This window comes from Carassius carassius, chromosome 9, assembly GCF_963082965.1.
Source record: "Carassius carassius chromosome 9, fCarCar2.1, whole genome shotgun sequence".
Taxonomy (NCBI): Eukaryota; Metazoa; Chordata; class Actinopteri; order Cypriniformes; family Cyprinidae; genus Carassius; species Carassius carassius.
In genome coordinates, this window is record NC_081763.1 from 24,822,412 (window position 1) to 24,933,054 (window position 110,643).

General features: G+C 37.9%; 4 protein-coding genes, 1 long non-coding RNA gene and 1 pseudogene across 11 annotated transcripts; 4 read left to right on the forward strand and 2 right to left on the reverse strand.

Moving 5' to 3' along the window:
• Window positions 1-761: 761 nt before the first annotated feature.
• LOC132148631 (homeobox protein unc-4 homolog) lies at window positions 762-5,032 on the reverse strand. 2 transcript variants are annotated; one of them, XM_059557331.1, is made up of 5 exons: window positions 4,900-5,032; window positions 4,678-4,755; window positions 4,026-4,434; window positions 3,381-3,556; window positions 762-2,122 (listed from the first exon to the last, which is right to left on the reverse strand). In XM_059557331.1, the coding sequence occupies exons 3-5, from the start codon at window positions 4,282-4,284 to the stop codon at window positions 1,103-1,105; spliced, it is 1,455 nt and encodes a 484-aa protein (XP_059413314.1). In that variant the 5' UTR covers window positions 4,285-4,434; window positions 4,678-4,755; window positions 4,900-5,032; the 3' UTR covers window positions 762-1,102. The 2 variants fall into 2 exon arrangements, with proteins under 2 accessions (XP_059413314.1, XP_059413313.1); XM_059557330.1 differs by having other exon boundaries at window positions 4,026-5,026.
• Window positions 5,033-15,543: 10,511 nt separating this feature from the next.
• On the forward strand, window positions 15,544-20,817 carry zfand2a (zinc finger, AN1-type domain 2A). Of its 3 annotated transcripts, none has more exons than XM_059558571.1 (10): window positions 15,544-15,705; window positions 16,279-16,350; window positions 17,886-17,980; window positions 18,084-18,215; window positions 18,301-18,452; window positions 18,539-18,658; window positions 19,232-19,322; window positions 19,419-19,495; window positions 19,671-19,810; window positions 20,486-20,817. In XM_059558571.1, exons 2-9 carry the CDS (start codon window positions 16,296-16,298, stop codon window positions 19,780-19,782), a joined length of 834 nt encoding a protein of 277 aa, XP_059414554.1. In that variant the 5' UTR covers window positions 15,544-15,705; window positions 16,279-16,295; the 3' UTR covers window positions 19,783-19,810; window positions 20,486-20,817. The 3 variants fall into 3 exon arrangements, 2 of the variants coding, with proteins under 2 accessions (XP_059414554.1, XP_059414553.1); XM_059558570.1 differs by having other exon boundaries at window positions 19,671-19,755; XR_009435024.1 differs by lacking the exons at window positions 19,671-19,810; window positions 20,486-20,817 and having other exon boundaries at window positions 18,539-18,654.
• A 2,804-nt stretch (window positions 20,818-23,621) lies between these two features.
• On the forward strand, window positions 23,622-25,683 carry LOC132149731 (uncharacterized; annotated as a pseudogene).
• Window positions 25,684-45,027: 19,344 nt separating this feature from the next.
• Window positions 45,028-52,229, forward strand: galr2b (galanin receptor 2b). The gene is made up of 4 exons (XM_059557332.1): window positions 45,028-45,220; window positions 47,762-47,845; window positions 48,448-48,845; window positions 50,307-52,229. The coding sequence occupies exons 3-4, from the start codon at window positions 48,472-48,474 to the stop codon at window positions 51,067-51,069; spliced, it is 1,137 nt and encodes a 378-aa protein (XP_059413315.1). The 5' UTR covers window positions 45,028-45,220; window positions 47,762-47,845; window positions 48,448-48,471; the 3' UTR covers window positions 51,070-52,229.
• A 32,767-nt stretch (window positions 52,230-84,996) lies between these two features.
• On the forward strand, window positions 84,997-88,202 carry LOC132149385 (serine/threonine-protein kinase pim-2-like). Its single transcript, XM_059558573.1, has 10 exons — window positions 84,997-85,413; window positions 85,720-85,782; window positions 85,894-86,133; window positions 86,400-86,552; window positions 86,666-86,757; window positions 86,868-86,918; window positions 87,091-87,469; window positions 87,554-87,730; window positions 87,851-87,939; window positions 88,071-88,202. Exons 1-10 carry the CDS (start codon window positions 85,137-85,139, stop codon window positions 88,080-88,082), a joined length of 1,533 nt encoding a protein of 510 aa, XP_059414556.1. The 5' UTR covers window positions 84,997-85,136; the 3' UTR covers window positions 88,083-88,202.
• On the reverse strand, window positions 85,240-90,184 carry LOC132149386 (uncharacterized). Of its 4 annotated transcripts, none has more exons than XR_009435028.1 (5): window positions 86,644-88,081; window positions 86,418-86,567; window positions 85,912-86,072; window positions 85,673-85,772; window positions 85,240-85,362 (listed from the first exon to the last, which is right to left on the reverse strand). It is a non-coding gene; the product is annotated as an uncharacterized LOC132149386 (long non-coding RNA). The 4 variants fall into 4 exon arrangements; XR_009435027.1 differs by lacking the exon at window positions 85,240-85,362 and adding an exon at window positions 90,140-90,184 and having other exon boundaries at window positions 85,541-85,772; window positions 86,644-88,292; XR_009435026.1 differs by lacking the exon at window positions 85,240-85,362 and having other exon boundaries at window positions 85,541-85,772; window positions 86,451-86,542.
• Between the last annotated feature and the right edge of the window lie 20,459 nt (window positions 90,185-110,643).

Here is a 110,643-nt window from a genome sequence, read left to right on the forward strand (position 1 = left end):
ATTGCTAGGACTATTTACCGGTTATATTTATCATGAAAACGATTCTATGATTTTATTGCTTTCTTTTCATACCTCGCCTTTAGCTCTGGTCAACAGTGCTAATATTGTCAAGGCGCAGATGTCTGGGAGCCCCCACAGGGTCCCATGGGACCGCCAACCCTATTAGAACAAATGTGTTCTGCTATTGTAAATAGGCACGTTTGCTTCGCCCGTCCTATTACAGCCGACGCATGATCAATAGGCTGATAACACAGGAACATCAATATAAGCGACAGAACAATGAGGGATATCATCGAACATCTATCTTAATATAGCCAGCTACAAGGGCCCTGACAAAGTGAAAAGCTCATGAAAATTCCGCCCCACGAATTCCCATCTCCTATCCAATATGCACAAACACACTCCCAGCTGCCGGGGCTATTATTTTCGTATTTCAATTTGACACCCCAGCCTTTCATGCTAATTCTATTATTCTTGGAAGTTTATGTGATTTCATATCACTAGAAATCGGTAATGTATTATAACCCTTTGGGCTAAAATAAACTGAATCCCTGCAGTAGCCACCGGGAAAATAATTACTTTCATATCAAAACTCTGCAGGAGTCGAACGGGTCTTTTCGCCTCCGGCTCGTAACCTCATTTCAGTGTAGCTTATAGATGAATAAATTTGTTAAAGCAATACACAAAATACAACACATGGTTTTGGAAGAAGGAGCTATAGCCCACAATATAAGCTCTATTGAGGGCCATTCACGCTTAAGTTTGTTGTATACAATCGATTTATTTATGAAAAAACTTACATATATAAATATCTTAATGCTTTGTACAACGTCTGAGGTTTTGTCTTGGCTTTTTTTTTTTTCTTTTTTTTTTTTTTTTGCCCTTTTACAATTTCTTATACAGGGAGCTGCTGCTATTTTTCAATAAACATCTGATAGCCCACCACACACACAATTTTTTCACACCGATATTTCCCCTAATCAGAATATAAATGTCAATGAAAACGATACGTTTCGATATGTCGACTTTTTTTTCCTCTTCGTTTAATCTGCGTGCGTGCGTGTCATATCGACACGCACCTCAGCTTCTACTACGATTTCATTTATTCCATATCGACGTCAACTGAGTCTTTGTCGGTGTCCTTGTTGCTTGTCGCTGATTCTGAATTTTGTGGTAGATAGTCAGGTAACGACTGCTCCTTTTTCTCCGACTGTGGAGACTGTGGATCGCCGGGGTCTAACTCTATATCTTGTGGGCATCTTTCATTACAGCTGCCCGCCGACGCCGAGTGACCATTAATTGTAGTCTGTGGTGAAGTGCTCTGTGGTGAACACGTTATGTTGCCCGACTGACTGACCTGGCCTTTGATTGCTCGCGCGCCGCTGTTGTTTACACTGTTGTTTTCCTTGGCGTTCCTGTGTCCTAGGTTTCCAGCAAAGGTACTGTCAGCAGCTTGCCCTTTCTGGCCATTTTCAGAATCAGGGCCTGGTGCTGTGCTCTTCAAAGCAGTCTGTGGAACAATGAAACCGAGAGGTTGTGTAATAGGGTACAGTAAAAAATGTCCTTTCCCTATCAAAGGCCGTGGAGCCGATACTGGAAAGTCCATAGGCGATTTGCGCCTTGGCCTGGAGTCCGACAGAAGGCTTTCCACACTGAATGGATTGAGTTTTTGAAGAGTGGAAGACCTACTGTTGGAGCACAGGTTTGACTGCTGACCGCTGTCGGACGAGTCCAGCTCGGATCCGCTCGCGTCTTGGTCCGCGGTTCTTTGGTTCTGGAGTTTCTGTGGTGTTTGGTCACAGCATGGTTGCGTTTGGTTTCGGCCCATGTCGCAATGGAGGCTTTGCTCATTGTCCGTTACTTGTGACAAGCCACTGTCACTGTCAGATCCTGGGGTGTGAAATAAGTCCCCGGGAATTAGTTTGTTCTGCGACTTTAAAAGCCTTCTTTCTTGTTTCCTTTTCTTTTTCTCCAGCCTCTCTAGTTCTCTGCGGGCAATTTCCTCAGGGTCCATTGGCTCGCCACTGCAGGTCGTCGGATGGGAGTTGTGTGCAGGTCGCCCAGGCCCCTTCTTCGTGTTTTCCTTTTTTCTCCATTTCGCTCTTCGGTTTTGAAACCAAACCTAAACATGAATAAATAAATATTAATAATAATAATAATAATAATTTCACGTCATTAAAATAATGCCAAGAGTGCTGAGATCAATACATATATATATATATATATAAATAGGCCTTCTTTTAAACATTATATATATAAATAAAATTTACGTTATGTGTATAGCTATATATTCACCTATACAGGTTATATATATATACATACACATTATATTGCTATATTTATAATATACAATACAGTATATTATATTTTCATTATTTTTGTTGTTTTTGAAAAATTAACATACAAGTATTAAAACACATTTTGCTTAATTATGAGTTGCCAGAATTTTATAGAATGCTGGAAATGTATTGGATATGTATTATAAATGTGGTATTGTTGTAATATAATTTAAAATAAAACGCAATTATCCAAACAACACAATTTAGAATAATATTATGGTTTAAAAATATAATCTTTAATGTTGCTCTAAAAGTAGGCCGCATCCTAAATACAATTTAAGGCAATGAGTTTTGATTTAGGCCAAATGTTTGATTCTATGTTTTCAGATGAAATAATGATAATGAACTTACGCCTGACAGACATGCTATTTTGCACAAAGAAATGTGTTCTCTCGAACAGAGTACATCGATTAAATGTAATTATTTAGCCTATAATAATTTATAAGGATCATGTACAGTTATTCATGTACGCCTATATTTTCCCTCGATTTTGCAAAACATTCAACCCGACTGTATGTAAAAGAGAATCACGATTATTTGTAAATATATCTATTAAAGCTAGCGTATTTATTTTTGTGCAGTGTGATCTCTTGATTTTTTTTTCTGCCAACAGTGGGGCCTACTGTATAGTTTACAAAATACAGTACAAAACTACAAAAAGACGTCTAAACATTTCTTGTAAAACACTTGTTTTTTATTTTATATATATATATATATATATATATATATATATATATATATATATATATATATATATATATATATATATATATATATACACATACAATTTTAATTTGAAATAAAGCTTCCTAAACCTTAATGAAGACAATTAAAAAAGAAGCTTTTCAAAATAAGCACATCCCGTTTTATACAAATAACATTATGAAAGAAAAATAGCAGAACAAAGAGCAAGGGGAAAACCAAAAACAATATGACATGGTTATTCATAAAACCGTGTTGTGTTTACACCAAAATAATGTTTGACTCATCTGTTCATAATGTCACAGCACAACACGTAAAAAATAAATTTATTGTATTTACCTGCACTCTCGATTCTATCAAATCCAATCTCAGAGCAAGTGCTTCCCTCATGAACACATCTGGATAGTGACTTTCATTAAAAGCCTTCTCTAATTCTTCCAGCTGCCAGCCAGTGAAATTGGTACGAGTTCGTCTTCTTTTACAACCCGGGCTATCCTTGTCTGGATCACCCGAATCTACGTGAAAAACAATAAATTACCATCGCTTATAACTTACACAGTTACAGGGGTCCCACTGTTATTCTTCCTAGTGTTTATTTGTCTGCATGAGCGTTTACTGTTAACGCGTAGAAAAGACAGAGAGAAAACGAAATCCCTCAGTTTTGTTTTCTTGCTAATGAAACTATAAAGAAAACATAATAATACGAGTAGATGGAAGTTGCCTACATGCTGTCAATAATTTTGTAGAAAATTTTATATTAGCCTCTTTTCCTTATAAAAATCTGACCGCTTTAATTCCAGTAGCCTAAAGCTTGAACACATGAGTGAACGAGAGAATCCTTTCTTTTGTTTCCCCTGGCTATTCCTCAAAGCTTTATGTGGAGGGGGAAATTAATATATATTTTTGTTTTGCAACATGACAGAAACATGCTTTTTTCAGTCAGAGACCATTATGCCAGTTTAGGACAAGTGCGTGTTTGCTTACCTGTCAGTTTGTACTGTTGGTTATCTCCATTCATTCCGCAGCCAGACGACAAGAGATGGTTAGAATTCACCACAGAAGCCGTGCAGGAGCCGTTAAGTAATCCGTCTATTGAGAAAGGAACCGCGGCCGTAGATTGAAGTTGATGACCGGCTAATTCGTATACATGATGGTGGCTTAGATGGTACGGGAAGCTCACCATCCCACCGAGCGAGCCTCCGAACTGGGCATGATGTGGATCCAGTATCCTGCTGTCCATCATCTCCCAGGGAAAAGGAAACGACGTCTGGTGGTCGGTGATGTGAATTTAAACAACATGCAGCGAGAGTGGCCAGCGAGGAGGGGACATGATGTGGAGAGTAGGATGAGCTGTTCTTTATCAACACGGAGCTTCCAATAATTAGCTTCGGCTCTGGGAATTTGAGACCAATGAGAAGCGTTAATCGGCGCTGACGTCAGAGACGTGGTCTGAAAACGCTTTCCATATCGATTGCTAATTAAACCTGACATCCACCTCAATAAACAATATCAGAGCTGTCACAACAAGACAGGAGGGCTTTGATAAGAACTACATCACGACTACACAGGGGGCCTTAGAGGGAGTGCGATCAGATTTGATACCCAGTTAAACGCTAAATAGACACTGAAATCTCACCTCGGACTGCAGCCACACACAGAGGGGCGGATTCATCACCGTTTGAGGCAATGTCCCTCTAGTCTATTCGTTTCAAATCTTTTGCACACACAAACAAACAGAAAACAGGAAAGAAGCCGGGGGAAAACAAACACACACCCTTACCGACTCACCAAGTCGAAATGTGGCCATGTGTAAGATTCGTCGTGCACTGTTTACAAACTGACCAACCCACTATCTAACCTGTTTATTTACGTGGCGACTCCTGGGCAACCTTTCAAAAGTCAAGCCGAAGATATCCGTCAAACAGAGCTGTCAAATTTCATTCCGAACCACAACCAGACGCGCAATACAATGCTTTCACAAATAAGAAGAGTGAGAATGTGAACCTACTCGTCTGGTAACGCTGGAGGAATAAATGAACTTTTAATTACATTAATAGCTAATTAGAAGGCACTCGACATTTAACTGAAAATTAGATATATTTCCCCAGCCATAGCACTCCGGTGTAATTAATGTCATTTAAACAGCTGATGTACAAATTGTGCACGGTTTATTTGTGGTCATTGTGTGTAATATCACGCTTGCTTTAACTTACAACAGTTGATACACCTCTGAAACAATATTCGTTTATTAACATATGCTGCGCTCCCATGAGTATTAATTAATATTATATAGTTTAGAAGTAGCCTATAAAGCTTATTTTTTCTGTCAGTGTGGAAAATAAAATAAAGAACAGTAAGAAAATAAAATAAAATGGTAGGCTAAACAAGTAGGCTAATAATTGTTTATCATTTCATATTTTTGATTATTCTAGAACAGTCACCAATCTAACATTATCATTAATTTGTCTTACTCTAATATAGCTATCTATGTGTTATATTTAGGCAAGTTAGCTGTGTTTTTGAATACAGAATGGTAATCAATCCCACTGCTTTAAGAGGCCGTCCTGTCCCCACTCTCATTACAGATATATAATTGCACTTTATTTGGCCCTGTCTGGAGTTGTCATAATGTTAATCTGAGTTGAAATTTCGCTCCAGCTCAAACCCTGACCCTTGCCACTCGGATTGGCGTGTTGTAATAACCCGAATCTTTCAACAGAGGCCCTGATAATTGTTACCTTATTAGCATGCAAATTGTTTAATTAATATTATTATGAGGAACTATATAATCCGTTCGTCTCTTGACCTCGAGCCCAAATAGCACCCCCACTGCAATTCAATGTTTAAATTTTAATGAACCCTTTTTAAATATGTCTCAAGATCTTGCCTTTTATTCCTTAAGTGCTTTTAGAAGTTTGATGAATCTTTGAATGTTAGTTTCTTTGTGCCTTAAACTTATATTATTATACTGTACACAAGTATGAATAATTCGGTTATCCAGATCTCTTTCTGAACATCAGAATTCTATAATTGCAGCTTTGACAGTTCAGGGCGCGGTCCCGTCGTGGTGCGATCTCGGCTCAATGAAAAGCAGCCCTTGACACGCGTTCCCGGGAGACATTGCATTTAAATCCGTTTTTCTACAACCAAGTGGCATTGTCAGATCTTAGCTTTAATTAACCCGATAATAAGACGAACACGACTTGCTTTCAGGGCCGTTATTAGACTTGTCTTCTTTGCCATTTATTTGGATTCTGGAGTTTCATTCACAATTTAGGCAGAGTTCAGTGGGCCACATTTACAAATAATGTATTTTATTTAGCACAGACGAATGTATTGTAGTATTCCTAAAAAGAAATCTGATTTGGTTTATTAAACAGAAGCACGTTTATCTCGTCTCAGTGGATCAAAGGGCGTTGTGTTCTATTTTATTTATTAGATATCAGTCAACTTCAGGCCAAAATAAAACAGTGTCATGGTGTGGTGTAAAAAGTGTGCAATTCTGGAAAGGTGGCTATGATGAAAAACGTTAATGATAGACCTTTTACAAAAAAAATATGCATAGTCAGCAACAACTTTATTAGATTTACGTTCAAAGGGAGAAGGCGGAGTCAGGACTGGACCTCATCCACAAAACAAATACACCTACCAGTAGCCTATCACCAATTACACTATATTCCCTGCGTTTATCCTCAAGCCCATTCCACAGAGTTCTCCTATATTCCTGGAACCATTCTATAACTGGGGCATATAGCCTATCTTAAAATTCCAACAACCTTACCCAATATGTCTTATAATTAGCAGGTGGAATTTCAGTTACATGAAGTTATCTGAACTCAAAAAGGATGCACTGAAGCGTACCTGAGCAAAACCCACCCAAAGCTACCCTTAACCATGCCTCTGGCGGAAAATGAGCATGTGCAATCAAGTAGACGTCACTGACCCCATTAACAGCAGGTGTTCAGACGTAACGCCTAACCAAACAAACTAATCAGAGCGCCCATCCAACACCGACGGCCGCATCACTATAACATTACATAAAACCAAATTCATTTTTAATTAGGCTAGCAAATTAATACGCAACAGCTGAGGAGTTTAATTACTCAATTAACTTCACGCACGTTAATTTTCAACTATCTAAATTAAGTTGCACATTATTCGATTTGATGATAATTATAGAATTAAATCTAAATTAATTGTTGTGGATGATTTGATACGACGAGATGCAGCTCCAATTAAAGAAATAGACTCGGCTATAGTGTTTTAAACCAAATCCTTTGATTCGATTTTAGCAGGCAGGAAACGCGCGCTTCCAAATTTTCTCTGATCCTGAAAATTTCCCCGCTCTTCTTAATCCCTACAATTAAAAGTTTCCTCCATCTAATTATCTGTAATTGTGCTGCTGTCAAAGTAGAATGGAGAAGTGAAAGCGATTGATTTGGACTTTTAATTCACTTCATTTCTGATAGAAGGGAAAGTAATTCCCTTCAAATTACCTCATTCAATCCTGACACCCTAATACCCTTCAAAATCTTTTTACTCACCGCATTTATATATTAAAAAGGAATCTAAAATGAGTGCGGCCTCCTAATAATAATAACCAAACTTCCATTAGAATAATAATTTCATTTCAATTAAAACTGACTTATCACCTTTGCTAAAACGTGCTTAATATGCCGAAAATTATCAATGCTTGAAGGAGCCCAAACTGGGGAGTCTAATTGTAATCAGCAAATCAGAGGTGCTTGTCGCTCTCGTGCCATCGCAGTGAGGCAGTTCGGAAATAGAACTAATTTACTCAGCTCCCCCGGGAAATCCGCTCAACAGATTAACATTTTCAAAATATAGTAATGATATAATTTGAGAAATGGTGACGCCAATTTGTGAGAAGCCTTTGTGCAGAATCATTTGCATTTTTTCACCGCCTGCATTTTTCCCGTTAATTACAGCTCCACAGATGAAGGGTGTGCAGTTTGACTCCTTGCTTATTATTCAGCTTCAATCTAGTAATATAACAACGGGGAAAGAAAATAACCAAATCTTCCTCCTAACCCCATTTAATTCCTGAAGTGTCTCAGATTTTAGAGAATGCAAACGGTCTCTCTTATAGGAGCCAAAAGTGGCAAACTACTGGCGTGCATGCGTGTGTGCATTTCCATAGGTGTTCAGAGATGTGTAATGAAGTGTCACGTGAATAATTCCCCCCAAAATCTAAGGAGGACATACTTGTCAGGAACATGGCCTGCAGGCAACTAAAGAAAACCCCAATCTAGACATTAGCCCTTTGACTCGACCTGTAGGCCTATTTGACAACAAAAACACCCCCATGATAAGTCCGGCCTGCCCTGATCATACACCTCTCCAGTGTGGGCCAGAAATGGTTAAACGTTTCCTTTGTTAAGATTTGGCTGTCCGTTAATCTCCTGCCAGGTCGGTAGCTCACGTTGTAGGGATCTGAGGCACGGAGAGCGTTAACTATTATCCACAGCCTGGCCATCTGCTGCTGTAGAAAATTCAAAGCCCAGGAGATCTGCATATATCCACATCGTAAACGAGGAAAGATGTTTTAATTAAGAGAAATCAGGTTAACTTAGCGCTAATTAACAAGCTATCTTCTTAATGAATTGTGTGTGCTGTTCTCTTTCTATGAAGCGAATAGGACATATTTCATTTCCAAAAACCAGTCCCCACTGCACCATCCATGAAAGGTGCATTATAGCCTACTCACCAGTTTATTGGGCCTCCTAAATTTTACACTATACTTAGTTCAATCAGCGACTCGCTCGCATCATTCGCGAGTCACTTTAAGCGTGCGTCGACGTGCTTAATTGATAAAACTTCTATTGCTCATTAATAGGCGTGTGTCTTTTTAATTAGGCTACCATTCTTCAAAGCCCATTTAGTCAAAAATCGAATACATGAGCGCCATCAAGCGGCGGCCCGTTTCCAATGTAGCATTCAATTATACCTCTTGACTAAGCAAAACTAGGCTATTGTTTTTGTCATATTGAAGAAATTGAATTTTTCTTTAATTCTTGATACGCTATCACCCATAATCATTTAAGGCATTACATCTGTAGGCTATTAAATTCAAGTTTATTTCGTTTTGTTGATCTTCTATTGACATCCTAAATGGTCCTGACTCCTGACATTGCGTTTCCTCCGGACCTCACCCCATCTGTTCACTTCTGTCGTCTCTTTATTCGAGCTGTATTTTAGGTCATTGTCCCTGACACGTTTATTGACGCCTCTGTTACATCCACCCTCCCTCTAACTTTACTCTAGCCACGAGCCGCCTCCTCTTCTGGTCCATTTACTCATTCTGCTTACAAAAGGCTGAAGGGCGGTCCTCGGAGTTAACATGTCGAGTTGTCACTTTGGTCAAAGCAGCCGACTTGGAGCATGTTTGAAGCCTCCCCCTCAGCCATGTAAAAAAAAAAATTAATACCGACTATGTTAAAACGTTTTAAATATTCTGAGACCCAGCAAAACTATTTTTGTACTTACATATTTGTATATGATACATTATACATATGATTTAGCTTAATAATAAGAAACATTGCCTTTTAAAGGAATTTAAATTATTAATTATTATTGTAAATATATGATGACGATAATAATAATAATAATATATATAAATATGATTAAAAATTAATTTATTGTAAATATTATTATTATTATTATTATTATTATTATTATTATTACCACCCACACCACAGTCATGTGGTATAAGAGAAAAAAGAAGCTTTATAAAATCCATTCTCTTGAGACATCATGCAGTAAAACCGTTTTGGTTCTACCTGCAGCCTTTATTCTTAAGAGTGTATAACATTCTGAATATAAAATCAGACCTTATTTTTTTTTAAGGAAAGTGCTGACAGTGTGTTGTACTATTTTTCCAACAAACAGTAATATTTACTTATCCAAACCTGCTTTGCAATTCTTAATAAGAATTACTGATATGACCAATCACAAAAGCTTAACAAGCCTTCAGATGCAATGGTTTATTACGTGCAATTATCATTCAGACAGCCTATCAAAATTCAATCATGCATAAAGGGATTATTAACCAAGAATAATACTATCTCATAATAGAAAATACGTTGGATTGCTTCCCTTCAATTTCTCGTGGCAGTAATTACTATCCAATTTAGAGTCACCGCCTAGCTTATATATCTGGACTCACTCAACTGAATGTAAGGACAAAACAAAGAAAGACTTATTTGTTTATAGTTGGACTCAAGGAGTTGGTCATTGCTGGGTCACTGAATGCACTTAAGAGCAAACAAAGTTTAAAAATAAACTTCCGTAGTATTTATTTTTAATCCTGAATATTTCTCCAATATTAAATCCAAGTCACTTTTGATAAGGCTGTGTAAATTCATTATAATGTAACTATAAGAATTTTCATATATAATGTTTGCATTGTGTCCCTCTGAATCTCACACCTGTGAGCCCATGAGGATTTTTTTGTGCTAAGTGCTTATAAGTGTAGTCACATTTCAGCAGGAAACCCCACAGTTTAGAAGGTGTGAATGTGCGTATGAGGCATGGTATGTCAAACACACCTATAAAAAAAAGAGAAATGTTTTCAAGTACCGGACACCTGGGAAATTTGTGACACCGCTGACAGGGTGAGAGAGAAATGGTGATGAGCGGCCCCTAAACAAAAGCGTTTATGATGCTATTTGACAGACACTGTCACCGCACAGAGAAATGGAGGCTGACCCAGAGAGACATTTTGACAGAGAGCCATTGCACATTTGTAGGCATAAACGTTTGCTCTCGCAAAGACAGGATAGTAAGCAGATATGAAATTATTACAATCATTTTACTATTCAAGCTGAAAGAGTTTCGGCAACGTAAAGGAATCCCAGTGATGAAGCAGGTGTTCTCTGAGAGGTGCCATCTGGCAGCAAAATTAGCAGCTTATGAGCCAGGTGCTCTTGTACCAGGGAAGAATCTGAGATGAGCTCAAAAGTGATCTTTTACACGGGCCTCCAGGAGCATGACTGAGCACTGTTGCATAATAAGAGGCTGGGTGGTCTTTGTTTTGAATTATTTAAATGCGTTTGAGCGAGGGTGTTTGTGCGTATTGTGTAAACCTATTTTGCAAATAAAGGAATTTCAGATCTTTAAATTGGATCACTGCTTGAGTGATCAATACACTAATTAACCTGTTAGAGATTATGGAGAGTTTCAGAATCCATGTGTTTTCACAGCCTGAACATTACCTGTTAATCTTCCTGACAACATTCATTATTCACGCTTATTTCATGTATAGATGCTTTTAATGGGATAGTTCACCTTAAAATGAAAGTTCTGTTATTTAGTCACAACTGGATCCTATACTGAATTTTACTATATGAAAGCAAAAAATAAAGATTCTTTAAATTATCTTCTGTGTTCAACAGAAAAATTAAGGATATACAGGTTTGGATCATGAGGGTGAGTAAATGATGAGAGAATTTACATTTTTGAGTGAACATGCATAAAAATAACCTGGTGTGCAGAGCTGGCTAGTAACTGATTACATGTAATCTGAATTTCAAAAATTAAAATGATAGTTCACCCAAAAATTTAAATTAGCCCATGATTTACTCACCCTCAATGCATCATATGTGTATATGACTTTCTTCTTTCAAACGTATCCAATCGGAGTTATATAAAAAATTGTCCTGGATCTTCCAGGTTTTATAATGGCAGTGGGTGGGTGTTTCTTTTAAACAGTTCAAAAGAAGTCTAATAAAGTGCATCCATCCGTAATACAAAAAGTGCCTCATGCGTCTCCAGAGGGTGAATAAAGACCTCCTGTAGCGAATATATGCGTTCTTTTAAAAAACATATTTAAAACATTATAACCACTTTTCTGTAGCTTGCACTAACAGTTGTACGTGGAAGCCTTTCCAGGTGGATGACGTAGGACGAATCCTTAGCGCATGCGCCAGTGAGCATATGCTAGACTTGTGAAAACAAACATTTGTTAACAGTAGCAAAGGAAGCAAAGTTTACTTATATTAGCAAAGGAAAAAAAGTCTCCTCGTGGCTTACATTGAAATCCTCTGACATTTTTCTTTATAAATCCTCGCCGTATTTCTAATTCATGACCGGTGTTTTGTTTTGTTCTGACCTCTCTGCTTCCACATTCGTCACTTCTCACCGGTGCATGCGCTACCAACATGTCCTACTGTACGTCATCTGCCCAGAATGAACACGCATACGATAGTTACAGGAAGTGACAGAAAAGTGTTTATAAGTTTTTAAATATGTATATTTTTATCACAACAATGCATGGATTCGCTACTGAAGACCTTCAATCACCCCCTGGAGCCATATGAGGGACGTTTTACCATGGATGTATGCGCTCAATATCCCTTCTTTTGGCCTGATGAACTGTAACATTCTAAAGCTTGGAAAATCAAAGACATTTTTTTTTTTTAAATGTTTATACACCTAAGATGCCTGGAGCGTGAGTAATTCATGGGCTAATTTTCATTTTTGGGTGAATTAACCCTTTAAGTGCTTGTAATGAGACATTTTTAAAATACTCATGATCAGAACACTGTTAAATTTTAATTGATTATGTGATTACATTTTACTCACACAGTAGCAATAAACTATTCATCTTTTTATCTTTTAAATGTTCCTTTCTGAAATAGCCTACCGCTCATAGACATTCTGAAAGTTTTTTCTAGTTTTGTTGACATTACATATAAAAATCAGTCACTCGTTAGGTGGCTGTAATTACACAGAATACTATATCAATAGGAGTCAAACTCTCTAACCAGTAGGCCATGACCTCCCCATGTTAACAGTACATTAATGATTGAAATATGATATCTGAATTACACTTAATACTAGAGTACGTACATTTAAAACAACAGCTGCTGACCAAAGTGCTGTACAATCTAAAAAATGTTTTTCAAAACAATTATATAAACATACATACCTTGTCTGTATCTAGACTTCCTCAGTTAGTGCCGTTTAACTGTAAAACGTTCATGGGATAAGTTATCAAAATGCATTCAAGCCTTTTAGTAAATCATACCAAGTAAATGTAGTAAAACTTTGTATTAATGCTCTCATGGTATAGATGCAGTCATAGAACAAAATGCCAAATCTTGCGTGACAGATCATAAAACATAATGCCCTTATTCAATTGAATGATCTCTGTTCATGCAGGTGAAATAATTAATTTAAAACACAAACTCTAATTCAGACAATTTCCCGCCTGTATTTCCAGAGTATAAATTGACAGTAACATTGAAACCAAAATGAAAAATAATTAAGAAGTATTACATTTTAGTGAGGCTCAAATAGAAAAAGAAACAACATTACTGTCACCTTGTGGAGAAATTATACAGGCAAAGCGCAATAAATTGCACAGAAAATTGTCCTATTCCACGTTGTGATGTTTCATTAAGTATCTCAGAATTCATGGTTTTCCTTAATGATTGCTATTGTGAAAGCTGTTCTCAAGACCAAATACTGTCATAGCCAGTAATGTTAAGGTGTCATTTACACTTGTCCTTATTGACATTTTCAATGGTAATTTGCCTGTACATTCTCTTTTGTTACAGGAAGCATTAGAACAAACAGATCTGTAGCAATCAGAGTCCATTTTTCTAACACCTCTTCTCTATGCTGTCAAAATGCTGACAGGTGATCCCAGTCCTCCTCTGATAGCTGGTGTGATGTATCATCTGGCAGGAGTCAAAAGTGAAAACACAGCCCTTATTGTTCATACGAGATGACACATACAACCACAATGTTCCAGATTCATTTTCAGCTCTGTCATTGTGACTTTAACTTTCCAACAATGGGGACTGGAGACAGTTATCTATATCTGCCATTTTAACCACCAAATGATCATTTATTATTTATTGTAATTCACAATATTGTTCTATATGTAGCCTATCTGATCCACATTTTGCTACTCATTGATGTTAACGGTACATTAATGATTGAAATATGATATCTGAATAACACTTAATAGAGCACATTTAAAACAGCAGCTGCTGACTTAAGTGCTGTACAGTCTAAAAACAATTGTAATAAACGGTTATATAAACATACATATTAACATAATTTCACAAATTACATTTAAACATGATAATTTCTCATGTATATTCTTCTGTTAATTCATGTATGTTTTTATTTGTATTATTTTTATATTAAAATTTTCAAGAACATACTATAGTTATTTACGCAACACGCAATTTTTATATGTCGCATATAACATATAAACTCTATGGTAGGTTTTATTTTTTACGTTTTTAAGATGAATCATGGCCTCTGGTGGTATTTTCTGGAAATCTCTAGCAATAGGCTAACGTGATTGCGTCAGCAGGAACGTGACTAGTCAGGGCGTGACAGCTGTCTGAAGCCAGAAACAATAAGGAACAGCACTACCGGAAGCACAATTTTGCAAAGATGCGTTCCACTTGTAAAAGTCCCTTAAACAGTCATGTTATTATGTGTTTTTATTTTCCCTTAGTAAAATGGAGCAGATTAGTTATTTGAGCCCAAAAAATTCAACAATTCTTGTGTATTATATATAGCCTATATTATTTATTTTTAGATAATAATTGTTTTCCTTTGGTTGGGCTCATATGTACACAGAACAGGTCTATAATGATGGCCAGTGAACTACTTTACACTACTTTGAATTTTATACTATATACTCTCTACATTTGGCACATTCCAGATGTTTGGCTGGTTATAGCCTTGGTAGCACATACTCCTGTCAAGTGGCATTATTTTTATGGCCCTTAGTATGGATGAGAATCAAAACCCTATCTATTGAAAATCAGGATAGCACAGTTAAGCTACCACGGGTAACTAATAAAAAGCAACATTGCATTTCACATTGTCTTTTTTATTTTATATATTTTATTAATTACTTTATTAATTACTTTTTTTACTTTTAAAATTGGAGAATTCATCAGTAAGTTCTTGACTTATTTCTCACATTTACACATTTAGTATACAAATTGAAACAATTAAAAAATAATAATAATTAAAAGAGAAAGAAAAAATAACGGGCTTCAAAACCATAAGTTAAATTCATTTAGCAAAGACAGTTCTTTGGGCTTTTCGATTTTTAAAAAACTTTACAGATTCTAAATACAATTTAAAGGCTGTTTGACAATGAGCAAAACTAAGTTTTGAGTTACTCCATCTAGTTTGATGAATATAACATTTTGCTAATAACAAAAACAAATCAATAATAAATATTGTTCTTTTATAAGTCTTACTCATTTGAATGAAGGAAAACAGATATTATGTTTAAGAATAGGAAGCATTTCATTTGAACACTTAATGACTTCACTGCAGTTTGTCATAAATTCTGTTGCATACTTTCTCCTCGAACGGCAACATCAATAAAGAGCTGTCTGAGACATACGGGGAAAGCGCAGCAGAAATGACATACATATAAATCACGTGATGCTTGCTGCTGCGGGACACCCTGCCATAAACCTCGAGTACTTTTATTTTGAAAAAACAGTCTCCTGTAGCAGATTCACACCTCCAGCGATGACATCTCAAAAAACAGCAGACGACAACTTACAAAACCCCAAACACCGCGGTTGCGCTTGGCTCAAAGCTAAAAGCTTTAACTAGGTAACTAACATTATCCAAGGAGGATTTACGCACAGTCTCGGTAAGATACACATTTACTGTTTTATCAACGTTACCTAGGTTAAAATGAACATTTTTTTTAACGCAAAACAAACGACAAGCAGTCATTCCTGGTTTCTCTATGCTTAATAAATCACCCTATTTAGACTATATTTAATAACAGGTGTTTATTTAACCTCACCCGGCTTAGTCTGTTGTTAAATGATGTTAACTTCTGGTCAAGTTTATTGAATCACATTTTAATAGCATGAAAGATATCGTTTATCGTTCGCTCCAACAATAGCGTTTAAAACAACCTTTAGCGATTATAACAACCATATATTGAGATGTTCATATATTATTCTGTATGATTCAGCTTTAGCTGTACGCTACTCATAGTAAAGCCACAACAGTTACGTAACGTAATAGCCTGAGCCTAATATAGTAAACAGGATCATCTTAACTCTGGCCAGGCCTTCCTTCCGCATTCAGAGCATGTTTAGTCGTTGTGTGGAGTCCTGATTTTTGGCAGCTTGTCTTATTGATAAATGACAGCAGGTCATATCAGGTCAGAGGTGATGTTAATCTGTTTGATTTCCTGATGTCCTGTTTACAGTCCAGCAGCTGAGTGTCATGGAGTTTCCTGATCTCGGAGAGCACTGCTCGGAGAAGAGCTGCAAACGTCTCGGTATGAATGTAGTTTTTCTATTGGCCTGGTCAGATTTGTACAACATTTTTACAACAAGCTTGTCAACATTTTCACTGGCCTTTAAAGAAATGCACAAAAATGGTTTTAAAAATGTATACTACCCTTCAAAAGTTTGGGGTCAGATTTATTTATTAATTTGATTATTTGGGAAGAAATGTATACTTTCATTCAGGTGGGACAAATACAATTATTCAGAAGTGACAGTAAATCAATTATAATTATATGGTTAAAAAATTTTTTATTCTGATTGAGTTCTTTTGAACATTCAAAGTATCCTGGGAAAAAAATGGTTTCCACTAAAAAATTAAGCAGAGAAATAGTTTTCCACAGTGAAATCAGCATATTAGCATGATTTCTGAAGGATCATGTGACACTGAAGACTGGAGTCATGATGCTGAAAATTCAGCTTTGATCTGGCTGGTATAAATTATATTTTAAAGTACATTCAAATTTAAAATTCTATTAAAACTTCACAATGTTAAACTTTTTTTTACTGTATTATTTCTTATCAAATGAATGCAGCTTTGGTAAGCATTAGACGTTTTAATGTTTTTCTTTCAAAAACATTTTTAAAAAGTTTTAACAACCAACTTTCACATGATAGTGTATATTTGGATAGCCCACAACAAAATATGTCTTTCAATGTTTCTTATTCAAACATGTATTTTACAAAAACAATTGTATATTAGATAGCTTTTACTTTTGCAATAGTAGTTGAAATTATAGCCATAATGTAACTCCATGACAGTTATGAATTAATAAATAAACAAAGGTACAGTGAAATGCTTATTTTAGTGAAATTAATGATAATATCTGCATATTACACAGCTGCCAATCAAATATCCTAAATAGATAAATAAAGGAATATGAATGCTTAGTTTTTCTGGATGAGCGGTCAGTTATACAGTGTTGCTCTGGGCATCTGCCATTTTCAGAAGTGCTGTGATTGACCAATCAGAATCAAGTACTGGAGAGTGTGTAACAAAAGCATTAGATGTGATTTGTTGACCATTTCCAGCCTATTTAAATGAATACTTCTGAGCCTATAGTGCTCTCGCTTTTTCCACCATTAGCCATCCTTATCGTAAAGCCCTGTACAGCCTGTAGTTATTAATGTTTGTGTATGTGCATTAACTCCGCCTGATCACACATTGAATGGCAAAACTGGTTAAATCTCATCAGGTGTGGCATTTCCTGTTTTGTGAACAAATTTTTTATTATTATTTTTTAAACAGTCTAGTCACGGGAGTAATGTGACATCCACGTCGATTAATTTTGCAATATTTGTCCAATTTGAGATCAGAAACACTGTCTGATAATTACACTCTAATTTCTGTTGTGTGACTTCAACATTTAGTGTATATTTATGTATAAATTTTAGTGGATAGGGTATTTATAACAGCCATCAACCACTGTAAAACCCATAGAGGTCACCAAGCCGGTTTTATAATGTTGCTGAGCTCATAGTGATTCGGCATTAGTTGAATTTTCACTGTCCTGTGTGTACACTCCAGATTTTCTTCCAATGAAATGTGATGCCTGTGAAGAAATTTTCTGCAAAGACCACATAACTTATGCAAATCACAAGTGCACTTCTTCATATAAGAAGGTGGGCATAATTGTCTCTAATAAATAATCATCTTGCCTCGTCGTATATTTTAACCCATGCTTAAAACATGTTGTGGCTTATACATGTTTGCTTCTTTGTGCAGGATATCCAGGTTCCTGTATGTCCGTTGTGCAACACCCCCATTCCCATTAGAAGAGGGGAAATGCCTGACATCAAAGTTGGGGAACACATAGACAGAGACTGCAAATCTGACCCTGCTCAGAGGAAACGAAAGGTAGGCCGACCGACTACAAAAAGGAAAGAGAGAAAATGCTATCTCTTTAAAATGAATACCGACTTGATTGTTTCCCACCCCACAGATCTTTACAAATAAATGCTCCAAAGGTGGCTGCAAGCAGAAGGAAATGATCCGGGTGAATTGTGACCAGTGCCACTTGAACTACTGTCTCAAACATAGACATCCACTCGACCATGACTGTAAGACTGACGGCAAGACAGTCTCCAAATCAGGGTTAGTACGAAAGGTTTGCTTCCATACTGCTGAGTGAAGCTCTCTGGATGACTAGTCCAATAGTAATGCTGGGTTTTGTTTTGCAGGCATGCAGCTTTAATGAGGGCTCAAGCCTCCTCTTCCAGTAATGCTGCGGCGTCATCCACTAGAGGGAACTCTAGGAACATGTCCAATGGAGTAACTGCAAGCAGACCTCAGAGCAGTAGGTAAGCATATTTTTAGGGGGGAATAAAAAAAATTGCCTTCAGAGGTGTTATTTGAATGTACACTAACAGTCAGAAATGTGGGATTGCTTTATTTTTTATTATGTTTTTGAAAGACGATTCTTCTCACCAAGGCTAAAATACAGTTTAAACAGTATTGTTTTCTTATGTTGTTACAATTTAAAATAACTTTATAAAATATAATTTATTCATGCAATGGGATACATTACACGATCCTTCAGAAATCATTCTAATATGCGATTTGCTGCTCACGAGACGTTTATTATTATTATTAATGTTGAAAACCGTTGTGCTGCTAAATATTTTTGTTGAAACCAATTTTATGTATTTTTTTTATCAGGATTCTTGGAACAAAGAGTTTAAATGAAAATCATTTATTTTAAACAGAAATCTTTTGTAGCACTGTAAATGTTTTCGATCGATTTAATGCATCATGTCTTAATAAAAACAATTTTATTAAAAACAATCTTTTCATGTCCCAGACTTTTGAATGGGAGTGTAAATAAGTCATTTGACGGTTTTCTCAGGTACTTATTACTCTCTGTTGTCCCTCAGTGCACAAAGGATAAATGCTGTGTCTTCTCCGATGGTGTCTCCAACAGCGCAGAATGTAATTCCATCATCAGCATCATTTCAAGTCGGCCTGGTATGTTGCTCATTTTGAACTTCATTTCAAATACACTGTCATTCTTTAAACTACGTTTGACTATATTTAAACCTTGAATTGTGTTTTATTTCACAGACGGAGGAACAGGCCCTCCAGAGAGCATTAGAAATGTCACTGGCTGAATCAGCTCGGGCAAGCCAACCTACTCTGAGGTATTTCTGACCTCTTCTGCCCTTATAATAAACCATAAAGATTTTATAATGATTTTTGAACATAACATTTAGTATTGAAAGTGTGCTATTTAAAAAAAAAAAAAAAATTGTAATTGAAAAAACTGTAATATTGAAATCTGAAATGTATGCTAGTAGCTAACTTTGTGCATTTCAGCCCTCAGGAGCAGGAGGATCTGGCCTTAGCTCAGGCTCTCGCTGCTAGTGAAGAAGAATACAGGAGACAGCAGCAGAGACAACAGGTAGTCAGAAACCTTAGCAGTCAGTAGCATACTATGCTAACAGGACCTCATCTAGGTACATAGCCCTAGTGGCATCTCTGTTTACATCTAATGTTCTGGGTGCTGGGTTCTATTAAATGGTCTGTATTGAATATCAACATTAAGTATCAACATCTGACACATCTTGGGTGAGCGGTAACATCTGGGTGTGCATCTGGGAATGCAATAACATTGCAATATTTACAGAGACTGTTAATTAAATAAGAAACTCTTAAGAGAAAAAAATGTTTGCTTATCAATTAAAATTATCTTTCCAATTTTGTGGGGGTGTGCTTTTGAACTGGCCTTGGTTCGCATGTCTTATAAATTTAGATTGATGATTCCAGAAGCAAGCATGTGTACTTTTACTCCTTTGCTGAGATGGTCCCTTTGAAGTGTGAATTTGAATATACACTTGGCTTGATATTTGTGTAATTGTCATCTTGTTAATATGAATAATACCAAAATATTATCGCAAAACACTGAAGCTAACGTTTTGGCCAAAAACAAATAAAGTTTATTTAATAATAAAATAATCAGATTCATTTAATAATCATACACTGAATTGCATGTATACATTTAAATTATTTACCATATCACCAGGACTTGATTTAGGTCAAGTCACCATCAATCAGGTTTTATCATTATGTCTGTGAATGATGCTACTACAGTGATTAAATACTAGATCTCTAATTCTCTTCTCAATCCACAGGGAGGAGCTGTCAAAGAGACCAGCTGCTGTCTGTCTTAATGTGAGGTGGCACTGACCAACTGTAATTTGCCTCAATCTGCACACAAGCACCAATAATGTACCAGTGACCTGCACATGTCCAGCATATGAAGCTTCTACTTCCCAAGTCAACACATCTGACGGCTGTTATGTTGTCGTTGTTTTTCTTTTGCGCTTCACTGTATTATGCTTCTTAGATGGGCAATTGTGCCGTTTTGGCAAGTGGTGCTTCATGTAAATATTTTATATAGCTATCATGTTAATCTGTCAATCAATCTAGATGTCTTTTGAAATAAATTATTTTAAAGTGTTTATTTCACACTCTATTGATCATACCTCTTAACCAGAACACTACACACTTTAGTCTTCATTATACATTTTATTTTAAGAGTGAATGTTATACATAAGCAGTGTAAATGTGTGGTCACATTAGAGACATTTGAGATTTTGGGTGCAAAACAGGAGTGGTTCAAGGCTCCAGTAAATTATTGTTTCTTCGTTTTTACAATTAGTGATTCCCTGCAGGTTTTACATTTTGTTTGATGCATACTTAAAAAAAAAAAAAAATCACTTTGAATTATCCAGATTTTTTTCATTTTACGTTCATTGTGACAAGTCTGACAAAAACCTTTCCACTTCAAGCTATAGATCTTAGTCCGTTCAGTGCCATATTTTTTGACAGGAAAGGAAATGAGGCTGCGAGGGATAGAAGTACAGTGCATTCGATGGATTGTACTGTTGTTTTACAACATACTGATTTTTCAGCTGATGAAAGTCTTAACAAAAAAAAACACTTTTGACATTTTTGAGTTGACAAAGTGAATATATAAAGTGTGTTTGGGTAAATACATATTTTTATACACTATTAATTTTGTATTTAAAAATAAAATGATATTTATTAAATGATTTATAAAATGTATAAATCATATTTATAAAATATATGCACTCTTATAACATTATATATATAAATATATATATTTAAAACAAACTAAATGACTACCAATCAATTTATTTTTGAAAGCATTTCAGCAGAACCAGTCCTAGTAAGTGATTAATGTTTCCAATAAAGATGCTGTCAATCTGACACCTGTGAGATGAGTCACAATGAGAAATGCTGAGACATTAATGGCATTATTATGCATTTCTGTTTTGTTTAGATTGCTGGCAGCACTGCATTAAGCTTTTTCCTCGCTGTTATTGTGCTGTCCAAACATTAAAAATAAAATAACAGATAAAGTTTCTTTCTTAAAATCTAGAATCTAGGTAATCACTTCCGTTATGAAGCCACAGGGATCAAAGTTCTCTTTCATCATCTCGTGTTCGAGATCCACCTATGGGAAGGACTTCCGTACCTGACCTCTGCAGAAGCATCCAATTGCACCAAGTCTGGCTAGACAGACAGAAGTGCGCAGCCAATGCCAGGTAAGGCCCCACCCCTTACCTAAGGGCATATAATGGCTACGACGCTGCTATTCTCCAGTTGACATTCGCTTCTCGCGATCTCTGCACTGACACAGTTCGGTTGGAATACGCTGCTCACTTTCGTGTCTTCAGGAGGATATATCGCCAGATCAGGCTCCGCCAGACGTGACAGTCGTCTTTTCAGCCTTTTCTTCGCTGAAAAGACGACTGAAGCGACAGCGACTGAAGACGAGAAGCGGCGCATCGCGGGCGCATCGGTCGAGCCCGGCCGAGCTCTATTCGGCCCCGCCGTCGCATTGATGCAACAACGGTGTGACGACAAAAAGAAGGAGGATGAGGCCTTCAAGCTATGCCTCCCTAGGAAGGCGGCCCCTCGCCTACCATGGGACGACATTTCCACCAGAGAAATGTCGGAAAGGCCCCGCAACAAACCCCCTCCACGGCAAAATAACCCACCGCCTGCTAAGCACTGGGGAAAATCGACTCCCACCGCAGCCGTGGCTGGAAGACCATCTAACCCTGCCCCCACCGACTCGAAGCGTAAGCAGCCTGCCTGATGTCCGGCTGATGGGGGCATCGAGTCCACGTTCACGGGCCACGAGCCCTTCGGACTCTCTTCCTGTCCCGGAACCCCCGTACAAGAGACACAGGGTCACCCGCGGATGGAGCGGTTCCCCTCCTCTCGAGGCTGCCCGGCCCATGTGTCTTATGAACGTTATGTGTTCCCCCTCACGTTCAGGGAGTCTGTTGTGAGGAAAAGTGCAGAAGCAGTATGTATGTTGCCCCTAGTTCATCCACTAGATGGCGCCATTGCATCACAGATAACTCAGCTGGGCTTACACAGCTCTGCTGTGGCTCGGGTGGGAACACTCGCGAGTCATGAATGGGCTTGGCAGACTGTTTCGGCTCCCGAGTGGGTGATGCGTACTATAATGCAGGGGTACAGACTGCAGTTTGCAATGAAACCCCTGCATTTCAACGGCGTTCTCTCTTCACACGCGGAAGTGAACGCCTCACACATTCTAAAACAGGAAATATCCTCCCTCCTAAACAAGGGAGCGATTCAGGTGGTGCCCCCCAGTCTGATGAATCAGGGTTTTTATTCACGTTATTTCCTGGTTCCAAAGAAGGATGGCTCTCTCCGCCCTATCTTGGACCTTCGTGTGTTGAACAAACATTTAAGGAAATACAATTTCAGAATGTTAACTCATGGTTCGCTCGCCTGCGCCATAAAACAGAACGACTGGTTCACATCGGTCGACCTGAAAGATGCTTTCTTCCATATAAGCATTTATCCGCCACATAGAAAGTCTCTTCGTCTCGCCTACCAGGGCACATGTTACATTCACAGTTCTGCCGTTTGGGCTCAGTTTAAGCCCCCGGTGTTTCTGTCTGTGTGCGGAGGCGGGCTTGGCACCCATGAGAATGTCAGGTCTGAGGATTTGGACATACATTGACGATTGGCTCTTCATAGCCCAATCGAAGGAGAAAGTGTTGCAGGACACCTGCCATGTGCTCACGCACATCACATCTCTCAGGTTCAGAGTGAATGTGAACAAGATCAATTTTACACCCAGTCAGAATGCCTTTTTCCTGAGCTTGGAGTTGAACTCAGTCTCCATGCGAGCGCATCTCTCTCAAGAATGCGTTCTCTCTCTGATGAACTGTCTATCGCACATATAGTACAATATCGCACATGCCTCAGGCTGTAGGGTCTTATGGCTTCAACCATCCAGGTTGTGTCGCTGGGACTCCTGAGAATGAGAGCGTTCATGAAATGGGTTTTGTCACTACATTTCAGCCCGACGCACGATCTTTGCCGCTCTGTAATAGTGACGCGCGCCTGCTCGGCAGCCTTGCGCCACTGGAAGAGCGCAGACTTTTACGCACAGGGAATCCCTCTGGGGACAGTTATGATGTGGAAAGTTGTGACGACAGATGCGTCCTTAACAGGCTGGGGTGCCACCCAGGAAAGCAGAACGGTGAACGGTCTGTGGCCGAGCAGACTACGTTCAGCGCACATAAATTATTTAGAGCTTCTGACTGTATGGAAGGCTCTGAATCATTTTCTGCCTCGCCTGCAGGGACATCATGTGCTCGTACGCTGCGACAATACCACAGCAGTGGCTTATATCAACCGTGAGGGCGGCGTGCGCTCGTCGAAACTTCACGCTCTAGCTTACAAGCTTTTGGTGTGGAGCAGACAGGTTTTCCCATCGTTACGCGTGACTCATGTTCCGGGCATTCTAAACAGAGGCACAGATTTTCTATCGAGGGGAAACCCAATCTACGGAGATTGGTGTCTTCACCCGCAGATAGTGGATATGCTATGGATGAGATTCGGACAGGCAACCGTAGATCTATTCGCCTCGCGCGAAAACTACCATTGTCCTATGTTCTTCTCGCTAAAGGACGTGGACGCGCCCCTTGGGGTAGATGCACTGGCCCACCCATGGCCCAGAGTGCTGCTGTATGCTTTTCCTCCCCTGTGCCTGATAATTCCCACACTGGCCAGGGTAAGAGAGCAGTGCCTGTCTCTCATTCTGATAGCACCCAGGTGGCCCAAAGCACCTTGGCTGGCAGAGATAATCCCTCTGTTATATGCCGAGCCGTTGTGAACCCCCCCTCCCCCCCCCCCCCCCCCCCGCACGGACCTTATGTCTCAAACGAACGGGGAAAACTATCATCCGCACCCGGACAGGGTGGCTCTTTGGGCCTGGCCCGTGAGAGGACAAACCTAAGCGCACTGGGGCTTTCGCTGCGTGTGATTGCTACTATACAGAATGCCAGGGCCGTTTCTACGCGGTCCCTGTATGGCTGTAGGTGGCAAGTGTTTGAAGGGTGGTGCGATGGGCGTGGTCTCACATCTTATCAGTGCTCAGTTCCTGATATTTTTTGTTTCTTGCAAGACCTATTGGAAAAAGGTAGGTCTTTTTCCACAATTAAGATCTACTTGGCTGCGATTTCGGCCTGTCATGTGGGTTTTGAGGGCTCAACGGTCGGGCAGCATCCTCTAATCCGCAGATTTATGAAGGGTGCCCGCCGCTCCTTGCCAGTCATCAGGAGATCTGTCCCTGAGTGGGACCTCTCCATGGTGCTGGAGGCTCTGTCTCAATACCCTTTTGAGCCTCTGGGATGTATTTCCTTAAAGTTTTTGTCTTTCAAGACAGCTTTGCTCTTGGCCTTGGCATCAGCTAAACGTGTCAGTGAGCTACATGCACTCTCGGTTCATCCCTCGTGCACTAAATTCTCTCTTAGTGGAGATAAGGTTTCCCTTAAGCCTAATCCGGCCTTCATGCCGAAGTGCTTCCCTGCGTTCACTTCGGAGGTGTTGGAGCTGTCCGCTTTTCACCCTCCACCTTTTTCCTCCCCAGAGGATGAGAGGCTAAAGGCTCTGTGTCCCGTCCGCGCTTTACAGACTTATATGACCAGGACCAGTGCGGAAGAGCGACCAGCTCTTTATTTCAAGGGCACCCCCTCATGGAGGGAATCCCATATCTAAGCAACGCCTCTCACATTGGCTTGTGAATGCTATAGCTTTGGCTTATGAATCCAAGGGAGTGCATCCCCCAGGGGACATCAGGGCTCATTCCACGAGGGGCATAGCCGCCTCTTGGGCTTTGTTTAGGGGAGTGTCACTGCAGGACATCTGCTCCGCTGCCAGTTGGGCTTCTCCTCATACTTTTTTGCGTTATTACCGGCTAGATGTCACCAGCATCTCGGTAGCACATTTGGTTTTAGGGGTGGGGTCTTCTTAGCCCTTCCCTTCAACCACGTTGGAAGTAACGAATAGGAGGGAATGGGCCGGCAGGTCACGTACATTCCTGTCACCAAGCATGCATTTCCATTCCTTTCTGTGTGTATTTATATGCACTTTGGTGTTGCTAGAGTTACTATCGTGTGTGTACTACATACAAGTTTCATGTGCTGCATGTGCACAGCAGTCATGTGTTTGCGTCAGCATTGCAGTTTCATGATTATGGGACGTGTCAGGCACCACCTCCCTGGGGCTACCATCCTTCTCTGGCTTTCAGAACCTCACTGTGAGTGTATTGGGCAATTGGGGAGCTGTCCATGTCTCTCCCATAGGTGGATCTCGAACACGAGATGATGAAAGAGAACAATAGGTTATTGTCGTAACCCCGGTTCTCTGAAACATTGAGTGGAGAGATCCACCAGCTTTGCCCCGCTTGCTGCACGAGAAGCGAATATACTTACTGGAGAATAGCAGCGTCGTAGCCATTATATGCCCTTAGGTAAGGGGTGGGGCCTTACCTGGCATTGGCTGCGCTCTTCTGTCTGTCTAGCCAGACGGAAGTCCTTCCCATAGGTGGATCTCTCCACTCGATGTTTCAGAGAACCGGGGTTACGACAGTAACCTATTGTTTTCTGTCTGTACGATGGATTTCCTTCAATTACAAAAAAAAGGAAGATGTAGCGCATGTTGTTGTTGTTCCCCGCCATACTGTAGCTACAGCTTTTCAGTGAAACCCTTCAGGTTATTAGCAGAGAACACAGAGCAGAACTTGAATATTCTGCGGGGGATTGCGGCTATTAATAACAATTGTACTCATTCCCGCAGGATTCGCGCTTATAACGAGGTGACAGATGACGGAATATATCATTCACAGCTTTTAATAGAGATAAAAAGAATATTTTTTTGCTTTAATTTCATTTATTTATTTAATTTTTTGCTTTTACCCCTGAAGCCAAAGCGTTCACATAATGATGTAACCGATGCATTAACACTGAAAAGCTAAGTGCTATAGCACGTCAGAGCCTCATGCCTCTTCATTCAGGGTCATTAAAAAAATTACACCAGACCTCACTTACAGAGAGACAATTATAGATAATTACATGAATTCATATTCCGATCAGTTATCATTTTTTGTTTAATTGATTATTTAATTTTTGAACATCATAAAAGACATCTCTATGTTTCTAGTAAACATACAGTACTGGGAAACTGCATGCTGCCACGTTTACTTTACAGAAGTGAAACAGATGTGGTTTTTTGGACTGCATTGAGACAGATTGATGACGGTGATGTCGGGGAGATCACAGGTGCAGGTGGGTTTGAGTTAAAGGTGTTGTTTTTCTCAGGGCGCACCATGAATTCAGGCTTGTTCAAATGTGTGCAGTCATTCCTTATCGTGACAGAAGTGCACTGGGTGCTTTAGCCGTCTGTCTGACCAGATTCCCTTCACAGAGTCCATGAGGCAAAAAAACTATTGCACCTCAAATGCACCAGATGCCGTCTGCAGTCAAGCACAGCTGTGATGCTGTAAGCATCTGACAATATTTACCAAAGATTTTCAAACTAAATTGTTAATTCAACCTTATAGGGAATGGATCCCTGTATTATGGCTTTATCTCGTCTGCTGTACTTGCATTGCAAAATCCTAAAGGAATGCTAATAGAATTTCATATTTTAGAAATGACACAAAGGGATGAATCCACTGACTACGAATCAAAAGAATATATATTTTTTTAATTTAAGGGCAGTTACACTTGGCAGGTCTTGGCTCGGTTTGGTGCACAACAAACAAATGTATTTTATAATACTCTCTAAAGAACCTTACAACAGAAATCTACTTGCATATCCTTTACAAGTTTAATTCAAATGATCACTGATCAAAAGTAACGGTAAAGAGATTTATAATGTTACAAAAGATTTCTATTTCAAATAAATGCTGTACTTTTGAACTTTTCACAAAAATATGAAGCAGCACACACAACTGATAATAATAAGAAATGTTCTTAAGCAGCAAATCAGCATATTAAAATGGTTTCTGAAGGATCATGTTTCACTGAAGACTGGAGAACTGATGTTGAAAATTTAGCTATGACATGTTTACTGTTGTACTCAGGGCCGGATTAACCATAAGGGCAACTGGGCAATTGCCCAGGGGCCCAAGACCTCTAAAGGGCCCAGGGCAGCAAGGGCACGAGCAAAATACTGTATCTGGTAATCTCCCGCTTTATATTAAACAAACTGTCAACACGGGCTTTTGCGCTGCACAGAGAGACGCTGCGCTGCCTATGACTTTGAACATGAGTTGAGAGCGGTTGAGAGTCAGTCTCATGCGGAATGACCAATGAAGAGAGGGCCTCAAGTTAAGACCCTCTCCTCATTGGTCAGTCCGCATGAGGTGTGTCAAATGTTACGCCGAGCGGGTTACGTCAGGCGTTGCTACAACAGATAAAAATCTGACATGGAGAAGCTAAATGGGAGCGCGAAGCGGAAATTAAAAAAGGAAAAGGACATCAGAAACGCAGAAAATTTTAATTATATACCTAAAATAGGTCATTTCTTCACTCCTGTTAATGTTGCCGACAGTTCTGTTAAGTCAGCTTCCGTCAACGACGAGGACAACTCAGTTAGCCAGGACTTTTCTTCAAGATGCCAAATGAAAGCAAACATGCACTCCCTAATTATTTAGGATTAAAATTGTGTGTTTTGCCAGGTTTTGAAGTATTTATTTTTATCTTTCTATTTTAGCTATTGGACATGAACTTGTTAGTGGCCTTGATTTGGAAGATGTTATACACCAGTTTGCACTGTCAAAGTCCAGAAAAAAGCCATTGTAAGATGTGTTTGCCAAATGAAGGCATTTCAAATTCAAACATGCAATTCCTCATTATTTAGGACTAAAAATTGTGTGTTTTGCCAGATTATGTAGCATTTATTTCTGTCTTGTCTTCTTCAGAGAAATTGACAGATTTCTAAATGTTTATGTAGCACTAAAATGTTTAACTGGTTAATTGTGCTGTGATATGTTGTTGTTCTATTTTAAAACAAGTTAAAATGAGCTTAGGATAAAAATGTTTATGAGCAGATAATAGTGATACTGCATTTTATTTATTTATTTTTTCCTTGAGGTGCCAGCTTTATTAAAATGCTGTATATTGTTGTGGAGGGAAAACTGGCAGATTTCAAATTGTTTGTGTTGGACTAATAACTTGATTGCCTTGTTGAATTCTGAGGAAACAGGGTCACCCTGTCAGGGTGATTTCTGCTTTAAATGAGCTGAGGACCAAAATGTTTCTTGATGTGTTGTCTGTGGTCTTCTGTTATAGCTCTATCAATTCAATACATTTATATTGGGAATAAATATTGTTAAATAAACAATGGTTTGAAAGTGGTTGCTTATTTATTCATTTTTGTGAAAATGGAGGATATTTCCCTCCCTCTCAATGTAGTGGGTCAATTTTACCAGATTATACAGATGCTGATGTGTTTTGTTTTCATAGCATTATATGTGAGTGAATGTCTTTGATAGGGGACATAGTAGTGCATTTGTAGTTCTATGAGCATTTAAATATTTGTAAATCAAAATACACCTGATGACAGTTAGAATTTGAAGTATTGAGTATATTTACTGTATATTACAGTAATATATTCTGTATATGACCATATTATGGTGATCCCGGGGTCGTGATGATGGGGCCCTGGAATATTGTTGCCCAGGGTACAACAAAGTGTTAATCTGGCCCTGGTTGTACTGTTTCATAAATGTATTGTTTTTACTGCATTTTTAGATCAAACATAAGGAGCCTTGGTGATCTCTTTCAAAAACATGAATCTTACGGACCCTAAACGTTGGAACGGTACCATAAATACTGCATAATTAAGAACTCTGTAGAATTAAAAGCCTTCACCATGAATGAGATACAACACAAAAAAAGCTGATAAAATGAGAGTGTAAAACAGGAAAATCTGGTAGTTTCATTTTAACCTTATAATGAAGTTGCAATATATGGCCATATATGATTTTGATGTGCCGTATATGGAGAAAGACAAGGAGGAGACATTGTGTATAGAAACACTGCAGACAAAATAATGATAATTTAAAATTAAAATATTTGCTCCTGCAGACATACAGGCAACCAACAGAATGGAACTGGCACCAAACAAAACGAAACCCATAAGGGTGCAGGTGAAGGAAATGAACTAATCAAGAGCTAACAAGTGTGAAAGACAGGGAACAGAGAAACTGTGCTTGGAATTATAACATTTTCAGAATCTTGACATGAAGTGAGTGTACCCGGCAGAGTAGTCACTGTCTGGGTGAAGTTTGTCCCTCTGCATCTACGGTAGCCCTCTGATGTCATGGTGCCCAGCTGGCTGCTGAGTGATTAACAATTCATTAGCAGTCAGGCTGGGTGCTATATAACAGTCTTCACTGTCAGGCTAAGAAAGATTCTCTGGTCTACAGGTGGCCTCGTCAAGAACCGTTAAGCCTGGTTAAAGTTCTCTAAGGTCACATAATGAAACATCAGGAAACTTTCATTTTGAAAGAACTACTCAAGACTCAAAACTAAAAAAAAAAAATTGAGAAAACATTGCCTTCACGTGGTTTGCAACAATCACATGTGTTCTACAGGTTGTTGGTACAGTACATGTCAATGTAGCATGCACATGAATGCCAGGATCCAACGTTTCGCAGCAGATCATTTTCCAGAACATAACAATGCCTCCTCCTACCTGTCTTCCTGCATAGTGCATCCTGCTGCCATCTGTTCCCCTGTTCCTGTTCACACACATCCATCCAACAGATCTAAAAAAAAAAAAAAAAAAGAGGCTTGAGCACCCATGAGCCTGACAACGCCTCAGCAGTTTTTCTTTCTTGCACCACTTATTGTAGCTACTGCATACCAGGAACACCTCACAAAACTCATGATTTTGGAGATGCTCTGACCCAGTTATTTAGCCCTTTTATTATTTTGCCCTTATCAAAGTCACTCAGATCTGTTTGCTTGCCGTTTTTCCCTTTACAGGTACCACTGTAACCATACAATCATTATTCACTTAGTGTGCAGTTTAGCAGTTATGAGCTTATCTGTTGTAGGTACCAGATCATCTAACCTCAGATTCAAACAGTTTACTGTATCAGTGTACTGAAACTTACATGAATAAAATAAATATGGGATATATATGGGGGGCGGGGGAAGGCATTTTCAGCAAGTCTACAATTTTCTTATCGCAGAGAAAAAAAAAAAGTTTAAAGTGGTTATGCTTTAGTTTCTCTGAAAAGACCAGAAACTGTTGCTTTGTATTCAGCCATCCTCCGCTGATTACAGTACTCCGTGAGACAGGTCAGTGTTTACATTGAGTGCTGTGGAGTTTAAAGAGAGCTTCCATTTCCCTTGGCTTAATGAGTGGGAGGGCAAAGGCCAGTGTACAGAGCTTCACCCTGCCGCCCTGCTCCATTATTATTCTGGTGATGAGCCCATAGCTCTCCAAAAGAAAACGCTGTGTGGGCTGTCTGCATTGTCAGGTTTGATGTCACTGATATTAATATTTTACCATTGTCTGAATTCACAACAGAACCTGTAGCGAAAATAGTAGTGAAAACTGGGACAAAATGAAGTGAATTCATGAAATGTATTGTGTGTAGCAAAGTGAGTACACTTCGATATTAATGCCATTGTTCTTGATGAAATCTTTACAGGAAGGCAGCTGTCTCGTTAGAGCAGATGCTGCTATAGAGCACTGTTCTTTTTTTCTTTTTTTAATCAATCTCTCAGAAGGAGATGAAACCTACTGGAGAGAATACTCGGTGAGTAATGAAGTCCTGAGGGATGTCAAGGATGCACTATGTGTAGTGTAGTCTGAGTTGTTTTTTTTTAGTGCTGTCAACGTTAACGCGTTAACGCATGCGATTAATTTTTGTCTGGTTTAACGTGTCAAAATATTTAACGCAATTAACGCAGCATCCGTATTTTCTGCCATCCGTTGGCTAGCTTTACATTATATGATCACGCTCTTATTCATTTAAATGCTTTTAAACATTTCAAGCGCGGCAAGACAAAAGAGAATGCGCTGTCTGTGAATGCCCTTATGTGACACATACACACGTACACACACACACACACACACACACACACACACACACACACAATGCATAGACAGGGCGCCAGAATCCAGTTCTCTTAAGCGCTTGAACTAACAATAAACATCCCAAAGTGCCAAGTTTTGTCGATTATCCTCATAAGAGCAATCTTAAATGATTTATATAAAGTCTAAAATGAACAAAAAGAGTTGTGAGAGAATGAGGCTAGATCCATAGACAGTAAATAAACGTTGAGATCCGCGTGTCTGTCTGCTCTTAAAGGGACAGCAGCCAATAAAGCTTCCTGTCAGTAAAGTTAAAGAACAAAGGGAACAGAGAAAATGACTCGCTGCTCTTGACTAAATAACTTTTGTAGCTTTAATAAGGATTAACTATTTAATTTATAGTTTATGCAGTGCAGACTGCATATAACTTTGATAACTTTATTAAATTTATGTATATTTCCTAACTGTTAAGACAGGAAGGGCAGGAGTAAACATGACATTTATTATGGGTTTATGTTAGCATTGTTTTAAGTTTACTTAAATTAAAAACTGTTATATTTTTGAAGCCTAATAATAAATGTTAAAAAAAAAAAAAATCAGTAGCTGTATTAATATCAGTAATACTGGCCTTCATTCATAAAAAGATGTCATTTAAACAAGTATTTAAATTTAACTGTGACATTATTACATTAAAAAATATATTAAAAACGTACAAAAACATTTCTTTTTTATTGCGATTAATTACGATTAATCACAGAAAAAAATGTGTGATTAATCTAGTTAAAGTTTTTAATCGATTGACAGCAATAGTTTTTTTTCTTCTTCTTCTAAAACTTTGTTACATCAGGAATCAAGTGCCGATTTGTTTATCCCATAAATCACTCTGCAATACATGCATACAAATATTATGATCTGCACAAACTATGATCATTCTTTCAGGAAGTTAATCAATATTCAAGTTAATATGGTTTTGAAAATACAAGACTATCTCACAGCACAACATATGAATGAATATGCCGTTATTTTGCACACCTACTGTGGTTAAAAACCTTTAAACCTCAGCACACAAAGCACAACAGCAATTAGCCTCAAACATTGATCTTAGTTCAGTGAAGTTTTTAAAAAGGACTAGCTTTAGAATTCTCAGTATGCAGACAGTTTCTAAAGGCATATGCTGTTCAGTTTATGGCTAATGTACAGTGCTACATAAAACAGAACCAAAATACCAAAAGTCGTAAGGTTATTTTATAATTTTATATTCATATCACTTTTATATTTAATAATTAATTGTAATATTTTTTATTCATAATTTTCGTAATATTACTTCTGTTGCAAAAAGATGGATTGAACTTCACTCATAATAACATTCAGCCATGTGCTCCAACACATTAGTGTACTGTTAGTATCAGTTATAGTTTTTGTTCATTTTTTATTTTATATTTTCTGTATACATTTTAAGCTTAGTTAAAGTTTTTTTGCAGTTTAGTCATTTTGTTTTATTTCAAATATGTATGTGTATATATATATATATATATATATATATATATATATATATATATATATATATATATATATATATATATATATATACACAGTACAGACCAACAGTTTGGACACACCTTCTCATTCAAAGAGTTTTCTTTATTTTCATGACTATGAAAATTGTACATTCACACTGAAGGCATCAAAACTATGAATTAACACATGTGGAATTATATACATAACAAAATATGAAAATATGTCATATTGTAGGTTCTTCAAAGTAGCCACCTTTTGCTTTGATTACTGCTTTGCACACTCTTGGCATTCTCTTGATGAGCTTCAAGAGGTAGTCACCTGAAATGGTCTTCCAACAGTCTTGAAGGAGTTCCCTGTGAGATGCTTAGCACTTGTTGGCCCTTTTGCCTTCAGTCTGCGGTCCAGCTCACCCCTAAACCATCTCGATTGGGTTCAGGTCCGGTGACTGTGGAGGCCAGGTCATCTGGCGCAGCACCCCATCACTCTCCTTCTTGGTCAAATAGCCCTTGATGCCTTCAGTGTGACTCTACAATTTTCATAGTCATGAAAATAAAGAAGACTCTTTGAATGAGAAGGTGTGTCCAAACTTTTGGTCTGTACTATATATATATATATATATATATATATATATATATATATATATATATATATATATATGTGTGTGTGTGTGTGTGTGTGTGTATATATACACCTGATAATAAACCTAATCTCAATAAGGTGTGAAAAGAAATGCGATGACACTAGAATCTGAATCACAACATTAAAAAACAACAGTTCAAAACAGTTCTTTCCCCAGACAATATGCATTATAAACAGGAAAAAAAATAAGCACCTCATACATTCAGATTTGAATGATTTTTTTTTTTTGTGCATTAATGCATTCCACTTTGCTATAGTGCACACTCTCCTGCTGTTTTCACCATGATAACATGATCTTTCTTTTAAATATAATACACTGATATTATTTCCACACACATTTCGTTCACACAAGCTATATTTTTCATTATGTTATCCTCAAGGCTTTGGCTGGCCTCTAGCATAGCTTGCACAATATAAATTTTATGCATCTGTCAATGCTTTGATTACATAATTCTCAGCTCGCTATATTGCCTTACTGCATGCATTTTCCACACACACCTACTGTTATTTGAACAAACAAATTGTTGTGGTTTTTGCAGTTGAGCAAGTCTATAAATTAACAACATCCCAATTCAAACACATCCACACATGGCAAATAAATAATCTTCCATTTCAATCTCACACTTTCAGTCAATGAACATCCTGTGAAACCAACCTGATGGCGCATCTGTTAAGGGTATCTAAAATGACACCTAGCCTAGTGTTTTTATGTAAGCTTCAAGCCCTCTCAAGCGGTGTGAATTTTTTCACAGTGACGCACATACATGGAATCACTAATTGGAGGCTTATCACGTTGCTCTGTATGAGTGTGTTCACCCAGCTGATGCACACTGACACACATTTATATCAGTCATTTCTTGTAATTTTGAAGCATCAAATGACATTGTTATTGTGTATGTGTCAGATTGGGAAGTCGTGGCCTAATGGTTAGAGAGTCGGACTCCCAATCGAAAGGTTGTGAGTTCGAGTCCTGGGCTGGCAGGAATTGTGGGTGGGGGGAGTGCATGTACAGTTCTCTCTCCACCCTCAATACCACGACTTAGGTGCCCTTGAGCAAGGCATCGAACCCCCAACTGCTCCCCGGGCGCCGCAGCATAAATGGCTGCCCACTGCTCCGGGTGTGTGTTCACAGTGTGTGTGTGTGTGTGTTCACTGCTCTGTGTGTGTGCATTTCGGATGGGTTAAATGCAGAGCACAAATTCTGAGTATAGGTCACCATACTTGGCTGAATGTCACTTCACTTGATTCCACAAAGACAAAAATAAAGGCTAGTGACAACAGTAATGCTCAAAACTGAATTATAATGCAGCTGTGTCACGATTATTTCTCACACACACTAATGATACACAAGCACAAATCTGATTTGAATCTACTTCAGTTTTTAGCCTTTTAATCATAATTTTTGTGTGTGCAATGTCGTGTGCAATGTGTGTTTTATCTTTTGTTGTTTTTCGTCAGTGAGAGACTGAGAGAGATGATCGTTTGCTCTTTTGCACTGCATAAATTACGATATTGATTATATTTAACAAGGGACAGAACATATAAATGATGGTTTAGTAAGAATGATTAAGCTTGTTGGCCATTATGCCACAGACGTGATCTTATTCTCCAGTTATTATGCAATCAATGTGTTTGCCACACACTGACAGGTCTGCGGTGCAGATAAATAGCTGTTTATAGAAGCTTTACGCCGTGAAAATGACTGGATGTAAAGGAGCTTATTGCACAACATTTGCAGAATATTATCTCACTTGATGCAAGAGCTGGAGGAAGGAAGCTGTCTGTCAGTTTTTAACCTTTGAACCCAGACAGCGGTCCAGTGATGAGCAGACACAAGGACACGCTGCCTAATTAAGCCAGTCATATACTGACTCAAGGTACAGGAGAGCAATTAGCCAATGAATGGGGTCTATTGTCTGCAAGTTCGAAATGTCACAATCATTATCTCTGTCGTTAAAAGCCACAAAGCAGTACAAGAACCAGCTGAATGTAGTTTAGAGTGCATTTGTTAAAAAACTTGGGTGTCTGTCTAAAGAGAGAAGCTTTGATTTCCTGTCATTGAACATCATAGGGGTGCAACAGTAATGGTCTTGTATTGGCACAGTTTGCCTGTACAGACTGCACACAGTAGCCGACATCAAAGACTATAGATATACAAAAAGACGGTTCACTTCTGTTACTTATGAATGGGAGAAACTGCAACGCCAATATGGTGGAATATGCCCCGCCTTCTAAGAGAAAAAGCCAATCGCTGATTAGTAAAGACACTGCATCACTGCAGCTGCTGTTATAAACTCAAGTTACCATAGAAACCTGATGCTCTTATGACTGTACATGTGCATTGGCTGGTCTAATCTGAAAAAAAAGCCCTTTTAACGCTATTTGAGCATAAGGAACATTTATAAAGCAGTTAATTTCAGATTTTTTACTGATTTGAAATATGTAAGGGTGATATTCACTGTCATTGACTGAAACACTGTTAAAAATAGACTAATAGATTCTCAAGCATACTGCATTGTTGTCGGACACCTGAGCAGAGAGTGTATTTAAAAGTGCTTTATTTAAGTTTTTGACTCTACTAAAGCATAAAATTACCATAATATGTTTGCAGATATTTAAGAAACATGCTAAGTTAACATACTTGTTTATCTGAGAAACAATGCTACAGTCAATTATTCTCCTTTAAAAATGTGTGTTCCGGGCCGGAATGTTGGTCTCCGTTTTGGTTTGTGAAACCCGCCCACTGCTAGTTTACCCAATTGTATTTCAGCACCTGGGTTGAAAAACAAAACCCTCTCCAACATTTAAAATTTGGACTGCAATACCAAGTCAATCCTACATACAGCTCCTTTAATGTAAACTGTCGGTTAACAAATTGTTGGTTAAAGAGTGTCAATGTGAGACAAAACTCTAAGAAATGGAAAAGGGCAAAGGGATTTGAGGCACATTTTAAAAAAAATTAACTTTGCAGTGTATGCACAAGAAGCTGAAAATCGTTCCGATGCAACATAATGGTCAAACACATCCATCAAACGCATGTCAAAGAACAAAGAAAAAAGGAAAAGGCAGTACAACCACACACACAAACAAAAATCTGTTTGAATCATCGTAAAGTTATCAAAAAAATAAAAAAGGATTCATTGTCTATTGTCAATACTGTAGCAATACATTTAGAACTGCTCACAGAAAAGATATTTGGAATTCAAGCAGCTTTCTGTTGGTCAATGCAGCAAATTCGTGTGATCAGCTGTTCCAATTTAAATGACTGCAATTTGTCAGAGAAATTTCGCCAAGCAGGCTAGTGGAAAAACTCCTGCTGATGATTGAGTGGAGCAGAGCAGGTATTTTCAGTTCATTCCTGGGAGTGTGTCGCAGATCACAGCTGTGTTTCAGAATCAGAAAGAGCTTTATTGCCAAGTATGGTTGCATATAGGCCTACAAGGAATTTGTGTAAGTGACATAAGCTTCCAGAGACAAAAAACACTCAGACAAAAAAATAAAAATACACATATGTAAAATATAAATTGATAAATATTGAAAAGTAAATTGAAAAATAAATAAACAGTACTGTATTGTGCTACAGATGATAGAATGGATAGAATGGAATACAATAGAAATGGAATTCCTGCACTGCTTCAGCAGCGACACTCCTCAAGAGCTTCACAGCTCACACAAGAAATAACAGAGTGCCACCTATAGTTTAATTCATGAACAAATTACTTTTATAACTTAGAAGTGTGTTTTCATAATGAATAGTTCACAGTGAGTTACAAGTTATCGGTTTGAATCCATCTGTCAAATCCTTCACTGAATAAACTGAATCTGACAGAACAGCTTATGAATCAAGATTTGACTCACTCACAAGATCCAGGCTGTGCCACCGAGAAATTAAATGCAAAGAAACTGATACATAAGCCTAGCTAATGTAATATTATGTCAAGGAAAAAAACCATGCTTTTCCTCTCATTATACGTTCTAAAAAGATTTGCTCAAGATGGTGCACCTCAGGTGGTCTTCGGATGAAATTCGGGAATCCCTGCTGTAAACCGTCAAACTTACACTGGTGCTCTCTGTGAGAGTTGAATATCGTACAGAAAACCACAACCAAACAAAACTCTGAAATTCTATATCAGGCTGCTGATTTACAGCTTTGCTACGCTTTACATTTGGTTTCTTCAAAGCATTTACCAGTCAGTTTAATATAACCATTCTATGCACAACATTAATGCTCAGATCTCTGTGCTATTACTGTGCATGCTATTGAGTCTGCCACTATCGGGTGCCGTTTGTAAAGCTGCTCATGCTGAAAATAACAGCAACATTTTGTCACATTTAGCTTCAAACAATGTTTAAAAAACTGGTATGAATTTTTGACGGTCACTTTTTAGCACATTTACAACAATATTTGTCAACTTAGAGATATTTTAAATAGTTAAATATAAATATTAAATGTTAAACCTAAATGTTAAATGTTAAATCTAAATGCTAAATCTAAATCTAAATGTTAAATCTAAATCTAAATGTTAAATCTAAATGTTAAATGTAAACATAAAATCTAAATGTTAAATATAAATGTTAAATATAAATCTAAATCTAAATGTTAAATCTAAATGTTAAATATAAATATAAATCTAAATGTTAAATCTAAATCTAAATCTAAATGTTCAATCTAAGTGTTAAATCTAAATCTAAATCTAAATGTAAAATCTAAATGTTAAATCAAAATCAAAATCTAAAAGTTGAATCTAAATGTTTCGGTTGAAACTAAATATTTAGCTAATATGCAAATTAAAAATGCCGGAAGTTCCAAAATAAAAGCTCGATGAGGTCAGTGTGTGTTTATAGCATCGTGTTAAATAAGGAACGAATAAAAATCATCTCATCCGAGGAAACTGACTCTTGGACATGGATTATCTTGATAATGACTACCTAAAATAATAAACACGTTTGGAGAAACTGTATTTGAAGAGCACGCTAGTGTATGCAGATATTAATGTTAGGGAACAATGTGAGTGATGTGTACGTTTAGTTTTATTATCTGATCCACACTCCGGAACAGAAGAGGGCAGTATTGCGCCAATAAGCTGGATGCCAACCGCCGTTAAACTGGAAAGAAGACGAATATGACGGCTTGCTGTGAGTTACAATGGTGAGAATGACTGAGTCCCAATTTACCTACTTATACTATGACCTAAAAGTATGTACTTTTTTTGTGAGGAAAAAGTACATACTTTTGAGTGTGAAGCAAAAGAGTATGCACGTTCTGGGACATACTTCGCTGACGTCATGCAACGTGAACGACAACGTGGTTGCCTAGTTACGCACACCACAACTGTTAACGTTTCATTCATTCTTGTATGTCCAATAAAATTTTATTTACTATTCCCATCTTTTTTTCTCATCGTTTTTTTCACAATACATTTTACAATGTGTTCTTCTACCAAGTTGAGGAGTGAAGAAGCAGGGCGGCATCGTCGTAGAACCTCCCGCACGCAATGGGTTGTGGGCAATATTAGCACTTAGAGTGTGCATTGATCTGCACTTCGAATTCTAACCGGAAATAGTAGACCATCCGGGTATCTTTGGAATACTCTTTTCAACATACTACGATTTGGGACGTACTAATTCTAGTTTCGCATACTATTTAGGATGGATAGTATGCGAATTGGGACTCAGCGAATATATTTTTTTCACAAAATAATTATTTAAATTTAAGAGTACAAGTTATTTTCATACAGTGGTATTGATTTTGGAGTTAATAATCTATTAAATCTAAGGTGTAAAGTCAGCAACATATAAGCAAAAGGTGTAAAGACGCTATCCTCCGGTCTACGGTATACGGTAGTCATTATCACGATAATACATGTCCAAGAGTCAGTTTACTCGGATGAGATGATTTTTATTCGTTCCTTATTTAACACGATGCTATAAACACACACTGACCTCAGCGAGCTTTTATTTTGGCACTTCCGGCATTTTGAATTTGCATATTAGCTAAATATTTAGTTTCAACCGAAACATTTAGATTCAACATTTAGATTTAGATTTAACTTTTAGATTCAACATTTATATTTAGATTTAACATTTAGATTTAACATTTAGATTTAGATTTAATATTTAGATTTAACATTTATATTTAGATTTCGATTTAAGATTTGGATTTAACATTTTGATTTAACATTTAGATTTCGATTTAACATTTATATTTAGATTTATATTTAACATTTATATTTAACATTTATATTTAACATTTAGATTTATATTTAACATTTAGATTTAGATTTAACATTTAGATTTAGATTTAGCATTTAGATTTAACATTTAACATTTAGGTTTAACATTTAATATTTATATTTAACTATTTAAAATATCTCTAAGTTGACAAATATTGTTGTAAATGTGCTAAAAAGTGACCGTCAAAAAATTCATACCGTTTTTTTTACATTGTTTGAAGCTAAATGTGACAAAATGTTGCTGCTATTTTCAGCAGGAGCAGCTTTACAAACGGCGCCCGATATGCCACTGCTGAAAATAAAGGCAGACACATAAAGTGAGCTTAATACTTTGTGTCTAGTGAGGATCAAGGTCCAACATCAACCTGTGGACGTCTTAATTTAAATGCTTCAGGCTTGTCTTTGATTCATGCTAGTCAAGGAAACATGGACCATTTATATTATGTTTTTTTACTGCCTGTCATTCTCCAGTCACCTTTAATCAGCTTTGTGTTTTCAAAACCTATTTCTAAAAAAATACTGTATTGGATTGTAACTGCAAAACTACCAGATTGAAAACATCACTCTTCATACATGACTTTTACATGGTTAATGTTCTCTTGTAGTGTTTAGTGATGAATATTCCAACCATCTGGCTGATGGACGTTTTGTCACTTCTCCTCCCACGCTGTCCACCCTTTTAAGAATATCCAAATGATTAAGCAAACAAACTATGCTAAAATGCATGCAGTCATTTAAAAAGCAAGTGTGAGATGAGATGAGTGCTTGTGAAGCGTGGTTTCTTTGTCCACCCATTTATTCTGCTATAACTGGTTGTCATTATGTTAATGGTTTTAGAAAGAATGAAGAATACAAATAATGCACAAAGAAAGAAAGAAATCAGCATGATTCAAAACATGAAACATTATTATTATTATCAATATTCAATAGCAAATAGAGCCATGAATATGAACTATAGGAACGAAAGTCTTGATCTTTCTGTGTTTGCATTGACTAATATTCTTTTGAAAAAGAAAGTTTGTACTATTTATATTTGCAAGCCAGCTTAAACAGATGTGACAGATTACTCAGATCCAAGAAAACCTCTCTTCAGAGGAAAAGCGGAAATGGAGTTGGTAATGTTTATTTATTCTATATAGGGAAAAATACATATTCTAAATATAGACAATTAAATGGGTTACAATAACACTCAGTGACACTGCTTTTTTAAAACCATTAGATATAATTTTAGGATCATTTCTGAACTACACAGAGACTCAGATTTTGCTGCTTGTGTTGCCATGACGACGAGGGAGAATTCTCAGAATGTGCTATGAATTTAATTTGATTGTGCTGTGTTTAAATATTTTAACTTTGGACAATATGTATGGATGGCTAAACAGAAAACGGACTTAAACATGCAGTGTATAATCCAATAGGTTTCAGCTTTTCTGCAACTGAAGAAACTGTGCTGAAATGACTAGATTTGACCCACACTTGACTTCCACCACAGAGCTTTTGAAAACTCTTAGGCTGCAGTCTGAGATGAGCAGAAATTCACACTGAGGCCAACAGATATCAGTAGTGAAGTGTGTTAACAATCCAGATGCTGTACTTTCTTTTGCTTTTTTTAATAAAATCCCTTTTGCTCTACAGTAGTGGCACAGAAACATTATCTGAAGTGTTATTTAGATGCATTTACACAGACTGTTTGATGCAGCTCAGAGGAGGTATGAATGCATTTACACTGTAGTTACAATTATGTTATGAGATTAATGTTTTAAATGTAACACTTTGAATATAAAAATATGAAATTATTTTAAATAAATAAATGATACTTTAAATATGAAACTAAAACTATACTGTAGGTGGTAGCATGTCTCACGAATAGAAGTTTGCAATATAAAAAAAAGTATGTTTGTGATGCACAGATCACAAACACCATTTATAAGTAGAAACAGTCCATAACAGTTCAAAAACAAATAACATGGATTTTGTTGTGAAAAGGATAACAGGAGATTTGCTCTTTCAACTGAGGATATTATTGTTATTATTATGGATTATAGATTATGGAGTCATATATTGCATATGCCTAATTCTCAAAAAATCAAAATAACAGCTGAAGTGGTTAAATGCCTTAATGATGATTTGTTTCTTACAGCTTTTCATTTCACAAGATGTTAACTGATGGACCGGAGTTGTGTGGATTATTTGTGAATTATTATGATGTTTTTATCAGCAGTTTGGGCTCTCATTCAGACGGCACCCATTCACTGCAGAGGATCCATTGGTTAGCAAGTGATGCTAAATTTCTCCAAATCTTTTCCCATGAAGAAACAAACTCATCTACATCTTGCATGACCTGAGGGCAAGTAAACCGAAATGTTGTATAAAAATCAATATCACATTTGCAATGGTGCTGATGTTTGAGAAAACAATATCATTGCCTTAAATTTTGGAAGTATTTTCATTAAATTTGGTGCTAAGTGCCTATTCATTTGGAAAATACCTAAATTGCAGAAGTGACATCTTCAGCAGCTCCTAATTTAGCTCCACAAATGGACCATACAATTACATATGCATTTATAACTTGCATAATTTATAACATTTCCACAAATGGACCACATAGCCTTTCACTCTTCATCTCATTGGAAACTTATATTACAAACTCCCCATAATAAATAACATACACACATCCAGTGTACTGTACAGTGCACAGACAAGAGACAACATAAAATAACATGCATCCTGCCTTTTGGCCTACTTGAAGAATAAGCATTTAGAAATTAATAATATAAATGAAAGTAAGAAAAAGATAGACGGCATGAAATAAGGCATTAAGCATTCTGCTGGATCTTACATTACACAACAACAGCACAATCATTCAGAGGTCCTAACTGTAATGATGCTCTTTGTATTCAAGCCCCGTCTGCTTGAGAGATCCATTCCCATAGTCTTCATCAAAGTGGCAGTGTTCCCCAGTGACCAACTCTACCCCTTTCTAGAATTTTCATCACAGTAATTTAAAACCCCCAAGTAAAGAACTAAAAATAACAATAAGATTATACATTAAAGGAACACTCAACTTTTTTTGAAAATAGGCTCATTTTCCAACTCCCCTAGAGTTAAACATTTGAGTTTAACTGTTTTCGAATCCATTCAGCCGATCTCCGGGTCTGGCGGTAGCACTTTTAGCTTAGCTTAGCATAGATCATTGAATCTGATTAGACCGTTAGAATCTTGCTCAAAAATGACCAAAGAGTTTCTATATTTTTCCTACTGGTATTTAGAAATTGACTCTCCTGTAGAATATATAATAATCAAGGAAATTTGCTGCCGTACCACATTGCCAGCAGAGCAATGATATCACGCAGCACCTGAAAATAGTCTTCAGCAACTCTGCTATTGCTGCAACTACACAAACTAGCTGGGGACTATTTTCAGGCGCTGCATAATATCATTGCACATGCTGGCACTGTGGTACAGCAGCAAATTCCCTTGATTGTGTCACTGTCAAGTACTGTGACCTGATCTGGTCAGAAGAACGGGTGGCGTCCCATTGGATGTTGCTACATGATTTCATCTGATTTGAGGTGCTTGAACATCAGCAGGGAAATCCTAAAGTGACAGGCCTCTGAGAGGATGTCATTATAGTCTGTGTGGATTGAGTTACTGTACTGCCGAAATGGGTTTTGTACATTTTCCATCACCAAGTTGGGAAAAAAAAATCCTCATTTGGTTATAGAAATGGAGAATGTGGCGGAAGTAATATCATGTAAGAAGACAAAAACCATTCTATGTGCACTATATAGTAAAGTAGCACAAATTGTGTTGTCTGAGCTGTGCATTATTCATAGATGAATTCCAAAGGCCGTACTGTGTTGTATAACACAGTTGTGACCTGAATGTCCCTGAAAGACCCTTTTGCAAACGAAAAGCAAGCACACAATAAATATAATTCTCTTTGTCTTCATCTTCCTCTGATGACAACTGATGGACTCATATACAACTATTACAAAGGGTGAAAATATTCACTGATGCTCAAGAAGGAAACACAATGAATTAAGCATTAGAGCTGGGGGTGTAAACTTTTGAACAGGATATTATATAAATATGTACAATATACCCTGATCATCCTGTTCAAAAAAGTATGTTTGTCTATTCTTGTGACTGATAAAAACGTGAAAACAAGAAATATGAAGTCACTTTTGATTTCATATTTTAAACAAATGTATTATGATACATAAACATACTATATGAGTATGATTTGAACTTAGTGTATGCTGCATTTTCAAGGAAATAAATAAATCAATTGCATGTGTCTTACATAAACAGTGTCATATTGGGGAGCAGAACCTGTAGACCGTTATATCAGGCGTCATATTGCACAGCTGAAAGGACACTATTATTGCACAAGTATTCACAATCTGAAATATGCTGCAGCGCAATATCTAGAAACAATAACAGATATTTGTGAAGAAGCAACAGAAACAGTTTTGCAGAAATCCCATCCTTCTGTCATATTATCATGAGCAATGATGCCTTGAAGGTGTATTGATTTGGTCATAGTGCGTATCTGATTGAAAAATATCCTGTAAACGGATTACAGTTGAAGTCTCATCTCTTGGGAAATATATTCCAATATATTTCTGCCCATGTGCAAAATGTGATGCAAAAATAAAATACCATCTGACCATGAAGGCCTCATTCTGAATAATTTACCAGGTTAATATTCTAGATTTGTGCGTGTGTGTATCAGGTGCAGCATTAGTAACACACATGAAGAGATCTTTGCAGGAATGTAGGTGGTGAAAGAAACGGTGCACATTCTCTCTCTCTCTCTCTCTCTCTCTCTTCCAGTGAAGTGTGAGCCTTTACCACACTGTGGAGGAGGAGCCTTCATATGAGGGGAAGTGAGGGAGGGAATGCATAGAGAAAAAGACAAGCAGAATTAAAGGAGATGAGGGCTGTTCAAGTACTGTTACATTCTGCAAGCACCACTAGCTTGACTGGACACCAGAAGCTTCTTAATATTACAATGAACCTAAATCGTGAATATACAGTCATTGCTCATCCCATAAACTGGTAAGTAAAAGCAACTGATTGAAATTCTCATACTATCATCAAATTCTAGGTTGTTATGTTGGTTCTCTGGCATTTGCAGTTTATACAGATTGACATCTCAAGAATGACGTTTAATATGTATTTCTATTTCTATGATGACCTTGGATGACTTATCTTTATTTATCTTAATACATCTTTAGACTGCAAAATGCATTTATATCATGCATATTTTACATGTGATGCATCTATAACGTTGTTTCTTTCTTTAATGTGTCTGCACACTCCATTTAGTATGGTTTATTTAGAATATTTATACATGCTGTATTTTGCATGCTTCATTTATAAAATTGTATTTTTATGCATTTGTTAGAATGAATCTCTTTTGAAATCTTAGTCCAGAAGGATGCAGTTAATGTGCTGCGATGCTTTTATTTGGTTCAAGAGAAAGTTTTCATGAAAGTTAGAATTTTAAATGGCAAATGAGTTTGAAAGAGGGTTAGAGATACATGTGGTGCTGTGTGAGGAGGTTCAGCGTGCCATTTGTCAAGTGACAAACGGATGCACTCCGTGACTGTAACCAAAGGGATCGGTTTAACAACCCTGCTTCTTGAAGGACACTTCATGTTATATTGACTGGCAGCTAGTTAGCTGGCTTCAAATGAAAGACAGTCAAGTGTGTTTACAAAAGGAATTGTTCAAAGAAGCCAAGGCAAAGACAGCCACAAAAGCGAAAACATTTGTCCTGCCAGCACTGATTAAGTGGTGTCTCTGTCTCTTCAAGCGTTAACACATATGCTTGTGTATTATAAATCTATAAATAACCATTCCCTGAACTTATTTCTACAAAAGAGTCTGTACTGTCTGATCAGTAAGGCTGTAGAATAATTCACCAAACGGCAATTCAGTGACAAAAAGAGAGGCTTTCGCTTTCAGCTATACTGTTCAGAAATAAATGATTGCTTTTCAGAACAAATCATCTCTAAAAAATGCTCAGTTATTTTTTCAACCCAATCTTAGGTCTGAGCCTGACCTCTGACCTCTCACAGACCTCTAAAACTATACTTCTGTGTGTGACTTTTAATTTCCAACCTATTTTTGGTTCATTTTAATTCAGCAATAGTAATTTTTTTCATAATAATTGAGTTAAATAAATGACCAAGAATGTTGGGTCAAACATTTAACACAACCCACTGGGCTAAAACAAATGCGCAAGGTTTGTCCATATCTGACCCAGCGCTAGGTTGCCAAAATAACCCAAAATGGGTTATTTTAACCTAGAGTGCTATATTTAATACACATCAACAAACCACTGTAATTTGTTTAAAAGAAGCATCTGTTAAAATGTCTCTTTCTTCCTTTTTTTCTCCTTTTTCTCTCCTCTCCTTCTGTCCCTTTCCAATTTCCTCTTTACCCTCAATTACCTATAAAATCATTGCAGAAGCAAGAAAATAACCGGATGAGTTATAAAATATGAATTAGTCCAGAAGAGCGTTACCTCTCAGAATAAACTGCTTCCTTTTCATTTACCACTATAAAGAGCTTGCTAAATAATGAGTCACACTCTGTTCCTGATAGAAAGAAAAAAAGTCTCAGCAATATCATCTGATTGTGCATGCGGTTTAGATTGTGGCATCAAACGAAATAATTAATAAATGTAATGAAATTGTTTTAGAAGAGGGACAGAAGATCAGCATTTTAATTATATCATGATGACAGCAAATTATAGCCTAATAGGACATGTCCACATTTCAGAGGATAAGTCACCTATATTCTGCATACTCCTTTTTTTATTGTCACCTGGTTATATCACACTTTTAGCATGCACTTCGTCAGCCTATTAGGGAGCACGGCTCTACATTTGCTAGCCCAATTGCCTGAAAGCTCTTGTTTTTCCTCACTTAACAAATGCTCTTTGAAAAGCCTTTGCGATTTCAGATTTGCATTGTTTATCTAGATGTCACCTATTGCATTTTTTACGTATTAAATATCATGTTTAAAGAGTTTATATGATTATATCGTTTATATTTTATTAAATATTTTATTAATTGTAATTATTAAAATAATTTCTTCATCACTATTATTGGTTTGTAATGTTAGTGGTGTTTTCTAGTAGAATATCTAAATATCTTTGAAACAAGAACAAGAACTATATTGAATATGCTAAGACTTCACAGAGAATATGTCAAGGAATTAAGATTTTCTTCACCCCAATTTTTTCTTATCCCATGTCATTTTTTTTCTTCAGGATTTAAATCTACCAAAATGTTATAAATAAAATGAAATCAACATATATTGTCTGAAAACAAGTCTTATTTCACATAATTTTTCTTCTCAAATAAATGTATCCTGTTTGTGAATCACATGTGACTAGAAATGAACTATAGTTTGAAATGGAAATAATCTCCATTAAAAGTAAAATCAATCAAAAACATTTAGGCTGCTATAAAAATTTTATTATCTTGGAAGATGTTTACATTCCCTATAAAGCCTTGTATCATTAAATCTGTCTGCTTGTTAATGTAAAAAATAAACAGTGAGTTTTTTTTCTTCTTCTTCCTATAGCCTGATCAATATTTGAAGTGGAGAAATCAATGCTGACGGTTTCTGAGCAACACCTACTGCGAAACATTGAGAGATTAACTGCTGGTAGGCAACTGCATTTCTTCTCATTTAGCAGGTTAAACCAACAACAGAATGCTTATATAATCCAATGCATTGCACTCTATTCAGTCAATAATATCATGACACATTGATTCATCTATAAACAACTCTCCAAGATCTCTGATGAATACAAAGTAAATTAGTTTATTTTCATTTAGATTATTCTCAACCAATTGGAGACATGCTCTTTATATATTGACAAGACAGGGTTTTTTTCTTTTTTCCTTTTGCCCTTGGGGAGGTTATGATAGCTTTCTGAAATTGATTTTAGTCTTGCCTCCATCTCATTCTTCAATCCTCTTTGTACTTGCACCAGCTTTCATGATCTTTTGTAATCACAATATTCTTTCTTCTTGTTCATCTTGAGTCTGATCCTCCTGATATTTGCTCTCAGTGCAGGTCTAGCTATATGGCTTTTTAAAAGAGCTTTTATGTCTCATCATGTTGCGATTCAGATTCTGAAAAGATATGTGAGATCTGTAACCATGCACTTTACATCAAATCCTCACATTATTTTGTGAGACGAAAGTCCTTTGTGATTCTAGGCACAACTATACCAGTGTCTTATCATTTATGGCCTTTTGCAGGGCTCTGGAACTTCACATCTTAAAATGTCAGATCACGAGGACCTGAATAAAGCCATGGGACACTGGAACTCTTCTGAGAGCTACCAGCTCAACCCAGCCAGTGTCATTGTGTCTGTGGTCTTCTCGCTCATCTTCCTCCTGGGGACCATTGGGAATAGTCTGGTACTGGCTGTGCTGCTCAGAAGTGGGCAGGTTGGGTACAACACCACCAATCTGTTCATCCTCAACCTCAGCGTAGCTGATTTCTTCTTCATCATCTTCTGTGTGCCTTTCCAAGCAACCATCTACTCCCTGGAGGGTTGGGTTTTCGGGTCCTTTATGTGCAAGGTGGTTCACTTCTTCATCAACCTCACCATGTATGCTAGCAGTTTCACCCTGGCTGCTGTGTCTGTGGATAGGTGGGTTTCTTCAGGTTTAGAATCTTTTTTTTAATTTTAGAAAAACCCTCTTAAAACACTTTTCACACTGTTTTCCATGTGTATATTGTATATATGCATACATCATAAAATTGTCATTGTATTAATTATTTTTCAATCTCAGTGATGTTTTGTGTTTAATGGCATTTTGTGATGGAGGTGCATGGTGGTGGAGGATATTACATTTATGTATGTATGTATGTTTGTGTGTATGTATATATTTATTTAATTATTATTATTGTTTTTATTTTATTTTTACATTTTTTGAAATAAAACGGTCAATTCCTTTGTCTTTTAAAGGCTATCATAGCTAACATTTTATGAATCATGATAAACACAATTAATATTTTCACACTTTGTGCATAATAGTTTGGAATTAACACAATAATATTCTGTTCTCAGGTGATATTTAATCTTATTTATTTTTCTTTGTTTTTGTCACATCTCATATTTCATCTTCACTGTTTTCAGATTTGATAAACAAGTACACTAACTTCTGAAGGAAGGGCCAAATGTATTAGGTGCAAAAATATCCCAATGCAGATAATGTGACAAGTATAGTTACAATAGTTACAGTATAGTTATACTATACAGTATAGTTACAGTTAGGTTTTTAATGTGATATTCAATTCAATATAACAATTAGAGTTAAATTAAAATCTATTCGTTTTAATAAATGTCGTCAACCACCGGGACATAAAATTTAAAGATCTTTAACGACAAACAGGGCATGCTGATTATACATAATATTAATCCTGTCAGAACTTCACTCTATGCATAACATCACGAAATTGATCGCCTGAACACAATGAAGTCTTGCAAATTGCATTGGCAAAGGTTGTCGTTTAACTGCAAAAATGTCAGTGGACTTGTCACCACAGACCCATTTCATTAATAAAACAACTCCAAAAACCTGCAGCCCATTATTCCTGTCTTCACAATGAACAAGTGAAAACAGAAACTTCAGTAGCACCCACACGTATCCACTTACTGGTGTGTTAGCTAAAATGATGCAACATTAAGGTCGAACTAAAGCACCAGTGATGAGTGGGACTTGTGAGCTGACCCGGAGACAGCTGAATGGGAGAGCCAGCCAGCCTTTTGCTGAAATAATGCCATAAATGTAACAAGGCCACCTATACGCCCCAGCATAATATGTTACTCTCACCCTGAGCAACAGACCCACTGCCCTCCATCCACCCTGAAATTGTTTACCTTTAGAAAAAAAAATGGTTAATTTGACGGTTTCCTGCACTGTGAAAAATGGTCCAGGGCTCAGCAGAGGCAGAAAACAACAAGACACAGTCATCTTATGCACTAAAACACACTGGCTATATTGATCACATGGCGTTTCAGTCAAACTCAATTTCAGAAAGCACCACTCAGCTTCTGATGAACATTTCCTGTGGTTCTTTTTTGATTGGTGGGTTTCTTCTTTTGCAGGTATCTGGCCATCCGTTACCCCCTGCGCTCCAGAGAATTGAGAACGCCATGTAACGCTGTAGTTGCGATGGTGGTCATCTGGGGCCTGTCGCTTGTTTTCGCCGGGCCTTATTTGAGTTACTATGACCTCATTGATTTTGAAAACAGCAATGTGTGCGTGCCAGGGTGGGAAGAGCATAACCGGAAGGTTCTGGACACCTGCACCTTTGTTTTTGGCTATGTTATTCCTGTGCTCATTGTGAGCCTGTCCTACACACGCACCATCAAGTACCTGTGGACCGCGGTGGATCCCCTCGATGGGATGTCGGAGTCGAAGCGAGCCAAGCGCAAGGTCACCAAGATGATCATCATAGTCACAGTGCTATTTTGCATCTGCTGGCTACCATACCACGTGGTCATTTTGTGCTACCTCTATGGAGATTTTCCCTTCAATCAGACCACCTACGCCTTCAGGCTGCTGTCCCACTGCATGGCCTACGCCAACTCTTGCCTCAACCCTATCGTTTACGCCCTGGTGTCCAAACACTTTCGCAAGGGCTTCAAGAAGGTCTTCAGCTGCATCCTCAGCAAAAAGGGACGAAATAAGGTGCATGTGGTCCATGTGGCCAACACCGCCCCTGGCTTCGAAGCAGGATCCACTGAAGTGTCTCAAATGAATGAAGAGAACGCCAGACAGAACCAGAACGAAATGGTCAACCGCCCACTAGCAGAGCCGCAGGATGCCACTATGACTATAACGTTACCCTTCCAGAATCAGCCGTGAAAATAAAGCACACAGCTAATGCTGCCTTACAGAAGCCTTATTAAAAAAAACTCAAACAAAGCCGGAGGATTTCAGCAGCTTTGATTGACATCACCACAGGTCTGCATTGACTGAATGAGCACAGAGGAGTCCGTAGTTATTTATGATTCAAATCGCTGAGCACATTGAAAACGTACATTCAGTTTGACTCTCGCACTTGCATCTTTGTGTTTTGCTTAGTTGTTTTGGTTCCAATGCTAAATTATGTCTTATTTACGATCTCCTCTTTCTTTTTTCAGTAGCACTGTCGGTTTGTTTTCTATTGATGTGTCACCCTCTGAGCATGTTTCAATTTAATGCTGTGTTGACTATTCTCCTGTGAAAATTTGTTACCAATTATTGTGCGTAACACACTTTAATATCTGAAAAGCCCTTTGTCTTTATGTGAGCAAAGCTGTGATTTCCTACTGTGCTTGAAGCTTTGAAGAGGACTCTTTGATTATGCTCCTCAGCTTCGCTTAACAAGTTCTTAAAAAAAAATGCTTATGTTAAGTACTGTACGTTCTTGCTTTTACATCCGTTTCTAAGCTCTGATATTCCCTGCTGTTTTAGAAAGTCTTGAAATTATTTAAATGGTAAGTTTTATAGAAAATTCCTACATTGCAAAAGCCCTAAAAACAGGGTTATACAGAAAATCTCAGATTACAGACAACCAACAGTTTGCTACATTTGGTTCTTGAAGGAATATACTGGATTCACTACAAATTAAGCTCAATCAACAGCAATGGTGATACCTCTTCTTAAAAAAAAGCTAAATCTGGGTTACAGTGAGGTGCCTACAGTTGAAGTAAATGGAGCCAATAATGGGGACATAAATGTTAAAATAAATGTCAATAGTACAGCCACAAGACAATTTCTGTATGACTGTGAGGAAATGCTTACTAACCTTTTCTGAGTAAAGTTATATCCACTTTTACAAAATGACATCTAAAACCCTAAAACAAATGTAAAATGAGAACAAAAATGAACCAAAAAAAGGTTACTTTATAGTTCAGATAACACAAATGTTTTAAACGAATAGTTAATGTAACACTTATGTAAAGTTCTTAATGTAACATTTGAGCTGTTAAAGCCTCAAAAATTGGCCCCATTCACTTTGTTTTGAAATGTCTCGCCTAAAAAGAGATAGAAAAAAAAAAAAAGATATGACATAATTATTTTGTAATAATTATTTTTTATTTTATAATGAAAACAAATGCTGCAGATTAGCCAAACTGCAGATTAGCCAAACTTGTAGAACTTGGAATATTTCTTTATCTGTCTTCAGTTCATTCATTATGTATAATGTACTGTAGCTATATAGCAAGTGCTATGTTGGAAGTTTTGAATTGGATGTTGACAGTGAATTTCAATAAAAAACGCACTGATATTCTTCTTGGACCAGTCTTATATTTTAATATATGCAAATGAATGACACCCCCAGTGTGTTTAGCAATAGTAACCTTGAACCACTCTTTAGGGGATTTTCCGTTCTAGATCAAAACTGTATTTTCCCCTGAAGGCTCAATAACAGAGCTGCAGCATTAAGTGAAAATTAAAGTTTAATGTCTTCCATTTAAAACAACTTGAAGGAATGGGGAAAGTACTGACGCATACAACATAAAGACAATCAGTAGATGCACTTCTGAAGTTATTACAAGAGAAAACAAGGTGAAAACAAATAATTAAATTTTGTTTTTTAGCTTTTAGAGGCAATCTTTAAAATCACCCTCCATGTTATTCAAGACACACTTTTTAAACTTCATAAATTATAATGTTTCAGCCCTTGGAGAAGCTAAGTACTTTGGTAAACATTACAATCAGTCATTATTTTCTACCAGATGCACTGAGTTTATGTTTATTAATCATAGACATGGGCTATTTATTCGTATTACACTCTTTACTTTTTGAAAAAATTCTAAAACACTGCATATAAATATGGAACAAACCTGTCATGAAAATTTTAAAAGCTTCAGTATTACAACATGCACTCATCAGTAATGCAACATTAAGAAAATGAAGCCTCATTTGGCTTGTTCTGCATATTAGTCGTTGACAGCAAATTCGAAAGCATCCGTGCACAATTAAGTATCCGCTGCCATTTCTGCATATTTACAGCAGTTCGGTCATCCAAGGATATTTATTGAAGCTCTCACTGGTATTACAGATCATTCATCATTCAGAAAACATTTCCTAATGTTTGACGTGATCTGAACATATGAATGTAATTTTTCTTTGATCTCACAGAAAATAAAGAATTTTCATCTTCACTCCGAGATGGATTTTTGCTAGTTAAGAGATCACAGGGAGCTTAATACAGCAACCTGATAGTTTTGGTATATTCCTCTCCACTGCTGCCTGAGAAAACACAAATAAATATACACTCTCTAATAACTTTGCATATTTAATCAATCTACATCATGTCGTGACATGATTTGTGCTGGGTCTATATAAAAAATAGACCTTTTCTGAAATGTACATCAAAAGGAACACTTAACCTTTAGTAACCATTTAAATATTTCTCCCTAGATACTGAACAGTGTGAAAAAAAATCACATCAGTATTCCTCATAAATTAGTTACATCTGCTGCGAATTTCAGTTTCATTGATTGCGGCTTATTTAACAGTGACATATATATAGAATTCTGCTGTAGACTTGATAATTGAGATGGTTCATGAATTCTGCTGTAGACTTGATAATTGAGATGGTTCATGAACTTTAGATTGGGTAGATGCCAGATTTAATGAAATGTGATGTGAATGAAAATGAGGCTCTGAGGGATGGTTTGTCCTATTGATTGTACGGTGCTAATATCTTATAAACAATTAGTTCTGATCCTCATATTTGATTAGCTGAGAGAAGTCAAGAGTGCTGAATACAGTCCAATAACACTAGTTATTTTCACTGTCAGTGTGCATTAGTGGTGGGTCTGTGCACTGTCTGTGCATCTGCAGGTTACGTGGCTACTCCAATAGATGGCAACAAGTTTATGAGTGACTGAGCAACTTAAGGAGTGAACCATTTGAACCATCCATTCAAATACACTGATTCATACAGTGACTGTAATAATGAGTGAGTCATTGAATCATTCGCTCAACCAATTCATTTAAAATCATAGATTCATTCAAGAATTAAATAACTATGACTCAGTGATGGAATCATTCACACAACCGATTAATTTAAAAACACAGATTCGTTTAGGAACAAATTAACTATGAGTCAGTCAAGGAATGATTCACTCAACAGATTTTTAAAAAAACAAAAAAACAATTCAGAAACAAAATATCTATGAGTCAGTCATGAAGTCACTCACTCAAAAAATTTATTTAAAAACAAAGATGATTTTGGAACTAAATAACTATGTGTCAATCATGGAATCATTCACTCAACAGATTCATTTCAAAATGCAGGTTCATTTAAGAATGTAACAGCTGCTTTGTGATGTTTGGTTTTTATTCTACTTTGACCTTGTTTGGAATTCCCATTATCACAGAAAATAATCATTTCAAAACGAATTAACTGGCAGTGTTGCATCTAAATTCATCTATATCAAATTATTGTTTATCAAACTATTATGTATAGCAAAACTCAAAATCATGCAGCTCTGTCTGTCCCTCACAGCCTCTATTTCACTCATATCAATTAAACATGACGTCAAACCTCACTATGGTCCATCGTTTTCCACAGTCATGTGATCAAGAAACCACTGAAGTCATTTGCATATTTGACTCAAGGGGCACTTAGTCCAGATTCTTAATTAGACAGCCAAGCCTGACATAGCTTTTTCATTCAAGTGTAATTATTTGCTGAAGACATCTCAATAGCAAGATTTCAGGGACATAAGCAGCTGCTCAATTAGCACAATAAGAGTTAGTTAGGAATGATTTGAACTAAAACAATTTTGTGGGTGCATGTGGACGTGTGGGTGTTAAGTCGAGAGTAAATTACCCTGTGCTCTTCCTGCCACTCTGAAATCAATAACAACAGCTCAGCTGAATCCTTCTGGAGACCGTAATCCATCACACCATAGCAAATGCAATAAACATGTTGCCATGAACACCCAATAAAACATGTGATTTAGGCGATTGCTTCTGTTAGGGCCACTTCTGTGGATCAGATTATCATGAAAAGGAGCTGAATATCTGGCTCTTTTGCCCATCTTCAGGTGCTTAACCACATTTCCTGAAATGGATGGATAATAACTACTGTGGAAGATTGCTATTTGTATCTAGGGACAGGGTGACAGAGCTAGGATCTCATTTAGAAAACTCTTAAATCCAGAAAATGAAGAGATTTTTCAACCTCCATCATAAAGATCCAACCCTACATAATGATACCACTTTTAATATTTAATCATTTTAATATTGTTCCTCTAATTTGCACCCCTTGATACATGATTAAATAAAACCCGCTCTATTCTGCATCTGAAATTACCTCGTTTCTTTCACTCTGTCCATTATAATGTAGCTGAAAGGAGAGCTGGAGGATAACATGAGTTCACAACAGGTCACAGGTTTTATCTACAGCACTTTTATTTAAGTGTTTCAACATTTCTCCCTATTTGGTCATTTAAGGTGATTGACTATTTAACTGAATAGCACTAATGTAATAATATCACATGTGCTTTACTGCTGGTGGGTCAATTTATGTATTTCTCTAATTAAAATGCCATTATATGTTCTCTGCTATATACATCAGTTTTTATTTTTGGAGAATGGAGGAAGATTCCCATGAAATTGCAGTTTTTCAGTGGTTTGTTCTTAATAACTTCAACCAAAGTCCTACGAGCCATTCAAATCCTCCGCATGATATCAATTGCATGCGGGTGTGAAATGTCAGACTCTTATCAAAAGCACCCCAAAATGCCAGAACGCGTTCTTCTGACCCAGATTCAGAGTAGAGTCTGCTAAAGTGTGCCGTGACAAAGTAGTGCAGCTTCTGGCATCATCTGTTGCTCTATCAGCGGCTGTCAGGCATGCCTATTCCACCCATTCCCACTCTCTAATGAAGCATAGCCCGTGGGAGCATGGCAGGGCTTTTGTCACAGATTCAAGGCAGCAGAATGTGTCTCAACAATCAGACAATCGATTCAGGACCGTGGGTGTGCATAAGCGATAAAGAGTCTATTGAAATATAACCCACTTTAAGTAATGTCTTTTCTGAGTTCAGCTGTTCAGAAGATGTGATTTTGCTGGCGAAGGAGCCTGATTATTATTAATAGGGCTGACAATGTCAAACATAATAAATTGAAATCTTTATTTGTTACTGATTGCAATTATATATTAATATCTGCTAAGAAAACTCAAAGTAATCCAAAGACACGTGACATTTTCCATAATAGCAACAACTTTTTTTGTGAAGGTCTTGAGAAATGTCCTTCCTTTTTTTTATCACCATGCTATTAAGTTCACTCTAAAAGTGCATTCTCCATTCATGTCATATCAGAATTGGCATGAGACTGCAAGACTATGACCGCTCACAGAAATTGCAATTACAATTTGTAAACACTGAATTTTCTGAGAGTTCTGACTTGTACCACTGTCAGGTAGCAACACTAATAAAGGAATGGCATACAATACAATTTATTGTAGGTTGTGACAGACCCAAATCATCACTATTGCATTGTTGAATTTTCCCAGTTGCCTAATATTGTAATGTAGTGATTACTTTAATTTCTGGCGCTATGGCATTTCTGCGCTGTGACGGAGATGTTAGCACGTCTCTAATAAGACCAGTCACAAACATGATCCCTGCACGATCTAATCTATAGCGTCTTATTAACTCACTGTCATCCATTTTCTGCAACACATTTCTTCTGCCTCTTCGTCTTTCTGCCATTTCCTCCTCTGCTAAAGAAACTCTTATGCCTCTTAAAAGTCCTCGTCTGTGCTCCTAACAAGTTTGACCTTAAGACCTCTTTTAAGAGTTAAGATGCTTTCTGAATTACTTTTTTCTTTACTAGGATTTTTTCTTTAATTTTAAGAGTTAACGCCCACATTTCTAAGAATTTTCTTAGAACTTTGTCACTAGGAGCTACTTTTTGCATTAAGATTCTTTATGAATACTGGCCCTGATTTATACTATCGAGAACTATCCAAAATAAGGGCTGCTTAAACAAAGCAATCAAAAACAATAACAACAAAAAACAACAACATATGGACTACTGACTATAATTAATTTGCACCATTCCTGCTCTTTGGTACAGGTGCTTTTTCATACCTGCATAACTGAAACCCTGAACTCAAATAAAATGAGACCACAAAGTTAATAATAAGTATAAGCTCAGAAAATCAGACAAAGGGCAACTTTTTCAAAGCACTTTATGTCCTAAAACATAAGGCTAACAGTTTGAAACAGATACAAACTAAATAATTCTAAAATGATTCATTCATTAAGAATTACACTGCTAAGATGATTACACTGAAAAACATTATCGAATCTGTAAAACTGTGAATTTTATCAAATATTTTCTAAGGCCATGTCATGTGTGATTTTAGAGAAGGCTAATCTGATTGATTTATGGCACTTGTCATCTCTGTGAGATCTCACATGTAAACCTCCTGTGTGCTCTATATGTGTGTTGGCTTTGAAAAACTCCCCGTTTCATGGTTCTATTGTTCTCACCAAACGAGTCTTTCACACCTCCGCCAGGTATGACACATTATCCGCATTATTCTTTTATCATTATTCTATAGTTTTTATTCCACCTTTATTAGCCTTTATTGTGGTTTTTCAGGCCTTACAAAGACACAAAGCTGCAATCTCGCTTTAATCTCAGTATGCATTTAGCCCTTATTTATCAAAAGTCTTACTATAAAAATACAACAAAACCTTTTCTTACGACCTTACATGAATTATTGTGACAGAAGTGCATTATGAAGAAGAAATGCACCTGCTGAGTTTTAGTAGCATTAGAGCTAATGTTAGCATCAAGCTACATCAGACAATTTATGAAATAGCATTAGAGCTAATGTTAGCATCAAGCTACATCAGACAATTTATGAAATTATTAGTACACTTTTACCCAAAACTCACTTTAAACCCCGATCGAGTGTTTGTAATAACCTCCTTTAGCGATCAGGGGTGGAATTTGGTCGTTTACTCGATTTTTTTTTTTTATATAAAAACGCCCCAGATCTCATGAAAATCTCATACCAAGCTTTACTATCGTAATCACGGGTTTATTATTCGGATATTTCGTGTGTACAGAGGTGTATCACTGTTGTTTTGGCCAGATAACTACCAGGAAGTGTCAACAGGAAGCATGTGACACGGTCTGACGCTGTCCGGTTTTGGGACTGTCTGATTGACAAGCCGAAGCAGTGTTGCCAGATTGGAAATGCCCAAGTATCGTACCAGAAGTTCAAAATTATCGTATTTGGTAGAAAATTATCATACACGAGTCAAAAGATTTATTTATCTATTCTAAACCAACAACATTTTGACACGACCTGCAAATTACCACAATAGATAACAAGGCGTATTGTTGGACGGAAGCAGTGAGACAAAATACTATCCCATTATTTGCAGTGACTGTCTGCGTCGTGGCGCATATTAAAACATATTTAAATGATTTTTAAAACAATTTAGCTAGTTTCTGCGTTGTGCAGTTAACTCCACATCTGAGCCGCTGTCATTGGAAGACTGCGTGTTGCCAGATGTTGAAGGGGTTCTTTCTGTCATGGACCGCAACTAGTTCAGGGCACCCTCCTGCAATCTTAACACACTCTGAGGTGCACACGAATGCATTTAGAGTGTCTGTAATGAGCCGGTTTCGTGTATGAGTAAAGAAGCCCTATGACTGCAACTACCATCATTTAAATTTTCATAAAATTCTGAAATTATCGTACATTACGGGAATTATTTCATTATTGATCGTACATCGTACAGAGGTAAAAATTATCGTACAAATACGATAATTATCGTACGTCTTGCAACACTGAGCCGAAGGAACAATCAGAGTTTGTCTGACACAGAGAAACGAGCTCTGAGGAGCAAACAGACAGAGACAGCGCTGGGAGAGGCTTTTTATCACCAGATCGCGTAAATCAGTGGAAAATGATTTACAATGGAAATGATTCTTTCTGAAGAAATATGAAGTAAACATGACAGATATGCATCTTTGGTCTATAAATCCTTATTGACGCTGTTCAGTGAGTCTATGTGAACACAAATAAACCGCTGCTGACGTGACTAAATATGAATGAGTGGTGAACTTCTATTCAAAATGTGGCATAATACGGATTTATTATTTTGCACTCCTGACATAAATTACTAAATAACTGTCACTGCAACAATGTTTTATCAAACCATTGGTCAAATATCGAAGCTAGAGTCTTTAAACTTTCAATTGATGCACAGTTTGTCCAGATCAAGTAAGAGAGTGATGTTTAACGTGCTGTGAAAGTGAAACAATAATAAACTGGGCTGTCGGCGATGCTTGCAAGCACAGGGGATAAAAGAAATTAGCCAAATGCAGCTGAGAATGTACTATTCTCAAAGGGTGGCAATCCACAAGACTCTATACAAATTTGCAAGGAATGTATATATCCTTTCCATTTCTTCATGTTTTATTCATCAGCAATTTCAACATTTGTTAAAATCACATCTGTGCAAATCGGTCTGGACAGGAAAATCTCTTTTTTTAAAGCCTGACTTTGCTCTATAAATTTCCTGCTGCATAATCAATGCTGTAAAGAAAGTCCTATCATGTCTGTCTTCATTATTTATTTCAATAATTAATGACTAGTCTAGTTCTTTAGCTTGATAGCCTTCCTGATAATGTTCGGGGTTCAGACACACTCTCTCTGTTTAAATCTAGATTAAAAACGCATCGCTTTCGCCAAGCATTCGAATAATGTATCTCTTAAATTGTGAGTGTAGTTGCATCTGCATTTTTATTCTTTAGCTTGGGTTAAACTAATTTTACTTTGTTGGATCAGCAGCTATGCTAATGATGTCTCTATTTTGTTTCTATGTTTTGCCACGGGATTTACATCCCGTGGTAACTAGGATTTACACAAGCTCCAGTCTGGATCCAGAACACCTGAGAAGAGATGATGCTGACCCTCAGAGGACCCCAGATGATGCTAACCCTGAATTAACAAACAGAACTAACAATTATTGCTACATGTGTGACTGCATCATATAATTACTATTAATTAATAATATTGATAGTTCATCATCTAGCTGACTACGTCTTGTATTATTATTATTATTTTTATTTTTCTAAAATCCTGTCAAACGTGCACAAACTACTAGCTACTACTAAATATTGTAGAAACATAATTTTCTATAAAGTTGCTTTGTAACGATTTGTATTGTAAAAAGCGCTATACAAATAAACTTGAATTGAATTGAATTGAATCATGCCCTGTACCACTTTCCACAATTCTTTGAGAGCAATAGTCAGTCCACCATTTTTTTCCTGCATGCTGATCTACCACATTTACTACAGATATTGTATGGATCAACAATTTTCACAATCCTCCACCTCTTGAACAAAATTGTGCAGGTCTTAGGAGAGAGGAAAGTAGATGGCTTAACTCTTCAGTTGCTCATACACTCATTTATCCAATGCTATTCCCATGATAACACGTTCTGTGATGTAAACAAAATCCACTTCTAAAGGGTTGATATTTTTGCATTGTTGATGAGCAATCAATAATGGAAGAGTGAGTATTCAAAAACAAAAAGTGCACCACCAAATGGAATTGAAAAAATAATTGTTTTCAAACCAGTTTCCCAAACAAAAAATGAATGTGATCGTGACTTCATTTATTGCTTCAATGGTACTTTTGTTCTTTCTGTTCTTTTTTCATATATTTTTTTTCTTCACATCAAAACTGCAGAAAGCTACAAAAGGAGTTGAAAAATATTCAAAATATTCCACTTTTCTTTCTGTCACTAGCTTTTTTTCTTTTTTCACAAATACTTGTTATTCCTTCCACAACAGCAAACACACAAAAAGAAATGTAAAAATAAATTATCTTTCCTTCATCCTATACAATTATTTCATATAGAATGCAAGTTATTACCAAATTCCATTTATTAACATTCAAGGTTATGCAGCACAAGCTCAAGCAGCAAGACCTTCGACAGAATGTACTGTACTGGAATGAACATTAGAAATGAATATTCAGTATAGAAATTGTGATTTCTATGATTTCAATGGGGATGATGCATTGTAAAAATGTAGAGGAAAAACTCAAGGATCTATGAAATTTAAGAACATTCTGACCTAGGTATCCATTAACCATTATACATCTCAGATAAGAATTTTCAGCTGTGCTCTCGGAAATCCAATTCACTGTATTCCCCCTTTATTTAAAACTTATCCCGCTCTTTCTACATCTGCAAAATGGACCATATTCCACATCTGTAAAACTCTCCATCTGAGCTCTCTCTAGTGTGCAGATGCCCATATCATGAGGCTGTGAAATCACTTGCCAACCTTGTGCAAACCGAACTCATGTGATTAAAAGATGAACTTGTAACTTTCGCAGAAAAGTAGCCGAAAGGGCATACTATCAATAAACATTAGTTTACACAAAGCAAACTCAACCAAAATGAATTATGTTGGCTTTTGAACTGAACGCTGATAACATGCTGGAAGGTCTCCCTCCTCTTTAGCCCAGAGGACACAGCGTCCGTGATTTCCAACAAGAATGTCAAATTTGGACTCGTCTGACCATAAAACACTATTCCACTTTGAAATAGTCCATTTTAAATGAGCCTTGGCCCACAGGACACGACGGCGCTTCTGGACCATGTTCACATATGGCTTCCTTTTTGCATGATAGAGCTTTAGTTGGCATCTGCTGATGGCACGGCGGATTGTGTTTACCGACAGTGGTTTCTGAAAGTATTCCTGGGCCCATTTAGTAATGTCATTGACACAATCATGCCGATGAGTGATGCAGTGTCGTCTGAGAGCCCGAAGACCACGGGCATCCAATAAAGGTCTCCGGCCTTGTCCCTTACGCACAGAGATTTCTCCAGTTTCTCTGAATCTTTTGATGATGTTATGCACTGTAGATGATGAGATTTGCAAAGCCTTTGCAATTTGACATTGAGGAACATTGTTTTTAAAGTTTTCCACAATTTTTTTACGCAGTCTTTCACAGATTGGAGAGCCTCTGCCCATCTTTACTTCTGAGAGACTCTGCTTCTCTAAGACAAAGCTTTTATAGCTAATCATGTTACAGACCTGATATCAATTAACTTAATTAATCACTAGATGTTCTCCCAGCTGAATCTTTTCAAAACTGCTTGCTTTTTTAGCCATTTGTTGCCCCCGTGCCAACTTTTTTGAGACCTGTAGCAGGCATTAAATTTTAAATGAGCTAATTAAGTGTAAAAGTGTAAAATTTCTCGGTTTAAACATTTGCTACGTTATCTATGTTCTATTGTGAATAAAATATTGGCTCATGTGATTTGAAATTCCTTTAGTTTTCATTTTATTAAAATTTAAAAAACGTCCCAACTTTTCCGGAATTCGGGTTGTACATTGCTAATTACAATAATACTTTAGTTCATGGACCAGTTCCCACTATTAACTAGTTGCTTATTAGCATGCATATTGGCTGTTTAATACTAATAATAAAGCACATTTTAATCAAACCCCATACCTAACAACTAACTAACTATTATTAATGCATAGATGAAGAACAAATTTATTGTGAATCATTCCATCCCCACCAAAAGCAATAAGCTCTGGAAGTTTAATTTCCAAAGACATCAAACCTTTACTCTTGGCTCTGTATCCAAAGAGAAAAGCATGTCTAAGCAAAGGTGCATTGCATACTCATTATGAAATCTGTGTAGCCTTTCTGTGTAGGTGTGAAGGAAAACCTGTTTCCCAGTGATGCTTCTCTTTGAACAGTTTAGATGATAAGCAGTAAGATCATAGATGAGATTCTCATGGGAAATATATTTCTCTAATTATTTGTTGAAATAATGGAGGCTGTATTTTGCTCATGCTTTGGACACCTGCCACTTGACACATTCTGTGCATTTTAAATAATGAACAACACTCCAATTAAATGGAGGCAAATTGGTTTGTGCTGATCCTAAATTAAAAACTATATTTTAAATAAACCTGACTATGGAAATGCACATTTAGAAATATGTTTGGGTAGATTCAAAACCAGGGCTTAAAGACATTGAAGTATGTGTATACCTCACTTTTTTTTAAGATTTACATCTGTTTCTTAATTTGCAATAATAATAACAACAACTATAATTGCAAGCAAAGTAGGTCTGTGGTTAATTTCTTTTTTCTTTTTTTAAGACCAGTTGACCACACTTCCCACACTCTGTTTGTTCCTAGCAAACTTAAGAACAACAAGTCAAAATAAATAGTGTACTTTTGCTTGGATGGTTTAATTATGGAGACACACAGGCTGACACAGAACAGAATGAGCAGTTCAGTGATGAGGGCTCTAGATTGATTATTTCACCTTAGAGAGCTGCTGAGGATATTGGAGAACTGCTTAATAAATAATCGACAACAATAAAGCAGCACCACCAATATAACATTCTTCCCTCTACCTGGTAATGAAACTTGGGTTAAAACACTTTCAGTTAGATTTTTTAATGCAGTCTCATTTGTTGAAAAATTGAATAATGTATCCATGCTTTTCAATGTAATATATTCTTTAATCCATTAACTCCAGACTATTGACTAAATTCTTCACTTTGTGTGATTCAATTAGTAGTGACTATATGTTATACTGCATATATTAAAAATGCAAGTAGTTCTATTTTATCTGGGGCTAATATTGGGGAGTGGAACTTCTCATTGTAAAGATGTTATGCATTTTTGAAGATTCCATAAACTTTAATAAAGGAATTTTGTGCAGAATTATACTGTTCAATATTAAAGGTAGTCTATTAAAACTGCCCATCCGATGTACTACAAAAAAGTGACGAAAGTGAAAAGTTAAAGTGACATGACATACAGCCAAGTATGGTGACCCATACTCAGAATTCAAAAGAGCTGTTCAATGTCCAAAATAACCCATATTTATGGACAGCAGAGTTCTCAACAAATCTATTCTTGTAAACCAGTCCTTAAAATTATGAACTATGCAACACATTTTCCAACCCAAAACCCTCCGAAATCAAACAAAAAACAGCAATAAATTCCCATAGTTATAATAAAAACATTTAATGCATTAAACTTGTTACCACAAATATGCTATGAATGCTAATTATGTTTCTCTAAATTCTGGATGACAGCCAGAAGTGGTATTAAATATTACGAATACCTGCAATGCCAGACATATCTGAACATACAACAGCAATTCAAATTTTCTCGTACATTCCATGTGATTCTGGCAGTAAACATTCACAAAACCTTGGTCAGATAAACAATGTTTTGTTTTCATCCTAAATTGCCCACCAGTTTTAAACAGAACATGACAGACACTAACAAAGTCACAAGGACTTGAACTCACCAGATAAAAAGTCTGCGGGTCCAAAGGGAATGGGGTTCATTTTAATTATGATTGTTCAGGCGGTTACCAATGAAAAACAGATGCAGATGGCATTAAAGGAGAGTAGGCCTACTGCACTTGTGTCAGCTGCTGGACAAGTCCTTCACAATTTTATTTGTCAATTCAGTCTTCCTCCTCTCTCAGCATTAGGTCACTTATTTGCTTAAATATAAGTTTGCTAATAGATTTGTTAATGTACTTAGTTTCCTTTAGCTTGTCATTGCTTTCACTCATGTCACCAGCGTATGTATACATAAACAAATTTTCTGTCAATCAGAATGAATCAGAATTTGGTTAAATTTTAAATTATATGTAGCCTACCCTAAACTTCGCAATCCTATTCCCATATTCGGTTGTAAAACATTAGCGCATTTGCAGACTGGTCAGCACGTTCAAAACCAGAGAAAACTTGCGCCGTGGGCATAACTGCTGCCAGAAAATCTGTATTAGAATTTAAGTAGTAGGATAATTCAGATTCCCCACTGACCATTTCGTACAACGTAAACAAGCATACACTTGTGCACCACAGCACTGCGCATGTGAACTACCGTTTAAATGCGCCCGAGAAACTAGTCGGCTAAAATGTTCCTCTTGGACAGATTAATGCTGCCTTGACATGCTATCGGATATTCCCTAATTCCCATTTATGAAGTAGTGATTGAACTTGTCACATTTAGTGCTTCGTTGTCGGAAAGAATAAAATGTAGCATCACACTGGTTGACAGGCAACCAGAAACGATTCTGGAATTTCACATTTCAAACACATGCTTTTTTCACTGTTTATTAACATACAATATGCTTCAAATGATTGTTCCTATATAGCAAATAATTATGTACTATAGCAAAAATACAAGGTGGTGTAGTTGCTGTGGAAATAAATAATAAAGTGTAGCATTGACAGCAGCGATCATGCCCTATACATTTTTAAAGTTTATGGACACCCAACCCGGATACTCGAGTAGGCTATCAAAATTATCTATGAGTTTTCCAGTAGTAAGTACTTCTGTCGTAATAGGCTATAATAGCTACAACCGCTGTGTACGTCCAATTTCTGATTAGGAAATTTACAATAATTCCAATCTGATTAAACAGATTATTTTGTGAAAATTGGACCATGAGGCACAGAGTGTAACCTATAAACAGAAAAAGGTATGAATTCATAAATATTAATAAAATAGATGTGCCAACAGATTAATATATTTATTTATTGCACTTTTTGATGCACCCTTCTTTTAAGCACAACACACACTGCTGAAGAATAAGCATATTTCAAGCAGATTTAACTGTAAAAATTGGTGTCATAGGGTGACACAGAGTAACATAATTAAATACGCATCCAAAGACTTGCAAAAGTTTCTTCAAATTACATGGGCTTCCAGATCAGTCTTGCACACTGACGTGAGAGTTTGATTTGAGAGCTCTCACTGCATTCCACTGTCGGGGGACAGAACTGTCACCTGCTCTCTAGATGTCATCTTTAATACATCAGCTCTTCAACATAACAGAACAATTATATTACAGATTTACACACTTCATGAAGTGCCTTTTAAAATAGTCACCCAAATGTCATTTTCTGGATCTGCTGTATTCACATCAGTCTGCTCAAAATCTGCACATTCATATATGAAAGTTAAAACACAAGGTTGTGTTTAAAGGAGAATTTCTGAAATACAAAGAAATTATAGTTATGCTCATGCTCAAATGAGATTTGAGATGTGGTGGGACTGAAATGAATTCATACTTGCTCTATTAATGCTACATTACCACTTATACAGTTTAACATTTTGCACACTATTCCAAAACTAAACTCAATAAAGAATATCTTTCAGTGGTACTCTTTTTGGAGAAGCTGTCAATCCATATATTAAGTTAGCTTTGCTTGGATGTTCTGAACCTATATTAGCATTAACACATTCTCAGCAATTCTCAGTCTCTTTATGTTTGGCTTGGTGGTAGCTAAAAGGGTGAATTTGATGGATAATGTCCCCTTTACCACCTAGTTTCAATTAATGGTTGGCTGAAATGGTTTCTTCCCTCAGGCTCAAAAAAAATTGTTTTCCTAAGATCAATGCTTCTAAAAAATTTATAAAATCTGGGGCCCCTTCCTTAAGAGTTGAAATTTGTTTTTCACTCAATTTTTAATGTCTTCTTCAGCTGGCACATGACATGTAATCTTCTTCTTCTTGCATCATGACAGATTGCAGACTTCATTGAGTGCATTGAGTTTGTAGATAGTGTGTCAATGGTCCATTTGAGAGATAGGTGGTTTCTTTTCTTTTTTTAAAGTAAAGTATATTTTTTATGTACAATATTATGTACAGGTTCCAAGAAGGCGGCATGTGTGAGGCGTGTGTGAAAAGCCTGTGTTGTCGTGCTCTGTTTTAGTTTTTTAGCGTAAAGGAGATCAAATATTGTGTTTTAAGGCTGTTTTAAAGTTTGTGTTGGTCCTACATTTCCATTATAATTCCATCTCAAATCTACTCTTAAAATGTGTTCATATCCTCCACTGCTGTGGATCCCCATGGATGACAGACCTTCTATCTCTGACAAGGGAAGAGTTGAATCTGTGCTGTATTTTTGTATTTTCCCAAGGGCTGTGACTTTTCTGGAGCCGGTTGGTGGAGGTACTATTATGAGGATTAAGATGTATGAGATGTGCATCGTCTTTCAGGTGCTTTTCATTCAGAGTTGAACCCTGAGGTTTGCGGTGCCTGTGGGCCTGTGGAAACAGAAAGTTGTCTCCTTATGTGATGTCCATCTGCAGTGACGGTTTGACAGCCGGTGCAGCGAGGAGAAACAGTTTTTTTATTTTATTTTGCTATTAATTTCTGGCAATATCCATCCTAATCCAGGCTCAGCGCAGCTTCAAACTCCTGATGAGTTCAAGTTTAGTAATGGCTTGCGTTTTTGTCATCTGAACGTCCGGAGTCTGGTGAATAAAATTAACCTAATAAGAAGATAGGCTGATTCAACGAGCTCTTGACATAATTCTTCTCTCGCAAACATGGTCTTGGACTCCATGAAATACATAGAGGGATATAATGTTTTTAGATCGGTCTGCACATAAAAAGGTGGCGGAATTGCAGTTTATGTTAAGTCTAAGTCCTGATATCATCATTGTCGGATGCACTTCACTAACTGATTTTCTCCATAACTGGACTAAATCAGAGACGATTTTACTCTGGGACTTAAACTGGGACTGGTTTTCTCAAATATCTGATCTTTTCAAAAGTATCTGCGACTCTTTTTGTTTGGAGCAATTTATAAATTTACCCACACAATTAAATAACAAAGATCCAACTAAATCCATGCTACTTGATGTAATTTTAACTAATGCTCCTCAGCATTAGCTAGATTTTCTGCAGTGGGTGTATTTTGTAATGATGTTAGGGATCATTGTCCTGTGGTTTGTGTGAGAAATTGCAGGATCCCAAAGGGTAAACCTTGTTTTATTTCTAAATGTCAATTTAAATATTTAAATGAGCAAGCTTTTTTTGCAAGATATTTATAATAGTGATTTATACAGTGTCTCACAGAAACCTGATGTTGATTTTGCCTGGGAGTATTTTAAAAGCACTTTTTAAAAGAAACCTTTTTTAAAACATGCACCTTTTAAAATATTTAGAGTGAGAAATAGAGATAATCCCTGGTTTAATGACTCTATATTTCACAAAAAAGATATTGCATGGGCTAAATCAAAGAAAACTAATAATCATATGGACTGGATTAATTACAGAACAATAAGAAATAATTGTACACAATTTGTAAAAAAGCTCTAAATGTGATTATTATTTAAATATGATAAATTAGAATATTAATGATCCATCTAATTTCTGGAAACTGACCAAATCAGTTTCTGGTCAAAAAACCTCTACCAATCTACCTGATCATTTGAAAATAAATTAGAGCATAATTAAAGATAGAGAGAATATAGTAAATTATTTAATTAGCCACTTTATTTCTGTGGGAGTATAACCCACAACTAAACGTGGAAGTTACTTCATGTTGTACCACTGTTTCGTTTTACTCCCATTTTAGCTACACAAGTTCATAAAGTGCTATCAAATTTGGATATTAAAAAATCATCAGGGTCTGATAAAATAGAACCTTATTTTTTTTAAATGTATACCTTAAACTTATAACAGAGCCCATCACTTGTATTTTTAACTTAAGTTCCCTTTCAGTCGGTCACTCTCGACGCCACGTTGGTGACCGACGAATATGGGATATCGCTTCGGTTGACCAATCTACTTCGAGTGTAAACAGTTTTCTCCCTCTCTGTGTCCCAGGAGGGCACGGAGAGTTGCGGACAGCCAAGCTCCGGACCTCACTCATCCTCCTCCTTCGCCAGATGGCAGCAGCGGGCGGTTCGAGAGCGTCAACAAAGGCCCTACTCACGCACCCTCTGCCAACCCGTGGAACCCTGCTCACAAGCCGCCCGAGTTCGGTCCATGTGTTCCACCTCGCTGCCCCACTGTGGGTACGGCTGTGGTTCCGCTGGTCCCGCTTGTACGGTTTTTAAGCGCCTGGTCAGCGATACCCAGGCCATCTTGCTGGCTTCTGCGAACCATCAGCCTCGGCTATGCGATTCAGATCGCCCGGCATCCCCCCAAGCTCTGCGGTGTCAGCTTCACTACAGTGAAAGCGTCTGATGCCCCTGTCCTGCGGGAAGAGATCGCAGTCCTCCTGGCGAAGGACGCTATAGAGCCGGTCCCTCCAGCCGATATGAGGACGGGGTTTTACAGCCCGTACTTCATTGTACCCAAGAAAGGCGGTGGGTTATGACCGATCTTGGATCTGCGAGTTTTGAATCGGGCCCTCCATCGGCTACCGTTCAAAATGTTGACACAGAAACGCATTTTCGGGTGCGTCCGTCCCCAAGATTGGTTTGCAGCGATCGACCTGAAGGACGTGTACTTTCATGTGTCCATCCTTCCGCTCCACAGACCTTTTCTGCGGTTTGCGTTCAAAGAACTGGCATGTTAGTACAAGGTCCTGCCCTGCGGGCTGTCCCGGTCTCCCCATGTCTTCACGAAAGTCACGGAGGCAGCTCTCGTTCCTCTCAGAGAGCAGGGTGTTCGCATTCTCGACTACTTAGACGATTGGTTGATACTAGCACAGTCTCGAGATCAGTTGTGCGAGCACAGGGATGTGGTGCTCTGGCACCTGAGCCGGTTGGGCCTTCAGGTCAGCTCGGAAAAGAGCAAACTCTCGCCGTGGCAGAGGATCTCTTTTCTCGATATGGAGTTGGATTCAGTCGAACAGACAGCATACCTCACAGAGGAACGTGCGTGGTCGGTGCTATTCTGCTTGAATACGTTCAAGAGCAGGACAGCGGTCCCGCTGAAACTCTTTCAGAGGCTCCTGGGGCATATGGCGGCCGTGGCGGAACCGCTCGGCCTATTACATATGAGACCGCTCCAGCACTGGCTTTACGGTCGAGTCCCAAGGTGGGCGTGGTAGCGCGGCACTCACCGGGTCCAAGTTACACCGGCCTGTCGCCAAACCCTCACTCCGTGGTCAGATCTTGCATTTCTCCGGGCCTGGGTGCCCCTAGAGAAGATCTCCAGGCATGCTGTGGTTTACACGGATGCCTCCACCACCGACTGGGGGGCCACGTACAACGGGCATGCAGTCTCAGGGGTTTGGACAGGCCTGCAGCTGTAGTGGCACATCAATTGCCTAGAGTTGCTAGCAGTACACCTTGCCTTGAATCGTCTCAAAGGTCTCTTACGAGGCAAGCATATCCTGGTCCGAACGGACAACACTGCGACCGTTGCGTACATCAACTGACAAGGTGGTCTGCGCTTCCGTCGCATGTCGCAACTCGCTTGCCACCTCCTCCTTTGGAGTCAGAAGGTTCTGAGGTCACTTCGTGCCGTTCACATTCCACGCCTGCTCAATCGTACAGCCGACAAGCTGTCTCGAGCAATGCTCCCGGGAGAATTGCGACTACATCCCCTGCCGGTCCAGCTGATTTGGAGACGGTTCGGAGCCGCTCAGGTAGACCTGTTTGCTTCTCCAGAGACCTCTCACTGCCAGTGGTTCTACTCCCTGACCGAGGGAACTCTCGGCACGGACGCACTGGCACACAGCTGGCCGCGGGACCTACGCAAGTATGTGTTTCCCCAGTGAGCCTTCTCGCACAGACATTGTGCGAAGTCCGGGAGGACGAGGAGCAAGTCTTGCTAGTAGCGCCATATTGGCCTACTCGGACCTGGTTCCCCGAACTAGTGCTCCTCTCGACAGCCCCTCCTTGGCCGGTTCCTCTGAGGAGGGATTTACTGACTCAGAGACGGGGCACCATTTGGCACCCACGTCCAGACCTGTGGAAACTCCATAACTGGTCCCTGGACGGGACGCAGAGGTTCTAGGTGACCTACCCCAAGAGGTAGTGAACACCATCACTTCGGCGAGAGCACCGTCTACGAGCCACGCTTATGCCTTGAAGTGGAACCTGTTTGTTGAGTGGTGTTCTTCTTGCCGAGAAGACCCCCGAAGATGCCCGATTGCGGTCGTGCTATCTTTTCTGCAGCAAGGGTTGGAGCGAAGGCTGTCTCCCTCCACCCTCAGAGTCCAGGTTGCCGCTATTGCTGCGTACCATGACCCCGTGATTTGGAAGTCTCTGGGTATGCATGACCTCATCGTCAGGTTCCTTAGAGGGGCCGGGAGGTTAAATCCTTCCAGGCCCCCCTGTATACCCTCTTGGGACCTGTCTCTAGTGCTTAAATCACTACAGCAGGGCCTATTCGAGCCTTTTCATTCAGTTGAGCTAAAGTTTATTTCATTGAAAACTCTGCTCCTGCTTGCACTGGCCTCCATCAAGAGGGTAGAGGACCTGCATGCATTTTCGGTTGACGATTCGTGCCTAGAGTTCGGGCCGGCTTACTCCCAGGTAATCCTGAGGCCCCGGCCTGGCTACGTGCCCAAGGTTCCCACTACAACCTTCAAAGACCAAGTGGTGAACCTGCAAGCGCCGCCCCTGGAGGAGGCAGACCCAGCCCTGGCTTTGCTTTGTCCCGTCCGAGCATTAAGGTGCTATGTAGACCGGACACAAAGCTTCAGGACCTCAGACCAGCTAACCAATCTCACCCAGTGAGGTAGTGCTTTGACAACGGTGAGTGGAGCTACTTGTTCTGAGCCCCGGCCTACACCTAATGGGGCGCAGGTGGATTGCACAGGGCACTGGAAGGGGCAGCACCCATGGCGCTTTGATAGGGATCCCATATTCGTCGGTCACCGACGTGGCGTCGAGAGTGACCGACTGAAAGGGAACGTCTCGGTTATGTATGGTAACCCTCGTTCCCTGAAGGAGGGAACGGAGACGCCACGTCCCGTCGCCATGGTTGCTGTACCGCCGCTGAGCTGCCGGGTCCCCGGCTCGGCTCCTCAGCGAAAAACTGAATTGAATTGTATTGAATTGAATTTGATATGTTTTATGTTTGTATTACAACTGTTATAAATGAAATATTTAAAAAGTCTCCAATCTGGAGCTTGTCCAGGAGGGAAATGTATCATGTTTTAGCTATAATTTTTTTTTTATCCCATTTCTAAACACACACATAAAATAAAAAATAAAAATAGAGAGAAATAATAATAATAATTAAGATTAAATTTGATAATTTCAAAAGATGACATTTAATTAGGCCTTTGACACAAAGGCACATGGTAGAAAGACTTTCAGCAAATGTATTGTGAATATATAATACAGATAAACAAATGATAAAGTTTGGCTAATAAATATTAGGTCCCTTTCTAAAAATAACCTTTTTGTAAATTATATGATCATAGATCTTGAACTAGATAAGTGACATGACATACAGCCAAGTATGGTGACCCATACTCAGAATTCGTGCTCTGCATTTAACCCATCCAAAGTGCACACACACAGCAGTGAACACACACACACCGTGAACACACACCCGGAGCAGTGGGCAGCCATTTATACTGCGGTGCCCGGGGAGCAGTTGGGGGTTCAGTGCCTTGCTCAAGGGCACCTAAGTCGTTGTATTGCTGGCCCGAGACTCGAACCCACAACCCTAGGGTTAGAAATCAAACTCTCTAATCATCAGGTCACGACTTCCCCAAGAATGGCACCTATGCTACTATTAATCTGTTTCATTCTTATTTAAAAGGTCACCGTATCCACTAGATCCAGTCCATTTGAGATAAACAGATCCCCTGCGAAGGCTTCGTCAACTTGATGACCATCCACACAAGACCACGATAACCAGAAGAATCCTCTGCACAATCAGACTTGTGTTGCATCCTGGAATTATACTACAGTACACAAAGCTGTTTTCGCCTGGCCAGAGGATAACTAGTCTCAGCCTCAGACATCATGCCCACGGACCGTTGGCTAAATGTCTGATGCATATGGGACAAAAAAGTGGAAACACTTCAGGAGTGTCGAAGTCATCATCAGATTGGTTGAATTCTATAGGATTTCTGCGAAATGCGTGTGTTGCGTTCTTTAATGTTCTGCCTGGAAACAAAGATACCGTGGCGCAAACCCCCTCATGAAAGAAGAAAGCCATAGTGTTTACAACTGTGATGACGAACGCTTATCAGGATCAACTAAATGCTGGATTTTTAATAGTATGTGAAATATTTAAAGTTCGCAGCATAGAATCTTTAAAATATGTCAGAGAACTTTACACATCGGTCTGTTATTGTGGCGACATTTCCACACCTCGAAACGTGATGAACGAAAAAACGAAACAAACTGTGATTGGTTGTTTGACATGTCGGTCAAACAGCCTCATGGGTGGGCCTTTGCCAATGAGAGCTGCCATGAATTCTAGGCGAGACTAGAGGAGAACTTGCCCCCCCCCCCAACTGAGCCTGGTTTCTCCCAAAGATTTTATATATATTTTTTCATTTCTGTGACCGATGGAGTTTCGTTTCCTTGCCACTTTTTCCCCTTTTTCCCCTCATCTCAAGAAATATCGTCCACACGAAACCACAAAATGATGTAGTATACATGCCAGACCAGCATGTGGCGCTGTAATTCAGCCAAAGAGATACACTTAAAACAGAAAAGAAGACATGGACTTGCTCATAAACCTTGCCTTTCATTAAAACTAGCAGAAGTTTGTCAGAGCGTTGCCATTGTGCTATTGCCTTGTGTGAAGGTGAGAAATGTTAAATAAAGCAACATGGTAAAAAGATTAAAATAACTTGATTTTACTTTCAATTCCTTTTACATTCTCTAAGGTATTAATCTCTATTTTCAATATACATATTGCCCCTTGGTAATATTATTAGAAAATACGGAATTAGCTTCCACTGTTATGCTGATGGTACTCAGCTATATATCTCAATGAGACCAGATGAAACTTCTAAATTATCTAAGCTAACAGAGTGTGTTAAAAATGTAAAAGATTGGATGACAAATCATTTTCTCCAATTAAATTCAGATAAGACAGAGATATTAATTATTGGACCAAAAAACACTACACAGAATCTTGTAGATTACAATCTGCAACTAGACGGATGTACTGTTACTTCCTCTACAGTAAAAAATATGGGTGTTATATTAGACAGCAATTTGTCTTTTGAAAATCATATTTCCCATGTTACAAAACCTGCATTCTTCCATCTTAGAAACATTGCCAAGCTACGAAAAATGTTACCTGTTTCTGATGCAGAAAAGCTAGTTCATGCATTCATGACCTCTAGACTGGACTATTGTAATGCACTTCTAGGTGGTTGTCCTGCTTCGTCAATAAACAAGCTACAGGTAGTCCAAAATGCAGCAGCTAGAGTTCTTACCAGGTCAAGAAAATATGATCATATTACCCCAATTTTATAGTCTCTGCACTGGCTACCTATTAAGTTCTGTATCAGTTACAAATTATCATTACTTACCTATAAGGCCCTTAATGGTTAAGCTCCTGCGTACCTAACTAGCCTTCTACCACGCTACAATCCATCATGCTCCCTAAGGTCACAAAATGCTGGACTTTTGGTAGTTCCTAGGATAGCAAAGTCCACTAAAGGAGGTAGAGCTTTTTCACATTTGGCTCCTAATCTCTGGAATAGCCTTCCTGATAATGTTCGGGGTTCAGACACACTCTCTCTGTTTAAATCTAGATTAAAAACGCATCTCTTTCGCCAAGCATTCGAATAATGTATCTCTTAAATTGTGAGTGTAGTTGCATCTGATCAAATGTGCATTCTTATTCTTTAGCTTGGGTTAAACTAATTCATTTTACTTTGTTAGATCAGCAGCTATGCTAATGATGTCTCTATTTGATTCTATGTTTTGCCACGGGACTAGGATTTACTCAAGCTCCAGTCTGGATCCAGAACACCTGAGAAGAGATGATGCTGACCCTCAGAGGACCCCAGATGATGCTAACCCTGAATTAACAACAGAACTAACAAATATTGCTACAAGTGTGACTGCATCATATAATAATTATTAATTATCAATAATATTAATAATGTAGTCTGGCTGACTACGCCTTGTATTAATTTTTCTAAAAATCCTGTCATATGCACACAAACTGACAGTCACCACTTATAAGCTATTACTAAATATTGTAGAAACATAATTTTCTGTAAAGTTGCTTTGTAACGATTTGTATTGTAAAAAGCCCTATACAAATAAACTTGAATTGAATTAACATTTAAATTTCATAAATCCATGTAGGATGTTTCTGTACATAAATGTAAGCACTGTGGCAGTAGTAATGCAATACTTACAAAATGTACTCTTGATACTCAAGTACTTTTAAAAACAAGTACTTCAGTACTTTTACTTAAGTAGACATCTGACTGTAGTACTTTTACTTGTACTTGAGTAAAATTTAGCAAGGGGTATCTGTACTTTTACTCAAGCTGTGTACTCTGTCCGCCTCTGGATTTTACAGTACTATTTGAAGATAACTGAACTGAATTGGATGATTACATCACTGAATCAACAATGAACTGATTTTAACAGAAAAATTTACTGTTTACTATTGTCCTCCTACATCATCGACACACTATTTTCCTGTTTAACACTGTAAAGCTGATTTGACACAGTCTCTATATAAAGTGCTATATAAATAACTTGACTTGAAGAATTAAATACTAAGTGTTTGCAGGAATCCTTCTAGTTTGGCATTATTTCTTATAAATAAATAAATTAATAAAAGAAGGTGCAACTAACATGCAGAAAAATAAATCAAACGGGAAATAATCAGTGACAGCAGACTTTGTGTCATGGTCAGTGCATCTCTGTAAAATCGCATTCAATACAATCCCATCTTAATTAGATTGTAGAGTTAATAATTATTGGTAAAAAAAACATAAACTTACATAAAATTAGCTGCAGTTTTCACCTGAAATGGCAGTGAAACACCAACAACATGTATTCCTTTTCACACAGATTATCAATCAGAAAGGATTTTGGCATTGCACTGTGCATGATAATAAATTAAACTAATAGTGTAAATCGTGCATCACATAAACAACTCCATATAGATATTTATTTGCTCAGTACTTTTAAGGCCATCTCTGAACCGCCAGTGATACGTGCACTGCAGGAAAATTCTTTTGCAATAAGTCACGTCTGTTACAGCGTAAACTAAACGCACTTTAAGCTCCACTTACTAGACATTTCACTTCAAAACTGCAACAATACGTGCAAGAAGCCCCCCAGCCGGCAAATGACCAACCTTCAACGTTAAAATATGTTTGAAATAAGGTCAGTTGTTGTTTTAACGCTGAAACAACGTTGATACAACAGTGAATCAACGTTACAATATCAACGTTGATCCAATTTGCAAAATCGAAAGGTAATTCAACGTTGATTTCAACCTTCAATCAACGTTGAAATGCCGGCTGGGCCTTTTAATTTGCAAAAAAGTCACAACTGGCACTTTTTTCCTTTAAATTTAAACTTGTGTTTAAAAAAAAATGTTATACAAGTTTTTCAAACCAACATGAATATAAAGAGTTCATTTCTAAGAACTTGACACATGCGTTTAAAGATTTTCCCTGTATGAAGCTTTTTGATCTTTGATGCTTAAGATCTTGACATGAATATTAAATTAGAATGACCATCTCCCACTCACAGCATTCTTTAAATGCATTCAGGGTGATGTTATGTATCCTGCTTTAATGAGGCTCACCTAAAAAGCTTCTATAGACAGCACCACCTTTTAGATTAGCGCCCTATTATATTGCATATTTTAATTAATTTTAATGTTGTATTATAAGTTTTATTAAATCACATTTAAATGTCATTCACCCTGGCAGACAGCAGCAATGGTGAAATCAAGAACGCACAGGTTATATTAAGCTATATTAAGTAAGTTAAGCTGCACATCTAACTATAACTTTTCTGATTATGTTCTTATTGCTCTTTTACAGGTTCTTTCAGTCTGAGAGGATATTTTACATAAAGGCAGTAGTTCTCATCCTGCAGCTGTACTGCAACACTGACATAGTCATCTGCAAGCAAGGCAGGACACCCAGCATCAGACATCTTTTTTTTTTCTTTTTACACAAGTAAACACCAATCCTCTTCCCTCAGCAGATCATACAGCAGCTCTACCAGAGCAGCATAATTGATAACCTTTGAATTCCAAGTGGTCAATCCCTAGAGGGACTGCTTAAAGGCTGTATCGTGAGGAGGAGGAGGAGTTACCCTGACTGCCACCATATGGTCAAGCTTTGGGTGAAGGCCAGAAGAAATAGCAGTGAAATCAGAAAAACTGAATCAATAGCAACACAGTAGAAACATTGGCTCTGTTTCCCATTCAACAGAACAAAATAAATGCCTTCCATTGTGGAAAAAAATAAATGGCTTCCATTTGTGTACAAAATTGCATTGGCAACTTCCCATTGCTCTTCTGTATAGCACCCCTACAGAATGTCTATTTTTATAACACACTCATATGAGAATGACAAAACTGGGCATTTTGAGTAGTTTGGAAGCTGAACAGTGGATCCACAGGAACAGATTTTTTTTTTCTTTTAGTTCATTTTGTTCAACTTTCTGCACTCCCAATGTCACAAAATGCCCGTGAGACGTTGTGCCTGTAAGTAATGTATTGACCAGCCCTCAGCACACATGGTTTGAAATTTGCTTTGTTCAGCCACCATATGATACTTATTTGAAAGCACATTTCAGTTATATTTGATCTTTTGTTAATTGATAAATATTGATAATTTACACTTATCTACACTCTAAAAATGGCTGGGTTAAAAATAACCCAATTGGCAACCCAGCGCTGGGTAAATATTGGACAGAACACATGCGTATAGAAGCAGATTAGTCTCAAATATAATTCACGCAAAAAACACGATTCACACATGCGTAGACAATGCATCACATGCATGAAACCTAATTCACGTACACACAAAAAAAATTCACGTGCGTGAAAAAAAAAATATATTCACAAAAAGCAATTCACAAGCGCAAAATAAAATTATATATTTATAAAATACATTTCACAAATGCAAAAAACTATTTGTAGATATACAACTGTGCACAAAAACCTTTGAATGTTTAAAATGTATGAGTGTCTGAATGTACGAATCGTCATTTACTACGAATCCACTCGGATTTGTGTGTGTGTGTGTTTTTGAGACTTTCCTGGCAGAGCTCTTTAGCCAATCAGATGCGAGCTTACCATTCAACCAATCATATCATAAGCCACTGAGTGCATTCAAGGAGCACGATTCTGCGCACCTTTAGCGGAATATGGATTAATTAGAACGGAAATTAAGCCTTTACATCAGTAATCCAGCATGGCGAATGAAGAACGGGAAGCACGGGTAAGAGTTTAGTTTATTTCATAAAAGTCTGAGTTTACACATTTTATCGTTTACACATTCAATCAAGACAGTTTTTCTAGTGAGAAAACTAGTTAGAAAAAAATACAGTTGTAACAGGACAGTTACAGTAATTATAAATTAAACTGCAATCAGCATAGTAAAAAGAAAGACCTGTAAAGACAAAAGTAACATTTTGAGAGTTGTGAAATTATAATTCTAAATAATCTTGTTTTATAAATTGATGTCTGTTAGGTCAGTGTGTACTTTCTTACAGTAATACATTTTAAAACATGTAGCCTAGTCATTGTTAACCACTACGTTGAAGCAATGTAGTTCGATCAAGATAAACAACATCACATTTTTAGAAACGTTAAAAAAAGGCGGGAGCTGGTTGCTGAAGCCACGCCCACCTAGCGCGACAGCGGTGACAGCAGCGCTAATCTACCTGTCAATCAAGTGGCCACGCCCTTAATTATGCATAACTTTAAAGGAACACTCCGACTTTTTGGGACTTTAGCTTATTCACAGTATCCCCCAGAGTTAGATAAGTCCATACATACCTTTTTCATTTCTGTAAGTGTTATTTGACGCACCCACCGCTAGCCTAGCTTAGCACAAAGACTGGATGTAAATGGATGGTAGCATAGTAATCCCAATAAGTGACAAAATAATGCAAACATTTTCCTATTTACATGTTGTGATCTGTATAGTCACAGCGTGTACAAATAACAAGGCTATATGAGACAGAGACCATTTTTTATCGTATAAACACTGGGAACTATATTCTCACTAGGTGTAGGAGCACAGCTAACGTTACTTGGGCGGAGTGGCTACATATCACATATCGCGTCTTTGTGTGCTCACTTTCGTTATTTCCAATGTAGGCGCGCGGTATGCGCGCTCATAATGGAAGTGACGCGGTCGCGAGGCAGTCGCGACGCGCACGAGGTGCGACGCGCTTGTTTTTTCCAGGCACGTCCGCACCGCATCAAGTTAAAAACATCTCAACTTTTCAGAGAGCCGCAAGCGCACCGCAGGTCACGTGACAAGAACTAACCAATCAGCTTCATCCTTTCCCGTAACAACGTTGAAAGCTCAGCCAAGATGAAGGAACAGCTGACCATAGTTGTATATGGATTGCCATTTTGAAATAAATTTAGTAGCAGAGCTACTGCAAGAGATTTGTAGAGCTGCAAATCCATTTATCCTTTGCTGAAATTTCCGCGTCTTCATGGAGAGAGCACGTCATGGTTGCTTAGCAACGGCAGACACCTCAGGGGCGCAACTGCCCGAGCGCCTTGGAAAGGAGGAGAAAGCGGCGCGCCTAGCGTTTTCCACGCGTTTTTAGGTGCGATATGTGAACGGCCCCTAACTACGTTAGCTAGACGTGACTCATGATCATGGCTGACTTTGAGGAATTGTCAGACAGAATTTTACTGTGTATCAAACCAAGATCCAGAACCATATAGTTTTGAGCCAGAATACACAGACGAGGAGTTACAAACTTTGGAAGCTGTAAGACAAGATGCCGAACAGATTGATGTCGAAGGGAGAATCAAAACGAACACGGACTGGTGGTGTAAATGTGGAACATGCCAACCTATGCTGACAGAAACCGAGTGAAACCTACTATTTCACAAACATTTTCTCAAAAAAGAAAACTGCCCATCCCCTTCCAATTCATTAGCAAGTTGAATGTTATAGTCCTGAGAGTTACATTTAGCGCCGCTCATTTGTTATTGAGCGATACAGTGTGCCACTTTGTCGCAAGGTTACCCGTGAGGCCTCGTCTCTGTTCGTTGCACATTTGAAATCTGTGACGGTGCGCTTTGATTTGATTGGCAGTTGGCAGCCAGCCTGAAGTTACATTACTGCCACCTAATGGACTGTTTGAGGCGCATGAACAATTGAAATTCTCGCTATGAACGTATTCTTTAGGTAATTCGTTAAATGTATGTAAATTATACGTGATTAAAAAAAATTATATATATATATACTATAAATAATAATTAAAAAATATTTATTTTAAGTTAATGATATAACTGGATGACTTAAAGAATTAGAAAGATTCTGTGACATTCAGTGGAGCATCCTTATCAGTCTTTGCTCCTCTAGCAAACCAAAAACAGTCAATGAAACCATTAATTAATAAAAATATTACTACTATTACTACCATTACTATTACTAGCACCACCAGGGTGAAGTCAACTAAAATGGGGCACGTTTTGCTAAATTACCTATAATACCATCAAAAAAGCCATGCATGAGATCTAATGATATTTTAATAAATTAGCATGGGTCTCTTAAATATTTGTATATTTTTTAAATATCAAAAAGTATAACTGTTTTCAAATTATGAGAGTTAGAGTATCAGCAGGTACCTTCTTGAGTTACAGCACGACATTCAAGTAATATGGGCCAGCTGTTCAGTTAAAATGGGCCAATGTAAGAAGATAACAACACAGGTCATTTCGGCTGAAATCATTTTATTTTTAACAGTAAGTTGACACTATTGACTTTATTGTGCCATGGCAAAACAATATTTTTACTATTTAATATCGACTCCAAGCTTTTGAATGGTAGAGTGTCTGTCTAATGTTACAAAAGCTTTTTATTTCATATAAATGCTGATCTTTGGATCTTTCTATTCATCAAAGAATCTGAATAACTGAATAAAAAGTTAAACCACAATATTAGAAATTTAGTTTTTTGATCACAGGAATAAATTACATTTGAAAATATATTCCCATAGAAAACAGTTATTTTAAATAACAAAAATATTTCAACAAACATTAAAAAAACGTAAAATCTTAATGTTCAAAAACTTTTGACTGGTAGTTTATGTTTGTATTTATTTTGTTTTAAGACTAGATTTTTATATATCTCGGCCTATAAACCTATTTTCACCCTCAATTTCTGTGTGTATGCAGCCCATTTGAGCTAAAAACTGTGGCCCATTTTAGCTCAACCAGCCATTTCTACCTAAAATGCAGTTTTTCACAAAAACCGAAGATTCTTTTTTAAATTAAACTTTTTTTTTATTTGAAAGAGCATGTAAAAACATTGTTCATAAACATTTGCTTTGTTGGTAAGTAAGCCTATGCATAAATGCTTTACCCTTATTGGTGATGAATTACATTTTCTGTCAGGTTCACTTTACCTTACAATTTCTCTGACAAACTTAATGTAACACTCTGCCCTGCTTGCCTTAACAAACTCAGACCAATCAAAATTATTGTGACATGTCAACAAGTGTTGAAGCAAAAATTCAAGATCATTTATTGTGACTGACTATAACATTATTAAGAGATATGACGCTACAACCTTATTTGCCCCATTTTAGCTGACTTCCAGCTTCCAATAATGTCCAGCTGGTTCATCTCACTGGTCAGTTTTTTTGTTGTTGTTGTTAAACCACACACTAGGCAGGCAGATTTTTATTTATTTAATTGTATTTTTTTTTGAGCTAGTGGTGATGAGTTTACAAAATTAACAGGATTCATCCTCTGATGAGCATGTGCTCACTACATTTCCCAAAAATGTACCAAATTTATTTGCATTTGCATTGAAGTGTTGAATGAGGGATTGACAGTCTAAATTCTACCATGCGGGAAATACAGACCAAAAATCAACATTGATTCAATATCTATCAACTTATCAACCAACCTAACAACCAACTACCCTCAACCAAAATGATGATTCTGATGGATTTCAACATTGAATCAATGTCACCTTTCTACACTGTAAAAAATAATTCTGTGGCTTAGTAAATATTACAGAGATGTTTAACTTTATGAACTTAATAAAATCTCTGAATATCGTGTACTTGATTGTTTGAGTTAAACATACCATAATTGAGTAAAAATCCAACAGTTCATTTTATCTAAAATTTACAGATATATTTAAGTTGTTTTCAATAAAATTATTTAGTATTTGACTAACCAATTATTTCTTTATAATATACTTAATATATTTGTGAAATTTCTATCAAAATATTTGAGAATGTTGAATTAAACTTATCTGTTTCAAGAAACAAAAATATTACTTAATTCAAATCAATATTATTAATATATTTAACACACTCTTAAAATTTGAGTAAGTTTACTAAATTAAAACAATGCACCCCTCCCCCACCCTCTGACGTGACAACAACTCGACAGTTGGTTGAGTCAGTGAGCACGGGCAGTTTGAACTCTCCAGTCTCCAGACAACAGCTCTCTTCTCAGCGTCGCATATTTGGTGCATTTCCTCTGTGAAATTCAGGTTTGTGTATGTTTTATTTTATCTATAAAATCTTTACTGTGCTTTAAATCATATTTAATGCAAAACAACATACAGAGGCGTAATTCGACACCTAAAGGAGAGTCGCTGTCTTTTTGCATGATTGAAACGCTTTGCATAAACACATGACTTCATTCCTAATGATAATAAATATAATTATTATCATTTGGATGATAAAATGTCCTCAGAACTGTCACTGTTTGTTTATTGGCAGGTTATGTCAGTCACTCGCAGTATCTATCGGCTGTGAGTGAAACGCAGGACGGCGGTATGAAGTTCAAAGTTCTGAATTTTTAAATATTTAATTTTTACTTATAAAATGTTTGTTAAATGAGTTTAAATGTAGGCAATATTGTATACAGTGTAAAATGTGCTGTATTGCTGTACTCATTGACAATAAAGGCCAATGTCATGTATACTGGTGGTTGTGTAGAGTACTATTTTACAAAGGTTTAGAGAAAATAAAAGGTTAATATTACTCATTAATAAAAACAGTTAATATAACTTATAAATATTGTTTTTAAATGTTCAATTATTTCTACTCAATTTTATTTGTTAATGTACCAGATGCAGTTACTCAGATTTACTTAATTTTTTTACTTGCATTTACTCAATTCATACAGTATATTTCATTGATTTCACAGCTTTAAAATTTACTCAATTTTTTTGACTGTAAAAATGTTTCACCAATAAAATTGAGTAAATAATAAACTTTTTACAGTGTATCTGGGTCCACTGTGTGACTGTCTCTCTCTCTCACACACACACACACACACTCGCGCGCGCAAAACTCCGCATTTGAACAGTCAGCAAATCCTTCAACTAATAACATACTTACAGTAGGTCATTCAGAAGCGCCAGAGTCATAACTTTTATAAAGAATATCTCTTTGAATTTGAGACTTTAGTCTTTGCAAATTTACAGATCTTCATTAAGCAACAAGAGCTTGTAACAATCCAAAGAGAATGGAAAAATTTAATTAAGTACGTAATTTCAATATGTCTTCAACATTTCAACACATGAATTTATAAAGTATAATATAAATATCTTAATTGATGATAGCTAATGGAGAGTGGCACAGGGCCCCCATTCTTAGGCATTAATTAGCCTTCGGGTGAAGGACTCGGGCTCTTGTAGAGAAATTATACAGTTAATGATCGTAAGCAAAGGGTCATGATTGTGCACAATACAATTTTTAATATAGTAATATGGCTGCAGGCAGCAGTCACCATGGTTGAAGCACCAATGGCTCAGGTGGAAAATATGGACACCAGTGGCTTAGCATTTTCCAAATAATGTGGTTTTAAGTTAGGTTTTGATAAAATAGCAAAAATTCATGAGTTTCAATAGAAAAAAAAAATATATATATATAGACCAAACGTTTGGACACACCTTCTCATTCAAAGAGTTTTCTTTATTTTCATGACTATGAAAATTGTAGTCACACTGAAGGCATCAAGGGCTATTTGACCAAGAAGGAGAGTGATGGGGTGCTGCGCCAGATGACCTGGCCTCCACAGTCGCCGGACCTGAACCCAATCGAGATGGTTTAGGGGTGAGCTGGACTGCAGACTGAAGGCAAAGGGGTCTGTACTATATATATATATATATCAGCCATTCAAACTAAAAGATAATCATTAGAAAACCTATACATTGCAGTGTGGAAAACCTTATATATTATGTGGACAACATTGATATTACAGACCATCATCATCAAACTGAGGCAGATACATTTTGTGTACAAAAAATAAATAAATAATAAAATAAATTAAAACTAAATATACATTTTTAAATTCTTGAAACAGGGATTTGTAGGAAATCAAATAATGCAAACAAACACTAATGCAAATTTAGGCTATTAGCAAAATTGTCAATTGACTTATAGTGCTACAAAGCTGCAGAAAGTTACAAATTCAGTTAAAATGTTTATTCTTTAGGTAAAATGAGTCTATTGAACAGTAGCATTCAATTAATAATAAAAAAAGTTACATAAAAATAAAATAGCCTTCATTATGTGAATTACATATAGGCCAACGTGGATTCTTATAGCTTCTAAAGTTATTCAGACAAGAGCAACCGAGTGATTTGGTCATCAATACAGACAGACAGCAGCAGGTATTTTAGACTGCTATCACTTTAATTTCCAAGTACCCACTGTGTTTACGGAGTGGGGATTTATTTTCTCATATTTTTGTACTTTAAAGTTTCATGTATAAAACGGCTATATTTACAACCCGCGATGTACACGATACAACAAATTATATCAAGTTAATATCATTAGATTTGAATGCTATAGTTCGAAAGGAACACGTCACGCATTCCATTATCTTCCGCTTTTTTTCCCCTTTACATTCTGCGCGAGCGTTTATGACGTCACAAGCCTATTACAGTATATAAAGGCACGAAAAAGCCACTTGCTCATTTTATGGGTTGAAGTGACAGAGAAGTATCTGATAGCGACTATTAGCGAGAGGTAATTCGTAATTTATTTTATCATGGGACTGCTTTCAAGACTAAAAAAAGCGGCTGGTTTGGAGTGTGTACGCGATCCCGGTGTACAAACCAAAGACTACCCCAACAACTCAGAGAACCGTCAAACTGATCCCCCTGATGCTGCTGACACTGATGGAGGGAGAAATGTGAAGCAGACCAAGAGCTTCTGGAAGTGGCCCGCTCTTCACGTTCCTTGCTGCAGAGCTGGAACATATAACCTGGTCAAAACTGAGAAGAAATGCGGGATAGAGGCGGAAACAAAGCGGAGATATAGCGATGGTACAATCACATCAATATCATGATGCCTTTTAAGAAAAAAAAACTTTCCCATCCCTATCGTCCAAAACAGTACTATCATTATCACACCAAACATTTTAAAATAACAGTTTAAATATCAGAAACTGAATTAAAGATTTTTCTCCTGAACTTTATTAGATGTCACTACCGGAAATAAATTGGTTAATATTGTTTAGAGAAGTTTAGGATAGCAATTCAAAAGTGCCCCAAAACGAAGAACTACAAGAATTTCATTATGTACCAGTTAATATTTTACTTATATTATTTTTTATTGAATTCATATTATAGCTCCAGCTCTTGAAGTCCTCCCCACTGCTGAGGAACAGCAGAAACAGGATGTCCTGGATAAGGGTAAGAATAAGAAATCCATAAGAATTAGAAAAGGTTATTATACATTATAAAATCAATTAAAAACATATATAAAATACAATTTCATAACGACAGTTGTTTGTCTGTTAATAGGCCAGTGTGTACACGAACCCTGTGTACTTTCCCCAATCACGTCAGAGAACCGTCAACATAATCCACCTGATGAGGCGCCTGCTGGAGCTGCTGAGACAGATGGAGAGAGAACGGAGAAGAAGAGCTTCTGGAAGTGGCCCACTCTTCACTTTCCTTGCTGCAGAGCTGGAACATATGACCTCGTCAAAACTGAGAAGAAATGCGGGAAAGAGGCGGAAAAATATCAGGGACATAGCGATGGTACAATTACATCAACATGTCATGATGATGCAAATATTGATAGACGACTATTTCTTCAGTTACAGGAACTTCTGTTATTCTTCCTTTTCATTCAGGAAAAAAAAAAAACACTGCTAACTTTATCACACCAAACATTTTAGAGTGACAATATAAATATTTTGAGTAACATTTTTAGGATATCAATTCAAAACTGCTCTAAATGAAGAACCGTATTATTTGGAGTATTAAATATTTTAATAATTTATTTGATTTCATTCATATTATAGCTCCAGCTGAAAATCTACTCTCAATGTCGGACAGCCATCATCCTAATCCACCTGATGAGGAGCCTGCTGGAGCTGCTGAAATTGATGGAGAGAGAACGGAGGAAGTCCTCCTCACTGCTGAGGAACGGCTTGTGCAGGACATCCTGGACAAGGGTACGAATAAGAAATCTATGAGAATTAGAAAATGTTATTATAAACCATTATTATATATACAGTATAATATAAAGTTGCATTTCATACTAACCACAATTGTTTGTCTGTTTTAGGCCACTTTTGCAAGTATACAGTCGGCTGCAAGTTGGGTGAAGGAGGATGTGGTAGTGTTTATGAAGGGACTCGCTGCAAGGATGGACTTCAGGTTTAAATTTTCTTCACTTAAAAACTTTGCACATCTGTTCGGGAAAGATGACTGGAGTGATATCAACTATCTGCACATGCTAATTGTTCAATCTTTGTTTTGTTGATTAGGTGGCAGTGAAATGTTCAAGCAAGATGCCAAACATGCCATCTATCAAAGTGGTGAGTACACTGCGCTCTCTATGTTATTGCCTCTTAGTCACTGTTTTCAGTTCATCACATCTTATATTAATGTTCATCACAGACTTCAAATGAGCTTTCAGTAGGCAACCTGTTTTGATTTTATTATTTATGAAACGGCCTCCATCTAATCATCGTATCTTCCTCCTTTTAGCCTGGTCATCCCAAATGCCTTCCCATGGAGATTGGCCTGATGCTCATGGCCAATAAGGGCCCCAGCGTTCCTCAGATCATTCAGCTGCTTGACTGGGAGGACGATGCAGACCACTACGTGATGGTCATGGAGCGCCCCATTCCTTGCGTGGACTTGTTTAGTTTTGTGGAGAACCATGGAGGAAGCCTTGATGAGGGGACGGCACGAAATATTATGCGGCAGGTCACTAATGCCGCTAAAACTTGCTGTAAGCGTGGCATCTTCCATCGTGATTTAAAATTGGAGAACCTTCTGGTGAATGAGGACACCATGGAAGTCAAATTAATCGACTTCGGGTGCGGTGCGCTCATGAAGAAATCTGCCTTCAAAGTCTTCCATGGTATGTGTTATGAACTGCTTTGTTAATTATCTCACAGAAACATATATTTACTCAACATGCTAAGATAAGGCATCTTTCCTGCAGGCACAAGAGTTTACTGTCCTCCCATGTTCTACATGAAGGGCAGGTACCACGCAAAACCGACGACAGTGTGGACTCTAGGGTTCATTCTGTATGAAATGCTGTGTGGAGAAGCTCCTACATCCTACGACCGAAGCATGATCACTGTGAAGCTCTGGACCAGACCCGGCTTGTCAAAAGGTGAGATCTTCATCAAACAACAAAGAACTCTAAATCATACAAAAAAGACCAATAGCTTCAAAGAGAGCAGGTGTAATGTATAAACGTATGATCAAATGTCTTTCTCTTCTTTTTGCACAGAATGCTGCCAGATGATTTGTGATTGTCTCCAGCCCAAGCCACGGAAGAGACTCAGTCTGGACAAGATGCATCTCCATGACTGGTTTAAGGTACAGAGTCTAAGATTAGCTAAGCTTTTTCTTGGTTTAGTTTGATCTTTAGTCATCATGAACTTTTAGTCAATTTTTCTCTAAATGTAATGAATTTAGACAAATAATGCTGATTTATCTTTTTGTTTCAGGTCACGGAGTAAGACACAAATAACCTCAGAAACAACTCTTGTCATGGCCACCCTGTTGTTTTCTGTCTTCAGTCAGCTTTGCGTCTGGTAGGCTGACAAGATTGGCCTTTCCATCAGTTCATTCAGGCTTTAGCGTCTTGCAGCCCTGCAAGTCCTGGAAGCGTCTGGTGCCTTGACTTGAAGCAACAATACTATATATAAATAGCATTGTCGCTTGGGGATCTGTAAATAATAGTTTTCTTTAATTAGTATTCATTTATTTATTACAAGGAACTTTGTACGAAAATGTATATTTGTTTAAAGAAAATGTATAAAGAGTTAAGTAAGAAGATGTATAATAAAAGTAGATTTTATTTATATTGTGCTGTTCACTTGTAGAGTTTCACAGTGCATGAACCTGCTGTACTTTAGGCTCCTGGGGGTGTATTACAGAAAGATCCTAAGATGGTTTGGTAACCATGTTTATTTCAGTTGGGACCACATTTAGGACAAAATCTATCACAGAACAGTATTTTTCCTAAGTGTATTATCTTGTCTTAAATACCGATAAGAAGAAACCTCCTAACATGACATTACAGTTAGCACAATACTGCAACCAGCATTACAGACAACAACAAAGCTCATGGAGCATTCTCAGTGTTCTTTCGATTTGTCCTACCCTGTCAGATTTTGCTACCTCCCATTAAAACAGTTGGTTGTACAATTCGACTACGAAAAATGCTACCTGTAAAGTTATGTTTATTAATGTGTACACTTACCACCAAAAAAAAAAAATTCTACCTATGAAATTGTTTTATTAAAGTCTATACCAACGCCAACCCTAAACCTACACTTACAGTAATGCAGATTAAAAAAAAATCATAATCCTAAATTAAAAGTTAAGATAAGAAACTTTCTGTAATGCGTTCATTTTGCCATGTTTCCTCAGATTATTGTGTTGTCCATGTGTACATGTTACGTTAAAGTTTTGACATTATATTCACAAGATTAGTCATCAGTGTCAAACTCAAATATAAGTCTAAATCTCCACAAACATTAAACAAAAATCTGAACTATTGAGCTCACTTTTGCCAACTGAATTTTGTGCCAAATCAGAAGTGGCCTAGAACAAGTGGGAAAATGGAGGAAATTTGCAGACAATATCATTAGTGTTTTAGGGGCTGTTTACACCTGGCCACTTCATGCGTTTTCTCAGATCGGATAGCTATCTGATTTATCAAAACGGTTCCATTTACACCTGGTCACATGAATGTGTTTTTGCGAAACGGATTTAAATCCGATCTTCAATTCCCGCGCTATATGCAGATTTAATGTCACCGAAAGCAACAGATATGAGCTGCATTTTATTGATCATCAGCTAAAATTTCAAAATCAAAGACCGCAATAAGAGAGAGCGGCAACAGCACTGGTAAGATCATTTCATTGCTCTACTATTAATGATGATGATTGTGTGTTAAGCGTTCGCGACTTACTTTCACTTTGATTTGCGATAGTTTGCACGTTGGTTTAATGAATATATGCTCAGCTTCTCATCTGGTGGTGCGTGTTCCAGTAGCGTCGTCATATCTGGCTATAACATTACATATAGCCTATAACACGCCCTCACACGTTTATTTTTTTAGCATTTTGGGGAGGAGTACAATTTACATATGTGGTTTTAACAACCAGATGCATTTACACTTGTCTAGTTTTGTCTGGAATGCGGCCCAGACCACCTCCTGAAGTGGTTTGAGCGATCGGATTCAAATCCGTCTCAAATGCGTTTCGGAGGGCATTTACACCTGGTCTTTTCACGATCGGATAGCTATCCGATCTGAGAAAACGCATGAAGTGGCCAGGTGTAAACGGCCCCTTAAACACACGATGTGGAGGCAAAGAACCCCCTGCAAAGTGCATTTTAATTCATGGCAAACCGTTGATCATCTCCCTTATTCCATGGTCTTTTGCCAAGTTATAGACAAACAGAGATGAAATAATACAGTAAGATCATATTTGAATTAATTTTCGATCATCTGATCGCGAGAGAGAAAGATGACAGTTGTGTGTGTGTGTGTGTGAGAGAGACGTACCTGTGTCTGTGCGTCTCTCTCTACAAACAATGAAGTTGTGATTTTCAAGAGGGTCTGGCTGCAGACATACGGGCGAGTGGAGCTCCACTCAAGAGCGGAAATACGTCACCTCCACTAGTAACGCCGCCGCCATGTTGGCACAGGCAACACTTTCCGTAGAATTACGTCACCTCCACAAATGACGCGGCCAAGTTATGTCACCTCTTTGTACGTAATGTTAATATGTTCTGTACTTTTGTCTTTGTTACTTTTACCTAGTAGAAATAATAAGAAAAATAATAATCGATACTTATCTTTTACGGTTTATGACACAACAGCGGTTTTTTAATCCCCCCCCCCCCCAGCAATGTGCACTAGACATCCACAATCCATATTTTGAGGGCTTCTGCCTTTTGTTCATATTTGTTTTAACAATGTACAACTGCCAATTTAACATTCCATACATTTTTAGAAAGTTAACCTTATGTTTGTGATATTTAGCAGTGAAAAATAAATGAAATATTAAATAAATTATTAAAATAATACCTCAACCAGAACTTTTTTTTTTTAAGCAAAATAACAACATATACATATAAACCACAGTAAAATAATGAAGAATAATTTCCACAATTTAGCAGTTTTAATTGTTTTTGAGTAATAATAATAATAAACACATCTTACACTACACTGAAAACACATGAACTGCAAGTGACCATAATTGTTACAGTAAATACACAATGTGTGTGCACACACACACACACTTTACTCATCAAGACCTCCATCTTCAGTGAAGCAATCCCAGCTTCAGTAGCCAATGTGGTCATCTTCGGAGTAAACCCCAAAAGCACTCCCTATTGTCCATTTCCCTGGTGACCAGCCCCACAGTCTTTGTGAAGCTGGCTGCACTGTAGGCGACTGCACCTAGAGATGATGTAAGGCTTTCTGTACTTTATGTGATAGTGTCTCTTTAAATATCTTCACTGCACCTGTTCAGTATCAACAAAAATAAAAAATAAATACATTTTAATGTTTCAGTCAAAAGTTTCATGTTTGGGAAATGGAAGAGAGTGAGATTACTTGGCCTAATTGTTATAGCCACAAAAAACAAGAGGGTCAATCACACTTACTGAAGTCACTATCAAGCCAGCTGAAGTGTGCCTCCTGTTAGTTAAATATGCTCCTGACTGACAATGTTGTTAAATCTCTGGCATGAACAATTACGTCAGATGGGTCAAGTTTAATTACAATACTGACATTGCATTATCATTAATGTTAAAGCAATGTACTTGTTGCTGAAGGTTCCTGGGCCACCACAGTTGTGCTTTGTTGTTCTGATGCATCTGATTGAGCTGGGGACACAAAGAAGACATGAGTACAGCAAAACTGGAACAAGACTATGTCTGTGTACTGACATGATGTAAATTCAACACAGAAAAGTACGGCATCAAACACCTTTGACAGTCCTAAAGCAGACAAGATGATGGTGCACAGAAGATCCAGTCTCTATTTGTGGAGGTGTTATGAGCATGGATAACACTTGATATACATTTGTTCTGAAACAAAAAAGTCAAACAATAGAATAATAGAACAACAAAATAGAAAAAATAAATATGTACATGTTAATGTCACATGTAAAAAGACTTTGACTTCTGGGATGGCAACATACAATTAAAATGTAAAGAGTGCTGCATTTTCCATGCCAATCCTATCCCTGCAAGTGAATGAAAAATTTAATATGAAAAAAACCTCCTCATATGACCTTTTTAACATTATACAACAAATGCTAAAGGCATACACATACAAAACGATTGTGTCCTTTCATTATTCACTACGTTATTTTAACACAAGCCACCAAAAACTATGCTAGCTGTCATGTAATGAAGGTAAAAATTTAAAGAACAAACAATTAACAAATAAGTTTATCAGAAATGTATTATCCAAACCGTACTTCCCCAGTCAACTGAAAAGAAAGTATGTTCTTCAAGAATTTAGCGAAGAAGAGGCAAAGAAAATAAGGAAGCGTTATTTTACTTTTTCATTTCTTCCTAAAGCCAAAGAAGTAAGATTTAAAATTCACAATGACATTTACCCATCTAATAACTTCCTACATGAAAGATTTAATTGGGAGAACCATTCATGCAGGTTCTGTGAGAAAGATATTGAAACTGTGTTGATCACATGTTTTTCTAATGTGAATCTGTACAGACTTTTTGGCTGGAATTTCAAAACTGGCTTCATTCAAAACATAAATCAATACACCGTTTGACTGTGATCTCAATTAAGGTTGAGGAATTGTTGAAGGAAAAGATCCTAGAATTTTTGATAAATAACTTAATTACTTTGTGCAAATACTATATTCATAGATGTAAGCTTTTAAAGGTTAAACCTCACTTCAGCAGATGAAAGAATGAACTAAAGATATTTTTAAAGTCTCTTCATTACATGATGGACATGCTTTTAACTTGTTTTTGCTTTTAGAATAAGACCCTCATCCTTCTTTTTCTTTCCCTTTTTTATTCTGTTTTATCTTATGGTGTGATTATTGTGATTATTGTTGTATTTTTTTTCTTTCTATTTGGCTGTATCAACACTAATAATATGTGTTCAGTTGTTGAAATGTGCCGTAAAGGTTTGTAATTGAACTTGATACCTTAATAAAAAAAATAAAATAAAATAAAAACATTGGCCAGACACATTGATCTTTATATGACTATATGGGGTGTATAAATGATTTATAGATCAGTGGCCAGACATCAACATTGCTCGCGATATAAGATAAATTTATAAATCCATAGTGTTTATTAATCCTTTTGTGAGTAATTTCACGCAAGCCCTGTGCGTTTTTCTTACACTGCACGTTACAACAGCGTCAGTTCACCATTTTAGCGATGCTGAGTTAAATGTTTTCAAGTGGAGGTGACGTATTTCCGGTTCGAGAGTGGAGCTCCACTCGCCCATGTTCTGCAGCCAGACACTTCTCGTGATTTTAGTAACTTAAACAGAAATATAACCAGCGTTGACCAGTTCACGTTGGTCTCATAGCCACGGCACGGCAACGTATTTTGAGCGGGGGAGGGGATTGAGGTCACGTGACGAGAGTGGTACTTATTTAGCCTTTTTACTGTCTATGCTTTTAACCCAAGTAGCGATCGGATATATTTTGTGGGTGATGTGTTTTATAAACACGCTAACAATGAAACACAAACTACGATCGTTTTACACTTAAAGAAAGTGGAAATCTAAAGGTCTATTTAGCCTGCTTGTGTTACAATGGGGGTAAAACATATTTTCCTTATTCATATTGTTAATAAATGTTCAAAGTTTATTTGTAATTGTACTGTTTTATTGTATAGCCTTTTTAAATTATTAATAATGATATTTTTCACAATTTGAGTTGAATTTTAACGTCAGGAAAATATTAATATACAGTATATTAGTAAAATTCATAAATATTGATATAATTTGTACAAGAAACCCACTCATGTATAGAAAATAAAACTGATTGGTATGGGACTGTCATAATGAGTCATAAAAACTCCACTAGTCCGGTAGTAGCCATTCTTTTTTTCAATGTCATTTGTACCTTTATCTTATAAGGTAGATACAGTTGTTGCAGGAAGATTAATTAAAGTTATTGCAAAATATGACAGAAAAACAATATTTCTGATCAATGTAAATGCTTCATGTTTTTGCAAAAGAAAGAATCCAGTTTTTAGAAATATTGGCTAGTACATTGTTTGGATGTGATTAAGATCTTCTTTTTTTTAGCTGGAGATTTTAATTGTACAATCAATGATTTAGACCAAATCATGTTGAACCACATACAGGTGCATCTCAATAAATTAGAATGTTGTGGAAAAGTTCATTTATTTCAGTAATTCAACTCAAATTGTGAAACTTGTGTATTAAATAAATTCAATGCACACAGACTGAAGTAGTTTAATTCTTTGTTTTTTTTTTTTAATTGTGATGGATTTTGGTTCACATTTAACAAAAACCCACTGATTCACTATCTCAACAAATTAGAATACTTCATAAGACCAATAAAAAAAATTTTTTTAGTGAATTGCTGGCCTTCTGGAAAGTATGTTCATTTACTGTACATGTACTTAATACTTGGTAGGAGCTCCTTTTGCTTTAATACTCCCAAAATTCAGCGTGGCATGGAGGTGATCAGTTTGTAGCACTGCTGAGGTGGAGTGGAAGCCCAGGTTTTTTTGACAGTGGCCTTCAGCTCATCTGCATTTTTTGGTCTCTTGTTTCTCATTTTCCTCTTAACAATAGCCCATAGATTCTCTATGGGGTTCAGGTCTGATGAGTTTGCTGGCCAGTCAAGCACACCAACACCATGGTCATTTAACCAACTTTTCTTAAAGCAGCTTCAAAAAGCTGGTCAGCAGAAGGAAACATGAAGTGCTCCAAAATTTCTTGGTAAATGGGTGCAGTGACTTTGGTTTTGAGTTGATTAAATGATTGGCATGCCTCCATACTCTAATTTGAATTGGTGAGTTTTTGTTAAATGTGATCCAAAATCATCACAATAAAAAGAATCAAAGACTTCAGTCTGTGTGCACTGAATTTATTTAATATACAAATTTTACAATTTTAGTTGAATTACTGAAATAAACTTTTCCACGACATTCTAATTTATTGAGATGCACCTATTTGGCTTCAAGAAATAAACTTTTAAGAAGTGTGGGAACGTTTGATTTAGCAGATAAAAAGCATGGAGATTTTAGACAGTACTCTTGAGACCATTATAGAGAAAACTATATTTCTATAGCTAGAATTGGTAACATAATTTGGGCTATTACTCCATTTAGTTTCCAGATTATGGATTGGCATGTGGAGTGGTTTTTATTAATTCTCTTAAAGTATGAAGTGCATACTAGCATTTTAATGTTTCCTTGTTAAATTATAATTATATATATAAATATATATAAAGGTTTGATGTTTTTTGGGAACAATGGAAAATGAATGTAAAGAATGTTGAATCCATTCAACAGTGGTGGGATGTGGGGAAAGTTTATATTCAACAATTCTGTAAACAGTCCACTCTTAATGCTTCTAATATATTGTTTACTTCTAATCTAATTTATTCTATTGATAAATTAATTGAAGATGTTGAATCTGATATAATAGAACTTCAGATTTTAAGTGATTCAACTCAAGACCAAAGCTTCATTCAGTCTATTTAAAAAATAAATATAAATGTTTTAACAGAGCTACTTGGAATTAAGGGACAAGGCTCACTAGTGAGATCACATTTTCAGAATTTGAAGGAGACTGATGCACCAACTAATTTTTTTTGGGATCTTGAGAAAAAAAAAGAAAAAGCAGTCTTATTCATTGATTGTGGGATAATGATGGAAATGATTTGACAGAGTTTTCTGAAATATGGACGATAACTGTTGATTTTTATTCAGCATTATATGCCTCTGATTATAAAGAAAAAATAATGTCACATAATTTTTTGAAGGTTTTCCACATGTGTCAGCTGAAATAAATGCTGTACTTAAACAACCATTGTCATTGTCTGAAGTATACTCAGGTGTGATGAGAATGGCAGCGGTAAAGCTCTGGGAATTCTCCTTTCTTTTTTTTTTTTTTTATAAAACTTTTTGGAGCATAATGGGGTCAGATATGTTAGCAGTTTTTAATGGGAGTTTTGCTGTTGAGCAGATCCTGTTGATTTTTTGAACAGATTTCATAATGATTTGTTAGGTTTAAAAATGTATGATCATTTTTCACCTGTGTGTACTTCAGCTTATGCAGATTATGATGTTGTTATTATAAAAAAAATCTAAATTATATTAATAAAATATCTTCAATAGTACATGAATTTGGTATAATTTTATCTGCTAAAATCAATTGGAAAAAGAGTTTAGATTTATTACTGGGAGACTGGAGGTTAGAAAACCCTGAATTGCAAGGTGAATGATTTAAACAGGACTAGTGGAGCTTTAAAATATTTAGGTGTTCATTTGTTTATGAGCTCATAGAAAAAGAAAATTGGAATGGAATTTAAGAAATGATTGAAGGTTTTAAAAAATGGATATGGCTCCATGCGCTCATGTTTGTGTTATAGATTATAAGTTCAATATATATAGTATTGGACAATATATAGTCCAATTATAGAGTATTAATTATTAACAATTTCACCTGTTATATATATCCAAAATAATCAATATTGAATTTAATCAAATCACATTCTTGTGAATGAGAGTCAAATCAAATCATAAAATTTGTGTCAAAAACCAGCCCTAATAATTACAAGTCTTTCATAAGTGTCAAAGGTTTTTATTGATATTTACATTGTTTATGCAAATACCCCAGTATTTGCAGTGTTGACCCTTCTTTTTTTAAGACCTCTGCAATTCACCCTGGCGTGCTGTCAATCAACTTCTGGGCATCCTGACTGATTACAGCCCATTCTTGCATAATTAATGCTTGGAGTTTGGCAGAATTAGTGGGTTTTTGTTTGTCCACCCTCCTCTTGAGGATTGACCACAAGTTCTCAGTGGGATTAAGGTCTCAGGAGTTTCCTGCCATGGAACCAACATTTTGAAGCTTTGTTCCACGAGCCACAGTTATCACTTTTTCATGGCAAAGAGAGACTTTGCAATTAATTGCAATTCATCTGATTACTCTTCATAAAATTCTGGAGTATATGCAAATTGACATCATAAAAACTGAGGCAGCACACACACACACACACACACAGGCCTACATATAAACATTAGTAGAGCTTGATGCATGGATTCAAAAAGAATGTTGAATGCACTTGCAGGTATAGATGCACAGTTATTGGCAAAAACGTAAATTTGATTATTATAGAACCACCTTGTGACCGATTCTCGCGACATTTTCAGTTTGACACCATGTACAAATATGTCGAAAGCATCTAATTAAAAACCGTGTGATTTTAGAAAGGTTGAAAATCCAAACTGGGATTGATTTCTATGATTGGCTCCCCAGCTAAAGCCAGTGTATGGTTGTGTGTGGATTAGAAAACCGTTCTTTCACAATTAAGTAGACATGAGTTTATTTGTCCAGCTCAGATAAGTCAATGTTATAGAAAAGCAGTCATTGCTATTGAGGATAAGTATAAGTATCTACTTGGCCATACAAGGGCACTCACACATCTCATCTGTTGATTCTTTTCCATTGCTAACAAATAAATCACCTTGATTTTTAAATGAGCACATAAAGTGTCAAATTAGAGCTCAGTGATCAGAGTGATAAAGCAACGCAACATTTCAAAACAATACTTTACTTATAACTCTACATGGTTGTGTGGCTCCCATGACTCCTCTTTAGAAAAAAACTCCTACCAAACATCCTTTATAGCATGCTGAAGTGGATTTCAGACATTTGAATTAATTAATCATGATGAGCGTGTGGGGGGCTGAGAAATTTTTCCTTCGTCTCTGTTTGTATCCCTGTTTTGGATTAAATAAGATTGTAAATGAAACAGCTTGTTTCAATTTCGTAGCTTATGTATACAAAAATCTGATTGTTTATTTGTGGATGTGTGCAAGTGATTCATTGCATATCAGGTGTGTATAATAACTATACAGGACATTTTACTTGTAAGTTAAATCTTTCGTGTTAGCTGCCTGAAGAAACCTTCTTGTTGAAGGCATCTGAAAGGCCCACATAACATGTAGAGTCCACAAGCACTATGGCTTTTCATCTTTACTATTATGTTTGTTTTTGCTAAACCAAGACAGTTAGTGGTGGGCATTTTCAGCAGGTTACATTGACACACCAGTAGGTGGTGACAAGTTACTGTCTTCATGAGGGGGTCACTGAATCATGCACAGACTGATACATTTAGGAATGTAACAAATTGTTGAATTCATGAGTAATTAAAAAAAAAAAGTGTATATATATGTATATATATATATATATATATATATATACAACGTGATCTCATGAGAATACGTGTGTATTTTTACGTTAAATGTGGTTCTACCATACGTACATTTCCATACGTTTTCATGAACATAAAAACGTACAACTTTGACGTATTTATAGCAGTAAAACGTACAAATACTTACGTGTTAGCAGCTAAAAAACTTAAATAATCTAACGTAAGGTGTGAATGTATATGAATTCCCATGTATTAATATTAAAATCGTGGCTTTAATGATTTAAATCTGTTGTATTTAATGGTCATATCAATACATGTTTTTATTGAATTTATTGAAAGCAGTTTACTCATCTACTTAATGCTGCAAACTCCTTTCGGGGGATTACATAATGCTCCCTCTCGAGGCGGGAACTCAACATTACGTCAGCTAAGACATATACGGGAACTCCTCCCTTCTCCCACTTTTGCTGAAATCTTATTGGCTAACGCCAGCTGGGGGCAGCTGGCCAATTGACGCGAAGCATGCAAATACTGACAGGTTCGCGGGCAGTATAAATTGCATGGGCACGAAAAATTACGTCAGAATCTCTTTCTTCACGCTAGAAGTAGGGCTGTCGCAACAACTGCAATATTGTAATACCGCGCTATTGACAAGCAAACCGCAGTGGAAAGATAGAAACCGCAGCAACCGCAGTGTTAAGTTTTTTTTTTTTTTATGAGGCTTCTTGTTTTTTTTCAGTTTGTCACTGTGCATTCAATGTTAAATAAATTAATGATACAATATGGTTTTCTCGCGAGCCTTTGTAGCTTTATGGTGCTTTGTTTTTTTTGAGGCGCTCGATCTCGTCCCAAAACCTAATGTCACGTCGCCAGTTTGGGAACATTTTGGCTTTCAACCCAATGAAAAGGGCGAGCCAGCGAATATAGATGAGCCGATATGCAAAATGTGCTGCAAAAAAGGTTCCTGTGACGCGGCAATACATCTAATTTGAGGTCATCGGGACATTCTAAAACGCTTAATGTGAAAAACGCTTAACGTGGTTTAATGTACTAATACAGTGATATTAACAGACCAAACTCACTAAACATCATATTAATAAAGTATACTATCTACAAAAAATCAGATGATCCCTGAATATGAATTCAACGCGTTAAATAACACGTTAAGCCTTTTCCTCTCATAGAAAACCATCATAAGGCTTAACGTGTTATTAAACGACTTCCATTCATAATCAGGGATCATCTGTTTTTTTTGTACATCGTATACTATACTTTATTAGTATAATGTTTAGTGAGTTTGGTTTTTTAAAATCACTGTCTTAGTACATTAAGCGCTTTCTTATAACGGTTTTTTATGGGAGGAAAAGGCTTAACGTGTTATTAAACGAGTTGCATTCATATTGAGGGCTCATCTGATTTTTTTTTTATAGATAGTATACTTTATTAGTATGATTTTTAGTGAGTTTGGTCTGTTAATATCACGGTCTTAGTACATTAAGCGCTTTCTTATAACGGTTTTCTATGGGAGGAAAAGGCTTAACGTGTTATAAAATGCATTCATATTCAGGGATCATCTGATTTTTTATAGATAGTATACTTTATTAGTATGATTTTTAGTGAGTTTGGTCTGTTAATATCACTGTCTTAGTACATTAAGCGCTTTCTTATAACGGTTTTCTATGGGAGGAAAAGGCTTAACGTGTTATTAAATGCGTTCATATTCAGGGATCATCTGATTTTTTATAGATAGTATACTTTATTAGTATAATTTTTAGTGAGTTTGGTCTGTTAATATCACTGTCTTAGTACATTAAGCCATGTTAAGCGTTTTAGAGTGTCCCCTGTCATCCAGCGCAGCTGCCCCCTCAAGCATCAGGTTGCGGAGCAACATCAAAAAGAACAGCTGAGACCGGCCGACAGTTAGGAGTAGCTGAAGCCTTTGCGAAATCTGTAAAATACAGCCTTGAAAGTAACAGGCATACCTGCTGAAGTCACGGACAACCTCCGTGTCAGTGCCCATACCCAAGAGAGCGTGAGCAGATAACGAGCTCACACACGCTATCTGCATTAGGAGTTCATCGACTACAACGCGAATCCACTGTCATGGTGGGCCACTGCCGCGATAATCAGTCTAGATTTCCGCTGCTGTCCAGAGTCGCGCGCAAATACGTGTAATACATGTTAGAACTCTTTGATTTCTTAAAAAAAATGTTATTGGAAAACGCATGTTCTTGTTGCTGTTTGGTATTTAACAATAAACAAATGTTTTAAAACGTGTCTCTCTGTCAGGATAAATTAGGTATGTAAAAAAAAAAAAAAAAAAACAAAAAAAAAAAAACTGCGGTAATACCGCATATCGCGCTATTGAGCCACCCATAATAACCGCAGGGGAAATTTCTTAACCGCAACAGCCCTAGCTAGAAGTCTTATCTAAGTCATCGTGGAAGTTGCAATAGAGGACTACTCACCCTGTTTTCCTCTCCGCATCCGATGGCTGCTAATGCTAGATGCGGACCTTCACCAGTTCTGTGTGACCTGCCTGGGATTCTCACACGGACCACACGTGCGCCCACTGTGTCGAGCTGCCAGTGCGCGCCCTCAGAGCCAGAGTGGCTCGGAAAACAGCGGGAATGAGGCCCACTGCCGCCAGCGAGCCGCTGGTGGGCCCTCCCCCGCCCGAAGACGCGTTGACGTCGGCGTGATGGGCGATAGCTTCCGCCCTGCGAACTTCGTCCTCTTCGGAGCTGGCGAGGAAACGACTCCATGTCGCTTTCGAAGTCGGAAAAGGTTTGGACCTCTCAGTAAGAGGGATCGCCCCGACCAAGTCTCGCTTGCAACGCACCTGACGAGCCTGTGAAAGGTAACTGGACTCGTGGCTCCTCCAGTCGAGCTGCTACCAGACGGCATTGAGGCATGCAAGAGCTCGTGGTGAAGTCGTGGGCTGCACCCCAATCGGCGCGCACCCACATGTTCACGCACGTGGACAGGGCGGAAACCCTCCCCCCGTCGAGGAGACTGTGCACCTGTGCCCGTCTCCCTCTGCATTTGGTTCGGACCACAGCCTGCCTTCCAAGCCGTGCGGTTCACGGCCCTTAGACTGATAAAGCCTATACTTCTTAAGGGACGGCCCTTAGACTGATAAAGCCTATACTTCTGAAGGGAAGGCAGCTTCTGCTCTTCATGCCAGGGCAATACTCAAGGTGTTCAGGCAGACGGCGGCACAGTAGCGCTGACATCATCAAGGATCTGCGCACGGCAACTGATCTCGCGCTGATGGTTACTAAGCGCTCTGCTCAGCCGTTTCATGGGGCTCATGGTCGTCCTTACAGGCACCTATGGCTTACCCTAGCTGTCCTGGAAGACGCGGACCGTAGGACACTCCTAAACGTTCTAGTTGCTCCCTCCGGCCTCTTTGGTGACGTCATGGAGCTTTTCTCAGAGACGCAGAAAGCACGCCAAGGCGATGAGCCACGTGATACCCCGTCGCTCACTCCAGTCTTCATCTGCGAGGTTCCGCTCTTATGCACCTCGTCAGGCTCTAAGACCAGCTAAAATAGCCCGCCGTGACACCCCGGTCTGAACCGGACGCTCGTTTCGGCCGAAACCAGCAGTGGTAAGAACCTGGGAGGAAGCGTCAGGGTCGGTTTAGGACCCCGCACCGCGAGAGAGCCAGCGCGCCATCGAGCCGTCTCCCTGACTGACCGATAGTGAAAGAGTGAGTGCGCGGGAGGCCCCGCCCCCAAGTGCCATGTTCAAATGCATCATGTCCCCCATTCCTTCAGGCGACGATTGCTATGTGTGTTTGAATGCTGTTTGTGTGAGTTCCACAATAGAAGCATGTACACAATCAACAAAAGAGCTTTTCTTTCTCTTACACTCAACACTGTCACTCGCCCTGTCTCATAGCAGCGCTGAGCCACAACCCATGATTATAATGGCCTCGCGAGGGAGCGAGAGTGCCAACACCACAAAAAACACGGTGTCACCCTCCATTTTCAGATGCATTATGTCCCCCATGTTCCTTCGGGCGACGATTGCTATGTCTGTTTAAATGCTGTTTGTGTGAGTTCCACAATAAAAGCATGTATACAATCAGCAAAAGAGCTTTACTTCCTCTTACACTCATCACTGTGTCACTCGCCCTGTCTCAGAACAGTGCAGAGCCACAACCTATGATTATAATGGCCTCGCGAGCGAGCGAGAGTGCTAACACCACAAAAACACATGCATCGTGTCCCCCATGTCACTATGGGTGACGATTGCTATATGTGTTATATGATGTTTGTGTGAGTAAAAATTTTACTTAGAAGCATGTATCCAAATTCTTGTACCCAACATTGTGTCACTCGCCCTGTCTCTAACAGCGCAGAGCCACAAACCCATGATTATAATGGCCTCTCGATGGCGCAAGAGTGTCACACCATTACGCGACGCGACCCGCCCTCCCGCCAGTGCTTCCAGCCACGCGGGGGCGGGGCCCTGGTCATAATAAGCCATCCGTGGCTGTAGAGGTAACGCGTCCGCGGTGTCATTTCATGGACGGTAGAAAGGCTATCCCGGGCGTTTCACCGTGGATACTGGGAATATTCACGATGGATATTCTCTCTAATTCAAACGCAGACCTCCCCGCTTCAATGGCGTGGTCCCCTCACTGACTTTGCCCTAGAACCGTCCTGTTCTGCGATAGGAAGTTCTCAGTCTGCTCGATAGGGAGCGATAGAGCGAAATTTCCCCTCAGATCGAGCGGAATGCGCATGTTGAATTATTTGGACGATTGGCTGATTTTAGCCCACTCAAGAGATGTGCTATCAGTCACGTGAAAACAATGCTTCGCCCGTTTGGATACGCTGGGACTGCGTGTGAATAAGCAGAAGAGCGTGCTTTTACGAGTCAGACTGTAACATATCTGGGAATATGTTTGGACTCGATGGCGATGCGGCCCATCTCTCTCTAGAGCATTTCATCGACTCTGCGCTGTTTCAGACCGGGCAGGTCGTTTACACTGAGGGAATTTCAGAGGCTTCTGGGACTGAATGGCGGCGGCTTCTTCAGTGCGCCATCTGGGTCTGCTACATTGCGGCCGCTACTGTTTTGGCTGTAACTCGAGTTCCGCCGAGGGCGTGGTCTTCGGTCCACAAACACATACGGTCACAGTTGCGTCAGCACTCTGAGACCGTGGAACAGCCCGGATATGTTCAGCCCAGGAGCTCTTTTCTCTACGAACGCGTCTACTTCAGGCTGGGGAGCAGTGCGTCTTGGCGTACCTGCCTCAGGCCTGTGGTCGGAGTCACAGAGAAGGTGACACATACACCGTTTGGAATTGAAAGCGGTGTCCTTAGCCCTGCTATCCGTTCGGTCGAAATTGGAGCGGCAACTTGTACTGATACAAACCGACAACACGTCTGTGGTCTCGTACATAAATCGCCAGTGCGGCGTGCGCTCCAGAGCTCTATTCAAACAGGCAGCGAGGCTCCTGTTGTGGGTGGACCGACACTTAATCTCCATAAGAGCGTCGCACATCCCCGGTACTTTGAACCGTGGAGTGAGCATGCTTTCGAGGAACGGGATTCCTCAAGGAGATGGAGGCGTCACCCAGGATCAGATCTAATGATTTGGGAGGGAGGAAGTGAATTTGTTTGCTACGAGCGAGAACACACACTGTAAGACGTTTTTCTCGCTATCTCACCCCCCCCTGCCGGGAGATGCTTTGACATCGCGTTGGCCGGAAGCCAGGCCTACACGTTCCCTCCGGTGAAGATTCTGCCTGTGTTGTGCAAAATCAGGGAGGAGAGAGCGTCAGTTATACTCGTGGCCCCAAACTGGCCGAATCAGCCCTAGTTCGCGGACCTGAGAGAGTTAGTGATGGCTCCCCCATGGAGAATCCCCCTCAGGCAGGACCTGCTGTCTCAGGCGAACGGCACAATATGGCACCCTAGCCCCGAACTGTGGAACCTTCATGTGTGGCCGCTGCGTGGACCATAATAAGCGGGACGCTCTGCACTCACGAGTGCTAAACACACTTACGGAGACGCGAGCACCATCAAACATTCGCTGCTACGCGCAGAAGTGGGGAGTTTTCACAAAATGGTGCAAGGACATTTATGTTGACCCGGGGACCTGTTCCGTGTCGGATGTTTCTGCGCTTTCTACAGCACAGTATGGATAGCGGGAGTTTGAAACCATCCACGCTGAAGGTGTATGTGACCGCTAGTGCCGCTTTTCGTTCCCCGGTTGACGGGCAAGCGATCGGTAAGCACGCTCTGGTAATCAGTTTTCTCAGGGGAGCAAGGAGATTGTGTAATTCATGGCCGCCCTCCGTGCCGCCGTGGAATTTAGCTCTAGTTTTGAGGGCTCTATCTCTTACTACTGTTCGAGCCCTTAGCTTTGATTGCGGTTAAGGAGCTTCCCTGAAGTCTGCTTTGCGTTTGGTGAACGATATTGCATCGGTTTCGGACCTGGCGACTGTAACGTCACTCTCCGGCCGAGACCGGGTTTCTTTATGTTTTGCTGCTGGCTGGTCTTCCCAGAACACAATCGCCAGGTTTTACAAGCTGGATGTACCCTCTGTTGCGTCACATGTACTTTAGGTGAGTTAAGTTTTATTCATTCTGTTATAACCAGCTATACAGTAGTTACCATGGCTGCTAACTCTGTGTTATGGTTTAAATGGTTTATGCAGTTGTCACCGCTAAGCTGTCGACTCTGTGTTTACTCTCAAGCTTGAGTGCTTTTGTGTTGTGTCTGCCCTGTTTAGTGCGGGCTTCACATTTTTTGCATGAAGATATGCTAATTTTGTTAGGGTCGGAGCTATGTCTCATTGGTCTAGTTCCGCCTATCAGATGCAAGCACTCTTAGCGACACGGCCATTGGCTAGAACTGTCCTGCTTATGTGTGGGGGTGATTGACTCCGTTCAGGGCTTATCTTCACTGCTCTCACGGCGGGATTTTATACAGTTCCCATATACGTCTTAGCTGACGTAATGTTGAGTTCCCGCCTCGAGAGGGAACGTCTCCGGTTACTATCGTAACCTCGGTTCCCTGAGAGGCGGGAACGAGACATTACGTTAGCCGCCGTGGTTGCTGTTTGATCAGCTGTGCTAGCGTTCAGTCGTGATTCTGACGTAATTTTCGCGCCCATGCAATTTATACTGCCCGCGAACCTGTCAGTATTTGCATGCTTCGCGTCAATTGGCCAGCTGCCCCCAGCTGGCGTTAGCCAATAAGATTTCAGCAAAAGTGGGAGAAGGGAGGAGTTCCCGTATACGTCTTAGCTGACGTAATGTCTCATTCCCGCCTCTCAGGGAACCAGAGGTTACGATAGTAACCGGAGACGTTTTCTCCTATACAATGACTGACAATACAACCATAGATACACAAAAGCACAGCATAAAACATCACATCCATTCTATTTGTTTGCTGTACTCCATATCTTTAGAATCCAGATGTTTGCAAGGAACATATCCAAATTCAGCTCTTTATCAATCGATCTTCATCTTCATTCTCAGCAACAGCGACCGTCACAGTCAAAGCCCGCGCTCGTTATTCGAATTTGAAAATAGCGCCAGTGCACCACCCTCGAGAAGCGTTACGACATGGTTTACGGCACTGATATCGAAATCTCATTGGTTCTAACCTAATTCGTCACAGATTGCGACATGCCGTGTTTCAGTTGATAAACATTTGAAAGCCAGCGCGCCTTCACGGAGAGAGAAGACAGATACATAATTTCACGGATTAATAAATTAAATTCTGCTCTGTACTCTATAAAAACTTAGCTCCAGAAAGGACTGCGACTGGAACTCATTATCATTTGAACTACCTTTGCTACCACTTTTGATATTTTCGCAAAAAATAAAAGATTAACGTTACATTTGCTTGTCTGTTATTTGTTTATTTATAACAGTAACGTTATGTAGTTTTAAGAAATGGTTATGGGTAGGTTTAGGTGTAGGATTAACGTTAGTGGCTCAAAATAACGTTTTAATGTTATATTTTTGCTAAAATTGTGTTTTATTATGTTTTATTCTTTTAACATTCTTTATAAAATGGGTGGGTTAAGGTTCGGGTGGGGTTTAGGGATCTTACATTTATAAAAATAATTATAAAAAGGGAAAATATACATAAATATAAAAAAAAATAATCAGATACGCATTGAAAAGCAACTTCATGAGCAAATTTCTATGGATAACTGACTGGTCAGAGAACACGTTCTATCTGTAAGTATTTGAGGTTGTTTTTACGTAAATTTAGATACGTATTGAACCTGTAATTACGTCCAGATAATATGTAAATGACACTGTAAATACGTAAAAGCACATACGTATTGGTCAGTTGTAATTTACGTCTAAATATGTACGTTTTGATTGTGAGCTCAGGCTGATATATATTATATTTTAATATTCACTCAACAGATTCATTCAGGAATCAAACAAGCGACTGACTTAATGAGTGAGTCACTGAACCATTCACTTAACAGACTCATTCAAAACACAGATTCATTCAGGGATCTAACAAGTGGTTAAATTTGAGTGGGTCATTGAATTATTCACTCAACAGATTCATTCTAAACATCCAGAAAACACCACTGTGTTCCAAACCTATATGGTTCTTTTTCCAAAATCCAAAAGAAGATTTTGAATAACTCACACCACAAGATTTTTTGTGTGTGTGTACCTTGCAGTTCACTATGGAGACCAACTAATAATAGGCTACCAGTAAATTTGGACCTTGTGGGAATGTGTGTTTGTTTGGTTGTTTGGTTACCATGAGAAGACAAGCTTATAAATCATGCAGAATTGAATTTTTTGAAAGTCAATTTGAAATGGCATGAGGTTGAATAAATCCACTGCGGAGTTCCAATATCTAATAATTTAAGAATTAATTTTAATAAAATTGTAAATTAAAACATTTGAACAGATTCAAAATCCAATAGGACAGAACTAATGAGAACATGTTGGATATTTTTTAAGAACTGCAGAAGAAATGAATTGCTTGCACACATCTTTGATTCCTGCAGCAGAGAAACTATCTCTCTAAAACCCAAGTGATTTTTCTTTAAAGATTCACGATGGCCCTGCTAATTGTTTTGTCCACATCTTATATATTTAGAGTGAATCTTTTCAGAAGTCCATGCATTCAATACTTCGTTTGAATGACAAGCACTATCTACGTCACTGGAAGCCAAATTTATTCACATCTTTTCATTTTCAAAGCAAAAGAGCAGCAGCACCCTACAGGTGTTTGAACATTTCTCTGAACGGTTTTGAGACTTTTATACTTGCGCTGAATTATCTTAATGCGCCTTTTAAAGCAATCAGTAACTTTACCACAGCTGCAGAAAACAGACCATCAAGTGGTGTATGTGCTGAGTGCAGCTATTGTACAGAGTAATGTGGAACAAACAAGAAAACAGCCATCCTTCTGCTCTAGTCTGAACTCTTTCTGAGAAAGGTTAACAAAGTTAAAGTGGAATCGTTTCTGATAGATTCAAAATTGAGCACTAACGAAAGCTTTTGGCCTTTCAGCTTATAGTGATCCCAAATGTAAGCATACTGAACAAAGATAAGTTTAATGCGATGATAATAGCAGACTATTGAACACAAACTCACTTGAACAATTTAAAATTTAGGACAGCTGTTATTGTTGAAAGCATATACTGTATATATTTGTTGCAATATAAACACTACAAAAATCTCTACAACGGTCTTATTTTATGAAAACTGATGAGATTTAGTTGAATTAAGGCTAGGGATCTTGAAAAGGCAACTCATTATGAAACTGAACACACTATATTTAGTTGTTCACTTTCACTCATTCAGCAAGTCAACAGTGGGAATAATTATGCCTACATTTCATAAAATAACCATTAAAAAAACTCTTCACATAAGCAGTGCATAAAAACGATCTCCACCGTGCAATGAAAGAACATTAATCTTATTTAAAAGTTTCATATGAAGACTTATTTGCTTATGAAGCAAATACCACTTCCAATTGTTTGTGCACAGCAAAAGACTGACTCTGCCTTTAAAAACCTCACTCAAGGTTAGTTTTAAGTGCTGCAACATAAAGACATTGGATTTCTATAGCCACTACCTTCACCTGATTTAACATAAAACACTTTCTGTTTTTCTTCTCAGATTGCAAAAATGCTTTTTTTTAATTTTTAATTTCCTTAAACATTATTAGTTTTGACATTTGGTATTGGCTCTGTGTGTGGATAATAAAGTCATTTTAACAAATAAAATTAACCTTTTTTCCTTATAACGCTGAGTTAAGGCTGCTCCAACTTTGGTGTAAAGTTGCAAGCCAGACTAAATTATGGCTGCTCTGACCCACCTCAGCCGTTAGTGTCAGTATGCAGTTATAATTGTGTTAATGCTTTCATGCCACCAATGTGCAGCAGTAAACAGTGTGAAGAAGACATGTAAATGCCACTTCAGAAGCACTTCTATGCCACCTTTGCAGTGTATATTTAAAATGTTCTAACTAAAAATGAGAATCACTGTGTCCATAAGAATGTTTTTCTAGGGTTTGCCCTAAATATTCAATTTTGCACTTTCATCATTGGAGCTATTAGAAACCTAGGTGCGTTTCAGAGCTGTGGTAACCATGGAGACTGATGTTAGCCCAATCCAGCCACAGCAATGTACTTTGAGAGCCAGCTTTATTCCTCAGGATTATACCGAGAGAGATTTGGGGATTTTCATTTTATTATAGGAACATGGATACTCATTTTGGTTTGCTACTTTTAGACTTTTATGGTCTCATCTTGTACACGGTTTGCTAAATATTATCTGTAATTAAAATAAGTACTAAAGAAAAAGTCTGGAAACTGTCATACCTGTCCCAAATTTATTCCTGTGCACTCCAATTATACAGAAAATTGTCAGAAGGCTAATAACATAAAGACATATCACCCAGTCCCACTTCCTACTTTGAATGCATTGTTTGCTCAAGTGTGTAAACTGTTTTTTTTTTTTTTTTTTGTAGTCGAGGTAATCACAAAATGAGCACACTGAGCAGAACTCGTAGAGCACGACAAAATCAGTTTCTGACACAACCGCAGGGAGTGAGAAAGCTTCTCATCAGAGCGGCTGGCCCAAAAACACATTACACCTGCCACAGTGGGCTGGAGTCATCATTACTGATGAAGCAGAGACAGGGCCAGTGAGACTGGTCTGATCCGATCCAGCTTTAATCAGAGGTGTGAACCACCGCGTCAGATCAGTATTTGATGAGTGAGGGCCAGAAATCAAACATTTACCCAGCAGCTTTGATAACAGAGGGCACAGGAGCCACCGAGGCCGGAACTGAGGAAAAACACTGCATATGTATATCCTGGAGATGTACCATCTGCTAATGAAAGTCTTTTTGTTTTTATTTGGTCCTTCTAGGGTCTGGTTAGATACTGCGGCAGAACACCCTAATGATCTTTCCTTTTCAATTAAGCAGCTCAGTTTTCCTAACCTGAGCTCAGCGCAGTGTTCCAGAACTAATTGGAAGCTCAATATGAGAAGGTGACCTTAATCAGCAAGCATCCTCAAGGTACTTCCACATGTGAGAGTGAAGAAAACAGGAAACGCAACAGCACCATCAGCCTCTCAAAGAAACACATTCACATTTCCCCAGACAAAAGGTGGTTGTTTTATTAAAAGTTGAAAAAGACAAGATATGGCATGTTACTTGTGGAGGAGCATTGTTTTTAGTGCGTGACCACCCCACGACTCATAGCCAGGGGGTCCGCAATATAATTTTAGGTCTGTATGATTTCTAAGATGTGGAAGAAAAACAGATTTTCTTAGAATTTCATAGGGCCCTATTATTGTACAAAATGTTTTTTAAAAATACTAATTTGGTCCATTTCATTATTTCAATTAATTAGATGTGCTTTTTTACTTAACAGTCCAGAAAAATCTAAACAGGAATAAATAAATGGAATCCAGAAAAATTAATCCGGAAGCTCCAGTGGCATATGCTTAATCACAGTTATAATTATGTGGGGTCCTTGGAAATTTGGGGGAAAAGGGGTCCCCGGACCCAAACCGTTTGAGAACCCCTGGACTAGAAAAAGTCCATCTTTGGGTCGGGTTTAAATCCTTTCAAGTCTCTGAGTTGTTGCAATCTCTGTAAAGCATATTGATTATTGATATAAGTTTTGCAAGGATATTTTGAACACAAGCTAAGCAACTGATTTTTCCCTCAATAAATCTTCTGTACTGCAGTGAAGACATTTTTTATATGATCTGCATTTTATATCTAATTCAGCATTTACCCAAATAGTGCTCCCACACTGCAAGATGTCTATTAAAGATTGCTTCATCTGGAAAGCATCTGCTCTGTACATACAGTACAGACCAAAAGTTTGGACACACCTCGTTCACAGAGTTTTCTTTATTTTCATGACTATGTCACACTGAAGGCATCAAGGGCTATTTGACCAAGAAGGAGAGTGATGGGGTGCTGCGCCAGATGACCTGGCCTCCACAGTCACCGGACCTGAACCCAATCGAGATGGTTTAGGGGTGAACTGGACCGCAGACTGAAGGCAAAAGGACCAACAAGTGCTAAGCATCTCTCGGGGAACTCCTTCAAGACTGTTGAAAGACCATTTCAGGTGACTACCTCTTGAAGCTCATCAAGAGAATGCCAA

What these genes read in the sequence shown, in the direction of transcription:
- galr2b (XM_059557332.1), top strand. Translation starts at nt 48,472, where the DNA reads ATGTCAGATCACGAGGACCTGAATAAAGCCATGGGACACTGGAACTCT. An exon ending in GCTGCTGTGTCTGTGGATAG is followed by an intron (nt 48,846 to 50,306) that starts GTGGGTTTCTTC and finishes CTTCTTTTGCAG; the next exon opens with GTATCTGGCCATCCGTTACC.
- zfand2a (XM_059558570.1), top strand. Translation starts at nt 16,296, where the DNA reads ATGGAGTTTCCTGATCTCGGAGAGCACTGCTCGGAGAAGAGCTGCAAA. An exon ending in AAGACAGTCTCCAAATCAGG is followed by an intron (nt 18,453 to 18,538) that starts GTTAGTACGAAA and finishes TTTGTTTTGCAG; the next exon opens with GCATGCAGCTTTAATGAGGG. An exon ending in GACAGCAGCAGAGACAACAG is followed by an intron (nt 19,756 to 20,485) that starts GTAGTCAGAAAC and finishes CTCAATCCACAG; the next exon opens with GGAGGAGCTGTCAAAGAGAC.
- LOC132148631 (XM_059557331.1), bottom strand. Translation starts at nt 4,284, where the DNA reads ATGATGGACAGCAGGATACTGGATCCACATCATGCCCAGTTCGGAGGC. An exon ending in CCAACAGTACAAACTGACAG is followed by an intron (nt 3,557 to 4,025) that starts GTAAGCAAACAC and finishes TTTTTCACGTAG; the next exon opens with ATTCGGGTGATCCAGACAAG. An exon ending in TGATAGAATCGAGAGTGCAG is followed by an intron (nt 2,123 to 3,380) that starts GTAAATACAATA and finishes ATTCATGTTTAG; the next exon opens with GTTTGGTTTCAAAACCGAAG.
- LOC132149385 (XM_059558573.1), top strand. Translation starts at nt 85,137, where the DNA reads ATGGGACTGCTTTCAAGACTAAAAAAAGCGGCTGGTTTGGAGTGTGTA. An exon ending in ACAGGATGTCCTGGATAAGG is followed by an intron (nt 85,783 to 85,893) that starts GTAAGAATAAGA and finishes GTCTGTTAATAG; the next exon opens with GCCAGTGTGTACACGAACCC. An exon ending in GCAGGACATCCTGGACAAGG is followed by an intron (nt 86,553 to 86,665) that starts GTACGAATAAGA and finishes TGTCTGTTTTAG; the next exon opens with GCCACTTTTGCAAGTATACA.